This window comes from Urtica dioica, chromosome 7, assembly GCF_054948205.1.
Source record: "Urtica dioica subsp. dioica isolate 48M chromosome 7, U.dioica_male_clone48M_v1_H2, whole genome shotgun sequence".
In the NCBI taxonomy this organism is placed as follows: Eukaryota; Viridiplantae; Streptophyta; class Magnoliopsida; order Rosales; family Urticaceae; genus Urtica; species Urtica dioica.
The window spans coordinates 34479033-34623211 of NC_142762.1; the positions used below are offsets into that span (position 1 = coordinate 34479033).

The 144179-nt window shown below is 36.6% G+C and overlaps 9 protein-coding genes and 1 long non-coding RNA gene across 10 annotated transcripts in view; 5 read left to right on the plus strand and 5 right to left on the minus strand.

Annotated features, from left to right (window-relative positions):
* The window catches only part of LOC149391025 (polyamine-modulated factor 1-binding protein), a 1133-nt gene extending 7 nt beyond the window's left edge, over positions 1-1126 (plus strand). The window contains exons 1-3 of the mRNA XM_089619615.1: positions 1-154; positions 394-445; positions 633-1126. The exon at positions 1-154 is cut by the window's left edge and continues 7 nt beyond it. Coding sequence (XP_089475741.1) covers positions 103-154; positions 394-445; positions 633-783 — 255 coding nt within the window. The 5' untranslated portion in view covers positions 1-102 and the 3' untranslated portion in view covers positions 784-1126. The remainder of the gene's footprint in view (positions 155-393; positions 446-632) is intronic.
* Positions 811-5711, minus strand: KAT3 (potassium channel protein). Its single transcript, XM_089619614.1, has 13 exons — positions 5456-5711; positions 5140-5355; positions 4888-5049; positions 3940-3997; positions 3497-3814; positions 3135-3374; positions 2930-3028; positions 2784-2816; positions 2347-2532; positions 2052-2129; positions 1674-1743; positions 1287-1436; positions 811-1037 (listed from the first exon to the last, which is right to left on the minus strand). The coding sequence occupies exons 1-13, from the start codon at positions 5635-5637 to the stop codon at positions 934-936; spliced, it is 1896 nt and encodes a 631-aa protein (XP_089475740.1). The 5' UTR covers positions 5638-5711; the 3' UTR covers positions 811-933.
* Positions 5712-18187: 12476 nt separating this feature from the next.
* LOC149391027 (uncharacterized) lies at positions 18188-21638 on the minus strand. Its single transcript, XM_089619616.1, has 9 exons — positions 21592-21638; positions 21345-21424; positions 20884-20986; positions 20626-20730; positions 20369-20457; positions 19723-19805; positions 19516-19631; positions 18493-18578; positions 18188-18405 (listed from the first exon to the last, which is right to left on the minus strand). Exons 3-9 carry the CDS (start codon positions 20932-20934, stop codon positions 18384-18386), a joined length of 552 nt encoding a protein of 183 aa, XP_089475742.1. The 5' UTR covers positions 20935-20986; positions 21345-21424; positions 21592-21638; the 3' UTR covers positions 18188-18383.
* An 11345-nt stretch (positions 21639-32983) lies between these two features.
* On the minus strand, positions 32984-50181 carry LOC149391028 (zinc finger FYVE domain protein). The gene is made up of 36 exons (XM_089621209.1): positions 49096-50181; positions 48742-48886; positions 47874-48152; positions 47372-47539; positions 47064-47279; positions 46477-46571; positions 46145-46319; positions 45159-45583; positions 44858-44981; positions 44469-44573; positions 44309-44380; positions 43842-43979; positions 43331-43484; positions 42869-43236; positions 41864-42318; positions 41409-41756; positions 40934-41158; positions 40523-40613; positions 39969-40046; positions 39510-39800; positions 39214-39411; positions 38628-39101; positions 38066-38218; positions 37369-37698; positions 37205-37287; positions 36954-37058; positions 36388-36616; positions 35927-36292; positions 35411-35512; positions 35122-35262; positions 34860-34948; positions 34569-34651; positions 34353-34468; positions 34037-34122; positions 33619-33718; positions 32984-33432 (listed from the first exon to the last, which is right to left on the minus strand). The coding sequence occupies exons 1-36, from the start codon at positions 49962-49964 to the stop codon at positions 33367-33369; spliced, it is 7542 nt and encodes a 2513-aa protein (XP_089477335.1). The 5' UTR covers positions 49965-50181; the 3' UTR covers positions 32984-33366.
* Positions 50182-54048: 3867 nt separating this feature from the next.
* LOC149391029 (uncharacterized) lies at positions 54049-54915 on the minus strand. Its single transcript, XR_016300385.1, has 2 exons — positions 54687-54915; positions 54049-54430 (listed from the first exon to the last, which is right to left on the minus strand). It is a non-coding gene; the product is annotated as an uncharacterized LOC149391029 (long non-coding RNA).
* Positions 54916-59593: 4678 nt separating this feature from the next.
* NAGK (N-acetyl-l-glutamate kinase) lies at positions 59594-60821 on the plus strand. The gene has a single exon (XM_089620485.1). The coding sequence runs from the start codon at positions 59677-59679 to the stop codon at positions 60664-60666; it is 990 nt and encodes a 329-aa protein (XP_089476611.1). The 5' UTR covers positions 59594-59676; the 3' UTR covers positions 60667-60821.
* A 100-nt stretch (positions 60822-60921) lies between these two features.
* On the minus strand, positions 60922-64502 carry LOC149391031 (DDT domain-containing protein DDR4). Its single transcript, XM_089620484.1, has 11 exons — positions 64254-64502; positions 64027-64137; positions 63657-63743; positions 63485-63522; positions 63298-63379; positions 63092-63198; positions 62865-63006; positions 62691-62783; positions 62386-62509; positions 61803-61845; positions 60922-61419 (listed from the first exon to the last, which is right to left on the minus strand). The coding sequence occupies exons 1-11, from the start codon at positions 64410-64412 to the stop codon at positions 60942-60944; spliced, it is 1464 nt and encodes a 487-aa protein (XP_089476610.1). The 5' UTR covers positions 64413-64502; the 3' UTR covers positions 60922-60941.
* Positions 64503-75269: 10767 nt separating this feature from the next.
* LOC149391032 (Class II aminoacyl-tRNA and biotin synthetases superfamily protein) lies at positions 75270-78827 on the plus strand. Its single transcript, XM_089620199.1, has 10 exons — positions 75270-75956; positions 76029-76136; positions 76216-76329; positions 76636-76926; positions 77042-77152; positions 77230-77283; positions 77443-77522; positions 77661-77779; positions 77870-77984; positions 78423-78827. Exons 1-10 carry the CDS (start codon positions 75426-75428, stop codon positions 78547-78549), a joined length of 1650 nt encoding a protein of 549 aa, XP_089476325.1. The 5' UTR covers positions 75270-75425; the 3' UTR covers positions 78550-78827.
* Positions 78828-87141: 8314 nt separating this feature from the next.
* On the plus strand, positions 87142-90830 carry LOC149391033 (beta-1,3-galactosyltransferase 7-like). The gene is made up of 11 exons (XM_089619181.1): positions 87142-87773; positions 87895-88000; positions 88141-88199; positions 88342-88559; positions 88651-88714; positions 89085-89157; positions 89273-89393; positions 89500-89587; positions 89682-89807; positions 89950-90059; positions 90212-90830. The coding sequence occupies exons 1-11, from the start codon at positions 87682-87684 to the stop codon at positions 90358-90360; spliced, it is 1206 nt and encodes a 401-aa protein (XP_089475307.1). The 5' UTR covers positions 87142-87681; the 3' UTR covers positions 90361-90830.
* A 15067-nt stretch (positions 90831-105897) lies between these two features.
* Positions 105898-108719, plus strand: LOC149391034 (vacuolar protein sorting-associated protein 9A-like). The gene is made up of 6 exons (XM_089621090.1): positions 105898-106062; positions 106122-106269; positions 106351-106521; positions 107048-107227; positions 107376-108383; positions 108552-108719. The coding sequence occupies exons 1-5, from the start codon at positions 105971-105973 to the stop codon at positions 108150-108152; spliced, it is 1368 nt and encodes a 455-aa protein (XP_089477216.1). The 5' UTR covers positions 105898-105970; the 3' UTR covers positions 108153-108383; positions 108552-108719.
* The last annotated feature ends 35460 nt before the right edge of the window (positions 108720-144179 follow it).

Below are 144179 nucleotides of genomic sequence, written 5' to 3' on the forward strand. Positions count from 1 at the left end.
TTCTCCAGCGCGTTTTAATCTTCCTTCATTTTTCGTTTTCCCGCAATCTGTTCTCTCTTTCTCTACCCATCTCTCTCTCTCTGAAATCTCTGGCTGAAAACAATGGCGGGTTCACCGTCTCAGTCCGACGCCCAGCTCTCCTCTCTCGTCTACGGTTAGTCTTCCTCTTATAAATTATAAATAAACATATAATTTTATCGCGAACTTCCGTTTCTGCTCACTTCTGAGCAACCTCGAGCACGATTTCGCGCGAAATAGAGTTCCTAAATCCGGCGAATTCGCTCATTACGATAATCCAATTTCGAATTTCAACGTTAATTGAAGAGCTTCTTCTCAACCGAGCTCTTAGATCGTACATTGTACAAGTCGCTCATATATTCGTAATTGTTGCAGAGATGTCTCAGCAAGTCCAAGGAGCAATGGAAAACATGCTTAAGCTGATCAAGTGAGTATTTAGCCATAGACAAGCAATAATACAAATCACAATAGTTTTAGGAACAGTTTTGCTTGCTTTTTCGTAGCAGTTAATTATTTTTTTAGACAGATCTATCTAAAACAGGTTACAATTACTATATAAATAATTCTCACTCAAGAGAACTTCGAGTCACTAAAATTTTTAAACTGAATCACAGTGTGATTGATCAAAACTCTGCTGAGATAATGGAAGATATCGAGAAGTGTAGAGATTCTGCTACAGAGAGGAAGAAATCATTGGAGGAAGGGAAGGTGCGGTTTCAAAAAGCCGCTTACACTGTGTTGGACTTGCTCAACAAAGAAGATTAGGCTCTGTAAGACCTGTATCTTCAGTCTCCCATACTATTGTTGACAATAACACACTAGGTAAGTTCTATAAGATTGTTTGAGATCCGGTGATATGAAAATTTCGCAAGGCTTTGTACAGACTGTGAGTGTGCCAAAAGTATGCATTGATGTTTAGTAGATATAGAGGTGGTCATTGTCTCTTAAAGCATTCAATTCTTCCACCTCCGAACCATCAGCCATGACAATAGTGCTTCCTCTTTGACCGAACTTTTTCTCTACAATTCATAAACCAAGCAATGTTAGTAATGTTCCTCAAATGCAGAAGATGTGTGACATTGTTATTACGTGCCAAAAGATTATTTCATAGCAAGTTAGAAGTATTCTATGCTTAATGTTTCGTGTGGTTCACTTTTTGTTGCAACTTGAAAGATGACTCTTCATAGATATCTTTCCTGTTTAATGATCTTGGAAATAATGCAAATGTCAGCCTGAGGGTCTTTTAATTAGAGTTTCGCATTGTTTACCTGCCAATTTAAAGAGATCTTCGATCGATTTGGGAACATGTACAAGCTTTCCCGTGTTTTCATCTGATGCATTCTCATCTGGGCTATGACCGTGGATTATCACTCTGACAGGAACTTTGTTTGACAATGGATTAGAATTTTCTGTAACACCTGCACAATCAAAGAAAATTTTCATCTAGAAATCTCACGGAACCCATTTTGTAGTTTTGATAACTCTAGTCACAGTGCTCGAGCCTAAGCTATCGACGATGCTTGTTTGTGGAATGTGACAATATCACACTATTCATATAACTGTTTTGTTGAATATGAAAGGTCACTGATTATAGACCCTTCTTCACAGATATTCACGTCTATTCCATATTCCAATAAATAACTTTTAGCGTTTACCTTCATGGTTTGATGCTATGTCATAATTCTCGGCTTGTTCGTCGTGCTGATCCCCATTTGATCCTGCTTGCTGCATAAGAATACATGATGTTAATAATTATCTAAGCTCGTTCAAAATTAAATCTAAACTCGCGGTCAGGAATACAGTGTTTCTAACTCTAGAACAATGCTAACACATGCCCATGTATTCTAGTCAGAAAAGTAGCGATGGCCATAGAGTCTCGAGTCAAATCAATTTGTTTATGTTTTTCTATCAACTCTTTTTCTTGATATTTTGTCCAAAATCAGCCCAGACAGTCAGTTGTACTATACTCTTTTGTGTTCTTATTGACACATTAATTGGGATAAACAGATTATGTAGAAATACTGAACTTTTACCTCTCTAGTTAGGTCCCTTAACAAATCTTTGAGAAACGGTATTTCTTCCTGTAGCTCTGGGGTTAGCCCCTTCAAATGCTGGATTCATAAAATCAGAGTCAATAAGGCATGGGTCTGAACAACAGTGACATATATACACTGAATTGTTGAAGATAGGATAAGATTCACGTATATATACAAAATATACAAGTATAAAAAACAGGTCCTTAAGCTAGGTTAGGCTGTGCTTTCTTGACAGAAGTTCTTATCACATGGGCTTTTCTCCGAGAGATTTAACTAACGAAAAGCAACAAACCTCTTTGAAGTTGGAAAGTAGGATTTTTGCATCATCGCTGTTTGGCTGCAATATTTGCTTAAAATGATGATGACTCATACGAATGACCTGAGAAAGCCTCTTCGTTCTCAATGTAAAAGGTTGTGGAAGGTTCAGTAGTACTGCAATTTCTCCCACCATGTCCGATGATCCTAATTTCGACAAAAGCTGTTCGAGACAACAAATTTGCTTTCTATAAGAATTTGAATTAGGGGAATTCTCGATCAATAGTTTTCGGTTTAACTAATTAAAATCTGATGGTGAGTTAAGGAAGTTCCGGGAACTAACTAAGATCTGGTTATGATTTAGTTCTTTCAGCTTTTTCATATTATGTTAACTTTGAGAATATTTCCACACCATATTTAAAGACAGATAAAATAATAACACTTGTATTAGTGTGAAAAGGTGTTAGAAATTACCTGCTCTGTACCATTCTTGTATACCAGCACATCCTGCAGTTTCAAGTAACCGTTTAAATGTTATTTGTCTAATTCTCATGAGCCGTTATTAATGTTTAGCATCTCATAATTTGTGTATATTTATATCATGTTAAGGAATTTCATACCACTGCTCCGGAGACCAAAATATAGAAATCTGTCGGAATCTCATTTTGCAAGATAATGTCAACCTTTGGTGGAAAATATTCTGCTTTCATGTCAGAAACCTGCATTTTAAAATCCACGTTTCTCATCTTTGGTTCATCCAAGCATAAAAAAAAAAAAAAAAAAAAAAGAATTAATCCGTAAATTTCATGGAATCACATTGCATACCAACTGGACAATGAGGTCTTCTGAGACTCCCTTGAAGAGGTACGTCTTTTCGACCGTCCGATTGAAAAGATGTTGAGCGATGCTCGATCGAATGGCCTTAGGCAAGTCCCCGATGACTTCCTCTTGTTGCAGCTCAACCGTCTTGAACTTGAGCTGTAAATGTGACAGCATTTGCTCTCTCATTCCCTCTGGAAGTCTCTTCTGACTCGCATATCTCAATATCTCGTTTATCGAGTCTCTCTACCCCCCATTAAAGAAATAAAAAAACCAACAAAAACCATTCAATGTTTTATAGTCTCATTCTCATTCGTCACTAAGAACCAAAAATAAACAAACAAGGGTCGGGTCTAGACATTAGTTACCATGAAGAATGTACGGACGGAGCTGTGGACGATCAAGTTGGTCATGTTACCAATGAGATAGGCGGTGAGACCGATGTTGAAGAACATGTAGATCATGTTGAAGATCTTCTCTCCGGTGTTGACTGCGTGGAGATCTCCATATCCGACGGTCGTGAGAGTCACGATCGACCAGTAGATCGAGTAGGTGTAGCCAAGCCATATGCTCTTCTGCTCGAAATTCTCCACCTGGCTCCCAATCCACGTGTTCTCCGATGATTTGTGGTGCGTCGCAAGCCAGTAGTAGAAGCACCCGGCTGAGTGCACCGCAAATAATGTCACCTGTGGTCATTATACCAGTAGTAACTATAAATTAAGTATCTAACCCTCAAATTTTGAAGGTGATGTATAAAATAAGATACATGTATTCCAGACAGAAAAAAAAAAAGAAAAAAAAAGACATTTACACTGATTAGTTTGGCGGTTCTGGTGGCGAAGTAGCTGAACCTTGTGTCTTTTTCTAGCCTGTGAGATAAACCATTCCGTAACTATTTTAGCGGGAGAGTACTCGTGGGATTTCATGCAAGTAAAATGCTAAGATTATAAAATATAAGAGAAATAAATAGAAACCTATGTATTATGATACAAGGAGCAGGATTAATCAAGTAGCCCCTTTTTTACCACTGTTTTCTTTCTTTCAAGTTCGGCAAAGTGAGTATTATTTATTTATTTATTTATTTTATAACTGTGATGTTCCGGGATAGACCCGATTAAAATCTACGAGGGCTTGGCATTATCGATCAGGAGACTATTCTAGTGGCCCGAATTGATGCATCAGAGAGTGAGTATTATTTATTAGTCAATTGAATACCAGTTCCTTTCTTCTAGAGGAAAATTATTCATAAAAAGAAAAAAAGAAAAACCATCAATATTTGAAGAACTCAAATGAAAAAATAAAGTCGTGAGTTAGACAACAAGGTTCGGCAACAGTCCTATTCATCTCCTTCACATCACAACATTTGTGGCTTGTCCAAGTACAAGCCATTTTTCCCCCTAACTGAGAATGAAGTTTCTACTATTCTTTTTAGATTTTATTGTAATGTATTTGATAGCCCGCTGATTTTATGCTATTGACTCAGTTTGCAAGCCGCTATATTTGAGTTTTTTTTTTTTTTTTTTTCCTCATACGTCGAATCTAGTTTTTGTGTGTATCCATCAAATTTGCAAGCGTCTTTAACATTTTATGCCATTTAGTCTCGGCTAGTAGATAGGAAGAAGTCGTGCTTGGAATTTAATGCACCATTTTAGTTTGTTCCTTTTGCACATTTCTAAACATCACATCACGTCACGTCATTACACATTATTTTTATCAATAAATAAATAGCCAAACAAACTAATTATAAAAAAAATGTGACCTGGAAAAGAGTTGACTAACTCGACGGAGGCGCCACAATCGGAGCAAGTTGAGGAAGCCGAAGACGTCACGGTGGTTGGTTTTTCCGGTGAAGAGTTTGTATAGCAACGGAAACGGCAGGGTCGATGCTATATCCATCGGTAACCGTAGCTTTGACGCATACCTTAACAAAATATAAAAATAAAATAAAAATTGCACCAAATTAAATATATAGAGAAAAACATATATACAGAATAAGGGGTATTTATTTTACCTAGCGGCAATCTTCTTGTGATCGTTCTCCAAAAGATAGGTGGTTTTGTCCAAGTAGGCGACGAAGAAAGTGAGGACGATATCGACCGCGAAGAAAGCGTCAACGGTCAAATCGACGGGCATGAGAGAACCGGTCGCCACTTTCTTAAACGCCAATTCAAACGGCGAAGACCACGCCGAGTACACCACCAATACCACCAAAAACGTCTGCCACAGCCTAAAATATACGTAATATACATAATAAAAATCAGAAATGAATAAGGGCTTGTTGATTGAAGGGTGAATATAGAAAAAAAAAAAAAAAAAAAAAAAAAAACCGGTATCTGCGGTCGTAAGGTGCGATAACGAAACGGCCGAGGGGTTGATGGCCTTCGTCGACGACGGTACCGAAGGCGGGCAAAAGGCTGCTTGAGACGGACGTTATTATATTCCGTTCATCTCGGCTCGAGTGCCGTCTGAACAGAAGCGGAATCGGCGACCTTGTTTCCGATAACGCCATTATTGCTCTTTTTTTTTTCTATTCTCCTCTCTTAATCACGTATATATATATTTTTAAAATGGGAATTTACTTAATTATATAATGAAACACAAAAAAAGTATCGTCTGCGATGCTGTATACATTTTGATCTGTTTATATATTTTTGTTGACGAATCACGTATGTATATTAGTTTTATTAGCTTTATTTTCTCTCTCTCTCTCTCTCTCTCTCTCTCTCTCTCTCTCTCTCTCTCTCTCTCTCTCTCTCTCTCTCTCTCTCTCTCTCTCTCTGTGTATATATATTCGAAATTGATTATGTTAGATTTCTCTCTCTTTATATATATTTGACAACTGCTTGGTTAATCCTAAATTTAAACAAAAAAAATTTAGCGATAAGCCACTTAAACATAAACGTTTGCGTTTTAGTTAATGTTTTGTAAATTTTTCGTAAATAGCAAAAAAATTTTGTAAATATTTCGTAAATATTCATATGTACTAGAAATTCACTCTGAGTTTTTGATTATTTTGATAGCGTAAATAAATTTACGTGGCTATTTACAAAAAATTAACGAAACGTTGACTATTTCAAAATTCCTAACGTTTCATATAGCTAAATAGCCAATAGACCCTTTAAACAAATCATGGATTTAAATGCCGGCGATTTTCCCCGACAATCGCCAACAAAGCCGTTTTCGGACAGCCAACGGCGGGAGAAAGAGTTGATGTCGTTTTTCCACTTTTTTTCGTTTGAATTTCGGCGAGCTTCGGCGATAATCGGAGTTACAAAAGAAGAAGGAGGAGGGGAGAGAGAGAGAGAGAGAGAGAGAGAGAGAGAGAGAGAGAGAGAGAGAGAGAGAGAGAGAGATTTTCTATGCCTCCTAGTAAAAAAAGTGCCCCCTAGTGCCTATGCCTCTCAATAGTTTTCTATTAAATGTCCTAGTGCCCCTAGTGCTAGTGCCTATATTTAATAGATATTTTCTATTAAATACAAACGGTCATAAAAAAAATTATATTATACATGTACACAATTATATATAATATATGTTGATGGATCAATCCTATCTATTAATGTGTATCTTCAATTATTTTTTCATTTTTTTATGTGTATTATATACATAGTTATAAATATAAGGGTAATTAAGCTAAGTAGCCTCCTGAAAATAGCCAATTTATTTTTAGCCAACGTTCTGTAAATAAGCTGTAAATAGCCAGTGTCATTTATTAACAGTCAAATTTGGACGGGATTGCCCTTTCTTATTCCCGCCCATTATTTTCAGCGAAATAATTAAAATGGAAAGAAAAAATTCGACCATAACTACCTTGCAAAAATCAAGGGAGCATTTAAAACTCCATAAATGCATTAACAAACGAATTTAAACATCCAAACCACATATTTGGACGTTATTTTTACTGCTCTTCAGAAAAAAAAAAAAAAAAAAAAAAAAAAAAAAAAAAAGAGAGAGATTTGTTGCAGCGATTTCTGCAGACCTCGAAGACGAGTCCATCGTAGATGGAGGCTGGTGCTCGAGTCGCGCCTGAGAAGGAGATCCTCAACCGGGTCAAGATGCAGTGGCTGGCGACGCACGCGAGGGAAGCCGCGACCGACGACGGCGGAGATCGAGTCGCGTCGGACCGTCGGAGAGCGCGCGCGAAGGAGATCGCGACCGGCGATGGCTGGGGATCGCAGATCCGAGGGTCCAGGAGCGTTGTTGAGCAACCACGAGCCGATCCAAGATCCAAGCCGCGAGCGACCCGCGAAGGAGATCGCGACCGGCGACGGCTGTGAAGCGCATATCCGAGCGTCCACGAGCGTTGTTGAGCGACCACGAGCCGATCCAAGATCCAAGCCGCGAACGAGTCACCATCGCCGGTCCATTTTGATGGCGGTCACGTCACCATCACTGCCGGTGACCTCCGAGGTCCGCGTAGGAAGAGACAGACATGATTAAATAAGAAGAACAGTTTTTTTTTTTTTTTTTTGGTTGCTGTTCATAGAAAACATATTTACAGTATATTCATGTAAATAAGAAGTATATTTACAGTATATTCATTGTAAAAACAAAACATATTTACAGTATATTCATTGTAAATAAGAAGCTTATTTACAGTATATTTGATCTGAAATAAAAATTCTGGAAATATTTTGAGCACGAAAATTCTGGAAAATATGAATATTGAACTGCATCCACTTCTTCAATAATTTCGCCATTTTTTAATATTGAATAATTAAAACTTGCCGAAATTTTTTTCAAAATTCAAACAAAAAAACTTCCTAAAAACTTGCCGAAATTTTGAAATATTGAATAATTAAACCTTGCTGAAATTAAAACTTGCCATTTTGAATATTGAATAATTAAAACTTGCCAAATTATTTTCAAAATTCAAACAAAAAAACTGCCTACAAAAAAAACTTCCAAAATCGGTCAAACAAGGGCAAATAAGTAAAAAAAACCTTATTAAATGAGCTGCCACGTCATCATTTAGGCTATTTACGGATTATTAACAAAACGTTGGCCAATTTTAAATTGCTAGACGTTGAGTGGCTTACGCAGCCAATTATTTGTAAATATAATATGTAAAGAAATATATACATTGTGTCAAAAAAATAAATATATTAGACATACATATAATTAAACTCTTACAAATATAATATATATTATCATAAACTTTTAAAATAAATATCATACATATATTAATATATTAAGTACCATATATTTTACAAATTTAAAATTGAAGATATATATATATATATATATTTAATATATTATATGCCACATTTTTTCCGTTCGGTTTTCCGTCGGCTTGTCGGTTTTTCATCGAAAACGGCATTTGAAAACGGTATATCAGTTGCCATTTTTCACATTTTTTCCGTTCGATTTTCCGTAGGCATGTCGATTTTTCCGTAAATCAAGAGGCTCGAAACGACAACGAAAACGGCATTTACAATCTTGAAACAAACATAAAATTTTGCTCCTGGAATTTTGACATTTATATTATTAATAAATTCAAAGCCCTCAAATTTAACAACTACTTGAGCTCTTTTCATAGATGATAAACTCTTTTAGTTGGAAGATACTCATTTTTTGATAGAGTCTGTAATTAATAAAAAAAAAATGAACATTATTATTTAATAACGGATCTCTATTTCTCAAAAAATAATTCAAAGCCCTCAAATTTAACCAAAACACAAATTTTAACACTTACTTCTAGTTCTAGTGAATATATATATATATATATATATATATATATATATAGAGAGAGAGAGAGAGAGAGAGAGAGAGAGAGAGAGAGAGAGATGTTATCTTACAAAAATAACATCAACCCATTTCCTTTTTTTTTAAATTTCGTTTTTTCTCCTTTGTCCATAATGTTTCTCGCTACGCTACCCTACCCGTGACTTCCCTTGTCGAATTTTCATGGGGGTTGAAAACCCCCAACCACACACACAGCTTCAAAGTCTCTCTCTCTCTCTCTCTCTCTCTCTCTCTCTCTCTCTCTCTCTCTCTCTCTCTCTCTCTCTCTCTCTCTCTCTCTCTCTCTCTCAATTCTACACTTTTTGACCCTATAGGATCAAAGTGCATTTCACAAAAACTTTGTCCCAAAAACACTATTATAGCGAAATACAGTACTATCACGAAATTATACATTTTCAAGCCCGTCCTGCCAGTGAACCTAGGAAGAGAACAATACTAGCTCGAAGAGAATCTTATGGTGTGCCCCTTAAACACAGGTGATGCAGAGAAGAAGACCACAATCGCCTGATTTGCTGCTACCCTATATATTCCACCAACAATGAGACATGTGGCTGGTTGATTTGGTTAGTATATTGGACACAATGTTTTTTTTTTAATGTGTTATTTCTTTTTATTGATGGATACCTTACCTTTTCTTATGAGACGGTTGTTAAGAATTTAATATTTTGAATATTTTTTTAATTTGAGACATATATGTTGAAGTTTAAATTTTATCGGAGATTGATATGGATTTGACTTTTTATGTCAAGAAATACGAAATTTCTTACAAATCTATCACGACATCCAAAAAAACTTGCGGCTTATCTATCACAAAACACAAAATTTTATGATAGATCGCTAACGAAATCCTAGATCAAAATGCATAATTTTTCACCTTTGGTTTTCCCTTATTTTCTTATTTTTAGAAGGAAACATGGTGATGGTTTTGCTAATAAAGAAGTCATATTTGCGAAGAAGATGAGGAAGAATAACTAAATGACATCATATATTAGGAAAAATAAACTACTTTGCTCAGCTGATTTTTTTTTTATTTAAATTTTTATTATTATGAATACCTCAAAATATTAATTCGCCTAATACTCTCAATGAGTTCAGCCCTCCTGTTTCCTCCGTGACCATTTCGTGGTTTTTTCATAAAACTCTCGTAACTCTATTGATATATTTTTCACCTTCAAATAACTTCAATACTTGAAGTGTCATAGCGGTGTATTTGTCACGTGTAAATCAATTTCTTGTAGAGAACAAAATAGTGTTTTTTATTTTTTATTATAGAGGGAATTGTAGAGCAGGATAATTAACGACAAAGCAAAGACAAATCAAAACCCCAAAACATTCACATACAAAATTTCATATAAACCCCAAAGACAAATTGATGTAATACCGTAACATGTGAAACATCCGCATGTAATATAAATCCTAATAAATACAAATCTACCCCAACAATATGCTGAGGGTAAATTATACATATTAATGAACGGTGTATTAGATTCATAAATTAATAATATAAATTGAAGTCGTACATTTATCAACAGTGAATGTTATTCACAAGTTTCAGGTTGATATCAATAATTTTGAAATCATTAACAATTTGCTAATCATAAAACTCGTAAAAATGGTGATTATATATATAATTAAATTATTTTAACACGGTATTAACTGAAACTAAATTATAATGTTTGTTATAATTATTTTCAGTTGAGTATTTAACTAAATGATTCTAAGTTTCATTTCTCATAATCACAAACGAGCAAAGAAAGGACTGGACAAACTTAATAACCAATTTATTATAAGTTCATTAACAATTTGCTAATCATAAAACTCGTAAAAATGGTGAGTATATTATACATTTAAAAATAAAATTAATTATATATGGTGTTAACTGAAACTAAATCATAATGTTTGTTAAAAATTATTTTCAGTGTTGAATATTTAACTAAATGATTCTAAGTTTCATTTCCCATAGTTACAGACGAGCAAAGAAAGGACCGGACAAAATTAATAACCAATTTATAATAAGTTCACTTTAGTATATGTGTATGTGAGTTTTCTCGTGTCAGCCATTTATAAGGGGATAGAAATAGAATAGAACTAAGTTAAATATATGATTGTGTTGACCCACAAGCCGACTTCATGTATATTATTAATGATGTATGACAGTTTCCTTCCGTATTATATTGAAAATTTTCAACTCTAGGATTTTAGGAAGGGAAGCCTATTTATTCGCTTACATACACATACAACTTTGGGAAACTTGCTAGTTTTGTATACGTGTTTTCATACTTGGTTAGGTTTATAATCAGTTGGGAAAAGTTCATATTTTGTCAGTTAAAAAAAGGACTAATTTAAATTATTAAGAACATATGTGTGATTTTGGAAATTAGTAGTTTCCCTTTTCTCTTTTCTTTTTTCGAGAAAAAGTATCAACAACATGAAAGTAGAGGAGACAAAAAATTGAAATAAAAAATCCATTCTTGTTATAACTTATAATTTCAAATTCTTATAAAATTATGCCACCAGCCACAACAAAATATTTGACTTAAATAATATAAAAAAACATAGTTGACATTTGGTGAAAACTTGGTTTTATTAAAAAAAAAATATAAACTACCTAATTATTGGCATGGTTGTATTTTTCAAAATAAATGAGAGTCTTGACCAACTCTCCCTATGTATTCGTGTGAAATTCACTGCCTACTCCTGACAGAAGTACGACAATTTTTTTTCTTCAAAAGTTTCATTCTATTTTTGCTGAAAAATAGGCGCTTAATTATGACGATCCTCATCTCGTTACGTGTATTTGAGTGGCTAATAATCTCCTATCATTTTTGCAATTTCTGGTTTTGGCGTTGATGTCAAGTTGAATGAAATAATAATGTGTATATCCCATTTTCAGAGGGCGTGGATAGCATGCGTGACATACTTCATTACCAAAGTATATAGCTAGTCCATAAAAAATTTAAAAAAAGTTAAATATGTATTAAATTAGAGTCCAAATCTGCTCCCCCAAAGGGGCTATAAAATTTGATTGACTTTGTTGGGAATTGCTATGTGTCTCCATTTTTTTATAGGTAACTGAACAAGTTGGAAGTGGTATCGGTGTCCTTATCCTATTGTCCATTTCAATTTACCAACAATAAAAATGTATGAGCTACAAAATATTATATGAAATAATTAGTAATATTGCTAAATTCGTAATATAAATTTAAAATAAATTCAGAAGATACCAACTATATGTAGAAATAAAGTGACAAAATTGAGGAAGATATATAAACTATTTCCTTTTAGAAGTATTTTGGCTGCCATCGAAGTAAAAAATTAAAAAGAATAACACAGCAAGAAGGCTAACTTATTGCATGAACATCTAAATAGTCAGGTCATTAATACTCCCGAGGCTTGAGTGCTTTTGATACCACACTTGTTTTTATGGTTGATCGACACTGATAGTTCATGATACCATCAAAAGTATGGTATCATATCTACTTACCTATATAAAAGAGCGGTAAGTTATTTAGGTTGAAACGTTTTGTCATCACCCCCTAACTGCCACGTGGCAATATGGATTTTTTTTTTCTTTTCTCTTTTTAATATTATTTAATTCAGCCACGTTAAAGCCTGTCCGTTGCGGTATGAAATGAGTCCATAGTGATGCAAAATAAAAAATGAAATGAGTCCGTGGCACGTGATCATGCAAATTACTGTGTTTTGAGGCCAGAAATATGTTTGCATATTTGGTTATTTAAGTCAATAACGGACGTTTTCTAGAATAAAAAAATTGTCGGATATACAAATGAAAGAAATGCTTATATCTTTTAGAGAAAAGATTTACTTATTTATAGTATATCACCTCTCCAACTCTCACAATAACAATTTTTTGATATCCCTAAAAAAATATTAAGAGGTGAAGACAATTTTTTGGAGAGGAAGAAGTACTTCGTTAAATGAAGAAAAAGTTGGAAGGGCTTCTCGGAAGAAAATAGATAATCGGTATTTGGAGAAAAGGTATGACCAATCAACTTTGTCATTACATGAAAAATGCTTGATAGTAATCCAAAACATTTTGGGTAACTTTGTAATGATTTGTTACTTGACCAAAACTAGCTTTAAACAAACTCTTGAAATATCTTAATGTACTACAACAATCAAGTAGACAGTGTATTCAATTATTAAAAATATAGCGTAGTTTATGTTTAGCACTCTCATATGCGTTTTTATGAACTATTTTTTATTATTAAATAATTAGACTAAGATATAACCATAGATATGTGTCTAACTCTCCCCATGACTTTTAAAAAATCAAATCACGTATACATGTTAATCATAAAAACTAAATAAATAAAAGAGGCAATTAATCCAATAATCTAATAATCCACCCTCTTTCTAAATTAATTAATTAAATTAAATTAGATTAAATTAATTGAATTTACTCTTTTACGGACCTTTCTTAATAAAATAAAATATTGGCTAAAATATTAAATATATAGGAGATTGATTAATTGCAAATTCATTTTATCTTAGGTCAACATATTTTTTTTTTTTGAAACGGTAACTTCATTATATATATATATATATATATGAATGAGCGAAAGCCACTTTACACAAAAGAAGGGACGTTTATAGCTAGCTCCCCGGATCCAACGCCAATCGAGCACGCGAACCCGGGCTGAGCCAATCTTAGGTCAACATATAACTTTTACCCAAATAAGTAACCACTTTTTGAAAACCTTACAACAATATCAATCTGGGTCGAAATATTGATTTCTTTCTTCAGAGAGAAGAAAAAGAAAAGAATGCATAATGCATGAAGCAAGATTACATTGAAAAAGTGTAAATATATATATATATATATATATATATATATATATATATACATATACATACATACATAAATAAAACTAGAGGTTTAGGGTTTAGAATTTAGATCATAAATACTCCTGAGCTGTTTTAGATCAAGATAAAAACTTATAAAGCAAGATGTTGCAAAATAAACACATTTATTGGCTCGTATAAATGATCTGTTGCTAAACCAAAAATAACTTCTAGAAAAAAAAAATACTATATAATGAGATGTACAAAAATTGACCGAAAATTGGTTAAACCGGTAACCGAACGGATCCGGAATAGAAATTCGGTGCCACATCATCAAACCGAAAATTCGGTTCGGTTAACCGATCCGGTTTATAAAACTAGATCGGTCATCGGTTTTGAGTATCCCAAAATTCGGTTATCAGTTATTTAACCGATTTTTTCTTTATAAAATGGATAACCAGTTTTGAAACCGGATAACCAGTTTTAAAATCGGATAACCGATTTGAACCAGATAACCGAATTTGTTGATTTTGAAGAGATTTAAACTTTTAAGCAGGTAGAAAAAATGAAATTCAAATCTGGTCATCCAATTCTAAAATTGGTTAACCGATTTTTTCGGTTAACCGATTTCAGAACTGGTTAACCAGTTTTAAAACGGTTATAAAAATGGTTATCGGTTTTAGAGAACTGGTTAACTGAATTTTCGGTTAACAGACTTTCGGTTTTGGACCAATTCGGTTCGGTCATTGGTCCAAAATTTTCAAAACCGAAAATTCGTTTTCGGTTTTCAAATTGGTCCAAAACCGAATCGAACCGAACCGATTTCACCCCTAGGTATATATATATATATATATATATATATATATATATTTGTTTTCTTAATACTGATGCAATTAGTTAAACTTATACCGATGTTACAATTTTTCTTAAAAAGACGGTACAACATTTCTAACTGGCAAGAGATACTTGGTTCGTTCTTTAAAGATAAGGAAAAAAGACTGTTGGCATATTATTCACGGAAGAAAGAAAATATCCACACAGTTTATAAAAGAATTTCATTAAGGATAAATACATGAATATTTGCAAAGGAAACACGGGTTTGTTAACACAAGTGACAAGCATGGACACGTCTTTTGTAAAATCGCATACTTTTACCTTCATTTTTCAAGCACCTATGATCTATCTAACACCGCAAAAATAGCAGTGTATAATTTTCACTCAAGTCAAGACCCAATACTTTATAATTATATGCATACCCAAAAATACAAATTAGTCATGTTCCAAGGCTCGTCAACGGTCCAATTTTAATCATTGAAATTGAGGTTTAGACCGAGATTATTATTATTATTATTATTATTTAAAGTAAGAAATCAAAAGTGATACTATCTAACGTTTTTTGTTTATTTGGTCGAAGTAAAACTCAAAGTGATACAAGAAACAATTTTTTGAAAACTGTACAACAATGTCGTCTCTGCCTGATATTCTTATTTTTTTTATTTTCTTTAAATAGAAGAAAAGAAAAAGGGATTTGGACGTGAATGTCCCACACGTTTAGACTAGTAGTGGATATTTATACCCTATATTTTTAAGCTTATTTTTTAAATCAATACCCACTTTTAACCTTAAATTATAGGGTTCATCGGGAAAATAGTCAATATTTAAACGTTTGATATTGCTAAATAGTCAACGTTTGATAAAAGAGAAGCTAGATGTTACATAAAGACTAGTAAAAATCGAATGTTTAATATAACTCTCTCACACACATGTAAAGAATGATTATCAATATACCTAGATAATCGAGCAGTATAAAAGGAAAAGTGGAAGCAACACAAATTTTAGACTACACAATGAGTTTTTCATTTTACCTTTCTTGTACTTCTTATAACTAGATTAATTTATGAATGAAAATCCACCAGCATCTGCTATCTGCCGGTCTTGTAATATACAAATGTAAATCTTAAGTAAATAGTCATTGTCATATATTAAGTCACATCATCATTTATGTCTATTTATCTAAGATTTAACAAAAATTGGCTATTTAGCAATCACTACTACAAATACAGTTTTTCGGTGCGGATGACTTTTGGGTGCGACTTTTCGCACCTAAAAGTCGCACCAAAAATTACTTTCAGGTGCGACTTTTCGCACCAAAAAGTCACTGAAGTAACAAAAAAATTTCGCTGATTTTTTTTAAATTTGGGTGCGAAAAGTCGCACCCAAAAAAGTTCATCATACCTTTGGGTCCGACAAAGTCGCACCCAAAAGTCCAAATCATACCTTTGGGTGCGACAAAGTCGCACCCAAAAGTCCAAAACATTTCGTCTAAAAAATTAGCGGGATTTTGTTCCCTCTTATTTCATTTCTAAAATTTCACTTCTACAACTTTATCTTGCGAAAAGAAAGGAAAGGAAAGAAAGAAAAGAAAGAAGAGAGAAATGGAAAGAGAGAGACCGAGAGAATGTGAGAGAGAGCCGAGAGAAGGAGAGAGAGGAAGAGAGCGAGGGGGTGAGCGACGGGAGGGAGCGCGCGCGTCTCAACCGAGAAAACAAGGACGCCGTGAGCCGCCGAGGACGCCGGACCGAGAGGAGACGCCGGAAAACGAGGTTGAGAGCACCGGAGGGTTGATTTCATAGCCATAAAGGTGAGAATTTGTTTCCCCCAAATTTGAATCCGAGATTAGGGTTCTTAGTTTGTTTTGGGATTTTTGAATTTCTTGGATGATTTCGGGAATTGATTGAGTTTTGATGATTGATTGAGCTTGATTGTGATTTTGTTACTCGGATTCATGGATTAAAAACATTGTTTGGAGTTTTTCTTGAGATTTTGGCTGAATTTCAACAAGTTAGGGTTTATGTGGATTTCTAATTTGGGGGTTTTTCTCTTGAGTGAGATCTGATGATTTTGGCTTAATTTCAACAAGTTAGGGTTTATGTGGTTTCGGTTTTGGATTTGGCCGTTTGTGTATTGGATTATTTTTGGATTTGTGGATGATTTGGTCTTGGATTGGGATGATTTGGTTTTGGTTTCGGTTTATTGAAATTTTCAATCGATGCTATCTTACTGCATTATTTCTTGTTTGTTTTTTTTTTTTCTATTTATTAAACAAATAAAATTAAAGCTGTGTGCATTCTGCAGTTTGATGTCAAGACTCTTTAATGCTTCCCAAACCAAGCATGGACATGGTCAAAGTATTATTTTTTTTAAGAGAGTCTATATATATATATACAGTGACGGAGCCAGAAAAGCCCATCAGGGGGGGCTAATTTGAAAAAAAAAATTCAGGGGGGGCTTGATTGTAAAATTTTTTTAAAAATTGGGCCAAAAGTATAAATTTTCAAGGGAAAAAAATGTAATTTTTTTTAAAATGGGCAAAAAGTGCAAAAACAAAAATTTTGAGGGGGGGCTTAAGCCCCCCCTGGACCTTAGCTGGCTCCGTCACTGTATATATATATATATATATATATATATATATATATATATATATATATATATATATATAAACACGGCTTCTTACACATCACTCGTTGAATTTCATATCTACAGAAAATATCAGCGAGAAGTGTAGTGTGACTCATATTGTTGGGATATGATATTAAAAAAGTTTGAGGCTGAAGATCTCTTGTTCATACGTATGTTGAGGATGTGTTTCAAAGTTTGAGGCTGAATTGCTTTTTATTTTTATAAATAAATTAAGAATTGAAGTCACTTTTAAATCAGGTGACAACTAAAGCATGTTTTTCCAAAGATTTAAAGTCACTTTATAATAGAGTGACGTCTAAAGCACTATTTCTTGTCATGGCGGGAAAGTATTGGGTGCGACAAAGTCGCACCGAATGCTCTTTTACCCGCCTTTTCCACAGATTTTGGTGACATTTTAGGTGCGACTTTAGGTGCGGAAAGTCGCACCTAAATGTCGCACCCGAAAGTCAAGACTTTTGGGTGCGACTTTTCGCACCCAAGATTTTTAGGTGCGGACTTTCGGGTGCGGAAAAGTCGCACTCAAAGTCGCACCTAATGATATCTTTGGGTGCGAAAATTGACTTTTGGGTGCGAAAAAAGTCGCACTCAAAGGTCTTTTTTGTACTAGTTAATATCAAATGTTTAAATTGGCTATTTTTCTATTTTTTTTGTAAATTATATGTTAAGGTGGGGCGTCAGGATGAGGAATTAATGCTATTGTGTTTTTTCTTCAAGAATACAGTGGCACCTTGAAGAAGATAATATATTTATAAAATAAATAAAAAATAAGGGTTTATTTCATTAATACTCCCCGGAGTCCTTTTAGATCATACTAAAAACTATAGCAAGATAAATACTTCATAATTAAATAATAAACAAAAAGCTCATTTCTGAATGATTTGCTGCTTAACCAAAAATAACACGTACAAAATCAAACAACTTGTGCATTTGTGTTACATAAAAAAATAATAAAAAAAAGAAGCTTATTAGACTTTCTTCGTCTGTCTCAAAGTAAAAACTTTTACTGAAAACAGCAGTATTAAACTGGCCCGAAATACTTTTAAAAAAGATAAGGAAAAAAGAATGCATTGGCATGTAATTCCCCGGGAAAAAAATTCACATAAATTACAAAGGAAATTTATCAGGGAAAAATACTTGAAGCAAAACACGGGTTTGTTTATCCGCTTACATATAATGAAACCATGGAAAACCATAATTTTATACGACGAATACCTGATGAGCAACATATTAAGCGTCAACGTCACTTCCACTGCGAGAGGAGATTTGTAATGCTCTTTTAGATTTCCGTAAAACATATGTTGAGGATTCAATTCAATAGCATGGTATGAGAGCGTACCTGTGGCTACTAGTCAACATGTCGATGAGACGATCAGGGCGTTCTTCGTGCTTGTTAGCATATACGTTTATTGCAGCTCCCAAAACCTACACAACTCCAAAGACTATTAGGGCATTCTTTGTGTTTCTTAGCATATACTCTAAACAGTGTCGGAAATGTAATTTCTTTCGTTTTGATTGTCCATGATTATACGTACCCAAAAGCATATAATAAAGCTAAAAGCACCCTTCAAAATCAACTTCAAACCCACTAATATATACTCTTTTGTTTCATTCTTACGTTGAACTAAAATAGAAAGAAAAAAAAATGAATGTAGAATACAGCACAGAAAATCTATCCAATATTTTGCTAAGAAAAAAAAATCTAAAATAAAATAAATATCCACAAGTAACATAAATAGTTCTTTTGCTGCCACTATTAAAATTCACGTTCTTCAACAGATTGTCATTACATTGTTTATAAATTATTGACTAGGAGTGTTTTCATTAATTTTTTCGGATTTTTACAAAAATCTAAAAAAGATTGATATAAGAGTTTTAGTGACAAACATATCACTAATTAGTGACATATTTGTCACTAAACACTCTTATATTTGTTTTTTTAAAATTTTTGTAGGAATTTGGAAAAATATTTGATAACGCTCTTAGTGGTATGCAAATCCCTTGCCTTGTTTGAAAAAGAAGATTAATTTTTGGTTTGTAGTACTTGGGCCAAGAGCTTTAAGCCCAAATTTTATAAGCTCACAGAAGTTGAAGATAAGGTAGAAATTGTGAAGACTATTCTAAAGACTTGTTTATAGTTGTTATTAGATTAATTTTGTGGTGACAAAATCTTGACCGATTATTTAAAAATGCCGCTAGTATAAATAAGTGTGATGTGCTTGAGATTGAGTTTGTATCAAGTAAAAAATTAGAAACACTCAATAATTAAAGTAGCCTTCCATTTTCTTAAATCTCCCTATCCTATACGCTCCTAAATTTTTCTCACTTCATTCATCACCCGAAATTTTCTTGCAACAGATACCTGATCCAAATCGTCGTCATCAATGGTTCCTTTTATGTTTCCAAACAACTCCATTAATTGGCGACCCTTTTTTCCCTCGGCAAGTGAAGCAGCCACATTAGTATATGTAGCAATGGCTGAGAGGTAGAAAGAGACATTCCGGTATTAGAACGGAAACATGTGCGTCGGAAGAAAATTGTTCTAAACATTAAAAATGTTTTTAGCTACCAGGAAGGTTAAATTCATAAATAACTTGGAAAGCCAAGTCAAAGTTCTTTTCCACAAGCGTTTCCGCAATTTTGCACCTTCTCCTGCCAATCAACAAAGATAGTGTATTAGAAAGGCGAATGATATGATATGGTCCGGGATTTAGATCTTGTAATAGGAGCAATTGATGATTAGATTTTTGGTAATAAGAATAAAGAGTGCAAAGCACCACTGTAACTTAATTTCTTCTCGTTCTTGAGAGAGATTAAGTTATTTGGTTGGAGGTTGATTTTTTCATTAAGTTAGCGTCTCTTAAATAGACTTAAAGTCTCTTAAATAGACTTAAGTTTACAACCTAGCGAGCCCGAATCATAAACTTAGATACACAAATAAACCTAATTAATTAATTTAAATTGAAATAATTGAAGTGCATAATTTAAAAACTTAATAGCAGAATATAAACCCTATAATTCCATAATAAAACCCCCAAATTTTTCATATTAATAACCATAAATACTAATTAGCATGTAACATGATATTAGCTAAGCAACTACCCTCAAGAGTTGGGAATTATATATGTTAGACCTCTCAACTTTACTGCTTTTATTTTTCTTTAGGTTATGAGTATTAGTTACCAACATGATAAAATTTTTTGAAGAATAAAAACCTGAATGTTTCTGGGTCATTCGGGTTTCCGAATAGCGAGTACTTCCATGGTTGTGCATCAAAATCGTTATAGAATTGCAGTACTTCCACCTATGTACATAGTTAGTGTTATAATTTGTGGCAAATGGAAATAAAAAAATATATAAAAAAAAACCAGTTTAATGGAAATAAATCATGGATCTTACTAGATACATATAGCCAAAGATATACACACTATAATAGTTCATGGATCAAAATTTCAATAATACTCGCTATTACCTGAATTGAGATCCGACAATTTAACTTCCAAATTTCTTGTTCAGTTAGCCTCTCCTTTGTCGAATTACCTTTTTCTTGAGCTAAAAACCCTTCGTCAAAATGCGTCTACATAAAAGCAGCAACATACCGTAAATAATTATTGAAAGCAAGGACCAATTCTAAAATAGCCTAATAGTTAAAACCTAATAGAACATTTTCTCACAAAACAAAGCTTCAAAATGGTCTTAGGCTCAAGTCAGTAAAACGTGTCATACTTACCTTGGCTTGTTCCAAGTGTTTAATAGCTTCATCATGTGAAGAGGAATTCATGAACAACTCGATGCAACAAAGTCCTGAAGCAACATGGTCTTTCTTGATTACCTGAACTTGCAATTGATTAATTGTTAAGATATTAGATAAATGGGAAATAATAATAATAATAATAATAATAATAATAATAGTAATAATAATAATAATAGATATTAAGGGGTTATATAATGTTATTAGAAGTTGTAATTGAATTTAAATATGGGAGAATTATTAGAGAAAACATCGAATACAAGTAGAAGTGTATTGCATTAGAAGAGCCATAGGTGTCTGGAATTACCCGGAGCTCTTTTTATACTGAATTGCAATTTTTATAACCCAAAGTCTTGACAGTAAGCCTTGAGTATATCAGTTCTTAACTCTACAATGGAAATAAAAAGCAACCACTTATTAATTAACAAGGTGAAAATTGTACCTGAAATTTGTACAAAATATTATGCTTGTGAGTTTCACAATAGGTATAAATACGACTGAGCGCTGAAAATAGTGTCACCTGTCGTCAAAATATGCATAGTAATACGGTAATTTAATGAAGATTCAATTATTCAAAAGCATATGGCGATAATAGTAACTAGAAATTATCTAAAACTGAAGTTTTAAAGGAAATAGATAACAATACATGCATTTAAGATTGAAGAAAAAAAAAGGTTGGACATTTACACTGATTAGTTTTGTAGTCGTGATGACAAAGTAGTTGAGCCGTGGGTCTTTTCTTAGCCTGTGAATATATCATTCAATAAATATTTTAGCTGGAGATTACTTGTGGTAAAGTGAATTGCTAAATAAAAGAGAAACGAAGGACACAAATTTATAAGCTAAATAAACATAAACCAATGTATCATCCAAGTTTCAAAATCACGGTTAATTAGATAACAGTTCTATTTCAATAAGCTATATATATCATTATGTTCTTCTTCTTATACAATTCGTTATTGATTTATTCATTATCATTCGATATTGACAGCATTAATATTAATATTACCACATGTGATCAGAACTATAGGTATTTTATGGTGAAATTTTAACTATAGAACTCATGAAATTCATAAACAACTAAGCTACTTCAAATTTATTAAATAGTCAACGTTTAATTAATTATAATTAATTAAATACTGATTATGTTAAAAACAATACACTAGTACAAAAAATAGCATTGGTGATAGGTGCGTACGTTGATCACGCGTAAACTCCTATCTCCCGAGCTTAAATCCAACGAGTTCTCAAGGATTTTGATTATCTCTAGAGTGTTTTTGATGGATTTTCAGGTCTATATGGGTTTTACTAGTGTTTGGGGTCTCAACATGGAAAAATATGCTAATCGGAGTCAAAACGGAGAAAAAACGAAGAAAAGAAGTGTTAAAAACATTTTTTGACAACTCCGCGCGCCGCGAGGTCCATTTCGCGCGCCGCGCGGAGTGGGAAGTCTGAAGCCAAAACCACAGAGTCTTCCGCGCGAACCGCGCGGAAGCGAAATGAAGGACCGCGCGGCGCGCGGTCAGTCTGACAGGCTTCGTTTATTTCGATTTTTGTAGCGAATCTCAGCCATTGGATGAGATTGGAAGGCTTAGATTGCTCCGTAAACAAGTCCACTAAACCTTAAAAAGACCAATACTTTCAGAAGAAGAGGGGGCACGAGGTTTAGGGGGTGCTACCAAGAACAACTTTTCATTTCTCTTAGTTTTTATTAGTTTTTCCAGAAAATTTCCAGCAGTTGTTCATACTTTGTAGCTCGACAAGGAATTAAGTTGCTGAGTTCTACCATTGCTACGACTTTAAAATAGTGTTCTATCCTCTAATCTCTATCTCTTACTTTTTTTTATTCAAGTATGATGTCTTTTGTTTCATTGTTCTTGTGTTCATCTTTGTGTATGTTCATTGTCATAGTCATCATTATGAACTAATTTCATGTAGGGCTATGGTGTAGTGGGTTCATTATGATGTAGGATTCAAGATATTAGAATTGTTAGGTTGTTGTTTTTCTCATCACTTTTTGCTTAATCCACAACTATGCTTAATGCTTGTATGAATGTCATGAACTCATGCTTGTTTTATATTCAACTATAATGCTTGAGAAAGATTAGGTTGTTGTGTTTTTATGTGGGTTACTAGAATTCATTCCTAGACTAGATATAGCTAGGTTGTTCTAGACTCGTGATAATATTCTTGTTCTTTAATGCTAGCCGTGCTTGTTAGGAGTTGAGATCGAGAGATGATATTCCAGTATCGGTTTAGGTTGTTAGATGCTTGAGAGAGATCTATCAATTCGATTAAAGTGAGTATGAGTAGTGAAAAGTGTGAATTTCAATAGCTTATTTCTTTTCTTAATTCTGCGAATCCAAGTTGTTTTGTGAACCCATGAACCATAGTCCTTCCCTTTATCCAATATAATTTTTGTGCATCAAGTTATTTAATTTTGTGACGTGTTAGTTAAATTTTGTGACAACAATCTTATCAAACATATTTAGTTCTATATTAGCTTGTGAATCTTGAATCTTCAATTTAGCTAGTCCTCGTGGGATCGACTCGTTCTTACGATTTATTACTATTGCGACCACGTGCACTTGCGTGTGCGAGAAAATTCGCAACAATTGGATGCGACTTTTTTCGCACCTAAAAGTCAAAAGTCGCACCTAATGATACATTTAGGTGCGACTTTTCCGCACCAAAAAATTCGCACCTAAAAGTCTTGAGTGCGAAAAGTCGCACCCAAAAGTCTTGACTTTCGGGTGCGACATTTAGGTGCGACTTTCCGCACCTAAAGTCGCACCTAAAAAGTCACAAAAAAAAAAATGGCGACAATTAGGCCCTGAATCCAGCCTAATTCAATCCATCCAACACAATAATTCAATCCAAAATCCAAAGTCTTAAACAAATTATCACAGCCTCAAAACTACAATACAAATCCAGAATTTTTAACCATAAACCAAAAAATTCACACGGCCAAGAGTAACGAAATACACTAAATTCGTCCAAAAATTAATACCCAAACACTTAATGAGCCACAAAACATCACAGAATCATCAATCAAACTTCAAAAATAAAAAAACCCCAAAAACTCGGGTTCTCTAACCTTAGTTCATCCTAAAATTCGGCCAATCATCCTAAGGAATTTCTCGTTCCCACAGCTTCCTCGTTCTCTTCCCGATGGTTACACCTTGCTTCGGCGCCTCAGCGGTTCACGGCGGCGTCTTCTCTCCTCAGTTGGCGCGCGCGGTGGTGAAGAAGCTCGGCCGACAGCGCCTTGGAAAAGAGGAAGACAAAAAAGAGAGGGAGAGGAAACACAGTACCTTAGGACGCTCGATGGTGGTGGTACCCGTCGGTGGTGGTCGGAGAGAGAGGCTCGGTGGAGAGGACGCTCGGAGTGGACTGGTGGCGGTGGTAGGAAAGAACTCGGAGAGAGACAGAGAGAGAGGCTCGGAATTATGTTACGAATGAATGAAAATCGAAGTGAAAATTTGATTTATATCCTAACCTAGACAATGACACTTTTGGGTGTGACAAAGTCGCACCCAATGACCCGTGTCAGCACTTTTGGGTGCGACAACGTCGCACCCAATGATATTTGTAAAAAGAGGGGGAAAATTTGGCCGCGGAAAAATTTAGGACATTTGGGTGCGACTAAGTCGCACCTAATAGTTTTGATAAAGTATTGGGTGCGACTAAGTCGCACCTAAAAGTTTTGACGGACTTTTGGGTGCGAAAAGTCGCACCCAAAGTTAAAAAAATCAGCGAAAATTTTCCAATCCTTGTTTGAGTTTTGGGTGCGAAAAGTCGCACCTGAAAGCCTCATTTGGTGCGAATTTTGGGTGCGAAAAGTCGCACCCGAATGTCTTCCGCACCGGAAAACAGTATTTGTAGTAGTGATACAAAAACAAAATATCTATTGTGAAAACAACTTAAAAGACATCACAAAATAATATATACTTATTTTTAATACGTGAAAAGGTCGCATATAAGACCCATTTTTATCTCTAAAAAATGGAATAATATTGAAATTGCATATTTAAATTTTTGTAGTTGCGATGACAAAGTAGTTGAACCGTGGGTCTTTTCTTAGCCTGTGGAATATCCATTACATAATTATTTGAGATTTGTAAGTAACTAGGCCACTTTAAACATGTGATTTTGGATCTAGCTTATGTTTGACAATTTTAGGGATATAGCCAAATGGCTTATGTGGCAATAATTAAGGTCTGATTTGCCATTATTTATTAACAAATTCGTCACTTTCTCTCTCCTATTTTTTTTCAAATATTTTTTTTTGCATCAAAACTTCAAAAATTCGTATCTTTCTCATACGAACTCGAAATTGAGTGATTTCAGATCCTACAAATTCGTGGCGTCGAGATCTTCAAAAATAGACCCATTGTGTATGATGAAAAATTATGTTTAATGCATCATAGTTACGTTTCCATTTATTTTTTTGATAATTTCAAAAAATTTCAGTTATTTCCATATTTAAGGTAGTAATATGATTTTTCTACATCTATGGTATTAAACATGATTTTTCATCAAACACAATGGATCTATTTTTGAAGATCTCGGCGTCACGAATCCGTAGGATTTGGAATCACTCAATTTCGAGTTCATATGAAATAGATATGGTTTTTTGAAGTTTTTATGTAAAAAAAATGTAGGAAAAAAGTAGGAGAGAGAAAGTGACGAATTTGTTAATAAATAAGGGTAAATCAGACCTTAATTATTGCCACATAAGACTGTTGGTTATTTCCCTAAAAGTTGTGAAAGATAGACTAAAAATAAATTTCATAGTTTCATTTTGGCTATTTCGCTACAGTGCCCTAATTATTTTAGCTGGAGAGTAGTGAAAAGTGAATTGCTAAATATAAATCAAATATAAGAAAAACGTAGGACACATATTTATATAAACCTATGTATATCATCCAAGGTTCAATCGCTTCTCTTGTAAAGATCACACATCGTTATAAGCATTGATCAAAGAAATAAGAGTGATTAAAGTAAAAGTGAGGGAACTAAGATTTAAGGAGAATCTAATAAGTTGAAATTAAGATAGTCTTAAGAAAAATGCACTTAAAGATTGATCATTCAACTAACACTATGTATGAATTCTATCATTGATTAGTGAATTTTCTTTCCACCGGAAGTACCATCCATCAGATCCATCTAGCTAGATATAGGAATCGTTGGCCAACTAAGTTACTAATTTTGCTTCTTCTTTTTTTTACTGCTTTATTTTTGTACACTGGACCAGTATTATCTATTGTGTCACATAATTATCAGTGACATCTTAAGAGATATCACAAAAATAATAAATTCTTATTTTCATATGCAAAAAAAAAGCACATATAAAGTCTCTTTTTTATCTTAGAGAAAATGGAGTTTAATGAATATTGAAACAACATTTTTAAAGTTTTACTATTCATTCACTCTATAATGAATTGAAAAAATAGAGTTTTGATTTGAGCAAATCCAACACCATTTTATGTCATCTACTCAATTATGGAGTTTGCAGATTCCCTTAAGAAAAATTACACGGACTACCCAACTTCAAGCGTTAGAATTGCAAACTAGCCAAAGTTTCAAAATTGTTGTTCAAATAGCCAATTCTGATGATGTTGCACATAAATTAAATATTTGACCCCGATTTTGCCCTTTTTGCTTTAAATGCTTATTTGAATAAAAATAATTAATTTAAATATTAATTTTTTTATTCTCATTTATTATATTTTTGTAATTAATAACCCTAATTAAATGTGATTCGTATGCCCTCTCTTCTTCCTCCATTGCCACTGAGAACAAATTCAAAATGAACAAATCCCATTTTCTCTTCCGCTTTGTAAGCCATTTCCATGATATGATCTGCGACTTTGGCGACCTAAGATCACTTTGTGAAGTCCACTCGCATGCGTCAGATTATCAAGAACAGAGAAAATCCAACGGTTGAGGTTGATCTCTTCGCCGGTGATAGCATCTACCGATTGGGAACTAGCCATCATCGTTGCACCATCTTCTGGGACTTGGTGGCAAAAGATCGCGCTGTGAAGTTCATCCGCACGCATCAGATCATCAATCGTCGATCGAGGTTCCTTCCCAATTCGTGCGACGAGGAGAGACACCTCCATTGATTATGGCGCCTCCTTCCTCTGGCTTCGCGTGCAACGGTGGCTTGCTTGCCCCTGATCCGTCGACGCCGGTTCTTCCCGACGCTGCTCAAGGTAATGGCTCATGCTTCTCGGAGCCGCGCGATGAATGAGGATCCGACCTAGATCTTCTGGCGTGCCTTCACTCCGGTCCGCGTCAGAGAGAGACGAGGAACGCCCCATATTCTTCTCCGTCGATGAGGGTTCACCGCACTAAGATCGACACCATATCTCTTTTTCGGTGGATGAACCAGCGCTGGTTATGACCGGCTCTCATCGTCGTTCGTCGCATATTTGGAGACCGAGTTTTGGGGAGATTGAATCGGTATAATTTTGTATATTTGTGTAAATTTTTATGCATATTTTTGTGTTCATTTTTGTTTATTCGTATTAATTTCGATTGATTTCTTGTTAATTCAGTGTTAATTCTTGTTAATTCAGTATTAATTTAGTGTTAACTCTTGTTAATTAAGCGTTAATTCTTGTTCATTCATTGTTAAATTTCAGTGTTAATTCTTGTTAATTCGGGGGCGACGAAAGCGAGGGAGGCTCTGTGTTTCCGGTTGAAAAATCGGTTGCTCAAGACGAAAACGGCGAAATTGCGCATTCTATGGAGTCACAACTTCGGATAGAGTGGGCTGAGCTAGAGGCGGTGAAAGTGAGGGAGACTCTGTGTTTCTGGTCGGAGAATCGGCGGTTCGAGACGGATGACAAGTTGATTCGGCGGTGAAGATTTCATAATATTTTTAGAGAATTTTTTAATCTATTAATGAAAGAGTCATAAATATTGGCCATTTTGAAAATTTATGTTTCTAATTGGTTAGTTTACTCAAGCTCCATACTTATATTGTAGTAAAAATGTGTCTTGTCTTGATTTTAGCTATTTTCATAACTTTGAGATGGTTAAACTACACTTTTAACAAATGAATTTAAATAAGTTATAACTAGTTAAGTTTAACCTCCGCATTCCCATGTACTCCATCAAATCGCAACTGTCTTTAATATGGATAAAAAAAAATGTCTTTAATATCTTAGGTAATTTACTCTTGGTTGGTTGACGGGAAGAGTCCAGCTTGAAATTTATTGCACATTTTAGATTGTTCTTTTTATATACATATTTCTAATCGTCACCTAATCACAGCTAGCCATTTATTATACATTATTTTAATAATAATAAAAAAAAAAAAACAAATAATAAACGAATTGAAAAGAATGTAAACCTTGAAAATAGTTGACTAACACGGCGGAGGCGCCACAAGCGGAGCAAGTTGAGGAAACCAACGACATCGTGTTGGTCAGTTTTTCCGGTGAAGAGTTTGTATAGCAAAGGAAAAGGTAGAGTCGACGCTATGTCCATCGGTAACCGTAGCTTTGACGCATACCTACAAACGAACACAAAGTCGATAACTTTGTCCCAAATGCATACAAATTCACGATCTCTTTAGTCACGGGTTGAGATACCTAGCGGCAATCTTCCGGTGATCGCTCTCCAAAAGATAGGTGGTTTTGTCCAAGTAGGCGACGAAGAAAGTGAGAACGATATCGACGGCGAAGAAAGCGTCAACGGTCATGAGAGAGCCGGTTTTCAATTTCTTAAACGTTAATTCAAACGGCAAAGGCCACACCGAGTACACCACCAATACCACCAAAAACGTCTGCCACAACCTTATTTGAGAATGATCATGAGAGGTTATTTGAGAATAAGGGTTTGTTGATTAAAGGAAAAATATAAATTAAAAAGAAAACCTGTATCTGCGGTCATAAGGTGCAATAACAAAACGGCCGAGGGGTTGATGGCCTTTTTCGATGACGGTACCGAAGGCAAACGAAAGGCTGGTTGAGACGGATGTGATTAAGTTCCGACCATCGCCGCCTATTAACCGAACTGGAGTCGGAGATCTTATTTCCCATAACGCCATCATTGATCTAGCTAGCTTTTCTATTCTCCTCTCTCAATCACGTCTGTAAGAAACATTAAAAAAGTTTTTGTCTGTACTGGTCTGGTGTATATGTATTATGATATCTTTATATATATATATATATATATATATATATATATATATATATTTTGTTGATGACAAATCACGTAGGTATATTAATTTATTAGCTTCTGCAGAAGATGAATGATAGTCCATACTAGATCGATATGTAGCATGTAGGTATATTAATCTATTAGCTTTTTTTTTGTTGAAAAACCTGGGATCAACCAGGGAAATTCATTATAAAAAAAAATGATTTTCAACAATAATAGTCTCGCAACACTCAGGAGGGGCAAAGTCCTTCCGAAAAACCAAACTAAAAAAAAAATGGGCTTAATTTAAGATTTAATGTAAGATTGCCCAATTACACTGCCAACCTATTGTGCTAATGGGACCAATTATTGGAGCTAAAAAACTAAATTACATAAAAATAGAAACTCAAATCTAAAAAAAAAAAAGTTAAAATCGGTTATAAATGAAAGTGACCTCTTCTTTAACTCCGAGAATTAAATTCAGTGCAAGTTAAAAAAAATAAAAATAAAAAAAAATAAAAAAAAATAAAAAAAAATTCGAAACTAACAAAAAAAAAGACATATGGAAAGATTTAGCTTCATTATTAATAGAGATTTAAACTCAAAACAGTAAATATTGTCATTAATTATAATAATATGTGTTGACATGAGAGTTCAACTCAAAACAATCTCAATCTTACAAAAGAAAGTAAATTGAGAGTAATAATATCATTTGCTTGTCATTAATTTACCAAAAATCAACCAAAACTCAAATATTGACATATTTAGTACCAAATCAGTTACGAATTGCAACCAGTTCATGACCAATTTGTCACGAAATTAATCCAGTTCATGACCGATTCGGTACTAGATGTGTTAATATTTGAGTTTTGGTTGATTTTTAGTAAGTGGCAAACAATTGGTACTATTGATGCCAATTTCCCTTCAAAAGAAAGAAACGACTTTGATATGTTAATGAGCCTTCTTCCATTCCGAGATCAAACAAACTCCGAATAATTATGAAACAAATAAACAAGCTACATTAAGTAGCGAATATTGGCTTTGCCTTTTTTCCGAATTGTATCAAGAAGAAATATGAATAACTTAAATGAAATGAGAAATATTCGACGAAGAACTGATGAGTCGGGACTTGAGGATCAGAGAGCTCGGGGACGTAATCTGGATTGCTTGTGTAAGGAAAAAAGTCATTTTCGGTCTTTAAGCTCCTATTCAGGGACACATCATGTTGAACGTCTTCTTTGTCTCGTCGTGTGTAACGTACAATGCTTGACATGGAATTAGAGGCGCGGTTGAGAAGAACGTGGTTAACTGTTCTTCGAGATCCTTAATCCAAGGGAGTCGTTGAAGGGGTCTGAAAAACCAAGTCTATTGATTTTAATTGTTTCGTTATATGTTTCAGACACTTCTTATAACACCTTTACATTTTTAAACATTAAGACAAGGATAAAGAATGTAAAAAGAAACATGAAGAGTTGATAACCCAGTTCGGCCAAACTGCCTACTTCTGGAGGGACTTAAATCCATGTGGAAAGAGAAACTTCACTAGTCAGTAGAATAAGTACATAGCTGGAATCCATGGATGATAACCTTCCACTATTCCTTACTTCAAAACTACTCTAGTAAATTCTAACTTAGGCTTCCCTTAAGTTTGAACTCCCCTCAATTTCCACTCACACTCTCCCAGTGTTTCAACAACCTTTTATAACACAAAGATTTGTTTTTACTTTTTACAAGAACAACATACACCACAACAAACTTAGTGAAGAACACTCACACAAAGAATGTTTGACACCAAGTATACACGGACACACACAAGCTCTTTTTGGGCGGTAGATAAGAAAGAACACTCCCTTTTATAAAGACAAGGAAGGAGAATGTCTTTCGCTAGGGTTACCAATAACACCTAGAGTGTCCTTACTGGACGATCACATGAAAAGGAACGCGGAAGCAAAAAGCTATCAGAAAATAAACCACTCATTGTGCTGACATAGAAGACAAACATATGTCCCAATAGAGTGTGTCCAACTACACAGAGCACATGTGATTTGCCTAAACAAAAATAGCCAACCTTAAAGTAACAACAAGGTCTTTGTCTGATTGTTCAGACTGCGCTAAGCAAAAATTGGCTTTACTCACGGGAATCTTCATGGCATACTGAGCCAAAAAAGGCTTAGCTCGTTATGTCTCAGGCGACAGGCTGAGCCACAAATGGCTTAGCTTACTACTTGCTTGCTCATGACGGGCTGAATTAAAAAGGTTTAACATGTCGTAAGATTTCATTGGCCACGTTTATCGGCCCTGAGGTCGCCCTATGAGACTGATTAAGTGTTTGACTTGGGCTCAAAGAATTTTTCTTGATGAAGGGCGAGATCCAACACCAACAAGTATATCCTACTTTTGTAAGAAGTGGGCTGCATGCGTAATATTCTTCATTACCAACGTAATCCGGTAAATATCTATATATTGCAGTCCAAATTTGCTTCCTCCAAAAGGGCTAATAGAAATGGTTATGTATAAAGTTTGCCTAATTTTATTACATAAAAAATAGTCCATATTTACTATTTTTTTAGTTTGTTTATTAGATTTTTACTGCTTTCTATTATCTTTAAACAAAAAAAAAAAAAAAAAAAAAAAAAAGTCAACATCATCAATGCCCTGCATAGCACGATGCTCAATTTTTAACTAGGCTCAGGTTGTCCACAATAATACGGGCAACGATAGTCGAAATTACTTTGGTCATCCATACCCACTGAATAGCATGTCCAATGCTGCTCCTGAGTGCTTTTAGATCATAATAGAAATCAAGGTTCGAAATGCCATTTTCGACGCCGTTTCGAACCTCTTGATTTACAAAAAAAAAAAAAAAAAAAAAAAAAAAAAAACCGATCAAAAACTAATATATATATATATATATATATATATATATATATATATATATGTGTGTGTGTGCGCGCGCGCGCGCGCGCAGACGTGTGAAAAAAGCAACTAATATGCCGTTTTCAAATGTCATTTTTTATGAAATACCGACGTGTCGATGGAAAATCGAACGAAAATAATGTTATATAATATGTTAAATACTTAATTGTATCTTTCAATTTTTAAACTTTTATGTCAAATACATTTTATAATCTTCAATACCTAATTTTTTGCACCAATATGTAATATCAAATACCCACAACTCGTTAATTTCAATTCCAAGTAATATATTTATACCCAATACATATATATAGTTGTATAAATATATGTATATACATATATATATATATGTATAATTTATATGCGACACATTTTTTATAACTTAAATCATAATATTTTATAAATTCATTATATTCTTTTTTTATATTGATTTTAAAATTAAAATTCTAGATTTACCGATCTTATATTAAAATTGTATATATTATAACAAGTTCGAATTTCTGTTGTGCAAAATTTTCCTAAACTAACGATAAAATTTGGATGAAACGACAAAAAATCAAAAAACGACGACAAATGAATAATAAGCGTTTTGATGGCCAAAGACCTCCCGGCAGCGAATCTCCTTCCGAATTTTGATAAATTTTGTAACCTTGCTAGAAACTAAAGCACGACAATGCTTGATAAACAAAAACATTTTGGCTTATATTTAAAAATATATATATAAAAAAAAAAAATCGAAGTTTTCATACGAAGGTATCATATTTAATTGTATTTCTAAATTGATTCACTTTATATATCGTCCAAGTAAAACTTCACTGTAACAACATTGTCAATCTAGCCCTAAACACCGATTTATTTCTGCTAAAAAAAAAAAAAAAAAAACCCCCCCACTAATTTCTTTCCTCAAAGATGAGAAAAATAGAATGCATTGGCACTCCATGAAGCAAGATAGCATAAAAACAGTACAACAATAGCAAACTGGTGGTTCGTTCTAAAAATATAAAGGAAGATAAATACTACATTTTTGGCATATCATTTACGGGAATAAAAAAATTATCCACATAATTTACAAAGGTAATTTATTACGGCAGATACATGAATATTTGCAAAGCAAACACGGTTTTGTCTACACAAGTGACAAGTTGGACACGTCTTTTAAGAAATCACCGACCTTTACTCTTCCTTTTTTTTTCACTATCTAACGCCGCAAACAATTTTATATATCCTTTTTTTTGCTCGAAAATTTTATATAACTTTCCCTCCAGACCCAATATCTTATATGCATACCCAAAAATACAATTGCATACTTGTGTTCCAAGGCACATCACTTCATGAAGATGGATGGCTTTCAGACTTGGAATGGGAAAGAAGTTGAAAAACTATACGAACTCACATATATTGGGCGAGCCATTGTTTACACATATCAAGCACGGTGAGCGCGTTCGCGTGCAATGCCTGCAAGAGAGTAAAAGTTCCGAGAAGTCAAGAATCACACACAGTTTATATCCAGGCATTTTAAATTTACGAAATTTGAGATTGTTGTACTCTGTTTGGAACTAGAAAAGGAGACATAAAGTGAACAGAACCATTCACGGCCTCTGTAATGAGAGCATGAAAAACATAATTTTACAGAATGAATACCTGATGAGCAACGTATTGAACATCGGCAACGCTTCCGCTGCGAGAGGCGATTTGGAACGCGCTTTTTAGGCGCCCACAGACTACACAAGCCAGAACTTTCCTGCAAGAAAAAAACGTTCGAGAAAGAGACTGGGTTTGAAATATAGATCAACATCATCGCATGTGTGAGACTATTTAGGCTTGCTAGTGCTTCTGAAACTTGGAAAATTAACTCCTAAACGATGCAGATTGAGTGTTTGAAAGAGGTTCGGCCATCTTTTTCTATGAGCTTTGGAATTAAATACAATTGGGTTACATGATGGTGCATAAACGGGTCTTTTTTAGGTACACATCTATGTGAAAGCTGAGAATATAACGTTCATATATTTCCATAGAACATGTTGAGGATTCAGTTCAATAGCATGGTATGAGAGCGTACCTGTGGCTACTAGTCAACATGTCGATGAGACGATCAGGGCGTTCTTTGTGCTTGTTAGCATATACGTTTATTGCAGCTCCCAAAACCTACACAATCCCAAAGACAAAAAGTAAGTTTGAAGAATTAGGACAAGCTGTGAACACAATCAACCATGTGCAAATACTAATCAGCCTCGTTGACTGTTTTATACTGGCTTTTTTATCCTTGTATTTAGGAAAATTGAGATCTGAGGTAAAAGCAACATCCACAAATAACATAAACAGTTTTTTTCTGGTATTATTGAAATTCACGTTCTTTAAGTAGATAGTTATGATACCTGATCCCAGTCGTCGTCTTCAATGGTTCCTTTTATGTTCCTAAAGAACTCCGTCAATTGGCCACCCCTTTTTCGCTCGGCAAGCGAAGCAGCCACGCCAGCATATATATCAACAGCTGATGTAGATAATGACAGTCCGGCATTAGAATAGAAACATCAAAAGACAAATTAGTGCATCAGAATAAATTGTTCTTAAGGTTAAAATATTTTAGCTACCAGGAAGGATAAATTCATAAATCACTTGGAAAGCCAAGTCAAAGTTCTTTTCCACTAGCATTTCCGCAATTTTGCACCTTCTCCTGCAACAGAACAAAGATTGTATATGCAACTTGTCACATACTGAAGTAATTGGTAGGACCAAGGATATTCAAGCTACTACCCTCGAGAGTTGGAAACCAATTTATGTTAGAACTCTAAGCTTACTGCTTTTATTTTTCGTTAGATTATGAATCGAAGGGGACACTTATCACTGATACAGACAGGATATATTTTTAGAAGAATAAAAACCTGAATGTTTCTGGGTCATTCGGGTTTCCAAATAGTGAGTACTTCCACTGTGGTCCATCAGAATCGTTATAGGACCGCACTACTTCCACCTATATTAAGGCATGAGAACAATGTTCAAAGTCGGTATAATGTAAGTGTTATACTTTGTGCTAAAAGAATATGAAAAATCGGTTTAATGTAAATAAACATGGATCTTCCTGGATGTACCAAAGATATACCAAACTACTTCCTGGATCAGAATTTCAACAAAAAATTTCATTACCTGTATTGAGATCCGGGCAGAAAACTTTACAAGCCCTTCTTCAGTTAACTTCTCCTTTGCATTTTTTCCTCTTACATTCTTTGTAACCACCTTAGTAGAATCTCCTTTATAGCGAGCTGACAACCCATCGTCAAAATGTGTCTACACAAAAGATAGCAACCAGCTGTAAATAATTTTTTTTAAGCAAACACCTATTCTATAATAGCCTAGAAGTTTAACCTAATATAACATATTCTCACAAAACAAAGGCTTCATTACAGTCGAGATTCATGTCCGAAAAAGGGCATACCTTGGCATTTTCCAAATGTTTAATAGCTTCATCTTGTGAAGAGCAATTCATGAACAACTGGATGCAACAAAGTCCCGAAGCAACATGGTCTTTCTTGATTACCTGAGCCAGTTGTGTAATTGTTAGGATATTAGATATAAGGGAAATTTAATAACATTCTATAGTTGCGGGTTTATTATATAATTAGAAGTTGGAATTTTCTTTAGATATGGGAGAATAATTAGAGAATGACATCGGTATGGTATCAGGAGGGCCATGGGTCTCTCGAATTACCCGGAACTCCTGATATATTGAAATCCGCATTTCTGATTACCAAAGTCTTAACAGTAAGCTTGAGTAATTCAGTGCTTGTTTAAAACAAAACCAGAAAAGCTTTATCATACATGGAAACATACGAGACTACTTGCAGGATGAACAAGATTAGGGAAACTGGGCGTTGCTAACTCAACAATGTAAAGAAAAAAGCAACCTCGCATTTAGCATGTACCGTAAAACCACTAAAAGTGAAAAATGTACCTGAAATTTGTACAGAAAATTAAAATGCCTGTGAGTTTCACAATAGGTACAAATACGGCCGAGCGCCGCAGCTGTATACTGGTTCACTGCTTCGTTTTGTGGGTCCATAGATGACATCCGCTCCGATATCATTTCCTCCAAAACAGGCATTGCATCATAACCAACACACAAGTCACACAAATCATCAAGAGTCCCGTAATCGGTTGCCAAAAGATCCAGTCGTTGAGGAGAGGAAGACGTTGTGGCCACCCCAGATGCAGATGCCTGAGCGGTTGGTGGAATGGTGTCTTTGGGAAAGAACAACAGGCAAGCATCATCATATTGGCCGTGCTTGAACATAAAACCTAGCAAATGTTGACGTGCGTACTGCAAAGAATGCAGAGTCCCAATATCTGTATTAATAACCTAATTTTGACTCAACATCTAGATTATAAAAAAAAAAAATGACCTCTATCGCTTACTTCTTGCAAATAGTTTACACACTCCGTGTATCTAATGCTGTCCAGGTTGCTGCGAGGTCCATCTTCAAACTCTGAACTGTATGCAGAGTTTTTATTGGCAGATTCTTGAGACCACCTTGATCTCTCGGAACGAGGAAAAGTGGACGGCATGTACAGAACATTCAGATATGAATCAGCAGAAAGTGAATCATCCAAGATTGTCGGAGCACTTTTAGCTAAATGCTCATACCTGAGGAAGAATAGGTTGCATGTTTCAGATTTCAGGAAAGGACCAACCTACATTCTTGACACTCTTCACACTATTGTACTCTCCAGCATCAATTTAATATCCCTTACCCAGGGTATACTCAATATCCTAATTAACTAAGACTTCTTTTTTCACAGACGCACTAAAAGGCAAAAATGCATTGCATATGCTACAATACTAAAATGATAAAATCTATAAGGACTGTAGAACTAAATGTGGGTATTTATTGTTGTTATTATTGACTTGGTATTCACAAATTATATAAAATCATAGACCCATGCTTATAAGTGGAAATTCTGAAAGATGCGGATATTCTTACATAGAACGAACAGCTGAAACATCTACCGGTGGACCACCTTCTATTGTGTTAATGATGTCAAGAATGACAGGTCCACTGTCTCCCTTATACAATTGAAGAGCTTGCCTGTAACCATTCAATTTGAAACAATGAAACATCTATACATCATCTCCAGAAGAAAAATAGTTTAGAAGCGGAAGGTAGAAGCAGCATGAAAAACTTGTGAACATCTGTTTTATAAATGTCAAAGCAAATGAAATATATAAGCGTACTTGAACTTTACGCGGGCCTGAGTATAGTGCTCCATCTGTATCAGCGCATGACCCCATGCGTTCCATACAGGGAATACATCAATCTGGTAACACAATTTAAGGCTGAGCATTGAATAATTCAGTCGCGGGAATTACAACGTCAGAGCAAGTATAATAGTACTCACCTTGCACTTTTTGCAAGTGTACACAGCCATACTGTATTGTTCTTCCACTATCAACCTGTCACGGAGATGGATGGATGACTCTTTATCGGCAATGTTATCCAGAGAAACAGCAATTCCTGTTCCTAAAAGACTCTGAAGTAGCTCAGCCCGTCCTAGCCACAAGTCCGCATGTGACAAATTTTCTGATAGCTCATCTGTGGACTGACTACCCACACTAGAACTTCCAGCATCTGAAGACACATCATCAATATCCTTACTTCTTTCTGGATGGTTTAACAAGTCACTACCTCCAACATTCTTTCTCAGCAAGGATTTAGCATAAAGAAGACCCTGAAATATATCAGATGTAGCATTTCAAGCCGATTTACACGAATAAATACGAACCCCAAATTATCAATTAGTATACATTAGAAGCCTCTCATATGGATTGAGTAGATATTTTAGCTTCTCCATTAGTCGTTAACATTTCATTTATCCTGATCCTTTTCAATGGCACGAGGATTCATATTGTACTATGTGTTCTGTTTCTTTTCTTTTCTTTCATGAGGGTAATTTTCCTGTTCTTCTTTCTTGAACGGATGCAAAACCATGTCCTTACGATACATAAAATACATATACTCCTCGTTTTAGAAGATGTGACATGATTACACGAAATCATCAGAGATTTACATCTACCTGAAGGGCTGGTAACCCATACCTGTACAAATGTCTGGGTCGCATGACAAGCACGGCCAATCACTTCTATTGAGGCATTCTCAGGCAACTGTAACACAGTTTTCATCTGTTTGACACACAATTCTATTGCTCCCTTGGCAGACACGCTCTCATCAGAACACAGGGAAAGCAAGGCCTAGAAACAGATAACAAACTTTAGTAAGGAAGAGTATATTGAATATTCTACGCAAGAATCAACGGAATTAGAAATTCCAAATCCCAATCTAACAACATTGTTTTAACATGACTGAACTTCATAAGTGACCAATATAAACAGATAATGTTATTGAATTAAATAAATAAATAGAATATGGAACTTCGTGAGGACAAGCAGCCAGCAAAACTGTCTAGGAGACTCCATATTTAACCGAATTTTCTATTAGGATGGATGTTTTCTTTGTCTTTGTAAAGAGACTTTTTCATGACTATGTTTACCACTGAGCTAACCTCTCTTGTCCTATTTTTTTTAAAGGCTTCCTTGTAATGGTTTTAATTTCTCATAACCTCGTAACAGAAGGCATGAGGTCAATATACTAGCCTAGTACCTTAAAAAGAGTAATGTCAGGAGCACTTTCGTATCGATGTGAAGAGCGAACTGCATCATCTTTGCTTGCATCACCGGTCAGCATCCACTCTTCAGCAATAAACATCGAAGAAAACCGTTCATGCCCATCAACAGAAGGATCCTCTTGAATACCAGCCATTGCTTCCCAAGGAACTCTCTCGGATGGAACCAATCCAGAATTCTTTCTTTTCCGATCTACGTCTTTTTGTGCTGGCTTCTCTCCAGCATTTCGTGGGCCCCATGAGAATGCTCTGCGAGCCTCCTTTTGCAAGTTGCTTAGACTGCTTGACAAGGAAGATCTCACAGTTGTTCCTACTTTCGCTTTCTGTTTTTGTCTTCCCGAAACTGTTATTCGATGTTCTCTTTGGGGAGAGCTAATACTGACGGCAATTGCTTTAGCCGCGTATGACACAATTAGATCATTGTCTCTCAATGAGGGAAATTCTTTGAGAATCTGCAACATTACAATGCAAGTAAAAAACATATTTATACAAAATATAAGAGCACTAAAACCGACATAAGGAAAACACACAAAGTAAAGTGGAAGCATATGAAGAGCTTCTAACCAAGGAAGCCGATTGAAGTTGCTTCCTCATCAGCAAAACCTCCAATATCAACTTAGGGTATTCATGCAAAGAGGAACATTTTTGCTGCCATGGCAATGGCAAGGCAGCTAGAACACGAAGACCTAAGGCCCACGAATTTAGCCGGGAAACCTCAACATCAGAAAGATTTCCTGCTCTTCGCTTCAGGAAGAAGTGAACCTTCAAAATCAGAGCAGCGAGTTAATGTATGGTAAAGATCTGAAACAATCACAAACACATATTTTAAAAAACAAGTCATAGATAACAAAGTTAATTACAAGAAGCTGCTTCGACCGCAAATTAGGTAACAGCTGCATTGCCCCCATAGCAACCGGCAGAGCATCATCGGAGTCGCGCAATGACGAAAGAAAGCGTGAAGCTTCAGCAGGACCTCCACCACTGAGAGGATCTGCAGTGAGAAGTTTAACAAGTTGTCGACCCTGCAGTTCTCTGCGCAATTCAATCGATAATCCTGCACTTTCAGCCACGTCTAATGCAGCTGAAACGGCTCCCTTCTCAGCTAATCTAAGAGCCAAACCCTCAGGATCTTCTTTACACTCAGCTTCCACCTGATATCAAAATCAAACCACATTTTGAAAGGCGAGAAGAGCATATAATGTATATTCTAGAGAAGCAAAAGCATAGTTGGGCTATATCAGTCCTTTTTTTCCACCTCACTATGTAAGAGAGAGACAAACGAAATTCATAAAAACAAACATTAAAAGAATGGTGATAACCTCTTGCCAGGTGTGGTAGGTATTATCAGCACTTAGTATGTGGTTGTACCTCTGCAAAGCTCGTCTCATGTGCAACACCTAGCCATTAAAAAAAAAACAAGACATCGGCAAAATACTCAATGTTACTGATGACGCATCTGGTAAGTTGGTTTGAATTTCTTTACTTTAAAAAGTTAGCTGAAATATATTTTTTTAGAGAAAACTAAAATAAATAAATAAATAAAAAAAGAAGCTTCGGCAAGGTTGTAGCACGATACAAGCTACAGGGCGCTACGCCAATCTCAAATGAGATCAGTTATGCTACAAGAATTATTAACAGAACTAGCTGAAATAGCTTATCTCTTATTCTTTGTAAAATGGTACGAATTCACGAAGAAACAAATCATCATAGCATCAATACAACTTTGCACTATATTATCTCTATGTTTGAATGATTTTAGTGCAGGCCAAAACATATCAAGTTGTGTATAAGCTCATATGCTTCCTTCTTCCTCTAAAGAACCAAGTATAAATTGAAAACTAATAACTGAGCATCATAGAGATGAAAAAAAAACCTCGTCTCTAATAGGATCGCTCTGTGATAGGTGGCAGCTGCACATCGTAAGAACATCTAATGCAGCATTAAGTTCCCACCTATGTATGTACCTGGGTAGCACAAAAAAATATAGCTATCATTATACAGAAGCTCAAAAACCAAAAGAAGTTAATTACCCAAATTAAACTTGCACATATTAACACTAAGAAAAAACTAGAAACGTCATCAACTGTACATATTAAAAGATGGAGATGGAACCTAGATGACAAGAGGAAATATTTTACTGAAATGTCAGCAATATTGGAAATCTGGTATTAGAGAAAATTTTGATTTCAACCAAAAACAAATATGACAGTATATAAAAACGAACATCTCACATCATCGACACAATATGTTAACCACAATAATTCAAACAAAAACGGTTACTAACTTGAGGGCAAGTCTAGCAGCTAGCTGCTTGTCCTTCAATCGCAGGCAGTACTGCCAGCTATTGCTCCAGCTGTTAGGGACTCCATGGGTTTGAGATTGTCCAGAAATTGATTGGTTCTCTTCTCCATGTTCAATGAGTAACTGCAACAACCGATCCGAGGCTCCGTTGCGTAGAAAGCGGTCAGAAAGTACAAGAGCATCCGTTAGTTTTCCTTCATCGGTCAATCTGATAGGTAAGAATCATTAAGCAGATGTGAAAAGTCAGTTTCCATCATGACAACTATTAATATCAACTCTCATACTTGATTATTATACATGAACTTAAAAAATAATTAGTAGGACACTGAGTACGCTCTCCGTAATAGGTAACTTTATCAACGAAAAGTTTTTGGCGTCATTTTTTATCCAGGAAATGACAAATCCAAACAAAGTTACCATCCTTATGAAAAAGAAAGAGTTTAAATAAAGAGTCATACCGCTCAAGTGCCTTCTCATAGGGCTCTTCATTCTCCCAGTTGAAAGAAAGATAATCTATATTATCAGGTTCAACAGAATCCAGATTTGCGGAATCATGCCAAGCCATATCAGGAGCAGCATCAACTTGACTGTTAACTGCTGGTATACTCGTAGAAACATTGCTCCCACCAACATTCTCATCAATTTCAGACTCGGTATCACTATCGTACTCACGAGCTCTCTTGATCGCAGACCGTGCTTTAGCTTCAACTTTACCACCATCAGCAGTTTGATTGGCTCTTACCGCAAACTCTGAAACTCGATGGAGATTTGTTTGCATTTGTATCCATCGGTTCAGAGTTGGGAACCTGCGCCAGCCAAATAAATTAAAACTGTGCTCGGGCGGTGAAAACTTTTACACAAACTCAAAGACAGAAAAGAAAAGCAGAAAAAGTAGCAAGGGGTCTTAAATAACCTCTCTGACTGGTCGACAGCAAACTCAAAAAACAAACGCTTTGTATCGGGCGCCAATTGCGTTTCACTGTGCAAAGAGCTTGATATAGAAGACGTATTACCACTGTATAAAATGCTACTTCCAAAAACACATGCTAAAACGGCCCTGACTGGTGATATTTTAATCAAGTGCTTTACAACATCCAACTCTAGTGGGTATAGAGGGATTCCAGGCATTACTGGAGTGTGGTTGGGCTTCACACCTTTTGTAGAAGGGGAAAGTACTTTATTTTCTGAACCACTTTTCGGGCTTGGGGATATAATTGGAATGCAAGCCCAACCATCACCAGAACGTGGAGGGTAAACTGAAGGTACGCATGCTGATATGACCTCATGAACAAAATCAGCACACATAATATCCGCAACCTTGCTAGCAGCATCTGTACTGCCTCGGTCAAAGACAAGACGAGTTAAAAGCTGCAAAAATTACAGCAATACTAAATGTTATGTTTGATCAACTAAAAAAAGACTTGCAAGCATCAAATTCTATACCAAATATCAGAATTTACGGAAACTAGTAGGACTCAAAATAACCCTACTAGGCGCGGTACCACCAAATGTCAGATTTCAAACATAATGGATCTTCATGCATGCGTTCGATGAGACATTTTACTAATGCAAGAGGATAACTTTACTAATGTATGATCCATATTGTTGCAATATGTTCATTCAGCACCAAAACAATGCAATTAAGCTCATTAACAGAACAAAATTGTTAGAGCCCACAGAATATGATAAGCAAATTTAAAGCACATGCACTACGCTAAATGGAGATTTCACTCTGTTTTATTCTTGTGATATGCTTTAGTGAATTATTTATGTTTGTTGGATAGGTCAACTGTACGCAAGAGAAGAAAATGTTTCCAGAAACATCCGCATTATTCAAAAGCCTAAACTGGACGCCTAGCATAGCAGGCAATATCGCTGTTGCAAAACAGATAGTTTAATGGAGAAAATATAGTCTTACATCTTTAGGCCACTCATACACGAGGGAGAAAAAGTTGAAGTCATGGGTCGTATCGGTCCCATCAACTATGTCTCCAATAGCAGCGACATGTAGAATGAATTGAGAAAGATAGGTTGTGGGTTTGTTACTTATCGGACCAAAATATCTATTTCCGGTATCCTTAACATCAAAATCCACGTGCTGCTCATTAACCACTCCTGCAGCTGAAGAAGGAGCTTTCTGCTTCATAACTCTTAGCCCAATCCCAAAAACCCCATTCTTGTCAAAATCAGAAATTGCTTTCTGATCAGCCGACGAGCCTTCGCCTTTAAGGTAGTTTGGTTCTATTTCTTCATCAGCTATAGCTCTAGCGAGATTATGAAGTTTACCTTCAAATTCATGGTAAAATAATTAATAATGATGAACGTTTTTAGTATTCGAATAACCTAAATTACCTAGAAACAAATAGATAGAAAAACTAACCACTCAGAAACTGTCGTTTTTCCTTGTGAGCATCTTCGATCATCTGGTGTAGCATTGCAAGAGCACGTTCCCTTTGTCCTTGTCGATGGGATTCTTGTGGGGAAGAAATGCCAAGTTCCCCAGATAAAATGGCCTGAAGGGCAGCAGGATTATCCTAGAAACGTAGATCAGGGTGCATGATAAATAGTCAAATCAATACATTAATAAAACTGTCTTTTTTTTCTTTTCTCTAATATCTGTTTTTTTAGAATAATAATTATAGTAATAAATTATTAATACGCATACAATTTACCAACCATAAACAATAATTGACCCCAAGTGAAACTTCAGAAGATGAAACAGCATTTTACAATTATCAGTGGCATTGAATTTAATCCAAAAATAAACATAAGTGCAGCAACAAAGTTTAGTCTGCATTAATCCTTATTTATCTAATGTAATCGAATTAAAGTCAGCCCGGATTTTCATTACCTGAACAAAAATAATATTATAAAGTAGCTAGCCATATTACCTTATCCAACAACTCATTCAAACGCTTTAAGACCCTCCGTGAAACAGAAATAACACCTACTTCCAGGATCTGATCCCAGTAAGTAGGACCTCTCTTCGGAGAAACACCAGGATAGATCTCAGCTAACATAACTTGAGCCTGCTCTGGACATATGCTAGAAATCAGAAGATATTTCAAATGAAAATGGCACAAGGTATTTGGGTAAGGAAGATAGTGAACATACAGAACCGAAGCTGATGCAGCTAAAAAGTGAAATTCAGAAATGATATTAACCACTTAGTTAAACGTATATTGAGAAACAATAATTATTAATTCAAAAAAAAAAAATTTCTTCCTACATTTTTTCATCAATATGCAAACAGTTATATCTCTGAAACACTTATGGGATTCCATTGCAGTAATGCTATACCAACCATTAATGTGCTAAATAAATGAAACTCTAAGAAAGAGAAGATAAGTGTAATTGCCTGATCCAAAAGCTGCTGAGATATCTTTGGTGACCGCGCAGATGTAGCAGCAATATCAATGCAAAGAAGAATCTACACACAAAAAAACAGCAAAATATTATACTATAACGAACCATAAAGCAAAATTGGTTGTGATGGAAAAAAGAATCCATGAACTTACCGCAGCTAAAGGACCCAACTGAGTGCGTAAAGAGGAAAAATCAAGATCTTGCACTGTAGAAGTCTCATCAGCGGCTCGTGACATCACATCTTCAACCTCGGAAAGCTGAAGAAATTTCTATGTCATTCAGGAAGATGACTTCAAATTTAAAGTGATAAAGGTGTGTGGAAACAAGTTTCATTATAAGGAAAACATGAGAGCTAATCTAATATAAATTTTCCACTTTGATTTCAGACTAATGGTGTAAGATATTAGCAGTTTAACAATAGTACTATATGATACCAATTACGAGCTAGACCATCCTCAATATGCATTTGCAGTAATATGAGCAAGGTTTAGACAATCATATCGTAAATCATTGCTTATAGTTCGTTGGGTCTGAATCATACAGATGCTGTTTTTACAGAATTGTCCACCCACTCAGCTAATTCCAGTGTAGCTTTGTCCTCTGCAGATAATGAAAATCTATTGACAGCCTCTTCTCCAATGTCATACTTTGCTCTTTGCATGCAACTACATATACAACAAAGTTCATTAGAAGGCATGATATCGGTATATGAAACATCACGAAATATAACAGCTATAGTAATATCTCAAAAGGCAATATGGCTTATAACAGCTAATAACAGTTAGGTGCAAGAGCTAATTGATGATCATTCAAGATTTCAAATACAGTAAAATACAACTTACAGGTTAAGTAACGTAGATGGTGCAGCGCGTAGCACTGCCAATGCCTCTTTCCATCTCCACTGACGTTCAGTTAATGGAAGAAGCCCCTGCAAAATTGACAGCCTCCATTCCCACTCTTCAATGAAACGGTTAGCAATTGACACTCTCCACTCTAATGCCTGTCTCCCGCTCGTAGTTAAGCCATCATTCTGACCATGCTGTAGCTCAGTAACAGATGAAGGTACATTTCGGTTCAATATCTCTAGTAACATTCCTGTGAAGGTTATGACCAATTTGTTTCCCCCTTCTGATGATGTGAGATCCGTATCTTCCCATGGAAAATTATGGCTTGATTCAGGATAGCTCCGAGATGACCCACAATGTGCCAAATTAAGAGAGAGGTCGTCCATGTGTAAAAGTGAGATTATAACATTCACCATCATTATCTGAATCAATGAAATGGTTAAGTTATATGCAAAATCGAAACCCAAGAGCAGAAAAAAGAAAAAGAACAGAGTCAAAAAGTGTTCACGATATTGTAAAATAAACTAGTTTATTATTCGTAACTACTAACATAGATTGACCTCATGAATCCGTATGGAAGTCCTCAGACTGAATTTGATAGCATGCATGTACACACTTGGAATTTAGTAAAACAAATAGAATCAATAAAATTAGTTCAGTGTAGACAGCCTAAGTTAATACATAAACATGATACAAGGAGCTAAAAAAAATCCATTTACTCTAATTCCGTGTAAATATATATATATATATATATATATATATATATATATATATATATAGGACTATAGCATGATTAATATTTCTGTTACCACGCTTTTACAGTTTGCACCTGAGGCAAGCTTGCAGAGAAATATCCTACTTCTATGGCATATAACACATCATTTATGCAATGCATGCTTGCTTACTGTATCTAACTTCGTATGGACAGAGCCAAACTTTTAATATGCCAAAACAGAATCTAGGGTTCTTAATTACAAATCAACCTTGCGGGGAATATTAGTGATAGCGTCCAAGTGGCTCTGTAGATCCCTCAAAAAACAAAAGGCCTCCTGATGATGGCTTTCTGTTTCACAGGTCATGCTTCTTTCCATCGCTTTTAGCGCAAGAACTATCGACTCAAGCGCATAACGCATGTGCATAAGTTCAATATCCTGCTTGCTATAAAGAAAACAACAAAAGAGAGGAGCATACATTATTATGTAAAGTGAGTCCAACCAAAAATAAAAGCAATGTTCAACAGTAATATATAAACAGCGTTCTCAACGGTCCAGTCATCAAATCATGTCTTTGCTAACTATGCCATTAGCATACACACCTTTTCCAGGCTGCACGGCCAGAAGCAATCGGCTGCATGCTGATCAATTTTATAGCATCCTGAAATTCTATGCCCGGCACAACATCAAACAGTACCTATTAAAAAAAATAGGAAACGGTTCACACACGATGATGATTATCAACACACCAGTCACAAACATGGTTCCACTCATTAGTCACAACAAATCTTCATTTCTTTGTAAATTACACGACTTTCTGTGCATTATCATTTTTCACTTGTTTGACACTTTTTTTTAAGTAGACAACATGGGTTATTTTAAGTACGTAAAAGAAAGAACATATGATCTTTGTAATTCAGACTTCAGTCATTCTCTTCCCTACCATTGAACCATTCTCAAACTTCTCATCTTGTTTGACACTTTTTTTAAGTAGACAACATGGGTTATTTTAAGTCTGTAAAAATTGAACATATGATCTTTGTAATTCAGACTTCACTCATTCTCTTCCCTACCATTGAACCATTATCAAAATACTCAGAAACAAAGACATAAAAAGGTAGAAATTCTCGTTGGTTATGATACATATCCTTTCTCTGTCTAAAAGCTACCTCAAAACCTACAGCCTTACCCGGAGAGGACTTTGAACTGAAAGTCTTTCCAGCACAAAATTTTCAACAAATGGGTCTAGTTGAGCATCGTCACTTCCAAAAGACACGGGTTCTTTGCCGGATAACATTAATGAAAATTTTGAATCCCAAGATTGACCAGAATTGACACAGGCCACAAAAGAGGCAAGATCAAGTTGATAACACAAAGAATCACAGAGATGCTCCACACAAGATATCTGTCAAAGTCAATAAGAGATGTAGTTTAGTTTTCTTTTATACAGACGGCATAAATATCAGATGACTTCCCATTCAGTGAAAATGAAAGTACCTCATCGGATTCGTTACTGTAAAAGGAAGACTCTTCCAGTCTAAGTACTTGGGACTTGCTAGTCCAAAGAAGGTGCATTAATTTCCTCCTTGCTGCTGTCTTTCCAGATAATAAATCCCAACCCATAGCGGCTACCAGAGGCTGAAGACGGGGAAACACAGAAAGAATCTGCAACATAGGCGATCAAAATCTGTTAAAACAGTAAATATTAACTTAAACAGGGCAGCAATAAGTGTAATTATGGCTTATGCCTCTTCAATATAAGTGTTCTTGTTTCAGAAAGAATCTGCAACATAGGAGATCAAAATCTGTTAAAACAGTAAATATTAACTTAAACAGGGCAGCAATAAGTGTAATTATGGCTTATGCCTCTTCAATATAAGTGTTCTTGTTTCAAAAAAAAAAAAAAAAAAAGGCAGCAATAAGGTAATTGACTCACAAGATACAGAAAGTATCACTATCATACTCACATATTGAGTTAAAGATAAGACAGGACACATACATTGCTAGCTACTTGAAGTTGATCCCTCTTCACGGCTGACAAAGCAGTATCCATAACACATTCAAGAACGTGCTTCCCAGAAACACGAGCATAATGATACATATCTCTCATGCAAAATCTGGCTGCAGCGCTTAGAAGTGGGGTTTTATCACCGAAATTTGAATCACGCTTCAGTTCTGCAACATATTTTTGGAAGCATTCAAGCGGGAGCGGAATCTGGCAGTCATCGGTTGACCTGTATGACTTAATCTTTTCCAAAAGCAAGTCATCCTCGAGAACCTACAGGATTCTTGTAGCCTTCAGATAAGCCTTATACACTATCATACACCATTGATGAAAACAATTTGACGCGTTTGATTAGAATAGGACACCATATCATGCAATTTAAAGTTCTAGTTTTCTACACAAACTTACAAACATGTACTTGAAAGGAAAAAGCCAATTGATAACTGAAAAATACACACCCAAAAAAAACTAACTAGGTTATCAAGTTCAACCTAGTCATCACCTTTTTCCAATAAAACATTTAGGCAAGAAATATAAAAAGACGAACTATAATCTGATTTTTTTCATCTGCAATAATAAATGGCATAAACTGTTGTGCGTTTTTTTTATCTTGTGTTTTTGTAGAGAAAAAAAAGGTTTACTAATTGAAACAAAAAGAGAGAGTGGATTAGGAGGACCAAAAGAAGGAAAAATGAGAAAGAGAGAAAAAAAAAAAACAAAAACAAAAACAAAAGCTAAAGACCATCCCACAATACATTAAAATAGAAGCCCAGATTTATTCTCTCTCCCGGTAAGTGTTTCGCAATTCCTTCCACGAAGCAACAATCTCGGCCTTTTAGGTACAAATAAAAATAACCATTACCCGTAGTATTTGAATGAGATGTCTGCAGTTCGAGGCAAGAGCTGCTCCAAAAATCATCAGCAACTTTTCTCTCTTGTAATGCCAGGAATCTCCATATCCCTCACCTCCTAGAGACACCACCTTCAGAAGATCCTGTAATGCAATACTGTAAATTTAAAAGTTATTACCTAGAACAATTATTATTAAAAAAAGGCATATTTGAATATTCACGGCATATCTTATTCTTAAGTGTGGGTTCAAAGCTGATGCAACAAACCCCAGTTCAAACAAGATTATAAATTTCTTTCTTTTAAACAAAAAATACATCTACATTCGTGAAAACAGTACTTTTGTGTTCAATCAATTTGTGCATACCGGTACTCTGACTCGTCCACTCCATAATAAAGATGAAGAAACCGAATGTGCAAAATAGCTCCGTCCACATTGCTCTCCCTCACACACTCTCTGATAGCATCCAAATGAGCTAACTGAACACTCCTCTGTATTGAACAAAGAACCTTCGCGTCCCCTTCTTCTCCTTCCTCCGCAGGACTCTCAATCTTCTCCGCCGTCGTTATAGCTAAAGCCGAAGAATCATAACCCTCGCAGCTGCTCAATTGCCTCTCTATATTTAAGCACAGAGCATCAAAAACATCAGGGCAATCCCAAATCACCTTCCTTAGGCACGACAATTCAGTCTCCTCGATCACAACCGCCTGATTTAGACTACGATTCCGTTCATCTCCATCATCACTGCTCTCAACCTCGTCCGCCTTCAATCTTTCCACTGCCAACTCCAAAATCCTGTTCAAAACTCTGACTGAATCGCCAGCCTCACCGCTCTCTCCAGTTCTCTCGCCCAAACCGCCCGTATCTCCATCATCGAGGTCCAAGCTCTTCTTCGAGGCCTCGGAGACCCGGTCGATCAGGTGCTGGATCAGCAACAGAAACTCGGCTCGGAGCCGGAGTGCCTCGGAGTCGAACCGCCACGCAGACGAAGCGCCGTCGTACCGCGAGAGCTCGAGAGCCGTCAGGTACGTCAGGAGCGACGGCGATGGACACGACGGAGTCCAGAGAACGTCGTCGAATCGTCCGGAGCGCGCGACGATGGTCTGGAGCACGGCGAGGGCGAGGTCTGGGCTCCGGTCCCGGAGCGCGAGGATCGTCGCCCGGAGAGGCTCGAATTGGCCGAGGAAGAGGTGGTTCGCGGCGAGGCGCGAGAGAATTTCGGTTTCCTTGTCCATTCGGCGGCGCTCTATTGATTCGCTCGCGATCGCAGGGACATGGAAACCCGGTTGAAGATTCTGCTATTTGGTTGTCGAGAGAATAGAGAGCTGAAACGGCGTTTGTACTTCGTAAGGTTAAGGTACGAGTGAGGGAAAGAAGATTTTGATTGCGTGAGGAAATGAAGAGCGGGAGTGAATTCTGTATGTAAAATGTGACAGTTTCTGTTAGTCTATCGGGGAGAGTGGATCGGGGCAATTGACTGAATTGTGTGACATCTCGGAGAAGCTACAGAACCATAAACGACGCCAATAAATGCATCGTTTTATACGTACTTTTGGCAAAATTGTCGTATTTTTGTGTGAAAAACTGAACATGGACAGAGAAATTTCATTTTGTAGACTCAAAAGTTATGAAAATATCTCGATTAGACTTATTAGTTCAGAAATATCTAAAATTAGACTTTTGTACCAATTTCGAACAAAAATACCATTTCAATATAATATAACCATTTTTCACTTAACTTCATTTTTTACTTCTTTTCATCTCTCATTCTCTCTCATTTCCTCTCGTTTTCATCATTTTCGAGTATCCAATTCGTTCAATCCCGTCGAAATGGGTTAGTATGCTCCTTCATTCATCTTTTACAATTATGTTGATATAGTTTGTGTAGAAAAAAAAAATTGGTAGATTTAGATCAAAGAACCCGGAATTTAACGTTATTTCCGATGAAATCCGATAGTTTAGGATGAAATTTAAGTTCTATTTCCGATGAAATTCAAGCTAAAATTCCGACAAGATCCGACGGGATCTGGCAGGATCTGACAGGATCCGACAGTGTCCCATGAAAATGAAAAAATCCGGTATTTTTTTATTTAATGTATTTATGTGATATTTCTTGCAATTTTATTGATGGTTAAGGCACATGGGAGAGAAATTGACACTTATACGTGTTCAAAAATGCAAGAACATTTCCGCTTGAAGTTTCGTAAGAGACGACGTACACGGGGTTAGTCGACAAGGTGTACAATAGAGTCGATATAGACAGATCAAAGTATGACTTAAAGTTAGAAGTTTCATATGAAGCGGGTAATATGCCGATTGAGCCTGCTTTGTTGAAGGACGATATTGATGTTAAGTATTATACGAAGTGCAAAAGTCTTAGAAAATATACATTTTGTGTAACTTTGATATCGAAAGAAATCACAGCGTTAAGTGCAAACAAAGTAGATAAATAAAAAAAATGTTATCAATGAAGAGTTGCCTCGTGTTGAACTCAACAAGAGACGAAAGAATTTGATAATCACCGATCGAGATGATGAAGTATACGTGCATGACAGAGATGATTATCACAACAACGGAAAATTACTCTCACATAAAAACGTCAATTTGTCCTAAAACACGAATTATAACAAGATTAATCACATAATATATAACAAATAATTTAAAAAAATCAACTAATAAATTATAAAATATATATATATCATTCATTCTTTATAACGTAATTAATTTCCTTCACTTAAAAAACACAACTAAAATTTGAAAAACATTAAAAAAAAAATAGCATCGGAGGTGGTCGGATCTCGTTGGAGACAGTCGGATCTCGTCGGAGACGGTTGGATCCCATCGGACACGGGTGTTGAAGGCCGTAGGATCCAGTCGGATCTCGTCGGGTTCATTTTCAACCCAAAATTTCCAGAAATTTGACAACCCTAAAACTTAGTTTTACCTCTAAATCACAGATAAATCAACTTAAATAACTACTTATCTTGCATTATATCATCCTACACAACTAAAACCTTGAAAAAAAACATAAAAAAAAAAAAAAAAAAAACTAGCATTTTTTGACATTTATGGTGGTGGTTGAGTTCTTGAGTTATTGAGAGGTTGAAGATGATGGTGGTTGAAGATGATGATCGGAGATGGTCGGATTTCGGTTGTTGAGGTCGGATTTGTGGAGGTGGTGGTCGGGTCTCGTCGGATTTTGAGAGGAGATCGTCGGATGTTGAGAGAGGTGGAAGTTTTTTTTTTTTTTTTTTTTTTTTTTTTTTAGAGTGAGTGTGAGTGAGAATGAGAAAGAGAGGGGTTTTAATGGATTGGGGGTAATTTTGTCCAAAATTGGTATAAAAGTTCAATTTTGGATATTTCTCAACTATGAAGTCTAATTGAGATATTTTCATAACTTTTGGGTCTACAAAATGGAATTTCTCCATGGATATGCACTTTCTTTTTTTTTTTTTCTTTTTTTTTGACAAAACGCACTTTCTTTTAAGGCAACACGAGTTTGTTCGTCTTCGTTGCAGCGGGGTTAAACGCCGAAAAATATACTAACAATGCTTTAATATGTTTAAATTTGATATGTCAAAAAATCTATTGACACTTAGTTATAGTACAATTTTTTTAATTTTTACTATTTAATCAATTTTAGTGGCAAACATCGATTTTTATAAACTCATTCTGAAACAGCTTAATTATAATCTTAATATGATGATCTTAAGTCTTATCATAAATTAAATTCATGACATAATTAGTTTAAAAATACATTAGTTTACTATTTCGTTAATAAAATGCTTAACTCATATAATATGTGAGCTATGTATTTTATTTATAAGTTTAATTTTAGCTAATTACATCTAACATAAATAGTTTAATTTAAAAAATTAATATGATTTTGTTGCAGCTAATATTAATTACAGGAGTGTTGTTTTCCAAGCAACAACATTTCAATGTAACAAAATAATTAAGAAAATAATCTAATTTAAAACATTATAGACACGTAACAGAGTGAAAAAAAAATATTTAAAAATTTGCTTGCCTCTTATTATTAGATACGTTATAATTTTTTTTTTTTTGTAACTAACTAATTTAGTTATATACTAAACAATCTAATTCTTTTAAATAAATAGATTATATTACGCGTAATCATAAATTTAGAAGTGTTTATTGTAATCAATCGCTTTGTTTCCAACTTTTAGTAGAACATATTGGCTTCTTTTAATTAAAAAAAAAATGTATAAGTAAAATTATGCTTTTAGATTTATGCATCGTTTAATATATTTGCATTTTATATATTTTTGGTTTAAAAAATGTGTATATGTAAAATTTCAAAAAAAAAGTGTATATATTGTTATATTATACGTTGGTATACTAAGTGAGAGAGAGAGAGAGAGAGAGAGAGAGAGAGAGAGAGAGAGAGAGAGAGAGAGAGAGAGAGAGAGAGAGAGAGAGAGAGAGAGAGAGAGAAGAGAGAGAGAGAGAGAGAGAGAGAGAGAGAGATGATATTTAAGTAAACGTAATAATTTTACTCTTTTATTTTACTTGTTTTAAAAAAATGTTTATTTATTTATTTTAGTAAGATTAATACATAAGAAGAAAAATAATAAGAAAAAAAAATACAATTCAGAAACGTAATGATTTATTTATAGGGAACCCATTAATGTACAGACTAATACATAAGAAGAAAAGAAAAAAAAAACCATGAAATAGCCAATAAAATGGGTGGGATAGTGAGAAAGGCATCATTGAAGAAGGTTGTTTTTTTTTTTCAAAAAAAAGAAAAAGAAAAAGAAGGTTGTTTTCATCTTTGAGCTGAATTCTTCAAATTGTAATCATGTAAAATTTCAACTAAATTACATATAATTAATTTGCTAGCATATAGCCCCGACTAAAACCGCAGGGGATCATAATTTATACAAATAATTGGCTGCGTAGTCATCTAAAATACTAGCAATTTCGTTTTAGCCAACATTTCGTTAATTTCCCGTAAATAGCCATATTGCTTACGTGGCAGCTTATTAATTGAATTAGTTTAACATTTTTGCCCTTACGCTATTTTAATTAGGAAGTTTTTTTTTTTTAAATCGAATTAAATATTGAAACCGAATAGGGAAGTTTTCAAATTTGAAATTTGAATTTTGAGCAAATTTTGAAAGTTCTCAGCCAATTAATTTTTATGTATTTGGAAAATTTCAGCGTTGACTTTAGGTAATTAATTTCTATTTTCGTTGCAATTCATTATGAATAAAATCTGTAAATATATTCTTCAATCATTGATATTATTTTGTATTCCATATTCATAATTTCCAGAATTTTCGTGCCCAAATATTTTCAGAATTTTTTTCAGTTTATTTACACGATTATACTGTAAATATGCTTTGTATTTACAGTGAATATACTGTAAATATGCTTTGTATTTACAATGAATATACTGTAAATAAGCTCTGTATTTACACGAATATACTGTAAATATGATTTCTATTTACACGAACATACTGTAAAAAAAAAAAAAAAAAAAAAAATTGTTCTTCGCGGAGTCCATAATATCGATCGGGACCTTTGGACGCAGATTCTTCTCTTCTCAGAAAATTCAAACAGGGAGCACGAGAGAAAAAATATTAATATTAACCGCTTCTCAAACAAATCGAACTAAATCCGCCTTCCTCAGCACCGACACACGACACCCCAGACTTTGCCGAATAACCCGAGCCTGCGATTGAAATTCAGCCTTCAATTTTAACCAACAAAAATCAATTCAACAGCTTCAATTCATCCAAACCCGTCAGACCAAACAGGGAGCACGAGAGAAAAAAAATCAACGACAAAGCTTAACCAAGCAAGAACATACAATCAGCCATTAGTCCCACCCTACACATTTTCACCTTCTAAATACCATGACGAAGTCAATTTCATCAAAATTACAACACATCAACATAGATCTAGCCCTTTTTATTTCCATAACGTACCTCGAGCAAAACGGAGCATCTCCGACCACCGATCGGAGGAATTTCATGAGGGCTTTTGTTACCGATGTCATGAACTTCATTTTTATACCGGCGGTGAACACCACCTCCCTCCGGTGATCGGAAAACTCAACATTGGGGCGGAGGTCTTTTCCGGCGAACTCCCACGACAATGAACCGAAATTTTTAGCAAGCATGATGGATGTTTTCTTGAACCTCTCTTTGACACGAGTTCATAGCACTTGTAATCACCCAAATCGGAGCTCAAATGATAGAGATATGGTCAATTGAAGTTTTGAGGAAAAAAAATGAAATGAAATTTTTGAGAGAGAGAGAAAGAGAAAGAGAGTGACGGGAAGAGGAAGAAGAAGCCTTTTTTTTTTTTTTCTTAAAAACAATAAATGAGAGTGGTTGCATGTGAAGTGTGAGCGCATGATACGGTTATAATTACCTCCTCGATTTTCTCTATCATTAATGACCAAATTTTTTAACTGATTATCCTAATAACGCTGATACAAATTGGACGGGAATAACTAAGGGTAGTATCGTCCTATTTTTGCTGTAAATAAATCCACATGGCTATTTACCATTAATTAACAAAATATTGACTAAAAATAAATTGCTTATTTTCAAGAGGCTATTTAGCTTAATTACCCTAATTTATATTTTTGTCCTTCTCCCTATGGTCAGCCAATTACAAATTTCTAAAGAGCAATTCCTAAGTTGTAAATAAACAAGCAAAAAAAAAGTGTAAAGAAACAAAAATTAAAAAGATATTCGTCTGATGTGTTGTCACGTGACAGTGGGTTCACCCAAACGCACGTGACACCATTCGAATGCTTTAATGCCCCGTTTGGTAATAGGTCTACACTACTAAACCCGGCTGATTTCTTTCCTTCTGTGAAGCTGATATTAACGCTATGTTTATAGTCCGCTTTCTCTATGTGGGACTATTTGCCAACACAAACGATTAAAGCTGAACACAAAAAACGACATCAACTTCATCTCTTATTCAACCCGACCTCTCTGCTTCGACACTAGCCGTTCTTTGACACCGCCTCTTCTCCAACGATGCCTCGTCGACGCAATCTCTTCTCTTCTTCGATGCCGATTCAGACCCGCCATCAAGTTGACTACGTGAATTAGGTATATAAGTTAATTAATTAGCAACTCTATATAAATCAGATTTTGTAAACGTGAATGTTGAGGTTTTATTGGTTAATCAATTTACTTAATGAAAAATTTAGATTATGTATAATCTGTAAACATAATTTACTAAATAAATTAGGTTAGTTATTTATTTATTTTGAAATCAACGTGAAGTGGTAATTTTTGGCCTGAAAGAATTTTCTTTATGGTGAAGTTGTTGAAGTCGATATGCTTGGAAGTGCGGAGTTCGTGGGTAGTGGAATCGATGGAGCTGGCCCACAGACTGGCTGAGAGAGACAAGCTTGTCCGTGTCAATCTAATTAACTCTGCGCTTGCACGTTTCTCATGGACGAGCTCGAGGCTTTTGTACCACATTTTGAAGAATGAGGTCTTTGCTAACACCGAGGTTTCGAAAGAGAACTCCGAGTATATCAAAAGGTGGGGCGTGGGTTAATTAATTTATCTGAAAATATTTCATTTTACATGTTCTATAATACGCTTTACATGATCATAATGCATGTTGCTTTTGGTTGTGATTAAAGCTGTGTTGTTTTATGCCTATATTGTTAATTGATCAACCTGAAAAGGTTGATGTTATGCAAGTGATTAAATAAGTTCAAATCTACGAATGAGTTGATAGAAATTTACTGTCTTTATTAAATAATTAATCTAATAAAGTTAATGTTTTGTTAATGATGAAAGAAGTTCAAATTTGTGAAGACAAAAAAAAAATCATAAGCAGAAGAATCGTACAAAATTAATCATAAGCATTTGCTTCAAAAAAGTAAAGCACGATGATATTACATTAATAATTAAATAAAATTAAATATTCTATAAACTTTAATTTACCAAAAAAAAATATCCTAAATTTAACAATACAACATCTTAGTTGAAAAAAAACAAAAATCAAACCTATCAAAGAATACTAAAATCTACTAAACTAGACAAATGAAATCATAAAAACAATAATACACCTCTATGTTGTAAAACCCAAAAAATCTTCACATGAACTTAGAAAACTAGGCGAAACCATGAAAAAAAAAAGAATGTGTAAACGAATATTTTTAAATTAAGTCATGAAATATATCAATAAGATGAAAAATAAAAATACAAACGATAAATTGAATTTACTCTTCTAGTAAATTAATTGATTGAACAAACTTAAAATTTTCAGAATTAACTGCAAGAATCATAACTAAACTCTAGACCAAACGATTCGAACTGATCATATATAATAAGCTTGCAAATGAATTTTTTTAAATGAAATCACGAAATCTATCAATAAAATTATAATCAAATTTAAATGGTAAACTAAATTAAGAGATTTATAAACAAGTAGCCACTTAATGAGAGGTCTTCTAAAATAATAGCCAAGGTTTGTGTTTTATTAAAACATTAGCCAAAAAAAATTGTACCTAAAATGCCCTTCCCAATTAACCAGATCTGTGTAGAAGTCTGTTTTGCCAGCGACGTACACGAATCCAATGTTCAGAACTCCATCTTCTTCTCCGGCGTTCAGAGCTCCGTCGTTGTCTATGGCGTTCGGTCAACAAAGGGCTTCCCAGCCATTGAAGAAGATCTCGACCTCGATCGCTTCCTCTCCAACTTGTCGCCGCCGATTCCGACTTCCGAGTCGACTCAGACAAAACTTTCGTCTCATTCACACGGCGGCGATGAAAAGCTTGAAATCAAATAAAACTTGCCGGTATGTTGATGGCGGCGATGACCCCGATCGCGATTCGCCTTTGCCTCCGATTCGAGATTCAGATTCCACGTCTCTCGCAGCTGCGATTTCTCTTATCTCCATTCTCCTCCTCGTCATCGTCTTCTTCGTATGGCGATCCTAGAGTTTCGAATTTAGACTTCGAAGACAAAAATGAAGAAGGTAAAAGCGCGGTCTGTAGGCACAAGCTCAAATTCCAGCGCATAAGTACGGTCCCATGGCGTCGGTAGTGGTGGAACTCTGCGAGCTTCATCGGGACTGTTGCTTAACCTCTCAAGATCTTAGAAAATGGCACAGTTTACCCTATTCTCAACGTTCGAGAATCGTCTCAGTTCAAATGAGGCTTCCGGTAATAGCTCTATCCTCTATGTACTTTTTTATCTTCTATTAATAAGTTAGCTCTGTTTTGACATTAGATTCTGTCAGTTTATGGCATTGTCTTATGATTATTTGATTGCATGATTTTTAATTTTTTTTGGAAATTGGATTGAATGAAATATGGTTGTGTGTTTTATCTAAGAAAAGCTAGTACTAAGCGTTACTATTCTGAACAGGATATCGTTACATATGAGGGGTAAGATGGCAAAAATGTGTCTCGACTATCTGAAGAAGAATGATTATATTTATGATTATATTTGGTACTGAAATCGAACATAAGAAATGCAATGCGGAAAATGTTGTTTAACTTTCAGTTAATTAGATTTACTGTCAGATTTATTGTTGTTCTTGTTACGGTTAATAAAATTATTATTGTTACTTTTGTTTTCACCATAGTTAATAAGATCTACTATTGTTCTTGTTACAGTTAATAAGATTTATTATTGTTTTTAACACTGTTAATAAGATCTACAGTTGTTCTTATTACGATTAATAATATTTACTGTTGTTCGTGTCACCGTTATAAGATTATTGTTCTTCTTGTTACGGTTAATAAGATTTACGGTTGATTTTATCATAGTTAATAAGATCTACTGTTGTTCTTGTTACAGTTAATAAAATTTACTGTTCTTTTTATCACGGTTAATAAGATTTACTGTTGCTCTCATTACGGTTAATAAGATTTATTGTTGTTCGTGTCACCGTTAATAAGATTTACTGTTGTTTTATTTTTGTTACCGTTAATGAGATTTACTATTTTTTTGTTATTGTTAATTTTATTTACTATGACAGTTAATTTATTAACTTTAAAGGGTATTATTGGAATATTAGAATGTTATTATAACAAATTGACTACTTTTTTAAAAATGTTAATAGTTGAGCTATAATTTAAAGTAGAATGGCTATTTAGGCCAGTTGTTTAGACCGTCCCTAAATTAACTCTTCTCCTGATACATTAATTTACTTAAACTTGACAAATTTGCAGAGTTAACTAAAAAATCATAGCAAATATCTCAGACAAAAAGATTCAAATTGATTATAAAATGAACCTGCAAACGAAAATTTTAAATTAAACAATGTTGATAAGAAGAATTGCTGATTATGGGTAAAAAAATCATAAACTTGAAAAATCGAAAAGAAATCAATGAGGATTTTAAAACCGAAACCAATGATGGTTTAATGATTAGAGATAATAACTCGAAAATCACCATAAAAAAACGAATCTGCTACAAAAGAAAAAAATATCGTAGATAAAAATTCATATAATCATTCTTCTCATTCATATGGAAGAGAAGAAAAAAAAGTGTTATAAGAATGAAAGTATAAACGTGCCTTCAAAAAATTGAACTATTTATCAAATAAAATAAAATTTAGACTATATTTAAAAGCAATTATATGGTTGGTTAGTTGAAAAATTATTCTCACAAAATATCGATTGAGTAAATCATATATCGTGCCATCATAACAATTTTTTTTTTTAATCTTTTTTAGGAAAGTCATTATATTATAATAACTAAAACTAAAAATCTGTTTACCCTAACTTTCACCTTTTATTTGCCAAACATTATAGAATATTTCGCTTCAAACACAGACGCGTTTCATAAGCACTAGTCTTCTACTATACATAAACACAACACACGTGCCTCGGTTAGTTAGTAAAGAAGCAAAGTAGTTCCGCAGTTGAGTTGACTCTCCCACCACTTCACTCTCACTGCAAAAAACCCTTCTCTGGGTAAAAAAAAAATGCTTCTCTCGAAACCCCTGTCATATTCAAAACCCGTCACCCCATTCTCCTCCGGCGCGGCGATCCACAAGGTCGCCCTCCGCCGCCGAAGCCTCCTCCCAATCTCCGCCTGCGCCGCCTCACCCTCCTCCCAGAGCCCGGGCCAGCTCCGGGTCGACATCCTCTCAGAGTCCCTCCCCTTCATCCAGAAGTTCCGCGGCAAGACCGTAGTGGTCAAATACGGCGGCGCCGCCATGAAGTCCGCGTCCCTCCAAGCCTCGGTGGTGAACGACCTGGTCCTCCTCTCCTGCGTGGGGCTCCGCCTGGTCCTGGTCCACGGCGGCGGGCCGGAGATCAACCTCTGGCTCCGCCGCGTCGGCATCGAGCCCGTCTTCCACGACGGCCTCCGCGTCACCGACGCCCGCACAATGGAGATCGTCTCCATGGTCTTGGGGGGGAAAGTGAACAAAGGGCTGGTCTCGCTCATCGACCGCGCCGGGGCCCGCGCGGTGGGGCTCTCCGGCGTGGACGGCCGCCTCATCACCGCCCGTCCCAGCGCCAACGCGGCCAAGCTCGGGTTCGTGGGCGAGGTCGCCAGGGTGGACACCACCGTGCTGTCCTCCATCATCGCCGGCGGCCACATCCCCGTCATCGCCTCCGTGGCGGACGACGAGTTCGGGCAGCACTACAACATCAACGCCGACACGGTGGCGGGCGAGGTGGCGGCGGCGCTGGGGGCGGAGAAGCTGATTCTGCTCACTGACGTGGCGGGGATCTTGGCCGACCGGGACGACCCGGGGAGCCTCGTCAAGGAGATCGATATCAAAGGGGTGAAGAGGATGGTGGAGGACGGGGCGATCGGGGGCGGGATGATCCCCAAAGTGGCGTGCTGCGTTCGATCGCTGGCTCAGGGGGTTCGTACGGCTAGTATTGTCGATGGCCGGGTCCCACATTCGCTTCTGCTCGAGATCATGACCGATGAGGGCGCCGGGACCATGATCACCGGCTAGAGAGTCTAAAGGTTTAAGTTTTTTTTTTTTTGGTGGAAGTACTCGGCTTTTTTATGATTCATTTTTTTTTTCCCTATTTTGTTATTGGTTTTGATATGCGAAAAGATGTACCATGGAATTATATATATTAGCAGAAAGACTGGTTCTTGCTGTGACTCCTTTACAAAACGCTGGCTATTTTGATGACGGAAGAAAATAAGTTTTTTACTACAAAAAAACTAATGCAACAAAAAAGGGGGTTGAGTCTTGTTTCTAGGCTAGTGAGTATTGTTCGTCTAGTCGTTGTCTTCTTCTGAATCGGGGACGATGAGAGGGTCCGCAAGAGCAGAGTTGAGGGTGGGTCTTTGTCTCAACCTGTTTTTCGTGCCCGAGTTTCCGTTGTCTGCAAAAGACTGGGTGGTTTCTCCTCCTACTCCGGTTAGTCTGTTGCTCCAGCGAATCCCGAAATGTCTTGGGGCGCCACGGCTCGCTTGCTTGATCTTCTTCTCGTGTGGTTTGGAATCGCCAGAGTCGCTGAAATCACTGTCGCTGACGACCCCTTTGCCGCTGAAAGTGTAGTCTCCGTCGTCTTCTTCGTCCTTCAATTTACCTGCTCTGTCAACACTCTTGTCCTCCGAGCAGACACTTTTTCCGGAACTGTCTTCGGAGCCTCTCTTTCTCTCTGGGGCGCCATTGGTGGACGTGGGAACCGTTCCTCGGCTCTTGCTGTCTTCGCTTTCTTCTCTTCGCTGGTCTCTCGGCTTGATCTCAGTTCTGAACCACGTAATTAATCGAGGTTAATATGATAGAATAAGGCTTATTGAAAGCTGAGTTGTTGAATCATTAGGCTTAAGGAGTTAGACTCGAAATTTTAACAAGGCCAGTAAAATCCTTAGAGCAATGAAATGTAGATTTCAGATTTTAATCAAGGGCGTCCTGGGTAGATCATGTTGAATTCAGTCTGGAGAATCACCGGATGGTCTGATTTTTGTCCGACTAAACAAAATAATGACTGGGTAGATCATGTTTAGCTGCTTAAATAAACAAACGTGTAATGTCTGAATCCAAATCCCAATAAGAATCACTTTTTGGAGAGTATCAAATGATTTAGTTTTAATATATGCAAGTTGAGACAGACATAAACAGCACTATATTACCTCGTTAGCCTAATTGCCTCCTTCATGACTCTGTCATAATCCTCTGCACATATGTAACCGAGAGTAAGAAACTCATAGAAGAGGTTGATTCTAAAAAAAAACAGGACCAATAATAAGCCGTTGCAGATTACTGTTATTTGTTTGTGTTTCTAGTAAATCCATAAGGCAGGTTAGTAAAAAAAAGAAGAAAGTTGGATGCAAGGTTATGTGTCTACATATAAGCACATCAAGAATTGTATCGTGCAACCACCAAATCGTGAGGATCAATACGTACAAAACACACTTTTTTTTTCTTGATGAGAAAAGATAAATGTTTGCTTAGTTGCAAAAGAGCATAAATTGAGCTTTCTTTGAGAACGAAAATCATCGAATATCAACTTCTTTCAATTCTAACAAGCCAAGGTGATCAAATGCACGGTGAAAAGACATAGCGGGCTATCTGGCTCGATGTTTGGGGCAAATTAGCACAATAATCAGCATTGTGAATGTTAATATGTACAGTATAATCGGAGGAAGAGTGCGTGAAATCAAAAGATAATAGTTTAATAGATGCTTATTAAATGGAAACAAATGTGCAGATTACCATATGCGTAGTTTACAGGCCTACGATTGCGACAAGAGCGAGTAGTTCTGTCTGCATAAACAGGTCTCGGTTGATTCAGAAGCATCGCTTGACTTTGTTTCTTTCTCTCTGCGTTTTCTTTTCTCTGTGGAATGGAGTTAATTATGTTTACCATAAGAACCGATGACTAGACAAACAAAAGGACTTCTTATTCTTTCCCTAAACTGATATCTTGATCTCCATTTTTTCATTTTCTTTTGGTGATTCCATCTCAACTCCGATAATTTACGGGTTCTTACAATGTCAAAAGGAGTTGTGAAGTTTACCTTCCGAATTTTTTCAAGAGCTGGGATTGTTTCAGTCTCAACAAACCTTCTAACAGCAGTTTCTGCCACGGCATTGCTCGATGAATAATCATCCTGCCATATCCAATAAGATAAAAGATATGACTCGTCTCATAGTCTAGTAAAAGACATACATTTTTTTTTTTATGTTCTTACCACAATTTTTTGAAATTCCTCCAGATTGGTGGCCAGCGTTTCCCAATTGAAACTCAGGGGCTCAGATGCGGATTCCTTGGTCGTATCATTGGCAGTTATACCTTTGTACAATCTACGACCCATACGTGTATTTCCTTCATACCTAGCATAGATATAGCGAAAATGATTAAAATTGAGCCTCGGTTACATAGGAGCTTTGAAAAATAATTACTGAAACAATTATTCACCAGAAAGAAGTCCCACTCTGATCTCCTGCTATCTTATCTTTTCGGAAAGATGAAATTTCAGTTCCTTGCTTCAGAGCATCATTGACATAATCCACTGCATCATCTTGCTGAGAACCAAAAAGAATTTCTTTCTCTAAGTTGTCGAAACAAAAATTAAGCATAAAACAAACGAGAGAGAGAGAGAGAGAGAGAGAAGAAAATTATACATCAGCTCTAATCTCACAAAGAGCTTTTAACAGCAGTAACCGTTTTGTGGGACTGAGCTCTTTGTACCCAGATATCTCAACTCTGCACAAGCAAAATTTATTTCAGGCTTAAAATCAAGGCAAACACTACATTCAGGCTATTTGAACAAAACAAAACAAAACAAAGGCCAGCAAAAAAGACATGTACCCTTTAGCAGCTTTGAGTGGAATCTCTCCTTCAGCAACCTGACAACATAGCAAATAATGTTTAAAAGTTGGGTACAAAATAAAGGGGTTTTTTTTTTCTTCTTCACATCTCTTCTTTTGCATATGAATAAAGTCACAGACTTGATAACTATTTGTTCCTAACAACGACTCACCCACGGCCACCACGGATCGAGTTTCTTGCAAAGCACCGTGATCCATGCATCGGAACCATTTAAAGATCTATGTACTGGCGGTATCCCCTATGAACAATTCAACTTATATGATTAGTGACTAATAGTGAAAATTTTAAAAAAATATATATTATATATCACAGATTGAGGCTTGTCCTTGTTCTGATCGACACAATCAATGGGAATAAAAAAATCATAAGAGAAATACTAGACAACGATCACTGATCAAGCAGCCTAATACCCTAAAATAATGTTGGTTTAGAGACTCAGCTCCAGTATCAAATAAACCTTAGTTAGTAGCGAAGAACAATCTGAGAGCAAGAAATCAATAAATAGATCACAGAAATAAAACCTTTAGAAGAACAATGTGAAGCTTAGCAAGCGAGCTGTTAGGGCTTATCAAACCCTCTTCAATATCATCCGCCGATATCTTCAAATCTTTCCCTATTACCTCTTCAAAAACCTGAATAATAAACGTAAAAAAAGCTCAAATCTCTGGAATATATTTGGTATAAATAGAAATGTAATAAAATCGAGGGTCCTAATAAGCAAAGAAACGAGCGATCGTCGCTGGCTTACGGTGAGGAAGTCGATGACGGTGGCGAGTTCCCATCGCCGCCGCAACCCCATTATTTCCGCGCGCTGTCCTCCGCATTCGTCTTTCTTCTCCGGCGACTGCAGAATCTCCCTTTCTCCTCCGCCATCGGAATCTCTCTCCCGACGATTCTCGACGGCCATTATCGAAGAGGGTCTCTAACTCTCCCTAAGCTCCGAAAGAGGGGAAATGAAAGAGAGTTGTGAAGAAGAAGGGACGAATAGGAGAGATGGTTTTTGAGGGGAAGTGATTTTTCCCGCCAAAATAAAAAATATGTGCTTTTTTGACCTGAGATTGAGGTTAAAGGTTAAATCGCTAGGGTTAAATCCATTCGTCTATTTTACATCTCTACTCTCTCTCTCTCTCCCTCGTCGATATTCAACTTTGAAGTGCCACCACGTGGGCTATTGGACGGACCAGATCTGTCGAAATCGAAATTCATGTGGTAAACGAAACACGATATCTGCTCCGTACAATGAAAAAAAATTAGTTCAATTTCTAAAGGGTGATTTGATTATTTAGTTATTTAAAACTTTGGGCTTAGTAAAATAGATAAATTTTGCAAAGTTTAGACAAATTAGCTCAAAATTTGAAAAATCACAAAAATACTCGTATTTTAAATAAAAAAAGACCGAGTCAAACTTTGAACGATATTTGTTATGTGAGATTTTTCTCATACTAAAAAACGTCAAGGCCCAACTCAAGCGAGGATGCATGGCAACCCCGGCCCAAAGAGTAGAGTCCGGGATTAAGACAAGTCGAGCTCACCCCTGAGGGGACCTCTCATCCTGGCATCCAGGCTAGCTCGACCACCAGGCGAGCTCGACCTCCAGGTAGGCTCGACCTCCAGCCAGGCCCGACCTCCAAGCGGGCTCAACCTCCAGGCGATCTCGACCTCCAGGCGAGCTCGACCCCCCAGGCGAGCTCGACCTCCAAGCAAGGCTCGACCCCCTCAGGCGAGCTCGACCCCCAGGCGAGCTCGACCCCCAGGCAGGATCGACCTCCAAGCCAGGCTCGATCTCCAGGCGAGCTCGACCCCCAGGCGAGCTCGACCCCCAGGCGAGCCCGACCCCCAGGCAGACTCGACCTCCAAGCCAGGCTCGACTTCCAGGCGAGCTCGACCCCCAGGCGAGCTCGACCCCCAGGCGAGCTCGACCTCCAGGTAGGCTCGACCTCCAGCCAGGCTCGACCTTCAAGCCGGGCTCAACCTCCAGGCGATCTCGACCTCCAAGCCAGGCTCGACCCCCAGGCGAGCTCGACCTCCAGCAGGCTCGACCTCCAGGCTAGGCTCAACTTCCAGGCTAACTCGACCTCCAGGCGAGCTCGACCTCCAGGCGATCTCGACCCCAGGCGAGCTCGACCTTCAGGCCAGGTTCGACCTCCAGGAAGAAGTCCAACCCAAAAATTGTGAAGGCAATCCCAGCCCTGCCAAGGACCAATCCCTCTGGTAAAGCTCACAAAACCGGAAGACACCTCTGGTAAAGCTCACAAAACCAGAGGACACCTCTGGTAAAGCTCACCAAACCGGAAGACACCTCTGGTAAAGCTCACAAAACCGGAAGACACCTCTGGTAAAGCTCACAAAACCGGAGGACACCTCTGGTAAAGCTCACCAAACCGGAAGACACATCTGGTAAAGCTCACAAAACCGGAGGACACCTCTGGTAAAGCTCACCAAACCGGAAGACACCTCTCGTAAAGCTCACAAAACCGGAAGACACCTCTGGTAAAGCTCACAAAACCGGAGAATCCCTCCGCCAAGTTTCCATAACTTTTCACATTCAAAATCCTATAAATACCTTCAGATTCCTCATTTGGAGGGAGGTTGGCTCACACATAATAAAACCTCTGCCTCTCTCTCATCCGAGACTTTATCTCTATAGAACTCAAAGCACGACACCTAGACTAATGTTGAGCGTCGGAGTGTCCGCCGGAGGAAACCCCTCCGCGGTCCTTTAGCTCACTCTCTTCTCTATTTTCTCAGGTGACGAGTCGTCGGAAATCCTTTTCCGGCACGGCGGAGGTACAGGTGTTGGGACAACTTCCCCGTTCGACCACCGCGCGGTCATAGGGTCCGGCCCTAGACCGAACCGCGGACCGGTTTTCGTGTTGATCCATTTTCAGGCATTAACAATATTCATCCTCTCTAATCCAAATACTCATGCCAAAGACTCCTAGTTCCCCATCCTCGTCGCCATCCGCGAGTTCGACGGCGAAGGATCGTCATCATCTACGGCAATTCCGCCACGCTGGAAATCCGTTCACCGAGAAGTCTAGAGCCTTCATCGGACCGTCCCTGAAAGCGATCGTGTCTCGTGTGAGCTTCAGAAGGAATGGACCTAGATTGGAGTTGTCCAGCGACGATTCCGCCAGGATCTGGCTTGAGTTAGAGTTCGGGCTAGGGTTCCATGGACTGTCCGGTTGGGATTTCTTCGGTTAGCAGTCTGGCGAGGGTTTGGATCGAGAATTCGATGGAGACGGAAGCTATTTCGCCACAGGCGATGGAGTTCGAGGCACAATTGGGTCGACTCTTGGGTATCCAAGCCTCCGTGATCGAGATCCGGAATGGTGGCGCACTTGGACGCCATAGTTATGAAACTTGGCCACCGCCATCTTCTTCTTCTTCTTCTTCTTCTTCTTCTTCTTCTTCTTCTTCTTCTTCTTCTTCTTCTTCTTCTTCCATTTTCGGTTTTGAGTGTTTTTATTATCGAACAGTGGATTAAAATATTTGAAAGCATAATTAAATATTTTGACACACATCTTCTTCTTCTTCTTCTGTTTTCGGTTTTGAGTGTTTTTGTTATCGAACAGTAGATTAACATTTTTTAAAGCAGGATTAAATATATTGACACGTCGTTGCCTTCTAGTTGCGAATGAGCAAAATTAAAATATTTAACACCTAGATTATTATTTTGAAATTTTGGAAAAATTGGTTACTTGAATATTAAGGGTATATTAGTATGTTTACACTATAAGTGGGTATAATGCACTAACTTATGAAACATTGATTATTTTGCTAAATACTTAGTTTAAATTGGCTACTTTATACAAAAAAATCCATTTATAAATTGCTAGAAAAATTCATGCTAAATTGTTTTGTTGTCTAACTTACAAAAGTAATTTTTTATCGCATTTTTAGACAAAAATATTATTTCAAACTTAATAAACCATTTAAATTCTAATTTTCTATTTTGTCATTACATTTCACTATCTTACTCTCTCATTCTCACAATTATCTCTATCAAACCTTAACTACTAGCATGTTTTTTTAACGAAAATATAATTTTCTTCAAATAAATTCAATTTTTTTTTTCATTTTGAACGTTATTATTATTGAATGTATTAAATTTTGTCGGAACTCATTCAATGATATTCAAGGGTAACATTAACTCTTTTTGGAGTCATTACCACTTAAATTTAATTTTTCAAAGTTTGAATACGATAGAATCCGATGAATTTTATATTTTAAAATAAAATAAAAAAGGTAATTTTGTCCGATAACGTGTCAATAGTCTATTTTACAAGTTGGCAACTATCTAACTTAAACATAAAAAGACGAGTTTTTCTTTGAAAAAGTGGGACGAGATTGGATCATCGATCGCTACCGGAAAATATTGCGAACAGAGGAATGTCCATAGTTCTCGCATTGCACTAAAAGAAAAGAAGCAACCTTTTATGCTTTATGAGAGTGAAATGTGAGTGTCCAATTGTGAAAGGCGCTTGGGCGGTGGAGGATAATATGGTTATGATGTGGAGTTTGTGAAATCGCGGAAGTTTTGTGATACACAACAATTTGTTGGAATTAAACATGTGTATGGCTGATTTGTGGCAACATTTTGAGTGGGCTCCACTCATCGGAATTTAATAATTCCAAGTGATACGGATTCCTCGTAACGAGGGCTATAAAATTGAATATTTGTTTGCCAAAATCGGACCTAAGGTGAATGAGAAAGTGACGAGGTCGACTGGACGAAGTGACGAAGTCATTCCAGCTCGACTGGGCGAGGTCGACTGGACGAAGTGACGAAGTCATTCCAGCTCGACTGGGCGAGGTCGACTGGACGAAGTGACGAAGTCATTCCAGCTCGACTGGACGAGCTCGACTGGACGAGCTCGACCGGACGAAGTGACGAAGTGTACGTTTGAGAATTAAAGCCAACGGTTTGTATGCTTCAATTCAATGGTTTTTGAGCTTTAAGTGTGCATTATGGCTGTGTAATAATGTCATTAAGGCTGAAAACGTTGGACTGTTCGCATGATTTTGAATTCAAAACGGTGTGTTAAATGGCTGGGTGTTATAGCCTGCGTTAATGCCTTTATGGCTCGACGTTTTTGAAGTTCAAACCATAGCCTTGGCCTATATAAAGAGGCTTCAGCCCTCATTCAGAAAGAAGGAGAAAATCCATCTTATTCCCCACTGTTCCCAAGTATCTCTCCTTCCCAGAAATTTTCTTTTGTTTTGTCGTAGTGATAGTTTTCGCACAGGTTCCAGTTCGCCGCGAGTCAAGTCTTTTGGTGCTAAGCTTGCCTCTGAAGTCATTGTATCCTGGGAGGCTATCGCTCGTTTAGTCCAGCATCCGTGAGAGAGCGATAAAAAGCTTCAAGGAAACCGTCCAACGGGCCTCGACTAGTTTTCCGTTTTGGTTTTTCCGGTTTATATGTAATTGGTTATATGTGTTTTTTCTTTCCATACAATTTGTCTTATTTTACATCAATATTAATACAATATTACTAACAATCTTGAAGCTTTTTTATCTTCTAAGACAGGTTGCAAGGAAGGAAAAATATTTTGTTTTTCCATTATTTTGTTCCCGGATTTGTTTTGAAGATTACTAATTTCTGGATTTCTTTTGTAGAAATATGACTAACGTGAACGACTTGATGAACGTGAGTGTTGGAGGGAACGTCAATGACAATCCCTCTTTGGTGAACTCCCCGACGAACGTGATCAACGTTGGCCAAATCCTCGTGGCTTTGGGACAAGGCTCGATGGTGGCTACGGCCGGGAACGGACCCGCGGGTCTCGTTCAACCGATGGCGAGTTTGGGCCTAGATGCTCCAAACATGGGTGTGGCTCGAGGGCCTCCCACGGTGATGCCGGCCGAGAGACCGGGGAAGTTTGACGGGCTCAACTTCAAACGATGGCAACAAAAGATGGTCTTTTTCTTGACGACCATAGGACTTGCTCGGTTTTTTACCGAAGATCCTCCGGCCACTCCTCGTGAGGGTGAAGCCGACCCACAAGTGCTTCGGGCCTATGTGGGGTGGAACGAATCCGACTACATTTGTCGTAACCACGTGTTAAATTGTCTCGTCGACTCTTTATACAACGTGTATAGCTCTAAATTCTCTTCTAAAGAGCTTTGGGATTCGTTGGATCGCAAGTACAAAACCGAGGATGCGGGCTCTAAGAAGTACATTGTGGGTCATTTCCTCGAGTACAAAATGGTGGACACGAAGACCGTGGTGAGTCAAGTGCAAGAGCTTTAACTCATTTTCCACGAGATTCAAGCCGAAGGAATGACCATTAGCGAGTCTTTCCAAGTTGCCTCCGTGATAGAGAAATTGCCACCGGGGTGGAAGGAGTTTAAGAACTACCTCAAGCACAAGCGAAAAGAGATGAGTCTTGAAGACTTGGTTGTTCGCCTCCGAATCGAGGAAGACAACCGTGGCTCCGATAAAAGACTGAGAACCGTCTCTGAGCGAGCCAATGTCGTCGAACATGGCGAGAACTCGAAGGGGAAGAAGCACGCCCACAAGCTTGGAGTCAAGGGAGGGACGTTCAAGAAGAAGTACCAACAAAAGATTGTTGGTAAATGCTTCAATTGCGACAAAGTTGGTCATCGAGCTGCCGATTGTAGAAAGCCAAAGAAGAAGAAGGAGACTAATGTCGTGGAAGATGATAATGACCTCCTCGTCGTTGTGGTCTCCGAGGTCAACATGATTGACTCGAACCCGAAGGAGTGGTGGCTGGACACTGGAGCAACCCGCCACATCTGCGCTGACAATAACTCCTTCTCCACCCTTGAGTTGCTAGGAGATGGAGAAAAGATGTTCATGGGCAACTCTGCCACCTCTGAAGTCAAGGGCGAAGGTGAAGTCTTTTTGAAGATGACCTCTGGGAAGGAGATGAAGCTCACCAAAGTTCTCTACGTCCCTGATATGCGGAAGAGTCTTATTTCTGGGACTGTGCTGGATAACCATGGATTTAGGATGGTTTTAGAGTCTCAAAAACTTGAATTGTCTAAAAATGGTATGTATGTGGACAAGGGCTATGTCAAGAATGGCATGGTTAAAATAAATGTAATGGCCATCAAGGCAAAAGAAATGAATAAAACTTCTTCTTCCGCTTATATGATTGAGTCGTCTAATCTATGGCATGGTAGACTAGGTCATGTAAATTATGACACACTGAGAAAATTGATTAATTTAGAATGTATTCCAAAGTTTAATATTGACTCAAATCATAAATGTGAAATTTGTGTTGAAGCAAAACTAACGAGAACATCATTTCATAGTGTTGAAAGAAGTAATGAATCTCTCGACTTAATCCATACTGATTTATGTGATTTAAAGTTCATGCCCACGAGAGGTGGTAATAAATATTTTGTGACTTTTATTGATGATTGTACAAAATATTGTACGTATATTTGCTTAAAAGCAAAGATGAAGCAATTGATAAATTTGTCATATACAAATTGGAAGTTGAGAATCAACTTAATAAGAAGATTAAGAAAGTGCGAAGTGATCGAGGAGGTGAATATGTTGAACCATTTAGTGCCTTTTGTGCACAACATGGAATTATTCACGAAGTCACTCCACCTTATTCTCCTCAATCAAACGGCGTGGCCGAACGTAAGAATCGCACTCTCAAGGAGATGATGAATGCGATGTTGGTGAGTTCTGGGTTACCCCAAGAAATGTGGGGGGAAGCGATCTTGTCTGCAAATTATCTTCTGAACAAGATACCCCGAAAGAAGGAGGACAAGTCTCCGTCTGAGCTATTTATAGGAAAGAGACCTTCCTATAAATACTTGCGAATGTGGGGGTGCTTGGCGAAAGTAATGGCTCCCGCTCCAAAGAAAATGAAGATAGGACCAAAAATTGTAGATTGTATCTTCATTGGGTACTCACATCATAGTAATGCATATAGATTCCTTGTGTATGACTCGAAAAACCCCGATATACACAACGATTCGATTATGGAATCTAAAAATGCTTCGTTCTTTTAACATGTATTTCCTTATAAGTCCAAGGAAGCTGAACCGAGTTCATCAAACCAATTTCTTGAGGATATTGAGGAAATAACTCAAGATAATGATGAAGAGTCCGAAGAAGAGATAGAGTCCGAGGGACTTAGACGAAGCAAGAGAGCGAGGGTAGAAAAATCTTTTGGTTCTGATTTTTTCACCTATATGTTGGAGGCTCCACCTCTAAATTATAAAGAGGCAGTGAACTCTGTTGAGGGTCACTTATGGAAAGAATCCATAAGAAGTGAAATAGACTCTATCATGCAAAACCACACTTGGGAGTTGTTCCTCCTGGAAGTAAAACACTTGGATCTAAGTGGATCTTTACGAGGAAGATGAAAGTCGATGGCTCAATTGATAAATATAAGGCACGACTGGTAATCAAATGGTATAAACAACAAGAGGGTGTTGATTACTTTGATACTTATTCTCCTGTGACGAGAATAACTTCTATTAGATTGATAATTGCAGTTGCTGCATTACGCAATCTTGAAATTCATCAAATAGATGCAAAAACAGCCTTTCTTAATGGAGATCTCGAAGAAGAGATCTATATGAATCAACCTGAGGGTTGTATTGCACCTGGACAAGAAAAGAAAGTCTGTAAACTAGTCAAGTCGCTTTATGGCCTTAAACAAGCCCCAAAGCAATGGCATGAAAAATTTGACAACGTTATGATGTCAAATGGATTTAAGATCAACGAGTGCGACAAATGTGTGTACATTAAAACCACTGAACATGGATATGTGATTATGTGTTTATATGTAGATGACATGCTCATAGTGGGGAGTAATGATCGTATGGTCCAATCCACAAAAGATATATTGAACTCAAGGTTCGATATGAAAGATCTGAGAATTGCTGATGTAATTATGGGGATCAAGATTACCCTAACACCCAATGGGATTGTACTGGATCAAACACATTATGTTGATAAAATTCTAGACAAGTTTGGAAAAGACGATTCTGGAGTCTCGAGAACTCCCATAGACATTAGTCAACACTTGTCTAAGAATAAAGGTGAAAGCATCTCTCAAATTGAATATGCTAGAGTGATAGGCAGTCTCATGTACTTGATGAGTTGCACAAGACCGGATTTAGCCTACACCGTGAGTAGACTAGCTCGATATACGAGTAATCCAAGTGCTGAACACTGGAAAGCAATCGTAAGAGTATTAAGGTATCTACGATTCACTCGTGATTATGGTCTACACTACACAAGATATCCTTAAGTAATTGAAGGGTACACAGATGCAAGTTGGATATCTGATATTCAAGATTCAAAAGCCATGGTTATGTATTCACTCTGGGAGGTGCGGCCATATCTTGGAAATCCTCCAAACAAACTGTGATAACAAGATCCACGATGGAATCTGAGTTTGTTGCATTGGATAAATGTGGAGAAGAAGCTGAATGGCTAAGGAACTTTGTGGAGGATATTTCTAATTGGACAAAACCTATGCCTGCAATATGTGTATATTGTGTTAACCAATCTGCTATTGGTAGGGCACATAATGTGATGTATAATGGTAAGTCTAGACATATCCGACGACGACATAATACCATTAGACAACTTCTCTCATCTGGAGTCATTAGTATTGACTATGTTAGGTCCAAAGAAAATATTGTGGATCCGCTAACCAAAGGGTTAAATAGGGACCAAGTAGAGAAGACATCCAAAGCAATGGGGCTAAAGCCCATGGCAAATAAAGCCAAGGCAAAGGAAACCCAACCATGATGACTAGAGATCCCAAGATCTTGGTTCAAAGGGACAACCTAATTGTCAAAGACTATGTGAGGTCACTGTGGGGGAAAACCCCAAGTCCTATTCCTATATTAAAACAGTGACTCCCGTACGAGGTTAAGCTTAGAGTTTTTAATGATTCTGTGAAATCGGATTGTTAAGATTCCGAATGAGTAATGCGGGATTACTCCTGATAAAAGAATCACCTATGTGAGAGAGAAGTGGGGCCGCTTCGAAAGAGAATTAATTGGGCTTAATTCTTTAGAAACTCTTGCAGAACCAGGCGGATGTTCAGGGCCAAAATGAACATAACCATGAGAACTGAACCTGTGTCAGGGAGATATCAGTGGGGGATATGTTTATCGTTTATACAAAACGACTAGCAGTTCAAGGACAACGTGTCTACTGAGTAGTCAGTAAAGATGACATATCTTTCCGAGGGAAGGTTCAAAGGCTCTGCCTACCTATCCTATACTGGTATTGACCGTAGAATCTATCACCACATCGAGTCGTGTCTTTATAATTGTCGTCTCAATTTCATTCATGTGGGGGATTGTTGGAATTAAACATGTGTATGGCTGATTTGTGGCAACATTTTGAGTGGGCTCCACTCATCGGAATTTAATAATTCCAAGTGATACGGATTCCTCGTAACGAGGGCTATAAAATTGAATATTTGTTTGCCAAAATCGGACCTAAGGTGAATGAGAAAGTGACGAGGTCGACTGGACGAAGTGACGAAGTCATTCCAGCTCGACTGGGCGAGGTCGACTGGACGAAGTGACGAAGTCATTCCAGGTCGACTGGACGAAGTGACGAAGTCATTCCAGCTCGACTGGACGAGCTCGACTGGACGAGCTCGACCGGACGAAGTGACGAAGTGTACGTTTGAGAATTAAAGCCAACGGTTTGTATGCTTCAATTCAATGGTTTTTGAGCTTTAAGTGCGCATTATGGCTGTGTAATAATGCCATTAAGGCTGAAAACGTTGGACTGTTCGCATGGTTTTGAATTCAAAACGGTGTGTTAAATGGCTGGGTGTTATAGCCTGCGTTAATGCCTTTATGGCTGGACGTTTTTGAAGTTCAAACCATAACCTTGGCCTATATAAAGAGGCTTTAGCCCTCATTCAGAAAGAAGGAGAAAATCCATCTTATTCCCAACTGTTCCCAAGTATCTCTCCTTCCCAGAAATTTTCTTTTGTTTTGTCGTGGTGATAGTTTTCGCACAAGTTCCAGTTCGCCGCGAGTCAAGTCTTTTGGTGCTAAGCTTGCCTCTGAAGTCGTTGTATCCTGAGAGGCTATCGCTCGTTTAGTCCAGCATCCGTGGGAGAGCGATAAAAAGCTTCAAGGAAACCGTCCAACGGGCCTCGACTAATTTTCCGTTTTGGTTTTTCCGGTTTATATGTAATTGGTTATATGTGTTTTTTCTTTCCCTACAATTTGTCTTATTTTACATCAATATTAATACAATATTGCTAACACAATTTGATAAGAACCCCAACCGATCTAATCAATTGGTTAGTCGACTACTTTGACGAGTTTCGGATGGTGAGTAGGGTTGTTGCTCTACCGGCCTACCTTTTGTTGCTTGACAAGCACGGTGGAGCTGGAGCCCCCGGACCATTACGTGACATATGTTAGTGTGTATGTAGCCATTGACAATGTTGACAATGATACGAAGATATGTGTAGTATGAAGTGTTTTTAAAAAAAAATAAAAAAATTACAAGCATATGATTATTTTGGAAGGAGGCTTGAATTGGTGGAGTTACAAATCTTTTGGTGCAATCCGACCGACTACTCCCAGCTGATGAAGGTAGCTATGTAATATTCCATATTCTTACCCTGCTAAGTTTTGCCATTTTGACATTGTGTTACATCTGTATAACTATGACTCTCATGCACTGTGACCTTTTGGTAGTGATAAAAAATGAGATTCTCGTCAATGACGACGCTTCTTCGCCGAGGAAGATCGTTTACCCGTTTTTACCGGGTACAACCCGACCCGAATATCACGGGTAGCGCGCGAGTATTCGGGTACACAAAAGGACTGCAATCCTCATGTGCCATCATTTCACTCGCTCTGACTCGACACAAAACCCTAACCAGAATCAACATACACGCTCTCTCCCTCACGCAGAGCCGCCGCCACCACGCAGAAATGTCGACCACCGCCGAGAATCAGCCTCCGCCGCCGGAGACGGAGGAGGAGATCAACGACGATTCAAAATCCGTAAGCAAAAAAGCCGCGAAGAAGGAAGCCGCCAAGCTCGAGAAGCTCCGGCGCCGTCAGGAAGCCACCGCGGCCAGCGCCGCCGTGGAGGCGCTCTCGGTCGAGGAGTCCGATCCGCTCGCCGCGTTTTACGGCGATGTCGCGCTCGAGGACCTGATGTCGAAGACCGAGCGAGCCGCGTCGGAGTGGACAGAGGTCCGCGCGCTCGCGGCGGAGCTGCGGGACCAGAGCGTGATCGTGCGGGGACGCGCGCAGACGATCCGGCCCGTCGGGAAGAACATGGCGTTCGTGGTGGTTCGCGAGAGGGGATTCACTGTCCAGTGCGTTGCCACGGTGGCCTCTGACTTGGTCAGTCGTCAAATGGTGAAGTTCATTTCTGGACTGAGCCGCGAGTCGATCGTCAATGTCGAGGGGATCGTTTCAGTCCCGAAAGAGGCAATCAAAGGAACAACGCAACAGGTTTGAATTTCGAAGCAGCTAAATTCTAGAAATTTCCATCGATCGGACTCTTGAAACTTTATGTGGTTTCAGGTTGAGGTTCAAGTGAGGAAGCTGTACTGCGTGAACAAAGCTGAGGTACTGCCTATCAACATTGAAGACGCCTCACGGAGCGAAATCGAGTTTGAGAAAGCTTCGCAGGTAATGTGTGGTGTCTATGTCACTCGTTGTTATTAAATGTTTGGTGATTGAGATTTTTTTTTTAATTCGGTGGATTTAGGCCGGGGAGCAGCTTGTTCGTGTCAATCAGGATACTCGTTTGAACAATAGAGTTATTGACATCCGAACTGCTGCGAATCAAGGGATATTTCGGATTCAGAGCCACGTTGAGACTGTAAGTTCATGCCTCCTTATTTCATCACTATTCTAAAGATGTTAGGCTAGTAGCTGGGATTATTGTGAATTTTGATGATAATTAATCAGGTGATCAGGGTCCAATTCATTACACTTTGAATCAAGGAATCAAGGTTGTGGTCCAACTTTAGTGTTGGATAATTGATTAAGGCCTCAAGGGCTATCCCTTTCCGTGTGTTTTTATTTTGCCTCTTTGGGGAATGGCATTTTATTTCATGTTGGGGAATATTATTTATTTTATTTCGTGCTCGTCTATTGCCTCATTTCTCTTGCAAATTTGGAACAGATATTTAGGCAGTTCTTGATCCATGAAGGCTTTGTGGGAATCCACACGCCGAAAATAATTGGTGGCTCGAGTGAAGGCGGTGCTTCTGTTTTTAGACTTGACTACAAAGGCAAACCTGCTTGCCTTGCACAGTCACCCCAGCTTCACAAGCAAATGGCTATTTGCGGTGATTTTGGCCGTGTTTTTGAGATTGGACCTGTGTTTAGAGCAGAGGATTCCTTTACTCACAGACATTTGTGTGAATTTATTGGTCTTGATGTTGAGATGGAGATCAAGAGCAGTTACTCTGAGGTATGGATGGCTGATTTTTCGTATTATTTACTTTTAAAGATTTTTGTGACCTTATTCTATAGCTCCCGAATTACTTACTGATAGGTTGTGGTTTTTTTGTAATATGTTTGATCAGGTTATGGACATTGTCGACCGCTTGTTTGTTGCTATGTTTGACGGCTTGAATAAGGATTGTGAAGCATATCTTGAAGCTGTTAGGAGACAATATCCTTTCCAGCCTTTGAAGGTAAAGATTCATACTTATTTTGATTATGCAGTCTTAAAATTACTAAGTAACATCTGACCGATTTTGGGAAAATGCAGTACTTGAGAAAGACTCTTCGACTTACATTTGAGGAAGGAGTTCAGATGCTGAAAGTACGTAGTGTGTTTATCTTTTGAACTTACTAATATATTTCATCTATGAGATAAAAAAAAAAAATAACACTAGTAATAAATTATATTAAAAACAAGCCTTACATCTCTAACCTTTAAGTAACTTATTCATAATGTTCGTGATGTTTCTTGTACCCATAGGATGCTGGTGTTGAAGTTGATCCTCTTGGGGATTTGAACACTGAGACAGAAAGAAGACTTGGGCAACTTGTTCTAGAGAAGTAATTTTCAATTAGTGTTTTCCTTTTTTGGCCTGCATTGTTTAATCTAGTTTTTATGTACTTCAAACATTTAACGTACTTTTCATATACTATATTTTAGTTTCAATTATGCTCAAAGTTATTGGTCCTCGGTTGTAGGTACGGTACCGAGTTTTATATCCTTCATCGCTACCCTTTGGCAGTGAGGCCCTTTTATACAATGCCTTGCTATGATAATCCAGAGAAGTACAGCAATTCATTCGATGTTTTCATTCGAGGTAATAGCATGATGTTAGTTAGGATATCAGGTTAACTCATTTTGAGTGAAGGAGCAAGTAAACAAATCCTGATATTTATCTTTCGTTTAGGTGAGGAGATAATTTCTGGGGCTCAGCGTGTCCATATACCAGACCTCTTGACCAAGCAGGCTCAGGCACGAGGAATTGATGTCAACACAATCTCGACATACATAGATGCTTTCAGGTAATTCAGTTTTCTCAATGATTAACTTGATAAATTCTCTTTTGTCTTTTAAGACTACTGGAGATTCTGATTTTAACCTTGTCTAGATTTTATAAACTGTTCTCTGCAAACATAGCAGAATTAAACATGTACTTCGGCAACATTTCTGTAGATTTTATTCTTGACAGTTGTGACAGGATAGATTCAAGGCAAATTTAGATTTTGAATCAGATAATTTCAATACTGTGTAGCTTGCTTAGTACTGCTTCCACAGACGCGTTAAATTTATTGCCGGCCAATCATTTCGGTGCAAAATGGAAATTAAACCCTTTATTCTTTTATTATCCTGAGTGTCTATGCTCTTTAAGTAACACCGTCTAGCAATATTTCGTTTTGTTCTCTTTGGTGTTCATAGTTATGAATATTATTATTAAATCTAATGGTTTGTCTAATGATCAGATATGGAGCGCCTCCGCACGGTGGATTTGGAGTTGGGCTGGAGAGAGTGGTGATGCTTTTTTGCGGGTTGAATAACATCCGAAAGACGTCGTTGTTCCCGCGCGACCCGCTTAGACTTGCCCCTTAAGAAAACATTATGTTGCTGAAGATGTGAAAACCAAATAACTCGGAAACCCGACCGTGTCCCAATCTTACTGATCTGTCTAAAATAGTTTTTGGGTCATCAACTGATGTCATATTTAACTTTTGTTGTTGTTGCCTTTCGCTATGATTTTCAGTCTCGTTAAGAAAGGAAATGCGTTTGGAAAGTTGTTGAAAATGGTAGGCAATTTTCGCTGGTGGCGCTGTATACTTTCACCTTGTTTTCTAATAGTAATAAACGTTTTCTAGACATTCTAACACCAATTTACGAAAGCAGAACTTTTCATATTTTTAGCTTGACAAAAATCCCCAAATCTGATAAACAATTAGACAGCGTATTTATAGCTATGGCCTATGATATCGTTAATAGTTGGTAAATAGTCGGCAGTTGCCTTATTTGCCATCAATTTCAAAACATTTTTTCACTTTTCACGAAAAGATTAATTTGGCTTAAAATACCACAATTTATGTTAATAATGTTGACATCTATTTTTGCCATTCACTATTAGATGTCAACATTATTGACATATCGGTGGCATTTTGAGTCAAATTAGTCTTTTGGTGGAAAGTGGGAAAATGTTATGAAATTGGTGACAAATAAGTCAATTTCTCATGTTTTTTAACCGATAGTAATTTACTTATTTGTCCCTATTACTCATATAGTTTTAGTTTCATATTTAAATACACGACTAAATTCAACTAAATATTTTTGATTGATTCCATTAATATAAACTAGTTGATTTCTTTTCAAATTAATAAAAATTAGTCATTCTCATATTATTTTCGTTGATTGTTCATTTAAAGTTTTTGTTTCAAATGCTTCCGATTTCCTTTAAACGTTTTTTCAGTTTCATAAGTGTTTCTTTTTTTTTTTTTTTTTTTTTTTGCTATTACCGATTTTAATATGAAGAAAAATCACTATTTTTATACTATGAAGAAAGAGGAAACGTTTCTTCGGGAGAATGCTAGAATTAAAGGGCAGTGTAGCAAAATAGCCAAAATGAAACTATGAAATTTGTTTTTAGCCTACGTTTCACAACTTTTAGGGAAATAGCCAACATGTTTATGTGGCAATAATTAAGGTCTGATTTGTCCTTATTTATTAAAAAATTCGTCATTTTCTCTCTCCTACTTTTTTCCTACAAATTTTTTACATAAAAACTTCAAAAAACCATATATATCTCATATGAACTCCAAATTGAGTGATTCTAAATCTTACGGATTCGTGACGCCGAGATCTTCAAAATAAGATCTATTGTGTTTGATGAAAAATCATGTTTAATAACATAAATATAGAAAAATCACGTTACTACTTAAATATGGAAATAACTGAATTTTTTTGAAATTATCGACATAAATATAATTTTTCATCAAACACAATGAGTCTATTTTTGAAGATCTCGATGCCACGAATTTGTAGGATCTGAAATCACTCAATTTCGAGTTCGTATGAAAAAGATACGAATTTTTGAAGTTTTGAGACAAAAATAATTATCTGAAAAAAATAGGAGATGGAAAATGACGAATTTGTTAATAAATAATGGCTAATCAGACATTAATTATTGCCACATAAGCCATTTGGCTATATTCCTAAAAATTGTCAAACATAGGCTAGATAAAAAATCACATGTTTAAAGTGACCTAGTTACTTACAATACAAATATCAGAATTAAACGGCTTCAGGAAGGGGATAATAATACGGCCTCCTTCTACGCCACAATCAAAGAGCCTCTAACTTTCAGCTTAAACTTCAATCAGGCGAACTTACTTCAGATAAGTTCATTATTAATGAGTCTCCTATTGATTATTTCTCGGAGCTTTTTCAAATCCAATGGCGATAAAAATCCTGATTCTTTTGTTAGCATAATTGAGCCAACAATTAGTTATGAGCAGATAACAAACTCTTTGGATATACCTGAAATTTTTGTAGCGATCAAAAAGTTAAATGCTGATAATGCACCAGGACCGGATGGTTTCACTAGCCATTTCTTTCTCAATTGCTGGGATATTATCCAGGCAAATTTTGTGCGTGCGATTCAAGACTTCTTCAAAGGAGCACACATTCCGATGGGAGGAAGGAGAAGCAAGCACACGGCCACAAAGGAGAGTGTGTGGGCGATTTTAGCTGTATGGTTAGGTTCAATTTTGCTTCACATCAACCCTCTATTTATAGCAGTTTAAAATGTATCTTTATAGAATATTCTAAAATATTCAAAAAGACATTATTTCCTTTTATTGTGTTCACACTAGTGGATTAAATCTCAGCCATTGGATCTCAACAAGTGAATCTTATTTTTTCTCTCATCCATCAGATCAGCATCTAGGATTTTATTTTATACAATAGTATAAAATATTTTGCTGTTGACAAAATCTAGGAAAATATATTCTCCTAGATTTTCTCCTAAATATCATCTTAATATTTAGCCCAAAAATTAGGAGAGAATATAGGAAAATATATCTCCTATTTATTCTCATATATTTTAGGAACTGAAAAACAGAAAAAAAAAAAAAATACTATATACCATACTAGTGCAAAAAAAAAAAAAAACGTCCAATACCGTAGGGGGTAGGCGATTTTTTGCTTTTTCAAGGCCCAATAGATTTAAGCTCATTAAACACTTATTTACTTGTTCAACAATAAATAATAAATTTATTTACTTGATTTAGCAATAAATAAACGGCTTTACTATAAATATTTATTATATTCCCAAAATACCCTTTTTGAAATTTAATGTTGTCAATCACTGTTACATTAAGTGAGATTATAATAATAATACATACTATTATATTAACGTTCTTATCCGCCTTTATCGAAGCCGAATCGGGGACGATGGACTTAGTAGTAGAAGCTTAACAAATCCGATCAAAAAGACGAAATAGTCTTTTCTCTTTTTCGATCGATTTGTCTAATCTTAGTCAATACTCCACCGTGTAAGCTAAGACTGCACTCTCATTTAATACTAGAATTATATTTACTCATCGTGACGAGTGTCCACTGATATAGTCAGTACGTGATCAAGATCCACAAGGTTTAACCCGTATCGAGAAAAGGTCAATTATTCTGTTATACCTTTCTCATACATATGAGCCCTAAGCATTGTTGTTTCCCAAGCGAAAAATTCAACCGAACGTAAGCCAACGTCGGAAGTGTGCACAATCAATCGGTTCTGAAATCAACCCTTAGGTGAGAGAACATTAACCTTCTTTCAAGAAAGCTGGATTTTGTATCTGTAAAACACTTCCCTTCTACGATCATGTCCCGAGTTCCCAAAACATCCATTTATTCAACCTTCATTGGCCTTTAACGTGATGAATCAAAGAACCCGGTAAAACGACCTAGAAGTCCATGATCACTTCAGGATTAAGATCAAGCGTCACTGTGACCATCATTTGTGACCTTGGCTAGTGTGTCGTAACGGTCCTTAAACGACACATCTACATGCAAAGTCTGTCCGGGTCGTACACTTACCACAAGTGCAGAATGCTCCCACTAAATGATCAACCTTCACTTGTGTTCCACATATATGACTTTAGATAAGGCTTTTTAGGCACATATCAGTCATCGACCAAGTTTTAGTTCACCGCCCGATCTCGGATGCCCAACATGTGATTCAGTTTGATACGGAGACTATGGATGATAGTTGTTATTGATTCTGAATGTTATCAGACCTCAACCCACTAATCATATGATGCTAATAAAATAACTTCTTATCTTATTTAGGAATCATCATCCTCTAGTGGGCAATATTCCTAACATGTGCAGCCGCGCAGTCACAACGTTGTGAAAGAAGGAGAACGAGAGATTGAGGGCGTGCGTGGTCCAGATGGGGCGCTCTGCTATGACTAATCACAATGATGTCAAGACCGCTCTCGCCGTTCATCTCATGAATTTTGATGCTCAAGGCAACCCTACCGTCCTCAAATCCCACATGTTTCACATGGATCCTTCTATTTTTGATGATAATCACATCCTCTTTGTTTTTCCATTGTAAGTCCATTTCTATATTGTTTTCTCTGCTTTTCTATGTATATGAGGGCAGTGAAGAGGATTTTACTAATTTTCCTTTTCATTTTTGGCAGGTCAAGGTCAAGCTAGCTGAAGATTGAATAGATGCCATTATACTCAATGGTAGAGCTAGGAATTGCAGGGGGCGAATTTGAAAGAAAGTTCCAGATGAGGCAAAATTTAAAATATTATATCATTCTAGACTGAATATAAAAATTAATAAAAAAATTTAGAGAGAAAATTATAAGTTTTTGAAAGTTAAGGGGGCATTATTTGTCCCCATAGTCCTCATGTGGCTCCGTTACTTATTGTACTTTGGAGAAATTTCAAGAATAGCTCGTTTAATGTTTGTTTAAAAAAAAAATTCCTAAATGAGTTTTTGTGTTTTTTTTAGCAACAAAAATTAGAAAATATTCAACTCAACTAGAAGAGTGTTTAAACAGTAGTTTGACTATTTTTTTTGGATTCTACTAGGTAGCTAAATCAAACTTCCAACCACTTTCAACATATTAATTTAAATATATATATATATATATATATATATATATATATATATATTTAACCATATCAAAGATGGAATAGATATCATTATAATCAAGTAAATGGACTTGACTTTGAGAAGTGTACTTGAGGTTATTTTATCCGTAAATTACTCGATCTACCTTACTTACAAAAAAAAAAAAATCAAGAATACTTAGCCCCTGTTTGGTTAACTTTTCTATTTTTGTTTTCTGTTTTCTGATTCTAAATTCTAGAAAACAGTTTTAGAAAAACTGTTTGGTTATAAATTCAGAAAACAGATTTAGAATCATGTTTCTGTTTTCTTTGAAATTTGTTTAGAAAACAGAAAACAATGAAAAGTTGTTTTCTGTTTTATCTCTATACAATTGAATGGAAAACATAACCAAACAACATTTAAAATATTCTGAAACGTAATTCTAAATCTGTTTTTTAAATTTAAAATTAGAATCAGAAAACAGAATTTAAAAACAGAAAACGAGTTTAGAAAACTTAACCAAACGGCCCCTTACCTTTTGATTATTATTGAAACTTATATTAAACGGGTCACTTGAAATATTTGAATTGCTATATTTAGCTAACATTTTAAATTTGTTTAAAAAGTAAACAATTATTTACACATTGCATTTTTTAATCAATAAGCATTTGCAATAATATCCACTTGTCAATCAACACAGTTTATATATACAAACATGTTAGTAAATCTAGTGATGATGGTAATATTCAACACAAATTCATAGATTAAATGTAGAATTCTTAAAAAAAATAAAGGTAAAATAAAAATAATAAAAAAAACATAACAAAAAATAGGACCGGCTTTGATCAGGTCTTAGTTGCGCGCTTAAGTTTTAAAATCGAATCAGACCGATTTATAACGATATATAAAATTAAACCGAGCAGAATGGATAATAATCATTTGAACCAGACTGACGGTTTAAAAAACCAACCCTATTTCTTTTTGCACTCCCCCTAAAAAAAAGCATTTGTCAACTTTTTTTACTTCACTGTCCTTTTACTTTCATTCTAGTTTGAGTCGTCCCTTCCTAGAACCTTCCTTCCTTGCTTTTGCCAATACGTCCACACTGATTTTCATATCATACATAACTAAGTAAGATGAAATTCAACTTATATATGGACGAAGTTTGCAAGAAAAATCCTAACGCAGAAGAACGACCAACCAGCATTGAAAAGACATATAACGACGTTAGACCATACACGGAAAGACTATGGCCCTGGGCTTGACGAACTAGATGACCAAATAATAAATAAAAAGAAATGATTTAAATTAAAAGTTGAAATTAAATTGATTGGCGCTTGATTTTCTATGTACATTAACTTCCTATGGGAGAGAGAGTCTATTACACAAGCCAATGAATGTCGTTAACTAATCTCTTCATTGAATAATGTTGAATTTGGAAGGCTTGGGGATTTAAATTTTCAGTTATAAATATGTTTCCCAAATAATATATATGTATATATATTTATTGTTTCCTTCTATATTCTCTGGCTTAGGCCCTTAGGGTGATATTGTGACCCACTTTTATGTTGTGGTACATACACCTGAGATCCAACTAATTGTAGAATAAATATATTTAAGTCCGCTGGCTCATATTTACAGAAGAATAGTAAATGTATATGGGATTAGTTAGTTTGTTATTAGAGATAAATTGAGTTATTAAAAACCCCACATATTATTGTTTAATATCGGGAGGCATGCCTTCTAATAATAGTTAATTGAAATCTTATAAATTAAGACACAAGTTGTGTTAAATATTTTAGCACAGCTTAATGAGCTTATATTAAAAATTAGAGTGGAAAATTTTGAAGCCTCATACTTATAAAAAAAAATAAAAATTGACAACATTTAAATATTATGGTAGATCCCATAATTTTGAGGATCCACGCCAAATGATGATGAGTGGACGAGTCACGGGTTATTGGTTGTAAACAGAAGAAGACTATGCTACGAGGCCAAGGATGAGCTAAGGTTTGACCAACTGAATTGACGAGCTTGATAAATGAGGGTTTTATGGTATACATACTCCGGCACCATGGGTCTATCTCGCAATTCGAATGTCGCATTGATTTTACCGAGTTTCTCAATCTATGATGTTATGATGCTTACATTTTCGGGCACCATGGTGTATTGGAAACAGCTCATTTTAAACACCGGTCCTTCTCTCCATTTGAATATCGCATTGATTTTACGGAGTCTCTCAATCTATGTTGCTTGTTCTTGGGTGTCTTGTTTTATTTCTTCTTTGGTTCACTAGTACCACGTGGTTGCATTCTTGTTTTAGAGCACTCAAATAAGGTTGGCCATGCAGAACCCGCGACGATTCATGGGTTTGGTCTCGTTTTTTTTGGCAATCCTCAGACTTTTGGAGCCGTTGCTAACTTTCGAGGAGCTTTATTTTTTACATCTAGTCTTTCAAAATAAAATGACTACCACCATTAAATTTGTATTTTTTTTCTTATTTGTAAATAATTAATTAATTTTTTATTAGCTACATGTATAATCTTTCTCTTGTTGTTTGTTTGTATTTTCTATTTCTCAAGTTTTAATTTGATTTAATGTATAACATCTACTTCAATTTGAAAAGAAAAAAAAACTGAAAAAAGGTTAAAAATGTACAGCTTAAAAAAAAAAATCTAAATCTAAAACAGGATATAAATGGGAATTTGAGTTCTATCCCAATAAATAATATAATTCCAAAAACTGCGCATTTTTCAAAAATATAAATTTCTCCTCATTTTCCGGACGGTAACAGAGAAATAAATGAGATATGAGGCGATGGTAAAACAGCTTTGTAGTCACAAAAGAAAACGCATTCTCTCTCTTCCGAAGATAGTTCTCTTTCCAAGGAAAAAACCAGAGAACCTCAGATCTGGTTTTTGCCACCGCTCCTCCTGGGCTCCGGACGCCCGGCGTGGCTTCGACCCGGGGGGAGCGACGCTTGTTACTGCTTCTCGCCTGTTGCCCCGTTTTTTAGCGCTTTTCTTTCGGTTCGTTTTGCCCCTCTTCTCCGTTGTCCCGAGCTCGGCGCCGTCTTCTCTGGCGTATCCTTCCTCGTCCTGATCGGAGCTCTCCAACGTCGAAGCCGCTTCTCAAGAGAGGCACTTGGTGGTGGTGCTAGCTCTGTCGGCAGTGGAATTTTGTGCTTGGAGGGAATGGCTTTTTATGGCGTACGTGGGTTGAGGGATGTTTTTTATGTCTTTTTTTATTTACTTTGTTTGTGTTTTTTAGGAGTATGGATTAAACTAGTATTTTCTCTTTTAGATCTAGTTTATTGCCATAGTTTTTTGGTTTGTTTTGGACTCGGTTTAGCCGTAGTCTCATCTCCCGTAGTGGATTTCCTGTTAGGTTTTTATATATGCAGGTTGAAGAGCCACCATATTCGTGGTTATCGGACCGAGTTTGGTTGGATTTTTCCATCACCAATCTTTGGGTTTTTTAACGAGCCTCTTGTGTGCTCTATTGGTGCTTGTAATTCTTCCCGTTGTCGGAAGTTTGCACATATCGTACTTTTACCGGTATTTAGTGTTAGATTCACCTCGACTTAGGTCTTGGTAATCTATGTACTAAGGTGTTTTTCTCCTGTATTGATGAGTTTTTTTACCAAATTTTAATGGAAAATCCGTACTATTAAAAAAAAAAAAAAAAAAAAAACAGCTTTGTAGTCAAAGTGTATATCGCACCAAAACCAAAACAAAAAACTAATTTTTATTTTTATTTTTATAGTTCTCATTATTTTTTTTCACACCGAGTCAAGTATATTCAACTTTGTGATTCCATTTGCTGGGGTCTATCTATGTACAGAAGTTGTAAGGCTTTGTAGTGGATGTTTCTTGATCTAAAGTCTCAATTATTAACCTCACTCATCGATTATGAATTTTTCTTTGAAAAGGTCGATTCGTACTACCATTGCATTGTTTCTCAATTATTGGAATCAGTCAATCTTTTAACACCTCGCGGACGTTTCGACTCGCATGTAGACCTCTCAAGAGTTACTTCATTCAAAAGTCCATTTAGGTTATATGTTGCACTTTGTGATAATTGTGCGAAATTGAGTTATAAGAAAGAAAGAAAAAAAAAGTTTTTAGTACTTCCCACTTTTCAATAGTTTAATTATGGATGCTACTACTAACCTTTAAATAAATATTTTTTTATTGGTGGGAGAAGAGAACAAGGAAATCCATTTGTGGAAATTGCATGTGGTTAAAGCGTCGTAACCAGTTCGTGGATTCACAAACTGACCTACTACAAGTCTACAAATCAGCCCACATTAAGCGGCAAGAGTCACCGCAAGGCAGCTAAAGAAAAGTCTTCCTCACAATTACTTCTACTCAAATTAATTCTTTAAGCCCCAACTTTATTGCATACATTTTATTTTTATATTCATTCATAAATATAAAGCGGACATTTATTCTTCATCATTTCCCAAAAGTCCAAAAACTCCCCCAACGCATCGAAGCTGTAGTAAATTTTATATTAATACATAAGAACCGAATATAATAAGGAAGAAACTCTGAATCGAATCTCAAATTCTCATTACATTTTAATTTCCGGTCATTTTCTCGGTGGTGGGAGAGATGAAGAGCCGGAGCTCCGGCAGAATCTCCACCACATGGATTCCCATCGTCTGCGTTACCTCCTTCTTCCTCGGAGTTCTCATCACAATCAGGTATTTTTTTTTTTTTGCTTTCGTGAAATATTTTATCCTCTCTGTGTCCGTGTGTGTTTTTTTTTTGTCCTTAGGAAATTTTTAGATCGGTTAAATTAATTTTTTTGAGCTTGGTGAATAGTTCTTCGCGGATGTGGACACCACCGGAGACGAACAACCAGCTCATCTCGAATCGCCGACACGAGCAAGAGCTTCAGATCGTCTCCGAGGATTGTGAGACTAAGAAGGTAAAAATATGCGTGTGTACATATTCATTGCCGACGATTACATAGCATCTTCAATTTTGCTTACTATATCGGTTTCGGAGTTTATATGTTAACTTGCTTTGAATTTGATATTTATTGGCTTTCCTTTTTGGATTAATCAGAAACCCGTACGAGAAAAGGATGTGATGGGCGAAATTTACAAAACCCATGAATCTATCCAGTGAGTTGAAAAACAACTTAAATTCTTTTATTGGCCGTTATTCTTAGTTGATTTTTTAATTTTTTATCTTACAGTAAAAAAAAATTATGAAGTACTTGTTTATTAAACAATCTGGTTGCTCTTGAATGCGGATCCGTGGCAGATCTCTGGACAAGCAAATGGCGATGATTCAGATGGAACTGGCGGCGTCTCGAAGCTCCCGAGAGATGGGATTGCCTAACGGATCTTCAGACCCGAAACCCGTGGTTTTGGCCGAGGAAGGCTCGCCGAGGAAGAAGATGTTCATCGTTATCGGGATCAACACCGCTTTCAGTAGTAGGAAGCGGCGAGACTCGGTTAGGGAGACTTGGATGCCTCAAGGTATTTTTCGATCTCATTTGTTTATTGTTTTTGCTCTTGTTGATGTGTTTGATTAATTGGGTTGAGAGAATCTTGAATGTTTAATGGTTAGGTGAGAAACTTTTGCAATTGGAGCGCGAGAAGGGAATCGTCATTCGCTTCACAATTGGACACAGGTAATGTAACAACTATGGAAGGATTTAAACATAATTTTTAAAGGATCAGATGAGCTGTGGATTTGTTAATAATCCCTTCGTTTTCTTTTTCTTTTTCTTTTTTTTTTCTTAGCCTAGATACAACAAAAAAAAAATATAGATTTAGGATAGTTTTGTTTTGTGTAAGTTAGAACAGAGTGACATGACCCGCGATTGATTATACTCGAGCACAAATCTGAGAACTAATTTTTTTTAAAAACATTTTCTATGTCACTCACAAAAACGAAAACAAATAAGTGATATCAAATATAATGAATGTGATGACAATATGTATTATATAATGCAATGAAACTGGCCTGAGGTTTGCTATATTTGTTGATGTTTATAACAGTGCAACATCCAATAGCATTTTGGATAGAGCCATCGATTCAGAAGATTCCCAACACAAAGATTTCCTTAGATTGGTGAGAAAGCATGGAACTTTTCCTTCATTTTTTTTAAGACAAAAGCACCTAATAAAGAAATATGGTCTTAATTTTACTTCTTCTTCTTTTTTTTTTTTATTATTTTTTTTTTTAGAAACATGTCGAAGGATATCACGAACTTTCTGCAAAAACCAAGATCTTTTTTTCTACTGCGGTTGCAAAATGGGACGCTGATTTTTATGTCAAGGTTGATGATGACGTTCACGTGAATTTGGGTACAGACTGATTGATTCTTCCATGGATTTGATTTCATAAATTTATCATAAAAGAAAATTTTACATACATTATTAATGTTGAGCTATCCGCTATGTATCTATGCAGGTATGTTAGCTACGACTCTTGCTCGTCATCGTACAAAGCCCAGAGTCTACATTGGCTGTATGAAGTCCGGACCAGTTCTTTCTCAAAAGTAACTCTTCCTCGAGAATTTGAATTACTTTTATGTTGTGCACTCATGGAATCATTTGTTATTAAATAAAGATTTAAATTTTTTCCTTTACCAGGACTGTCAAGTACCATGAACCAGAATACTGGAAATTTGGAGAGGAGGGTAACAAATACTTTCGACACGCAACTGGCCAGATCTATGCAATCTCAAAGGATCTAGCTACATATATTTCCATTAACCAGTAAGATATGCTTACTTATAAGTTGAATATAATTTCATGTTGAAAAAAAACCCCCAAATATATGTATATTCATGTTGCCTAAGCCTTTTCAACTTTAAAATGAATGCTAAAAGTTTTGAGCGGTGACTGTTTGTTACTGAAGACCCATATTGCACAAGTACGCAAATGAAGACGTGTCACTCGGTGCGTGGTTCATCGGTCTCGAAGCCGAACACATTGACGACCGCAATATGTGCTGTGGTACTCCACCAGGTAATCTTCTTGTTGATTTTTTTTTTTTTTTTTTGGTATACCCTTCACCAAAAATCAAACAAGAAAAAGAAAATAAAAATTATGGATGGGAACAAACAATAGGATTTAATATCCAAGACTTGAGATTATTAAGTTTTTTTATTCACGGACAGATTGCGAATGGAAGGCACAGGCCGGTAATGTGTGCGTTGCATCGTTCGATTGGAGCTGTAGCGGGATCTGCAAATCGGTCGAGAAAATCAAATTCGTACATGAAAAGTGCGGCGAAGGAGACGGAGCGGTTTGGAGTTCATTGCTATAATAGTCCAATCCCGTTTACTTATATTCTTTCTTTGGCCGGGAAGATCTCTAACTTGGAGAAGCTTGGCAGCGGTTTCGAGAATTTGGATAGAACAGAAAGGTTCCGGCCTCGGTGGAGATGGTGATACGCATATATAGGACACATTTGGTTTGGGTTTGGGTTTGGGTTTGGTTCGGTTCGATTCAGTTCTTCGAGCTTTCTGTGCTGAAGATGTATGTGGCTGGGTCTAAATCAAGAAGGTTTTTAAGCAATTCTTTAATTGCAGTTTAAAAAAAAAAATTATATTATGTTTCGAGTTTCCGTAGGGTTTTTTATTTTTAATCATAAATGTTGTTGCCTGTTTAGTTTTTGTTTTTATTTTTAGAAATTTTTGAGGTGTTGCTCTTGCTTGTCATATATACACACACACTAGGGTCTGCTAGACCCTCATATAGAGTTATAAATTATTATCTTAATTTTTTGGCTGTCAATCGTTGTGTTGTAGACTAAGTTTGCTATTTTTATTTATTAAAAAAAATATGAAATAAAGAGGGGGCATTCTTTTCGTTTAATGCTGTAATGTGTTCCTAGTAGATTCTCATTTTGGAAATTTAGTTATTTTAGTTTGGAAGGTTCATGATATATAATCCAGGAAATATAAATACGATAGTCCAGAAAGTTAATAATTGGAATAAATTAAATAGATGTCTGTTCTCATATGAGTCTAACAATATACTGTGATCTAATATTTTAAATAAATTTGAAACGTATACGAACGATTATGTTGATTGGTTAAGACGTGCGCCTCATCCGTAGCATAATTTAAATTAACCATAGTATATTTACTACATTAAAATAAATGTCTATGTTCTCCTATCAAGACTCAAGCATATAATAACTACAATATTATTTATGGGCGATTAAGAAAAATAATAATATACAAAATAATAATTTTACAAAACTCATGCGCGCTATGCACTTGTTTGAGTTTGAGCTATTTTCTTAATTTTTAAAAATTTAAGTTAAAATTTTAAAGTAGACTAAAAAAAAAACCGTGGTGTTAATGTATAAAACTTCAAAAATTTTAAAGTGAGCAATAACTAGGAAAGTCAACACTAAGAAACTGGCATAATAATTGTTCCATCATCTAAAACAGTTCACAAAACAAAAAACTGCCAAATAAAAAATGTTCGTAAAAAAAAAAAACAAAACAAAACTAAGGCTCTCTAGATATATAAGTATACAAACTCAAATTCTCCCATACAACTAACTTTTTGTAAATTTTAATAAATAGACAAAATATTTTATTAACAAAGTAAAAAAAACATTAATAGCTATAAATAATCAATAATTATAAATAAATCACCAGACTCCAATGGGATGTAAATAAAATCTAAAAACGTCAAAACAATATCACATTATTATTATGATAATTTATTTCAAATTTACAAAAGTTTCCTATTTATTTCAAATTTACAAAAGCTTCCTATTTGACAAATCTTCAAATTTTGGTGGGTTAATTACTTATAAATTTGAAAAAAACTAACTATTAAAAAAGAAAAAAAAAACTGTTATATTATTTTACAAAAACTAACTATTTGAAAAAAAAAAAAAAATCAGCTTCCTCACCAACGTTGGATTGTTATATTTTTCAGTTTTCTTCACAAACTTGTGATTCTTCTACACTTTCAGCACAAACTTCTCATTAATCTAAGCTGGGTTTTATGAAAATTAATTACCGAATTTTTGCCTCATGCTACGAGGTATAAAGATCCGGTCAAAATCATATATTTCGACGAGTAGACTTTACTCAAATTATTTATAAAAAAAAAACTATAATTGGCTATTAAATACTCTTTATTTCAAGTTTTTAGAATACTTTACCTAATCGTTAGTTATTAACAAGTAATCTTTTATGTCACTATAAAATCGCCAACATGTTGTACTTCTATTTTAATTCAATTATGAACATATGATATAGGGCGTACTTCTACTTAATAATTTAATAAGACTTAATAACTCCTTTTAAATTTAAGATCATAATTTTTAAAATAATATGTTTAGATTAATCTATTAGTAATCTAGAAAATAGTATGCAAATTAAATACAAATAATTATTTATTGTCAAAGATAGTCTATGACATAATTGCAGAAGTTCATAACGTAGACTTAAACTCCCATGGTCATAAATAATACTAAAATATACATAAAATATTTTATTACAAAATTTTTGCCTCTAGTTATGTCAGCACGGAGTCTCATCATCATCGTTCAGCGATGAACTACTCTAGAAACATGTTGGAGAAAAACGGAGCTCAGATAAATAAATCTTATGCACGTGAATGATAATATAATAATGAAATAATATATATAATTCCTCATTTACATATCTTTGTGTAATATTATTTCAGCCCTTGATGTATGTATAAGCATTCGGTAATTGGACCATGATTAAAAAATCAATTTTATATATATTAGCAGATCCTCGGAAATACTATATTAAAATGTTGTTGTTTATAAAAATTTGCAACTAATGTTTTTATATTATGTCTTTATATTTATTTAATAATAATATTTGGATCATTACGATAATACATAATAATAATTATACTAATCTTTCCGTGGGACGATTAGTAAAACAGCCCTGTTTCTGAGCCCTCAAAACAACTCGGTGAGCCTCCGAAGCCTCGAAACAGCCCCGTCCCTGAGCCCTCAAAACAACCCCGTCCCGTTGACACACACACTTTACGTCATAAAAACTCTTTTAACAGAATAAAACTGTTTTATTCAATTAAAAAAAACTAACTTATTATAACGTGTTATCATGATATGTCAAGCACACAACATAAATTCATATACTATCTATTTACATGGCAAATGGCATAATTAATCAAGAAAATCAAATATAAACAATAAAAAAATACAGATATAAAATAGATAAATTAAATTTATTAACTAATGCAAGTAAATAAGGTTCACTTAGAACTTTAACTACAAATCAAATTAATTCGAGTGAGAAATATATTCTAAATGCTCAGCACCTGTGTGCCCAGGTCCTATATATCATGAGAATTTTATTTTCATTTATCATTTATCTATATGTAAACATTTCCTACAAATAATTTAAAAATGAATAAATAAATTAAAAGAACACCTGAATTGTTCTACGTATAACTAATTTTGTACCAAAATTCTAGACATGCTGTAGAATTTTTTTTTAAAAATCGAATACTTGACGATAGCATTGTGTCCCTTTAACTGTCCCTATTATCGTAAAAATAAGCCTATTATATGTTATAGAGCTATGTTTTATTCACATATATGTAGATGTGAATAGGGAAGTGGTACATACAAACCATATAATAAATATCTTCTATTTATATTTGGGGTGTTCATAAAAAAAAACCCCAAACCAAATAATCCAATCATCCAAAACAAACCGCACTCATTTTTAAACCGCCCCATTAAAATCCGATGAAGTTTGAGTTGTAACCAACTAAAACCGCAATAGTTTCTGGTTGGTTTAGTTTTTGTTTTGTTTTTGTTTTTGTTTTTTTAATAGTCGTGAGATTGGATTGAATCAAACCAACACGATGATATTAATCTTTTAATTATTTTAAGATTGCAAATATTTTATATGTACTATTAATATTATAATTAAATAAAAAAAATACTCAATATTATTGTTAATGCGATTTCTCGGATAACATTTATGGGACATGTGTCGGGGTGCGAGCTTGCGACGTGTCTTGATCCTGTGTTGTCGGGGTCGTATTTCTTGAATTTTTTAGAGGGTGGTGAAAACTCTTTATTCTCTTGAGAGCTTCTGAGATTGGTAGATGTCTTCTGGTTGCCTTCTTTGTTGTTCTCGTCTTTCCTTTATTCTCTATGTTGGGTAGTCAGGTTTCACTCATTGTATTTCTTTTTCTCGAAGAACGAATTGGGTCTTTGATCTTCGTTTATGGGTTTTGAGAATTTCGGGGTTGAGAGAAAAATGAGAGTTAAGAGGATTCTGAGTTCAGAGGATTCTTAGTTCAGTGTTGAGAGTGAATTGAATTTTGATTTGTGTGAGTAAGCTATTTATAGGGAAAACATGCCGCTTGTCGCAAATTTGCTTGTCGCTTGTCGCAAATCCGCTTGTTGCTTGTCTCAAATTCGCTTGTCGCTTGTCGCAAATTTGTTTGTCGCTTGTTACAAATTCGCTTGTCGCTTGTTGAAAATTCGCTTGCCGCTTGTCCCAAATTCGCTTGTCGCTTGTTACAAATTCGCTTGTCGTTAATTTGCTTGTCGCTTGCTGTTAATTCGCTTGTCACTTGTTACTTGCCGTTAATTCGCTTGTCGCTTGCCGTTAATTCGCTTGTCGCGTGTCGCTTGCTATCAATTCGCTTGTCGTTTGGTCCCCGATTTTAGTCGACAATATTTTTTGGCCTGTTTGACTGAATTATCATTTTGCATTGCGACGTCATTTTTTGCAATTTTAAAACGTTATTTTTCCCACAAAAAAGACACCGTCACAACACCCCCCAGTTTTACGCTCGATGTGTCGAGCATTAAACTTTTGTCTCTCCTCCCCTTTTTTGTAGTTATTTATTATTATTTATATACAATATATATATATATATATATATATATATATATATATATATATATATATATACATTTGTTTACTAACCCAGAGTGAGTGAGTATCTTAGTTACAGCCTAGGAAAACATATGTACATGTACATATGCTATGCCGCTTTTTGCAATCATATGGACTTATATTTATGTTATATTATATTATATATAGATTGGTTTACATTAGGGATGGCAATTTGGTCCGGACACGAAACACGAAACGGTTACGACACGATTTAAAGCGGATTTGAATCTTAATAAATGAGTCGGTTCTTAATTGGATCGAACACGCTAACACGATTAAATAATGGTTTAAAACGACACGATTACGGTAACACGATAAAAAACCGATTAACACGATTATTAAATGGTCGACACGAAACACGATTACGACCCGCACGAATATGATCCAACTAACACGATTACGAGTAATAACATGATTACGATCCATTTAAACACGATTAATATTATATATGTAAAATTATAAATTTATAACTATAAACATAAAATTATAATTATAAACATAAAATTGATATTAGAAAATATGATATAATAAAATAAAGTATATTCGTACAAATATCAATTCACGTATGATAATATATAGTCTATAGTATACCAATTGAATTAACCCGAGTAATAAGAATCAAAATTCATATCGAGCAATCAAAATTACTATAATATCATAATAACGTATTAAATTCAATTTTATTTTATTTCAGTTTTAATTCAATTCATATCGAACAATCACGATTCACAATCACAATGACTATAGTTTCATAATAATGTATCATATTCAATTTTATTGAATTTCAATTCAATTAAAGTCATATTGAAAAATAACAATTTAAAATTGACTATCACAATAACTATTATCTCATAACAACGTATCATATTCAATTTTATTTTATCTCAATTCAATTTATATCGAACAATTTCAATTCACAATCACAATAACTATAATCTCATAATAATTTATCTTATTCAATTTTATTGGATTTCAATTCAATTCATATTGAAAAATCACAATTTAAAATTGACAGTCACAATAACTATAGTCTCATAATAACGTATCATATTTAATTTTGTTTTATTTCAATTCAATTCAATTCATACCGAACCATTACAATTCACAATCACAATAACTATCATCTCATAATAACATATCATATTCAATTTTATTTGATTTTAATTCAATTCAATTCACAATCATAATAACTATCATCTCATAATAACGTATCATATTCAATGTTATTTTATTTTATTTTAATTCAATTCAATACACAATCACAATAACTATCATCTCATAATAACGTATCATATTCAATTTATTTGATTTCAATTCACAATCACAATAAATATAGTCTCATAATAACGTATCATATTCAATTTTATTTGATTTCAATTTAATTCAATTCATATCGAGAAATCACAATTTAAATTTAACTATCACAATAACTATAGTCTCAAAATAACATATCGTATTCAATTTTATTTGATTTCAATTATAGTAAAATGACTTATTACCTCCATTTGCTTTCAAATTCAATATCTAATTTTTATCCAAATAAAACATTCCCTCCATAATATTCCCTCCATATTCTCCATAACATTAGACTAATATTTAGATTTGATATCCCTCCATAAAATTCCCTCCATATTCTCCATTAAACTATAAATAATTAGACTAATATTTAGATTTGATATCCCTCCATAACATTCCCTCCATATTCTCCTTAAAATTTCAACTACCTATTTTGTTTACTTTTAACCTTCATTATTTTCCCTTTTTTTTTTTTGATATTTTGCCAAATTTTTTGTGTGAAAAAATAGGAAAAGAATAAAGGAAAAACAAAAGTATTAGTTAGCCACGTGACTCAGTATCGATGTATCGGAAGTTGGTGTAAAAAGAAAAAGGACAATTTTAATCTTATGACTAATATGTTTTTTTTATTATTATATCGCATTTAATTGAGTCCGAATGTCTAAACACGGTTAAAACACGATTAAATACCCATTTAACACGACTATTAAACGGTTTAATTTAAACGGTTATGGATCTGTAAAAAAAATAAACGGTCGGATTTGGATCTAGATTTCAAACACGATTAATAAATGGTCGGATTTGGTTCTAGCAATTATTTATGCAAACACGATTAACACGACACGATTACGACACGAACACGAAATTGCCATCCCTAGTTTACATATCATCATTACTGCTATATGCACATATATTTATCTATTATTTTTCTTATTTCTATTAAAGATGAAATTTCGGTTAAATACATAATTTTGATTTATTTTTTAACCGAAAATATTCGGTTAAAATTAATCGGACGGTTAAAATTAACCGAATTTTCGGTTAATTTTAACCGGTTAAGTTATAAGTTAACCGAAAAAAAAAACTTTAAAATATTAAACTCTTACTCTGCCATAAACTGCCACAATTTGACCATGTGATGTGAGTGTGTACAAGAGTAAAATATTTACAGCATGCCGAATTTGACCAAAATCCACAAGACCACAACTTTTACTCTGCACTATTCAGACTCAATTCCCTTTTCAATTTTTTTTTAATGTAAAAATCTTTGTTCTTTACCAAATCCAACGGTAATATTACCGTTCAAAATATAAAACGGTCAATTTTTTTTTTTTTACAACTCCACACAAACACACGTCTATAAATAAACACATACACATATCCATTTTACACAAACTCACAAAGCCAAATATCATCAATTATTTTCTTCCTCTTTTACACAATACTAAATATGTCTTACCATTCCGATTCCGAAACTCAACCACCCGATGGCTATGATGTTGATAATTTTGACGTCAATGCTCCTATTTTCCAAGACCCTTTACAATTTATGAACACCGTTGATGATATCAATACCACTATACGAAATTTTCCTCACCTTGCCAATACCCAAGAGCAAGAAGCATTGGCACAAGGCATATTTCAACGTAGTCGTTCTCGAAGGGCAATGGCACAATTGTTTCCACCAATCTCCACTCCGGTATCACAACCAACCTTGGCGCCGGAATCACAACATTCTCTTCTACAACAACCGCCTCAACAACAACCTCAAGAACAACCCACACCACCCTCTTCAACGGGATCTCATCAAATCGACACCACCGCTCCAACAAGCTCTCGCCGTAAAAAGAGTAAAATTAGCGGAAGTCAACGGTCCGATGTTTGGGAAGTCTTTGAGAAGGTCGTCACGACGTACCCCGATGGTTCTTCGTATGTCCGTGAAGTGAAGTGCAAAATTTGTACGCATACCCTTGCTTACTCCGGTGGAGGCACGTCATCACTACGCTACCATATCAATTCACATGAGAAACGAGGAGAGTCAATCGATCAAGTAAGTACAATTTCATATGATGAAGCAAAGGGTAGACGAGCTATAGCTAAATTTATTGCATCTACCGATCAACCACTAGGGATAGGCTCTAACCCCCACTTTGTACAAATGGTTAGAGACGGTTTCAATGCTAATTACAAACCCGTGTCTCGTCCTACGGCTACTTTAGATTTAATGAATTTATATGAACATGATAGGAAAATATATATGGCAACATTAGCTAGTATGCCCGAAAACAACATTGCATGCACTAGTGATATATGGAACTCATCTAACAAAAATGATTATTTGAGTGTTGTCATTCATTATGTCGATAGAGATTGGTATTTGCATAAAAAAATTATAGGATTTGAGCATATGAACATGCGCCATACCGGAAAAAATATTAGCGATCGCATCAACGAGGTATTGGAAGAGTGGGGTCTCGTGAACCGTATTGTTGCTATTACGATGGACAATGCATCGGCCAACACCACGGCAATAACGAAGTTGAAGAATCATCTTGGGAACCATGCCGGAGGAGTAATTCTCCACCAAAGATGTGCGACTCATATTATTGTAAGTTGTAACATTGTTTGTAACATTGTTATGTGCCACTATTAAATTTAGCCACTATAACACTTTTTTTTTTGTTTTGTTTTCTAATCTCAGTTTTGTTTTGTGGATTTTGGTCAAATTCGGCATGCTGTAAATATTTATCTTTTACTTGTACACACTCACATGGTCAAATTGTGGCAGTTTATGGCAGAGTAAGACAGTAAGTGTTTAATATTTTAAAGTTTTTTTTTTCGGTTAACTACTTTATTAAAGTCTGAGCATTTAATGCACAAAGTCTGAGCATTTATTGCTATCCGTTTGGGTAATATTACCGTTTTGGGCACTTAATGCACAACGGTTAATTCGGTTAATTGCAATTAATTGAGTTGATTTTTTTTTAGGTTAAAGGTTAACCTATGACCGAGAATTTTGGTTCACAGTTAACTTCGGTTAACCAAATTTCCAGCTTTACTTTCTATACCGGTATGTGTATATATATATATATATATTTTTTTTTTTCTTTTGATTTAGACATCCATCCATGCCTTCTTTTTCTTTAAAAACTAAGACACTTTGATTTGATAGCTGCCATCGCAGGTGCACAGCAGCGTGAAATCATGAATCCCTTTGAACTTCCTTGCTTTCTTCTTGAGGTGGGTTTCTACTTGGTGATTTATATACATCGTTTGCTTCTCGCTTTGTCACTCTTCTTGTTTTTTATTTCGCCTCCAGCTTCTTTTCCCCTTCTTTAATTTTCTTTGGCTTTTCTTCAGTAATACTCTGATGACTCTTAATAATGTAATCAATGGTGGGCCTGATTCACCGCGTGATCCCGACGACCTAGCGGTCCCACCTGACTTTTATGGAGCTTTTAATACTTCCGATTTTGGTGGGTCTTGGGCTTTTGATGGCTTTCCAGGTGATTTTGGTGGAGACATGGATTCCACAGACCCGCCTAAAGGTTTCAGTGATGACAGCCTCGATGCCATTCTTGATGTGATCCTCGGAGGGAGACAAGCCTCGTGTGCGTCGAGTCATTCTTTTGATGGGAGAGAGATTGTCGATCGATCTGTGGCCTACGGCGAGTCGTCTTTGTCCCCCTTGGTCGTGACAGGCTGCGTGGTAGGTTCTGCGAATGGGGTCACGGTGGGCGTTGTTCGGCATTTGGTGAGCGAGACTTGCCTTACTTCGACGTCGTTTCTCTGCGCGAATGGGTCCTCGTCAATGCCGGCGGACTTTGGAGCACCAACGGGCGGGTTTTTGCCGGCGTCAGTGGGCGGCGAGATAGGTTCCGACCGAGTTTCGGTCATCGGCGGGTCTTTGTTGATCTTGGCAGAGGGCAATGAAGATGTTCCGCCGAACCTGTTCTCGTCGCTCGCAGCAGAGGGCGGAGAGATTCCAGCGGGCGAGCTTCGTTGTTGTTCGCCGGCGAGTGGGAAGAAGATGTCGTTGTTTCTTGAAGCGTTTGGTCATTCGGTCGGAGGTGAGACTCAGGCACATCAGATTCCAGAAGGCAATGATGATGGTTCCGACGTTCACTCCTCGGCGGGCGGCAAGGTGAGCTCCCCATCTTCGAGCCAATCCGTTCACAGTCGAACCCCCAAGGCGATCGCGGTTCGGGCCAAGATGGTCGGGAGGCGGGGATTTCGCCGGCCTTGATGCGGTGAGCTTGACGACGGAAGATAGAGTTAGGTTCCTACGCGAGAAGTACGGGATTCCGTCGGAAATTTCAATCATTGTTCCCACTGCTGATGATCTTTCCAGCCAACCACCCGATGACTATACAACCGTCTTCGAGGTGACATGTGCCATTGCGCACTACTTGTCGAACCCTGTATGGTCCTTCCCAATTCGGCCCGAGCACTCCTGCTCCATGAACTTGAGTGTTTTGGAATACCATCCGTAAGATGAGACTTCCTTCAGCAAAGCGCCGAGCCTTGCCTTTCGAGTTGTAGTGTTTCTCAACGATTCTCTTATGGGCGGCCATGTGGGTGAATGCTCCGACCCTTCTTTCTTCAATCACGTCCAACTCCACTCGGAGTGCCTCGTTGTTGATTTCCTCGTCGAAGGTTTCCATTCGGAAAGATGGAATTCCGATCTCGACGGGATTAACTGCTTCAACTCCATAGCTGAGGGAGAACGGGGTCTCACCCGTCGCGGTTCGGGTCGTCGTTCGATACGCCCATAGGACGAGGGGGGGGGGGGGCTCGTCCGCCCATGTGCCTTTCTTCTCTTCTAGTTTCTTTTTTAATGTCTCCTTGATTGTTTTGTTTACCGCTTCAACTAGGTCGTTCGCCTGCGGGTGACATGGTGACGAGAAGGTCTTGCTGATTTTCAACTGATCGCATATCTCCCTGACTTTTTTATTGTCGAACTGGCAGCCGTTGTCGGTGATTATGGAGGAGGGAATGCCGTGGAGACATATGATCGACCGCCACATGAAATTAGTAGTGTTGGCTTCGGTGATCTTGGCTAGGGGTTCCGCTTCCACCCACTTTGTGAAGTAATCAATTGCCACGATCACGTAGACTCGTTGACCTGACGCCATTGGAAGTTTTCCGATTATGTCCACCCCCAGTTAGCAAATGGGCGAGCAACAAGGATGGGGCACAACGGCGCTGGTGGTTGTCTTAGGATATGCGAAAGCCTCTGACACTTGTCACACTTTATGGCTAGTTCGAATGCGTCTTTCTTGAAAGTGGGCCAGAATTAGCCTTGCTTTAGTGTCTTGAGTGTCAAAGAGTGTCATGCAGAATGGTTCCCCCAAATTCCTTCATGGCCCTCATGACATAATTAGCCTCGGCCTCGTCCAAGCATTGGAGGAGCGGCTGTCGCTTGCCGTTAATTCGCTTCTCGCTTGCTATCAATTCGCTTGTCGCTTGTCGCTTGGTCCCCGATTTTAGTCGACAATATTTTTTGGCCCGTTTGAATGAATTATCCTTTTGTACTGCGACGTCGTTTTTTGCAATTTTAAAACGTTATTTTTTCCCGCAAAAAAGACACCGTCACAACAATTATACTTTATCTTTTGTGAATACATGAAAATTTGGTAATTAAAAACATGCGTAATTTTTATTTTAATATGTAAATTTTCTAAAGATAAGTAAAATTTTGATTTTATTTTATATAACGTATTAGATATAATATACATATATGATTTTCATTCGAGTTATAAAGTCATTTGCCAAGAATTATCCGAAAAAACCAACTCAAACCAACCCGATTATTTTTGGGTTGGTTTGGTTTGGTTTTACCTTTCAATCAGGTTGGTTTGAGTTTTAAAACTAAAAAATTAGTTGTAACGGTCCAAGTTGATAGCACATGAAAAAACCGATTAACACAACCCGATTACACCCCTAATTTATATGCATGTAACATCAAAACTGATTAGCAAGTGGAGGGTAATAATATATGGGAAATTTCGTAAATAACTAGTTTAAAAATGGTAACTTGATGCATCAAATTATTATTTATAAAATGATATAATTAATTTTATTTAATATAAAAAATTTGATAATTTTTATTAATGGGGATAAATTTATTTATTTATCATATATATATATATTTTTACTTTCTAACGTGTTGTGTATTATAAAATGATATCATTAGTGTTTAATTAATTTTCAGAAAAAATATATTGATAACTATGTTTTGATGTACTAAGTCATGGTGATTTATATTTAATCCGCTAAATAAGGAAACCCTAAGCATACAAATTAAGACTCATATAAATTAACCAACTAAGGAAAACTTAAGAATACAAACTAAAATTCCTAAATTAACTACTGAAATTGATGAATTATGATGTGCATTTGATTCAAATAATCATAGAGCTTCTATTTTTTCTACTATCTTGTCCATGCGGGACTTTTAAGTGAGTCAACAATTATCTCCATCCAACTATTGACAAAAGATTTTGTATATATTACGTAAGTGTTTTAGACCAAATAATTTTAGGCATAATTTCTTCTCGTGAACAAACACACACACAAAAAAACTCGTTATCCCCTAAATAATATTTTTCTAAACTTCAGGTACATATATACTCAAATTTTGACTCATAAAATTGTCCAGATATAATAGGTGGTTGTGTCCCAGGTATTGGAGGACAAGTGAGCAACAACCAATGCAAAATAAGTATGTCTTTACTCTCTTCAGCGATGCCTCAACCAATAATCGAGGCTTCGCCACTTCTCTTGTATACTAAACATAGGTCACTCTTAGCGTGAAGTCTAAATATGTTTTGATGGACTAAATCATCATGTAATACATTTAGACAAGCAATATCTTTGACACTGATTTAGTTCCATCCGCCAAATTCCCTTACCTTGATTTAGGTCATAATTAAACACAAACAATACCTTTTCTTTCTTCATTTTTGCCGGAATCAATTTTCTTTAACCGTAAATTAACCAAATATGAAAAACCTAAGAATACGAACTAAAACAACTTTTGTGTAAGTTGAAGTTCTCTTCCATAATCTCTTACGAGTTCATGCACACTTCTGAACCCAATGATAGCTTATGGGTCCAATTAGGCTTGAAATAAAGTTTATATTAGTATTTAGACTTTCAAAATATGTATAAAGTGGTCATATATTCTTTTATCAAATGGAATTTCTTTGATTTAAAAAAATCAATATCAAATTTTTGTATACAATTACCCTTAATTATTTAGTCTTGGTTACAAAATGTGCCATTAATGATTTAGTCTGGGTTACAAAATTTAGTCTGGGTTACGAGTGAAAGTTTAAAAGGTTTTCGTTTTAATTTGTCTTTTTAAATTTTGATGTAGCATTTCATAATGTATGATTGAAAATATTTATATATAAAATATACAACTGAAAATATTAAATAAAAAATATACAATTTTAATTTAACAACAATTCACCAATAACAATATTGATAAAAATTGAGACTTTTTGTTTAAGAATAACAATAAGAAAGTAAAAATTAAGACTTGAAGTAAAGCTGGAAATTTGGTTAACCGAAGTTAACTGTGAACCAAAATTCTCGGTCATAGGTTAATCTTTAACCTAAAAAAAAATCAACTCAATTAATTGCAATTAACCGAATTAACCGTTGTGCATTAAGTGCCCAAAACGGTAATATTACCCAAACGGATAGCAATAAATGCTCAGACTTTAATAAAGTAGTTAACCGAAAAAAAAACTTTAAAATATTAAACACTTACTGTCTTACTCTGCCATAAACTGCCACAATTTGACCATGTGAGTGTATACAAGTAAAAGATAAATATTTACAGCATGCCGAATTTGACCAAAATCCACAAAACAAAACTGAGACTAGAAAACAAAACAAAAAAAAAGTGTTATAGTGGCACATAACAATGTTACAAACAATGTTACAACTTACAATAATATGAGTCGCACATCTTTGGTGGAGAATTACTCCTCCGGCATGGTTCCCAAGATGATTCTTCAACTCCGTTATTGCCGTGGTGTTGGCCGATGCATTGTCCATCGTAATAGCAACAATACGGTTCACGAGACCCCACTCTTCCAATACCTCGTTGATGCGATCGCTAATATTTTTTCCGGTATGGCGCATGTTCATATGCTCAAATCCTATAATTTTTTTATGCAAATACCAATCTCTATCGACATAATGAATGACAACACTCAAATAATCATTTTTGTTAGATGAGTTCCATATATCACTAGTGCATGCAATGTTGTTTTCGGGCATACTAGCTAATGTTGCCATATATATTTTCCTATCATGTTCATATAAATTCATTAAATCTAAAGTAGCCGTAGGACGAGACACGGGTTTGTAATTAGCATTGAAACCGTCTCTAACCATTTGTACAAAGTGGGGGTTAGAGCCTATCCCTAGTGGTTGATCGGTAGATGCAATAAATTTAGCTATAGCTCGTCTACCCTTTGCTTCATCATATGAAATTGTACTTACTTGATCGATTGACTCTCCTCGTTTCTCATGTGAATTGATATGGTAGCGTAGTGATGACGTGCCTCCACCGGAGTAAGCAAGGGTATGCATACAAATTTTGCACTTCACTTCACGGACATACGAAGAACCATCGGGGTACGTCGTGACGACCTTCTCAAAGACTTCCCAAACATCGGACCGTTGACTTCCGCTAATTTTACTCTTTTTACGGCGAGAGCTTGTTGGAGCGGTGGTGTCGATTTGATGAGATCCCGTTGAAGAGGGTGGTGTGGGTTGTTCTTGAGGTTGTTGTTGAGGCGGTTGTTGTAGAAGAGAATGTTGTGATTCCGGCGCCAAGGTTGGTTGTGATACCGGAGTGGAGATTGGTGGAAACAATTGTGCCATTGCCCTTCGAGAACGACTACGTTGAAATATGCCTTGTGCCAATGCTTCTTGCTCTTGGGTATTGGCAAGGTGAGGAAAATTTCGTATAGTGGTATTGATATCATCAACGGTGTTCATAAATTGTAAAGGGTCTTGGAAAATAGGAGCATTGACGTCAAAATTATCAACATCATAGCCATCGGGTGGTTGAGTTTCGGAATCGGAATGGTAAGACATATTTAGTATTGTGTAAAAGAGGAAGAAAATAATTGATGATATTTTGGCTTTGTGAGTTTGTGTAAAATGGATATGTGTATGTGTTTATTTATAGACGTGTGTTTGTGTGGAGTTGTAAAAAAAAAAAAATTGACCGTTTTATATTTTGAACGGTAATATTACCGTTTGATTTGGTAAAGAAGAAAGATTTTTACATTAAAAAAAAATTGAAAAGGGAATTGAGTCTGAACAGTACAGAGTAAAAGTTGTGGTCTTGTGGATTTTGGTCAAATTCGGCATGCTGTAAATATTTTACTCTTGTACACACTCACATCACATGGTCAAATTGTGGCAGTTTATGGCAGAATAAGAGTTTAATATTTTAATTTTTTTTTTTTTTTCGGTTAACTTATAACTTAACCGGTTAAAATTAATCGAAAATTCGGTTAATTTTAACCGAATATTTTCGGTTAAAAAATAAATCAAAATTATTTATTTAACCGAAATTTCATCTTTTAACTTGAAGTAAAGAAAATAAGAAAGTAATAAAATAACAATAAGCAAGTGAGCAGGAAGGAAGGAAGAGATCGGAAAATGGAGAACGCGGACGTGTTTTTGGGGCTTCAGGAGTTCCTGGAGCGTATGCGCCACCCCTCCGCCGCCGATTTCGTCAAATCCATCAAAACGTAACTCTCTCTCTCTGAGCTGTTTGTTTTTTTTCGTAATTTGATGACCTTCGTCGCAGCTTCATCGTCTCGTTCTCGAACAACCCGCCGGATCCGGATCGGGACAGCGCCGCCGTACAGGACTTCCTCTCCCGCATGGAGTCCGATTTCAGAGCCCACCCGCTCTGGTCCGGCTGCTCCGACGACGAGCTCGACGGCGCCGGCGAGGTCAGTCCCTGAATTTGACTATTTGTGTTGATTGAGAAAAGTCAACTGGAAAAATGGAGATTGATGAGCTGTAATTCACAGGGACTGGAGAAGTATGTGATGACCAAACTGTTCACTCGCGTGTTTGCTTCGCTTCCTGATGACGTGGACCTCGACGAGCGTCTCTCCCACAAGATGGCTCTCCTTCAGCACTTCGTTCGCCCCGAGAATTTGGACATCAAGCCCAATTTCCAGAACGAGACGTCATGGTTGGTCAGTTTTGTCATCGAACTCGCTCAATATCACCAAGTAGCTTTTAGCGTTTCGTTATGATATGTGTTTGAAAGAGTTAAGGAAGTGAATAATGGTCGAAGAATATAGTTAAGAAATCTGAATTTAAGAGAGGTTTACTTAATGTTGAAGTAACCAATTTGATTGGCATTTGTGTTTTATGGCTTGCATTCCAATTTGGGTGAAGAGTTCGATTCATTGCCTATGAATACATTATATCATTTGATCTGACTGACAGAGATTGTCTTTATAACGAATACTCCGACTTATGTATTTATTTTTTTAGTTGAGAGTGACTGTCTTAATAGCACGCTCATTGGTTCTGACAGAGGAGAGATATTATGATGTTATTACTTTTGCTTATGCGGATCTTAGCTTTCAAATATTATAATGATACCAATCAAAGTCTTACTGTAATGCCGAATCCTTATACTCCATCGTTTTTTTTTCTTCTTCTTTTCAATCCAAGTCCTAATTACGCTGCCATTTTGCTCTAAATGTTGCACAGTTGGCGCAGAAAGAGTTGCAGAAGATAAATATGTACAAGGCGCCAAGAGACAAGCTTGTTTGTATCCTTAATTGCTGCAGAGTCATTAGCAACTTGCTCCTTAACGCTTCCGTGGCTTCAAACGAGAATACCCCAGGAGCCGATGAATTCCTTCCCGTCCTCATATATGTCACCATCAAGGTTAACTCACTTCTGATTCAATTATATTTCGAAGATGGAAACTTTACGTGCAGTCGTGATTCTTTTGACGCAATCATAAGGTGTAGAATAAATCAAGGAAAACAATGATTCTAAGGCGTGTCTTTTTGTGTGTAATAATAACATGCAGGCGAATCCACCGCAATTGCGCTCGAATTTGTTGTATATACAAAGATATAGAAGCCAGTCCCGATTAGTGTCTGAAGCAGCCTACTATTTCACAAACATGCAGTCCGTCGAGTCATTCATCTCAAACATCGACGCGAAATCCCTCTCGATGGAAGAAGCCGAGTACGAACAGAACATGGAAACAGCCCAGACCCTCCTCTCGGGCCTATCGGTCGAATCGAACAGTACTCAGCAGCTCAGTAATCAAGCCGATCGAAACCCGGGTCAAATTCCCAGACCCGGGTCGAGAGAATCCTCAAGGCAACTGAGAGACTCTCCGCAGCGGCCCAGATCTTCCGAACCGAAATCTCGAGCCGATACGACACCTCTCACAAAAGTGTTGTCCCTCTCGGACTTGGAGAACAAAGGGGCCGAACTGCTTTCGAAGGACGATCGGGTGGCCCAAGTGTTTCACGAGTACCCGTATCTTTATGCGGACTCGGGAGATCTGACGATCGACGATGTGGACGCTCTTCTCAACAACTATAAGAGGCTCGTCTTCAAGTACGCGAGTCTCTCGAGAGGGTTGGGAATCGGATCTACGGGTCTGGCTGAAGAGAAAACGGCCAGGCAGGAAGAGACGAAAACTATTGACCCCACGAATGAGTCGTCGATCGACAGTGACAGCTCAGGCATCGACTCGAACAACGCGCTGCTCTTCGAGGTTGAGAGTTTGGAAGCGAGATTGTCGAAGGAGGACGAGGCTGTTGGGGAACGAGAGGAACCTCCTCAATCGTAGCGTCGTCTTTCCGATGAAATGGGTTGAATCGTGCATAATGTGCCATCGATCTTCCTGGAGATCAGGCGAGACTTCGTCGACAGAATCAAGAAATTCAGGACCTGATTAAATCTGCCAAATGGAAAACAGAGTGCCTGAACTGAGGATTTTATATGTTCCTTTCCTTTTTGTCCTTGTATGATTTATCAAGAGCTTTCTCATTTCACTTGTTTGCCATTGATTTATGTCGTGGTTATGATACAACCCTTTGGGTAGAACTCATCCCCAAAAGCTAGCTATTAGGGAGAGGGTGTCCAAGAGGTTATAAACCCACATGCAAAGCCCATACTTTAGCAATGTGGGACTCTCACATGTCAATCCCATATTTAACAATGTGAGAGTCAACTAGGATCGTAACAGGTTACACTTATTAGCTGTAGAATTCAGACAAATGTTTATCTTCACATGGATGTAATGAAGATAGGCATGCTCATTTATAAGCTGTATTATTATTATTATTCGTAATGTACACTGTTGGCAAAGGTTTGCAGCTCACTAATAAAAAAAAGTGGAATTTGCTATTAAAGTCACAACAACAGCACATTATTTCATTTGTATCACAAATGAGTCTAAATTGCATTCATGTCTTTTTTTTGTATATTTGTCACATATACAATGTCTTAATTATCTTTCTATTTTATATCCAACAAGAATTCATATCCACACCCAAACCCTAATCTCTCATCAAATTCCCTCCCAAACCCTAATCTCTCTGGCTTAAGCTCCGACTACAGCGCCGATCGCCGCCACCGCCGCCGTAACCCTCGCCGGAGCTCTCGTCGGAATCACAGATTCAACCTTATAGTCTACTTTTGTTTTGTAAATATTTAACTGTAGTTTTACTTTCTTCTTCTAGTCTACTTTTGTTTTGTAAATATTTAACTTTGGTTCTACTTTCTTCTTCTAGTCTACTTTTGTTTTGTAAATTTTTAAATATGGTTCTACTTTAAAGGTATTTTGGTATAATAATAAATAATAGTGACTTACTTGCAACACTGGTGGTGACATAGATGCAATTTTGTTCACCCATTTGTTGAAGAAGAAACCCAATTCAGCTCATCCTTGGCCCAAGCCCATACGATGAGATAGAACTTGACAGCGCTGTGTATTACCAAAAACGACACCATGTTATTGACACAACCTAGGGGTGTTTAAAGACGTGACATAAGGTTTGTTCTTGCCTTATCCGATGAACAAGGATAAGCCTCTCACAGGTGACAGGAGTACAAATCAGAAGACTTGAAGACCTAATCCGACTTAATCTCATATATTTTGTATTCGCTAGGGTTCTGTGTAATCTTGTGGTTTTGGGAGTATTTGCTTGTGACCCTTTCGATCTTTGCAGCTCCTTGTGTGCGTTGTTGTGAGTGAACAATTGTAATAAACTACTTTGAGCAATTATTGTCGTGAGGTTGAGGGGTGAGATTCAGATTTTTTAAGGTGTAACCAATTCCGACGAGTAATGCACAAGCCTTTTTGACGCGATAATACTTGGAAGATTTAGGTCAAAACTTTATTAAACGTAGGTATGAAAACAAACGAAGCCAGTGTGCAATTTTTCGAACATATGTTTGTGTGTAGCCAAGTTTTGCATTCACGTCACTGAAAGCGTATGTGAAGCCTTGTTTTTTTTAACAAAATTTTACTAGTCAATGTTGACAAATTTTTTTAATAAATTAAATACAGTTTTTTTTTGTCTATCTCTTCTCTAAGTAAAAAAAAAAAAAAAATCACTATCCAAATCACTATTTTTTATTAACAAATAATTGGCTGCATAACCATCTTAAACACTAGCAATTTGGTTTTAGCCAACCTTTTGTTAATTTCCTGTAAATAGCATATTGCTTACGTGGCAGCTTATTAATTGAATTAGTTTTACATTTTTGCCCTTACACTATTTTAATTAGGCACTTTTTTTTAAAATTTAATATTGAAACCGAATAAGGAAGTTTTCAAATTTGAAATTTGAATTTTCCAGCAGATTTTGAAAGTTCTCAGCTCATTTATTGTTATGTATTTGGAAGTTTTCAGCGTTGACTTTAGGTAATTGGTTTCTATTTTCGTGGCAATTCATTATGGATAAAATCTGTAAATATATTCTTCATTTATTGATATTATTTTGTCTTCCATATATTCATAATTTCCAGAATTTTCGTGCCCAAAATATTTCTCGAATTTTTTTCAGTTTATTTACACGAATATACTGTAAATATGCTTTGTATTTACAGTGAATATACTGTAAATATGCTTCGTATTTACAATAAATATACTGTAAATATGCTTCGTATTTACACGAATATACTGTAAATATGTTTTCTATTTACACGAACATACTATTAATGTGAGCAACAAAAAAAAAAAACTGTTCTTCGCGGAGTCCATGATTCCGATCGGGACCTTTGGACGCAGATCGCGGAGAGGAGGACGAAGTGAGAGGCGCCGGAGTTTTTCCCGGCGACAAGACTGTTCTTCGTGGTAGATCGCGGAGAGGAGGACGAAGTGAGAGGCTAAATTGTAGGCTGAAAAATATATTCGCATGTGTATATATGAGTTTCATTCATTTTTAATATAAAAAAAACTACGCTACGCTATAACAAAACAAGAATAAATAATAAAGAGATGTTCCTTTCTTAAAAAATAAATAATAATAAAGAGATGTATAAACTTGATAAACGAAATAAGCTACGCAACCACTAAAAAGTATCATAACCAAACAATGATGATGTTACCCCTTTTCTTTTTAAGTATACAACTCTGTTATATAAAATATGAATACTACTAATACTAAAAGTAATTACCTGAAACAAAGACGTCGTCCTCGATTTTTGATGTACGTGACGTGTGCAATGTAGCTCCAGTACTCTCCTTTTTTCGGCTTACACTTTTTGGCTAGCAAAGGGCAGTTATATACTTCCAAGTGTTGAAGAGATCGTGGGAAATGTTTGGTCGGAATTGTCGTCAAATTTGGGCACCTGTAGATCCCCAATGTCAAGAGAGATGATGGAAGTCCTTTTTCTTCTGTTATCTGCAACTCATCACATCCGTCGATAATCAGAGATTTTAGAGAGCAAGGAAGGGCTTTGTCCAGAATTATACGGAAGTTGTTGCAGTTTTTGCATTTTTTTCCCCTTTGGATTGTGTAATTCGTTCGGTTACTTGTGGTGGTTTTAATTTGATTTAAATGAATATCCCTCGAAATCCGCGCAAGTAGTTAATGCCGAAATGTGATTTTTTTTAATTAAATGAATATATTTCTTGGGCGGGAAACTGCTGGACATATGCGTCATTTCGTCTGCTGTAAATAAATGACACTGGCTATTTACAACATATTAACGAAAGGTGGACTAAAAAAAAATTGCTTATTTTCGGGAGGCCATGAAGAAACATCGGTAATAAAAACTTTTGCTAATTCAATATTTAGTGCATACGAATCTGGGAAAGAAAGAAGTAAACTTTTATTATTTTTTGAACTTCTGTACCTATTTTTTTTTATTATTGGATCCTCAAATAGGACTTTAGCCCACTTAACCATTGGATTCAGCAGGATGTGCAACAACTGGTTCTTCATCAACGTTGAGACGAAGAAGAAGGATCATGAAGAAACTGAATAATTTGAATAAACGAGGCATTATTGTTGCACGAGTTGGCTCATTGTCAATTTCTGCTTGTATTCTCTTATCTTGTGACCGTGTGGCCTTTCATTCACTTCAATAATTATAATCGTAATAATGCTGAACAACCATATTACACACAGATAGCGCCTCTACATTACGACCCTTCCAACACCAACAAAATGACAAATTATATAAAAATAAAAACCATATCACAATCTGCAAGGATTTTGACAACAAAATCAGGCTGTTCAAATCTGCTTCTTTGTCACTCTAATTCAGTGTGGCCATTAATTAACATAGCAATAGTATCAGTGCTAGAAAAGTTCCCCTAATAAGCAGTAAAATAAATAAATAGTATGTTAGAAAGAAAAAAAAAATTAATCTGTTGTGAAATTAAATGAGATTTAATAATATCCCCATTCTAATATGTGTCAATGTCGAGGCACAAAGTAAGAGACAACCAGCTTTTTGAATTACTAGTTCTTATGACGTGCCTGTGGCACAGCATTGCTGTATTTAGTATGTCTTTTATCTTAAAAATATAAATATAAATGTTAAAATTAAAAATAATAATGTTTATTCAAGTAATTATTTGAATAATAGTATAACATAACAAGCTTTATAGTGTGTATATATATATATATATATATATATATATATATATATATATATATATTTAATTTGTTCTTATCAAAAGTTGTCTATTATATCAGTTTTTATATCATTATATAGAAGGCCAGTAAAAAATAAAAGCATACAATTACATAATCGATAAATTTATGGACCTTTTTTTTACTAAAGCTATTTCTAATTTTCCATACAAAAAGCGTATTTCTAATTTGATGTTAATATTTAAAACATAATATTTGAACGTGTCACAAATATAATACTATTTAGCCTATATATTTTTTACACGCCTTTTCAATTTGTTTCTTATAACACTCATCTTATAATAAATATAATGAATAAATATTATGAAATGAGAGTCAGAATAATGATCATAGTATTATTTGACATGCTAAAGGAAGAGAGTAAGTGAGATATGAGGAAAAAGAAAAAGAAAAAAAGAAAAGAAAAGAAAGAGGGAGATAATCCGTTAAAGAACTAAAAAATGAGCAGCAACAATATTAGTTAATTACCATATTATATGTTAGTATATGAGAATCTCAGAGCTCAGTTAGTTAGATATTGAGAGAGAATGTAGACGAAGAAGTGAAAAAGAATGAATTGAGTCAAATTACTTAATGATTGTTGTAATCGTTACAAAAGAGTATTTATACTCATTACACATAAGCACTAATACAGTAAGAGAGAGAGAGAGAGAGAGAGAGAGAGAGAGAGAGAGAGAGAGAGAGAGAGAGAGAGAGAGAGAGAGAGAGAGAGAGATGACACATGAGCGTGACATGTGAGCAATAGTCTTAACATCCTCCTCAAGCTAAGCATCATGAGCAGCTTGAACCACGGCGGTTAGCTTGTCACAGAAGTCACGAAAATGCAGAATTGAGAGGGCCTTTGTGAACACATCTGCCAGCTGAGCCTAAAAAGGAACAAACCTGATGTGAATGGACTTATCAAGTAATTAATCACGAACAAAGTGCACATCCATTTCGATGTGTTTGGTCCTAGCGTGAAACACATGATTGAAGGCCAGTGTTGTGGCTCCAAGATTATCACACCAAAGCACAGTAGAGAAGAGCAAACACCAAGCTCTTTGAGCACACCTTGTATCCATGTTATCTCAGCAGCAACATCAGCTACGGCACGGTACTCAGCTTAACAGCTTGAACGGGAAACAATCTTTTGCTTTCGAGAGCACCAATTGACCAAGTCGAGCCCAGAAACACACAATAACCAGACGTAGAACGACGATCATCAAGCGAACTTGCCCATTCATCATCAGAGTAACAAGTGCCACTGAAACTAGCATCAGAAGGTTGTTGAGAAAATAGAAGACCTCAATCCAGTGAGCCATTGAGATAACTTAGAATATGCTTGCATGCACACCAATGCTCATTGGATAGAGCCTTGAGAAACTGAATCAGCTTATTCACTGGGAAAGCTATATAAGGTCTTGTCAAAGTCAAGTATTGCAATGCTCCAATTGTACTGCGATACATCTAAGGATTCTCAAACAAATCATCACTGGTGTTACTGGCATCTTGAAACTTATTACTCTGACACATGGAAGTTGGAGCTGGATTGGTAGTAGTCAAGTTTGTCTTCAAGAGAAGATTAGATGTGTACTTTCTCTGAGTGAGGTGGTAATCTGAACCAATCTTGAGAGCTTCAAACCCAAGAAAGAAATTCACTGGCCACAAGTCTTTCAGAGCAAAGTGACCACTCAGCTTAGACACAACTAAATGTTGAACTGTGTGATCACCACCTGTGATTAGAATGTCATCAACATAAACCAAGACTAAAATCAGGTGAGAGCCATGACCTCTGAAGAACAAGCTATAATCTGCAGATGAACTTTGAAAACTAAGCCCCAACATGCCATTTTCAGCTGATCAAATCAAGCCTTTGGTGCTTGCTTAAGCCTATAAATGACCTTCTTGAGCAAGCATACATGATTAGGTTTAGTAGAGTCCTCAAAACCAGTTGGTTGTGCCATATAAACTGACTGTTTCATTCAGAATGCCATTCAGAAAGACATTGTTTACATCCGCTTGTTGAATTGGCCAGCCATAAGTGGTAGCTATTGTGAAGAGGATTCTGATTGTGCAGTGCTTTGTCACTGGACTGAACGTGTCAAAGTAATCCACACCTGCATTTTGCTAAAATCCTCTTGCAACCAACCTGGCTTTAAGCTTATCAAGTGAACCATCAGACTTCAATTTAGTTCTAAACACCTATTTATTACTGATGATGTTCATGTCACAAGTAGGTGGCACAAGGATCCAAGTTCTATTTCTCATTAAAGCTTCATATTCACAGTGCATAGTTGACTGCCACTCAGGATTGGAAAAGACTTCTCGAACAAATGATAGTTCAGTGGGAATGGCATCTAATAATTGTGCAACTGTGCAAGTCTTTTGGCTTGAAAATTCCATGTTTGGAATGAGTGGTCATTGAATGAGTATTAGTGACTTGAACTTGATCAGGAAAGGGATCAGGGAAGGATTCATAAATTGATATGGATTGGCAAGTTTGTGGTTCTATAGCCTTTTGAACTAACTGATCTGATGTAGGTGAAGAGAAGTTAAGCTCAGATGAGGTTCATGGATTGAAATTGGTGTAGTGGATAGGCTATGTTGTGAAGATGAAGAGGTTTTGGAATGAGACACATGTTGTGATGGCACAAGCTCTCCAGTAGAGAGATTAGAGTTAGGAAAAACATAAGTTGATGGACAGGATGCAATGTTTGGATACTAATTATTTTGAACTTGAAACAACTTGTATGGGAAGTCAGGCTCATCAAAGACAACATCACGAGCATGTACACACGATCAGATGGGTGTAGGCACTTAAATCCTTTGTGGTGACATGTTGGACCAAGATAAACACACTTGGAAGACCTAAGAAATGGAAAACATGCACATCCAAAAATCCCGACCTTATCTAGACTTGGTTGTGTAGAGTAAAGAACAAAAGAGGGAGACTTGTTTTGAAGAAAAAGAGTTGGAAGAATATTTATGATAGACACAACTGTGAAACACGCCTACCACCAATGTTTGGTACGTAGATCATCTTGAGCAAACATTGTGAGAGCAGTTTCAACAATATGCTTGCGCTTAGCAATACCATTTTGTTGGTGTATATGTGGACACAAATGCATGTGATTAATTCCTAGCCTATCAAGATGAGGAACAATGGGCATATACTCACCACCCCACTCTTTCTGTAAGGTCTTGATTTTTGTAGAAAAATGTCTATCAATAAAGGTATTAAACTTCAAGAATATAGACAGAGTTTTAGACTTTAGTTTAAGTGGAAAGATCCAAGTGAAACGACTATAGTCATCCACAAAATAACATAATATCTATATCCACTTGATGAGACCGTCCCCACAGGTCAGAGTGTACAAGTTCAAACGATGTGTGTGTCTTAGACATGGAAGAAGGAAAAGGTTTTTGGTGCATTTTTTCCAATATACACGATGCATAAAGAGATGACTGCTTTATTTCATGAATTGAAAAAGGTATTACATGGCTAAGAACACTAAAACATGGATGGCCTAATCTCTTATGCCAAAGAGAGATTACAGCAGTCTTCTTATCATTACATTTAGCATCAGTTGAAACTACAGACTTATTTGAACTACACACATTACAGAAAACATTGTTATAAGCATATGGTTTTGACTGAGTGTTTGACACAGCTGGATGACTTTGACTTTGCTTGACATGACTTGAAACCCGACTTGAATTGTCATAATGTGAGAGAGAGAGAGAGAGAGAGAGAGAGAGAGAGAGAGAGAGAGAGAGAGTAGAGGCCATCTTTGTGGATTCCACGCATGAGAATTATGCCAGTGCATTTATCCTTAATAAGACAATAGTCAGAATAGAACTCAATGAACACTCTATAATCATGTGTAAACTGAGAGATGCTCAACAAGTTTTTGGTTATTTGAGGGACGTGTAGGATATTGGACATTTTTAAGTGGTTATGAGTGGCAGGTATACGCACTAATGAATCACCAATATGAGAAATTGAAAGAAGATTGCCGTTACCAACTGGAAGTTTGCCTTTTTCCTTTGTAGTTGCTCTGCACAGACTGATTCTCTAGATGGGTTGTAACATGATTTGTTGCTCCGTTATCCAAGTACTAATGCGTTGCAGGAGCTCGTGGATAGTACTGTGGAACTGGAGCCACATGTTGCGTAGAATTTACTTGAGGAAAAGAGACACCACCACTTGTGTATGCAGTCTAATCATTGGAATTCTGAGCACAATACATCTCTTCAAATTGAGCTTGCTCATCTACTCCTTGAGTTTATACTTGATGACAATGTATTTAAGCTTGCTGCTGATTAGGATCAATGTATGCAAAGTGCACATCGAACCTATGGAAGCCCTTTCTTGCAATATGTCCTAACCTATTACACAGTTGACACATAGATCTTCCTCTTCCTTGACCACCACGTCCTCTACCTCGATTGTTCGAATTTTATCCGTAACCACCACGGTTCTGACCATTTCTACCTCTTCTGTAATTGCTTCTAGACTATTGGCCGGAGTAAGCAGTGTTTGCAAACATCAAACCAGTTAGAGAATTTGGATCTGAGTTGAGCGCTTCTAGTCTCATCTCCCACGATTGAAACATGAATTGAACCTCATGAAGATCTAGATCTCCTTGCCTCGAAGTCAGATTTATGACTACAGACTCATATCCAGAGCCAACTACTCAAAGAATGTACAATATCAACTCATCGTCACTGATAGTTTGACCAGGTGTGTTGTAGTTATGCGCTAAGCTCTTCATTTTCGTAATATACTCCATGATTGATAGATTACATTTTTTGGTAGTCTGAAGAAGAAAATGAAGTCGTAGAGAACGAGCCTTCGACGATGTGGAGTTCAGCCAAGCAACGATAAACCTAACATCAGAGGAGCTGATGCAATGAGTCACATGACCTAACATTGATTAAGAAATCGACGAGAATAATTGGCTTAATAAGAATTAGTCATATCTCATCCAATTCTTAAATTTTGTATTAGGTCTTCGCATCGGAGGTAGATTTGGCTCGAAATTGGGCGAATCGATGAACGCCGGCGGAATTTGAGTAGATCTAGTGAGAATTCCTTCAAATCCATGAGCTCTGGCTATAGGAAGCACTTGAGATCGCCAAAGCACAAAGTTGTGCCGATCCAAAAAAACTGAGAGTGTATTCAGGTGAGGAGTGAAATTTTGCGTTGACTGGAACATGGAAGCATGACTGGCTCCAAGAATTGACGACGATGAGTTTGCCATTTCTTCAATCTCTTCGGAGAGAAAAAAAATTTCAAAGCCTTTATGATACCATGAGAATCTCATAGCTCAGCCAGAGCTTGAGAGAGAATGAAGACGAAGAAGTGAAAAGGAATGAATTTAGTCAAATCACGTAATGATTGTAATCGTTACAAAATAGTATTTATACTCGTCACACATAAGCAGTAATACGGTAAAAGAGAGAACGAGCGAAGAGATGACATGTGAGCGTGACACGTGGGCAATAGTCCTAACAGTATATGAGTAAAAGAGAACGTGGGATGACAGAGAGAGAAAGAGTGATCAGATGAGGTATCTGCAGAAAGGGAAAAAAATAAAATGGAGAAAAAATGGTAAAACACTGCTACGTGGCACACAAGCATGAATGACGAAAATCACTTTGGGTCTCCACTCTTTTATAATACTAGTTCAATAAACGCGCTTGCGCGCGTGGGAAACAGAGAAAACAAAAAGAGAGAGAGAAGACAAAAGAGAGAGAGAGAGATGGAAAAGATGAAAGGAAATGGAAAAAAAAAAACATCAGAGGAAGAGAGAGAAGCGGAAGAGAAAAAGAGAGGAAAAAGAAAATAAAATAGCCACGTGTCGTCGTTTGGTTAAGCCACGTGTCGGTTTCTTAATCAAAGTTGTAAAACCATTGCTACTTATTATCTATGGTATGGATAAGTAATAGATAATTGATAACAATCAGTGTGTATTTTATGAGGAAGGCCAAAGATTAATGATGTAATAATGGAAATACGAAGTAAGAAGACAAAAGGGTCGCAACTTAGAGGTCAGGGACAAATACAAGTGTATCGATACCTAGATACATATATTGGTTAATTAGAAAAAGAGAATCTCCAGTGATATGGTAGTTAATGAGTATCATGTAAAGAAATTCCCTAAATTGAGCTGTATATTTAATTGCCACCGCATTTGGTCCTAAAATTAGATATTTGTTGGGTCCTCGTGACCAGGGCCGGTCCAATGATTGTTGAGGTCTTAAGCGAAACATTAAAATGAGGCCTTACAAAAATAAATAAATATAAAATTCAAAAGTAATAGTATGACTTTTTTAACAGCAATTTTTAACATTGTCTTCTTAAATTAAAAGGAAAAAAAAAGAGAAAATGTCTTTGGGTTCGTGATTTTCGGTACCCGTCTTTCCAGAACGGCAATACCGAGAAAGTCGCCTCTGATCTCCCACCCATGGATGTTGAGTCCGTTACGGCTCTATCTACCATCGATCGATCGGTTTGTTGAATTGTTGAGCTATTTTGTTGAATCAGTGCTAATTCGCGAATCAGTTAATTAATTAACTAACTGAATTGAGTTAGAATAATTAATTAACTGATTGGTTGAATTAAGAATTAGCTTAGGTTCTGATTTTTTTTTTGTGAGTAAAGTTAATTTACTAACTGACTGAATTAGGAATTAGGTTAATTAATTGAATGCTTTGAATAGAAATTTGAATGCTTTGAATATGAATTAACTTAAGTTCTGATTTTTGTAAATTTTTTGTGAATTTCCAATCCAAACATTTAGTTAATTAATTAGCGTAACTCAATTCAGTCTATTAATTAATTAACTGATTCGCGAAGGGTATAATTTTCTGCTAAGAAAAAATGGGCTATTTTCTTAATTAAATGAAACTTATGTTATTCCCCTAACAAGAAGTGTAAAAGGGGCTAATGACAACAAATTTCACATAGTTTATTTTATAAAAAATTCGAGGCCTTTTTTTCAAAAGTATGATGCCTTTTTTTAAAACCTTTTTCACAAAAAATTTGGGGGCTTAAGCCTTTGCTTAAGTGGCCTACCATTAGGGCCGGCCCTGTCCGTGACTATAGGCCACATCAAACTAACTTTTTTAATGAAGAAAGTATATCTCAATCAATTTTTAATGAGACAGTTAAACAAGTAGCATAATAGCTCATCATCTTTTAAAAAAATAATCTAAATTTTATTTTATTAGAAAAAAAGCTCATCTGATTTAAGTTAATTATTCAATTAATTTAATTAACTAAATAGTTAGTTTAATTAACTTAAGCATGTGGACTACTTTTCTAATAAAATAAAACTTGGGCTAAACCTTAAAAAGAGGTAGAGAATTGATTAGTTGTAACAAATACTTATTTTATAATATTACTCTCTCTCTCTCTCTAGTTGATTTATGTGCGAATAATATTAAAATATTGTTAGATACTGCTGGTGCTATGTTCTACAATACCAATGAAAATTTTAGAAAAAATAAAAATACTTATTTAAATTTTTGCTGAATTTTTAAGAAATTTCGTTGTTAAATAAAAATTTCCAAAATTCAGTAAGAAAATGTTAGACTTGGCTGGCTTTTTATTGAAATTGACGAAAAACAAGGAAACGCTATAACAAAACGAAATATATATATATCTACTTTAATATAAGAAATATAATTTATTTATTATTTTTTTTTGTTTGTAGCCAATTAAGTTAAATCGGGTCTTAGTGTTCGTGTAGATAGCTAGATACGTGAGTAAAAATTATTTGAAATGATTTGTCTCGTTAATAGATACGGATCGTCAAAATGTTATGTTGCTTGAATGACATGCGTGACACTTTGATGTTCCCTCGAGACTATTGCAGCGTAAAGAGATTTAATGCTGATTTGGTTAAAAACCTGATCTTATAGAATCATTTGTCTTACGTTAAACCTGAAAAAATTAACAGCAATAATATATATTGCTTGTCACTTATCATAAATCATTCAAAACTTAAATATTGAGACATCTAGTACCAAAAGAGAATGAAAAAAGGTAGGTGAAGAAACATCTAGAAAAGTTTTTGTAAATATTTTATTTGCTTAAATGATATTTGAGGATATAATTGTCTTTACTCATTGATCTTGGTATTACATGTGTTAATATTTGGATTTTTGGTAATTTTTGATAAATGAGAAGCAATTGATATTATTATTGTCAATTTTCCCTAAACTTGAGCTTGTAAACCATTTATCAAAATTTAACTTTTCATCACCTTTTATTATGGTTTGATGAAATGTAAAAAAAAAAATTCTTTTTGGTCCTTGTACAACTTTCAATCCTTATGCTGATGTACCAATTTATTAATAATGAAAAAAAAAAGTTAATTAGCCAATTAAAATGTTTGAAATTGCTATATAACCAACGTTTCGTAAATCTAAGATAAATAGTCATAAATATGACGTAACATTTTTTGTTCGCCTTTTCATTGAAATAAAATGGTGATGCATTTAAGTCAATTTACACTGTAAATACATGAACATGACTATTTACGTAAGATTTACGAAACGTTGATTTTATAGCAATGTAAAACTGTAAATATAACTATATTCTTAATATGGCTTTATTGATTATGATTCTAATATCATAATAATTTAAAATTCTACCAACACACCCTTGAAAGTACGCAAATCAACAAAAGCAATCAATATCTCAGATATGGAACTAAAATAAAATCAGTTATTTGATTTGTGTATGATGTACAATTCGTGTTTTATACTCCCTTTGCAATTCAATTTGAAATCCAAACCCAAATTTAGTTCCAATTCAAATCGGATCAAGTAAAACCAAAACAAGATAAAAACAATGTTGTGAAGATAAGTGCAATGCCACATCAGCAGAGTTATGCGAGCTGAGTTGAGCGAGCTAGCGAGCTGGGCGATCTGCGAGTTAAGCAAGCTAAGGAGCTGGGCGATCTGCGACTTAAGCGAGCTAAGGAGCTGGGCGAGCTGCGACTTAAGCGAGCTGGCAGAGAGACGGTTATAACTAACCTGAGGTAGCTTGGGCGACACGTCAGCGCTGGATCGTTCTATATAATCTTCTGTAATCGCTTGCGTTAGTCAAGTCATTAATTCTGTATTGTATTCATGAGTTTCTGAGAGAAGAGAGAGAGAGAAAAAAACAGAGAATCGCAAACAAGGGTTTGACGATCTAGAGTGTTTGTCTCGACGGTGATCGAGTGATCTTCTTGTAAACTCCGATTGGATATAGTGGAAGCAAATAGGGAAATCTCATCCCTGACTGGATTAGGATCCGAGTTGGATCTGAACCAGGATAAAATCTGGTTGTGTTCGTTCTCGCTTATTTGTCTGAATTCGTGATTGCTTGCATCTTAAGGTATCTCGCGTGTTTAAACTTTTCGTTCTGGTTTGGTTTTAGGGATCGTTTTTCAACAAATTGGTATCAGAGCCTCACCGCGAAGCCACGTTGAGGAAGTCGTAGACGATCGAAATCAAATCAAGCACAATTGTCATCGATCACGATACGCGATCAAATCTTTCGCAGACCTAACATCGGAAATCTCAAGATCGGCGAACAATGTCTACATTCAAGTCAGACATCGAGAAATTTGATGGCAAGAACGATTTCTTGCTATGGAAAGAAAAGATGACAGCACATTTGGGAATCCTAGGGCTCGATGATGCGCTCAAAGGACTTGCCAAAATGCCACAGACAATGTCAGACGAAAAGAAAGAGGAAGTCATGAAGAGGGCAAGAAACACCATCATCCTGAGTCTTGGCGATCAGGTTTTGAGGAAGGTGATCAAGGAGAAAACAGCCGCTGCAATGTGGTTGAAACTCGAGCAGCTCTACATGACAATGACTCTTCCCTCAAGAATCTATCTGAAGCAAAAGTTCTACAGCTTCAAGATGGACGAAGGTAAAACTGTTGATGATAACATCAATGATTTCACCAAATTGATTTCAGATCTGGAGAGCCTAGAGGTAGAGATAGATGAAGAAGACCAGGCCATCTTCCTCATGAACTCGCTGCCTAAGCCCTACGAGCAACTGAAAGACACTCTCAAGTATGGGAAGGAGACCCTATCTCTTGATGAGGTGATCAGTGCAGCCTATTCAAAAGAACTTGATTTAAAGTCAAATGATAAGGTAACCAAGGCTGCATCAGAAGGTCTCAATGTAAGAGGACGACCAGAAAAGAAATCAAGTGGCAAGAACAAGGGAAGGTCAAAGTCCAAAGACTCTTCATCAACAACAATTACTTGCTGGAACTGCAACAAGGAAGGCCATTACAGGAGAAATTGCCCAGAGAAGAAACAGAACCAAGGGGATGGGAAGACAAAGAAGAATAACAACAACTCCAAGAATGGAGATGTTGCAAATATCCTTGATGGTCTTGATACATGTGATGTCTTCTCAGTTTCTAACACTGACCCACAGGAACAATGGATTCTTGATACTTGATGTACTTATCACATGACCCCAAGAAAGGATTTCTTCTGTGATTATCAAGATTACACAGGTGGCAAAGTTCTTATGGGAAACAATGACAGCTGCGATGTCATTGGCCTTGGATCTATTATCCTCAAGATGTCTGATGGAACTCAACATACTCTGAATGATGTGAGACACATACCAGACCTCAAGAGAAACCTAATCTCTTTAGGAACTCTTGATGCTCTGGGTTATAACTTCAAAAGCCAAGGTGGAGTTCTCAGAATCTACAAAGGTGTGCTCCAAGTGATGAAGGGAAAACTAGAACATGGGCTCTATGTGCTAGAGGGTGAAACCTTCACTGGAGAAGCTAGCACCATCAACATGAAGCCAGAACGAGCTGAGGTGTGGCACAGGAGACTTGGACATATGAGTGTCCAAGGAATGACTGAACTCAATAAGCAGGGAGTGCTAAAGGTAACTGGTTTGTCTGATTTTCAACTATGTGAAAACTGTGTTCTTGGCAAGTCTCACAGGTTGAAGTTCCCAAAGGCAATCCACAATACAAAAGGCACCCTAGACTACATTCATTCAGACCTGTGGGGCTCACCAAATGTTCCACACTCTCTCTCAAAATGCCAGTATTTCATCACCTTTATTGATGATTTCTCAAGAAAGGTATGGATCTACTTTCTGAAGACCAAAGATCAGGCATTCAGCAAATTCTTGGAGTGGAAGGCACTTGTAGAGACACAGACTGAGAGAAAGATAAAGAGGCTAAGAACTGACAATGGCCTAGAGTTCTGCAATGAAGAATTTGATTCTTACTGCACACAGCAAGGAATTGCAAGAAAGCACACCTGTTCAGGGACTCCTCAACAGAATGGCCTAGCTGAGAGGATGAACAGAACCATAATGAACAAGGTGAGATGTATGCTTTCTGATTCTGGTTTACCTAAATCCTTCTGGGCCGAGACAGCTTTTACTGCTTGTTACTTGATCAACAGGTCACCATCTGCTGCCCTGGATTTTGAGGTACCTGAGAAGAAATGGTCTGGACACAACACAACATATGAACACTGGAGGCCTTTTGGCTGTGTTGCATATGTTCACACCAGTCAAGGAAAGCTCAATCCCAGAGCAAGAAAATGAGTGTTCTTAGGCTACCCTGAAGGAGTCAAAGGCTACAAAGTGTGGCTGCTAGAGGAAAAGAAATGTGTCACCTCAAGAGACGTGAGGTTCAATGAAGGAGTCTTCTACAAGGCACAGAACCAAGATCAACCTGACACAGACACAGCAACAACCACATGTGTTGATAATGGAGCCAACACTGAAGATCAAGTCAGTACAGAAACTCCAAGCACTGATCAAGGTGGAGCTGTTGAAGAAGATCTTGGAGCTGTTCCAGGAAATGAAGAAGAAGACCAAGCCTTTGACACATTCTCAGATGGCATTGATCCTCATGCAGAACAACTCAGGGACTATGTCCTTGCAAGAGATAGAGAAAGAAGGGTCAGCTAACCAAATGCAAGGTATGCACAAGCTGACCTCATTGCGTTTGCACTTGTGTCAGCTAGTCTCATTTCAGGAGAATAACCAAGCAACCTTGATGAGGCCAAGAATTGCAAGGAATGGCCTCTGTGGAAGAAAGCAATGCAGGAGGAGATGGACTCCCTACACAAGAACCAAACTTGGGACATTGTCAAAAGACCTGAAAAGAAGAGAATAGTTGGATCCAAATGGATCTTCAAACTCAAGCCTGGCATTCCAGGAGTGGAGAGTGCCAGATTCAAGGCCAGGCTTGTAGCCAAGGGTTTTTCCCAAGTTGAAGGGGTTGATTACCATGAAGTCTTTTCCCCTGTTGTCAAACATACCTCAATAAGGATTCTTTTATCTTTAACAGCTATGTTTGATCTTGAATTAGAACAGCTTGATGTCAAAACATCTTTTCTGCATGGAAAGCTTGATGAACAGATTTATATGCAACAACCTGAAGAGTTCATAGCCCCGGGAGATGAAGAGAAGGTTTGCTTATTGAAGAAGTCCTTGTATGGACTTAAACAATCCCCCAGGCAATGGTATCTCAGGTTTGATCTTTTCATGTTTAACCAAGGCTTCAAAAGAAGCAAATTTGACAGCTGTGTCTATATCACAAAATTAAAAAATGGTAATTATATGTACTTGCTGATTTATGTGGATGACATGCTAATTGCTTGCAAAGACAAGTTTCAGATTCAAAAGTTGAAGGATCAACTGAGCTCAGAATTTGACATGAAGGACCTTGGACCTGCCAGCAAGATTTTGGGAATGAATATAGAAAGAGATAGAGACAAGGGCATTCTCAGACTATCTCAAAAGTCTTACCTGGAGAAGGTTGCAAGATCTTTTGGTCTAGACAAGGCAAAAGTTGTCTCCACACCCATTGGAGCTCAGTTCAAACTCATGTCTCTCACAGAACAAGAGCTCAACAATCAGGCAAAGTACATGGAGAAGATCCCATACTCAAACCGTGTTGGAAGTCTGATGTATGGGATGATCAGCACCAGACCTGACATCGCTTATGGAGTCAGCCTAGTAAGCAGGTTCATGAGTAAACCAGGTAAAACTCATTGGGAATCTGCTAAATGGCTGGTCAGATATATCAAAGGAGCGTCAGATCTGAGCCTGGTATACACCTCAAACCAATCAAGTCACTGCAAGGTTCAGGGTTATTGTGACTCTGATTATGCTGGAGATTTGGACAAGAGAAGGTCTCTATCAGGATATGTGTTCACTGTTGGAGAAAACACAGTGAGCTGGAAGGCAAGTCTTCAACATATGGTTGCCTTATCCACCACTGAAGCTGAGTATATCTCTTTAACTGAAGCTGTAAAAGAAGGTCTCTGGCTTAAAGGTTTCATGTCTGAGCTTGGATATGATCAAGACTGTGCTGAGATCTACTGTGACTCACAAAGTGCAATTCACTTATCGAAGAACACTATGTATCACGAGCGGACTAAGCACATTGGCGTGAGGCTCCACTTCATCAGAGATATTATAGCAGAGGGTGTGATCAAAGTGAAGAAAATTTGTACAGATGTTAACCTGGCTGACATCTTGACAAAGGTGGTTCCTATTGACAAGTTCAAAAATGCCCTGGACTTGCTCAAGCTTAGGAAATGTTAAGTAGCCGGGGAAAATGGGGATGAGAGGACTTTGTTTGCTTCCACGGAGTTGGAGATGTGCATCGCAAGGTGGAGATTTGTGAAGATAAGTGCAATGCCACATCAACAGAGTTATGCGAGCTGAGTTGAGCGAGCTGGGCGATCTGCGAGTTAAGCGAGCTAAGGAGCTGGGCGAGCTGCGACTTAAGCGAGCTGGCAGAGAGACGGTTATAACTAACCTGAGGTAGCTTGGGCGACACGTCAGCGCCGGATCGTTCTATATAATCTTCTGTAATCGCTTGTGTTAGTCAAGTGTCATTAATTCTGTATTGTATTCATGAGTTTCTGAGAGAAGAGAGAGAAAAAAAAACAGAGAATCGCAAACAAGCTGTTTGACGATCTAGAGTGTTTGTCTCGACGGTGATCGAGTGATCTTCTTGTAAACTCCGATTGGATATAGTGGAAGCAAATAGGGAAATCTCATCCCTGACTGGATTAGGATCCGAGTTGGATCTGAACCAGGATAAAATCTGGTTGTGTTCGTTCTCGCTTATTTGTCTGAATTCGTGATTGCTTGCATCTTAAGGTATCTCGCGTGTTTAAAATTGTCGTTCTGGTTTGGTTTTAGGGATCGTTTTTCAACAAAATGTCTTCAACTTAAACCTCGATATTTTCTAGATCGATGAGAATTTTTTTATACTTCGTCGAGACTCGCAATGATTGATTTTACTTTCTTGGATCTTGATTCCAAACAACGTCCTTTTTCTTATGGATGTGATTTCACGGAGATTTGGTCATATTCAAGTATTCAAATTTTGGCCAAACATATGTTGCGGTTTATTCATTCGACACCTCTCTCATCACCTTGTCGCTTAGGTGAAGGATAAGAATGCTATACGCCATATCGAGAACTCCTCTCTTCTATGCTACACACAGATTATGGTAAGCCTTTCCAAGCGCGCGCTTTTACGATGAAGACCCTTCATGCATAGACGCATTTCCCATCAAATCTCCCGATTACCACTTTGGTAAATCTCATCTCTGCATCTTGGATTTGTAAGGAATGTCTAATACCATTTTAAAAAAAAATTCCCTATTTCGTTATGCAATCTGATAACATACACCAGATAGATTATTGCGCAAGAAACCAATCTACACAAGCAAATTATCAAGAAAATGCAAGACTGGAAAAGACACATCAAATTTATTATGGTTCCAACATCTTGAGTCCTCTTTCAGTATCAATGAGACAAAACTCAACAATCTAAATTTACAAGTCTTTTTCAAGAATCGATCTTCATGGTTTTCTTCTCTCAACCATATTCTCTCTCTTATTCTTTCTCTCGGACTCTCAATTATAAGTATTGTGAACAAACTGAATTAAAAAAACATTACGAGGCCTTATTATAATGGTTTAGACAGATATCACCTAGCTAACTGTGAAATTCCAACACATTTGTAGCTTTTGTTGCTTTTTTCTGTTTCCTAATTATGAACCGTCTGATTTGAACCCCTTGAAGATGAGATCAACTCATAGCATGGTATAAGATATATATTGCCAAAAAAAAAAAAAAAAACTTCTTCTTCTAAAGAAACATACGAAATTGTGAAAATTCACTTATTAGCAAAATATTAAATTCAGTTTTAAACTAATCCAAGTTAAAATGACAAAGACAACATTTTATCGACATAAAAAAAAAGAAAAAAAAAAGAATAAAACTTTGGTGTGGTGATTTGTTAGTTAGAAAGTAAATATCTAACGCGTTAATTCCCACCAGAATATAGCTACTTTCTAAGTAAACACAAAAGGGCAAATAAGCACCACTAGAAATATGATGGAATGAATGTTAGCAATATTATTAATAATTCTGATGGGAATATAAAGACAATTTGCAAATAATAAAATTGAATAAATCATTCCAGAAAACTATAACAAAAGACAATAATAGAGGATAATATATATTGTGGAAAATCAAACAAGATACGAAAGTAAAATAAAAATCGGATAAACCTTAAACGGTATAGCAAAACATAAAGGGAAGCGTCGAGACTTGTTTGACGATTTTCTTTAAGTTTTTTTTTTATCACCCTCCCATCGGCGTCGGATTATTTGAGCGAAAGATATCTCAAGATACAATGATGAACAAGACGAGCTTTGTATCACAAGTCTCGACTTCGGTAAACAAGAACCACGATCATAATAAATCACCAGACTACGGAAGAAATCAATTTCAAAAAAAGAGAGAAAAGTTTAAAAACTTGATTGTTTCAGTGTGTTTTGAATGGATAAAAATGTCCAACAATAATTATGACCACAGAGGATAAGTTTTAGAAAAACATTCGGAAAACGTTGCATGGTTAATGCACATTATCTATGTTTTGCGATGCTCAAAAGTGCTCGATTACACATTCAAATTGTATCACTTTAATACAAATAATAAATTTTAAAATCAATTAGGCCCAGCTCAACCCGCCCGATTGGATGAACGGAGGCGCCGGCGGACGCATGTAGTGGACATGGACTTGCCTAGACCCCAAATCCTCTACAAAATTGAGTCACCTTTGAAGAGCCCAAAAATTTACGCCAAAATATCATATATAAATATTATAAAGTCAATATTTTTTTTCATGTGAGACTTTTATTAATGCTCTATCAATCATATTTTGTGCATGAATTTTTCATTCAATTTAGCAAATAATTATTCAATTCCGTGAATGGACCTCACTATAATTTAGTCACAAATTAGCCACTCACACGTTACTATAAATACTCAAATTTTCCAACAATGGAAACCTATAATATCATATTCCAACCAAAATTCGTTCAATGATTGAATAACCTATAATTTTTAATCATGTCATCCATTAAGCATCACTAGAAATATAAAATGTAAATAAGAAATAGAACAAACAGAATCATTTGATTTATAAAAAATATTGTTGAGTTGGGTTATTCGGAATGGTAATATTAGCATGCAATTCATCATTATATAAATAAGAATTATTGCATTTTTTTTTATTTCATAATGTTTGGCGCACTATGCTAAAGAATGATATCAATTTATTTCATGACTACATTTTTAACCCTTGAAAAAAGTATATATATATATATATATATATATATATATATATATATATATATATAATGCCCCATCATTTTATTATAATAAAAAGATAAATCAGCAATGTCACGTTATATGTTTGTGGACTATTTATCTAATATTTACGAAATATTGACTATATAACAATCTCAAATTTTGTTAATTAGTTAGTTACTTAATTTTATATACAAAAAATTAGAAAAATAACCAACTTAAATGTTTGATATTGTTAAATAGCCAAAGTTTGGTAAATATTAGGTAAATAGCCATAAATGATGACACGGCTTAATATGGCAGTGGTTATTTATTTAATATTTACGTTTGTAAATATATAAAATTGACTATTTACCTAATATTTACCAAACCTTGGCTATTTAACAATTCCCCACGTTTAAATTGGTTATTTTGCTAAATTACCCTCGTATATATATGAAGTAGTTTGGCTTTAGGTTTTTTGGAGTTTTCAATCGAAACATTATTCAGTTATCCCATGACTTCCAATAAAAATTCGATTCCAATCGGCTGGACTTCATATTTCTTTTTCTAAAAATACAACTCTAACATTAAATTATTTTTAAACTAGAAAAAGAAAAACACGAATTAATTATTGTGGGAACGTTCTCATCAATATCAAATTAACCATATCGTCATGTCTAATCACGATATCACTCCTTGCTTCAATGTATATAAGTATAACATACATTCCATTTCATGCCTAGAAGCTAATTCAAAACAAATTATGGGCTCTCTCAAAGACCCATATCATGTGAAATAATATACATTCAATATAGTGATTATATAGTGGCCCACTCTTTTTCGTTCCGCGCCATAATTATAGTTGTTGGCCCCACAATAAAAACACACCATAATGGATTAAGGTCATATTAGGCCAAGCAAAAGATAGTGGTGTTTGTTTTTTGGTCTTGTAGAAAGAGAGATTTATTTTCTCCTACAAAAAGAGAGAGAGATTTACAAATCAATTTCATGGACTTTACGAGTACCTAACCATACAAAAACTTACCTTTTTCACGTGCATCTCCACATGCTCTCATGCATGGCTTGTCGGATTAAACCACGTCTCTCTCTCTCTCTCTCTCTCTCTCTCTCTCTCTCTCTCTCTCTCTCTCTCTCTCTCTCTCCTTCTACACGTGCCGTTTTCTCGCTCAGCCTCTCTCAGATATTGATCCGACGGTTCTAGGTTCAAGATCCTACGACTATAATCTATTATTGAGAGATTTTTTGTATCTTATCCTATGAATTTTTATGTATTTAATTATTATTTTTTATTATTGATGGGTTTGTTAGTAGTACATGCATACGGACTATATCTCCAAGATTAATACTAACTAGTCATTCATGCTAACAGCATAATTATTATGAGTTAGTTAGACTCGTCGGAGAGCGCTTTTGAGTGTGGGTCATGGAGATTTAATCAGAAAGTCAAGACCTAGTTAAAAACAAAAAAATAAAAAAATAAGCCTACTATGATCGGATAGATGGTTGGTATATACTTGATGATGGAAATTTATATATTTCGACTTGACATTAAACTTTCTTTACCAAAAGATCAAAATTATCATAATTGATTTACCAACTTTGCTGTATATTTACGTGATATGTCAAAATTATGGTTAGCGAGTTGGCAGATGAAAATAATATATACTAATTTTTTCCCCCTCTTCACCTTAATAAATATTCCGCCATATGTCATGGATGTGTCGATTATTATAAATTAAAAAACTTCCACCAGACGTTCATTAGAGATATATTAGTTAATAAATATAACTAAGATTCTAAATGTATCACAAAATGGGGAATAGCTAAAATTTGACACTGCCAATAAAATATAAGAAATCAATCCATTAAAACCAAAGTTTAAAATGCCATTTTCGATACCATTTCGAGTCTCATGATTTACGAAAAATCGACATGTCGACGAAAAATCGAACGGAATAAATGTGAAAAAAGACAACTCAAATGCCGTTTTTTAATGCTATTTTCGATGGAAAACCGAAATGTCGATGGAAAATCGAACGAAAATAATGTTGCAGAATATGTTACATATATATAACTATATATATATACACCTTATAATTTTTAACCTTATAAAATATATGGTATATATATATATATATATATATATATATATATATATATATATATATGTACCCCTTATAATTTTTAACCTTATAAAATATATGGTATATATATATATACTTTACAATTTTTATCCTTATAAAATATATGGTAGTTATGATATATTGAAATATGTAGCATATATATATATATATATATATATATATATATATTAAGTTTTATATATTTATGGGAAAATAACACATTTATACCCTGTGTTTTAGTGAAATGTCGAGTTTAACCCTCAGTTTTCAAAAATGTCGAGTTTATACCCTCTGTTTAACTAAAATGATGAAATTATACCATCTGTTTGACTAAAATGACGAAATTATACCCTGAAATAGACAACAGTGTCACGAATATTCTTTTTATTGACTTTTCATTGACGTTGACTATAATATTTATATATAAACACCAATTATCTTTATTCATTCGAGCCATATATGTAATTTATTTAAAAACTAAAAAATAAACAACAATCTCTTAATCGTGAAGAACACAGAAAGAGGTAAAGGGGTAAACATCGATAGTTGATAGTCATCAAAATCGCATATTCGAACAGAGAATCCAGGATTTAGAGTTACAATTCGAACACGGAATAAAGTCATTTCTTAGGAGGTATGAATTTTATTATTTAATTTCAATTTAAGGCTATTTTTATTTCAAAATTGAGAATTTGGAAGTTAGAGCACTGATTTAGATTGGATTTAGTTTTTCTTATATAAGAGTTAATATCAATGAAAGGGAGATTTGTGACGCTGTTATTCATTTCAGTGTATAATTTCGTCATTTTAGTTAAACAGAGGGTATAATTTCGTCATTTTAGTTAAACATAGGGTATGAACTCGACATTTTTGAAAACCGAGGGTTAAACTCGACATTTCACTAAAACACAGGGTATAAATGTGTTATTTTCCCTATATTTATTTCATAATATATATAAGTTTATGATGATTTTTTATCCCTTAAAATATTTGATATATTTACAACATTTCACATTATATACTATATACAATTTTTTTTATAGAAAATTGAATGTAATTATTGTATCAATGTGCTATATAATATTGTATCAAGATCCGTAAACATGATATATTAATAAATTACATCTATTAAATTACGTATCCATTATATTAATTATAATATATATAACCATTATATCATTATTGAGTAAAATTAATATCATCTTAAAAAAATAATGAAACAATTTGTTTGGATTGTTGTTCCAACCGAAGTTCCATCGCTTAAATATTTTCACTAGCGCATGAGTAAGGCCCAATGTCAAAACATGGCTCATTAATATCAAAACAACACCCTAACTAATCAAATATCTCCGCCTCAAAAGTTTTGAACGCACACTTCCAGGCAGCCATTAATCTCTCTCACTCTTCTCTTCCCCTCATTTTTCTCACTCTCTCAGATCTGAGATTTTATTCTTAAGATAAAAAAACGAACGTCGAGTCGGATATCGTCGATTGTCGAAGAAATAGTGTGGATTTTTTTCTCTGCCGTATCAAAACAAAAGGGAAGTCGCCGATTGTCGGTGGCGTTTAGATCGTGTCCCTCGTTGAACTTCGAGCGCCGAAAATCGTCACAGCCTTTTCTTTTCTCCCGACTTTCGACGAAACCCCTTGAGGTGTGATGAATTTTGCTCATTAAAATGAACGAAAAGAAGCAGCCGTTTATTTGAAAAAACGGCGTGTCGTTTCGACGATTTTCGAACGACGTACTATGAAAAAACGTTGGCCGTTTTTTGTCAGACAGCGGCACCACCGCCGAATCCCGATGATTTTCGCCGGCATTTAAAACACTAATTAAAACCAATTGAAACTATTTCAATTGAGTAAAGCCATAGTTTAATTATTTTTTTTAATAATCATTCATTCATTTCTTGGAACAAGAATGATCATTCTTGTTAAAGATTAGACAGAAGATCCATCGAAACTAGAAAAGAAATTCCTATAGAGGACATTTTTTAATTTATTACACACGGATTATTGAAAATTTAATATATATATATATATATATATATATATATATATATATATATATATATACACTGAAGCAACTAGCTCCAAACTCCAAGGTTATAAATTTTTATGAGTGACAATTCGATTCTAATTATAAACGATTTTTTACCTAGCGACTAGTCACTTCTAAATAATTTAGCATGATTTAGAAAATATATCATCTCTCTTATTAATTTCTAATCTCTTAGAAGCACCAAGTCGCTACTAAGATATGTAAAATATATCACACAACCTACAAAGCTAAAATCATCGAGTTGCAACATGTAGTGAGGAATCCCGTCGAAGTGTTTCAGGCGACAAATTGAGAACTAAACATTCAGTTGCCTCCTAGAGTGGCCGAGAGTTTGTCACGGGTTGGGTGGGATTTGCAAGTCATTCTAAGTCCCCGAACCAAGCTTCATAGCACACATCTACATAACCACAGTCACAACCTCCTTTCAAGCAGGCCCGACTGGAGGGGAAGGCAAATGGAGCAATTGTCCAAGCCCCCCACTCCAAAAAAGCCCCTTTTTAACATACATTTTTTTGGCATCATTATCAAGACAAGATCAGTTTTAAAATCTTTTCAAAATGCTCATTTTGTACCACTCCGCCTATTTGTCGATCCCTATGTGTTGTGACTCTCTTCTTCGACAGTTGTAACTCCATTGACCACTCCGGAGACTCATATTCACCGTCACTCTCACGTCATCCGTTGCCACAATTACTTGTTTGCACATCGTTGGACGTCATCTTCCCCCGGTTGGAGCTGAATCTAAACTTGATCTCATCTTACTCTCCCTCGGAATCCCAACCACGATCGACGCCGATCGAGCATGCGTCCTTAGTCTTCTCTCTACACAGCGACTTCACCTTTGATATTGACTCTGCATCGACGGCGTTGAATGCTAATTGTTAATGCGGAAGAATGGATCAACAATTGAACTGATCCGCGGTTCAGTCTAAGGCCGGACCTTATGATCGCGCGGTGGTCGAACAAGGAAGATGTCTCCAAACTTGGCGTCTCTGCCGTGCTGGAAAGAGGTTTCCGTTGGCTCGTCACCTGAAATAGAGAGAAACGTGAGTTAGAGGGACACGGACGGCTTTCCTCCGACGCGCACTCTGACGCTCAACATTAGTCCAAGTGTGATGTGAGGTTGGGGGCCGGTTCTCCCTTAGAAATTCTAGAGAGAGAAGCTCTGAGATGAGAGAGGCAGAGTTTTGTTCAGTTGAGAGAAACTTACCTCCAAATGATGAGATTAAAGGTATTTATAGTGAAGCCTTAAGAGTTTGAGTAGTTTCGTCATTTAGCCGTTAAGACTTCCCTCCTTGATGGCGTGGTTGTGTGACTCCATTGGGCAGGCCATGTCCCGGGCGGGTTTTGTGAGGAAATGTATCTCGCGGCGCTCTGTGGTCGTCATGGCCACATTTTTTGAAGAAATGTGTCCCCCGGCCCTCCACGGTCGTTGCAGTCACATTTTGTGAGGAAATGTGTCCACCAGCCCTCTACGGTCGTCTCGGCCACATTTTGTGAAGAAATGTGTCCCGCGTCCCTCCGTAGTTATCGCGGACATGTTTTTTTAATAAAGAAATGTGTCTCGAAACCCTCTGTGGTTGTCGCTGACATGTTTTTTTTAAGAAACATGCCTCGCTTCTCCCCTAGTCTTCGTGAACATGTTTTGTGAGTAAATATGTTCCATATCCCTTTGTGGTCTCTGTTGAACAGAAAATTTATCTCAAAACAGTCTCGACAATTCGTGATGAAAAACGGTCGATTTGAATTTATAAATGGGCCTCAAATTGATATTACGATCGATTTTCCTTCATAATATTATTGAAATAAATAAAGGCTAATTATAGAATAAAATAATGGCTCGGGGCCTTTTTATTAAATATTAAATAAGGCCGTTTCAATAATTTAAAAAAGAACTATGAAGAATATAGGAGAAATAAATAGAGAGCTTAAAGAAAATGGTAGGTGAAATTCTCTCCTTCAAATCGTCAAATGGAAATCTATATTTATAGACATAATGAGAAATTGGTGAGCTCCGCTGATTTGGGGGCACGTCGTTATTGAATAGGTCTTCTCGTCTTAGGTCGTGACACATATGTGTCACAATCCGAAATTGACGAAGCGGTTGAGAGTTGAGAGTTGTGGTTTACTGGTCCTCGATCTCCAAGATTCTAGGAGCACTTTGAAACAGTTCGCTAATGAGCTGAGCTAACGAGCTGAGACGAAGAGCTAAGCTAACGAGCTGAGACGAAGAGCTAAGCTAACGAGCTGAGACGGCGAGCTAAGCTAACGTGCTGAGACAGAGAGCTAAGCTAACAAGCTGAGACAGAGAACTAATCTGACTTACGACACATCTACAAGCAAGATCTGTCCGAGTCGTACACTTACCACAAGTGTAGAATGCTCCCACTAAGTGATCAACCTTCACTTGTGTTCCACATATATAATTTTAGATTCAGCTACCCAGGCATGAACCGACCTGTGCGAATAAAAAGTAATACGGAAAAACAACTAAAGTTAGTGTTGATGATGGTGAGTTAGTGAGAGCATCTTTGATCCTAGCCACTAATACTTCATTAATTAAGTGGGAGCTTCCTTAATTGGAACCTAGCTACTCTAGTTCCAGAATGGCAAGAATTGTAGGTCTACGATAGAAAAATGACAAGGTAGCAAGCGTAACAATAACCTGAAATGAAAATTTATTAAATAAGTCATGTGCAAGCTTTAAACTACAAGAAATAACTGGCCTGATATGTCCAATTGGATCGACATGAGCTAAATATTTTCTATATATTTCTGTTATAGCTCTAATGCATGGTTGAAAAGGGAAAAAAATGGTTGATATCATGACGATGTTGTGCTATTTTGGTATGAATTGCTAAATGAGAAGTATGAGCTGAGTCGGAGAGCTAAGCTGACAAGCTGAGCCAAAGAACTAAGCCGAAAATGACGTAGCCCATTATGTGTCGTGGGCTGGTACTCAAGATCAATCTATGGGCTTGGACTAAACTGATCAATTTGGGCCCAAATAAATTTGTATTAATGGAGGACGAAGTCCAACATCAATAGTCGCCGCAGACATGTTTTTTGAAGAAACACGTCTCGGGTCCCTTCGTGGTCGTCCCAAACATGTTTTGGGAAGAATTATGTCCCACATCCCTTCGTGGTCGTCGAGTACATGTCTTTTGAAGAAACATGTCTCGCATCCCTTCATGGCTGTCGCGGACATGTTTTGTGAATTTATATGTCCTGACTCCATTTGTGGTCACCGCAGACATGTTTTGAGAAGAAATACGTCAAATGTCCTTCGTGGTCGTTGCGAACATGTTTTGTAAAGAAACATGTCCCACGTCCCTCCATTATCGTCGCATACATGTTTTGTGAATAAATATGTCAAGCGTTCTTCTGTGGTCGTCGCGGACATATTTTGGGAAGAAATATGTCCCGCGTTCTAGGGGTGAAATCGGTTCGGTTCGGTTTAGTTTTGGACCAATGACCTAACCGAATTGGTCTAAAACCGAAAATTTGGTTAACCGGTTCTGTAAAACTGATAATCAGTTTTATAATCATTTTAAAACTGGTTAACCAGTTCTGAAACCGGTTAACCGATTTCATAATTGGTTTAAATCTCTTCAAAATCAACAAATTCGGTTATCCGGTTCAAATCGGTTATCCGGTTTTGAAACTGGTTATCCGGTTTCAAAACTGGTTATCCGTTTTATAAAAAAGAAATCAGTTAAATAACCGATAACCGAATTTTTGAATACTCAAAATCGATAACCGAACCGGTTCTTAAATTCTGTTTTGGTTAACCAAACCGAATTTTCGGTTTGATGACGTGGCACCGAATTTCAGTTCCGGATTGATTCGGTTATCGGTTTAACCAATTTTTGGTCAATTTTTGTATACCCCTACCGCGTCCCTTTGTGATCGTCGCGGATATGTTTTGTGAAAAAACATATCCCGCGTCCCTTCGTGGTCGTCGCGGACATGATTTGTGAAGAAACATGTCATGCATCCCTCCATGGGCTTTGCAGACATATTTACACTATTCATTTACAGCTATTTATAATTGTTTTTTGCAACTATTTACCAAAAATTAGCTAAATAGCAAATCATACATGTAAATGTGACTATATATCTACTGAATCCATCAAATAATGTGTGCTCTATTCATTTACCAAAGTGGTGTATAGATTGTCTACTAAAGGTTTAATAAAAAAAATCGTTTAACTAATTCAATTTATTGTGGAACTAAAGAAAAAAAACATTAAATATATATTTAATGTAGAATTCAAGAAAACTTTTATCGGATGTGGAAAAAACTTTTATCGGATGTGGAACTAAAGAAAAAAAAAATAAATATATATTTAATGTAGAATTCAAGAAAACTTTTATCGGATACATGAGGAATTTAGTAGGGTCCATTAGATATATAGCCTTATTTACAGTTTTGGTTTGTCATTTAGCCAATTTTTAGTAAATTTTTTGTAAATAGCCACGATCAAATGTTTGCACTAGGCCTCTGCGTCGGGTTGGGTTATTCGGGTTTTACACGTTTCATGAACCCAACACGAAATCGTCGATCTTTTATTTTCAAAACTCAAACCGAACCGCTTATGATATCGAAACCAAACCAACTCGAACCGATAAAAATTGGGTTGAATTGATTTGCTTTAGTTGATGTGGTTTGTGTCAGTTTGTTCGGATTATTTCATCACAATCAAGGTGTATAACATAATTTCATGTCTAACACATCTAAGAGCATCTTTAATGGTGCAAAAAGAGGGACTTGCTAGCAATTTTGAAAAGTTTAAGCTATTAGCTTAACCATTGTTGCACATTTTAGCTATTTGCTTGGTAGAGCAAATTAGCTCTATTAAGCAAATTGGCTCTAAACTAAGCTAATGGGTCCCACTTATTTTTCAACCAATGAGAATGCAATAAAATGTAAAAAAAAAATATGGTTAATGTTTAAGCAATAAGATAGAGATTGGTTTACCACTAAAGAGCAATGTTGCTTAAAAAAATTATACCTTAAAAAATTAATTTGACAAATTAAGCAAATGTACCATTAAAGTTGCTCTAATACATTTAATAGAGAATCACAATGCCAGTACAATATCCTTCCAGAAATGCAACAGAAGTGCATTACAATATCATTACAATTTTTCTAATAGCCTTCTTTTTCAGACAATAGAAATGCATTACTAATAAATTATATGCACATATTGGTAGCTTGAATAGACAACATAATTTTTATAGTGAACAAATATATATCTTTCAAATCAGATTTTTTATGACATTTATGTCCATCATTCCAAGATATGAACTAGAAGACATTATAGAAGTACTTCAAAGATATATAAACAAAATTTCAATTCATAGACATGAACTATAAAAGTCCTAATTCAGCTTATTCACTTTCATGCTCAACAAAATTTCATTTCATAGACATGAACTATAAAAGTCCTAATTCAGCTCATTCACTTTCATGCTCAACAAAATTTCTCATTCACTTTCACTTGCAAAGACGTCTGATATTGGATTTGAAAGCAAAGCTTAGGGTTGAAGTCAGGAGAACAAACTTACAACTTGTGATATAATTCATCTTCAGATTCAGACTGTTAATTGATTCATACAATTTGGTTCAAAGATGTATTTTTATACGAGATTATTTCAAAATGATGCTACGATATTTTGTAAAGAATTTGTAACCGACTTACATCATTAATTAATTTATTGTCCAGCGAATTTTATTTGGAGAGTTTAATCAAACTGGACATTAAATCAAACACATGGCGGGCAACACAGTTACGACAAAAATTCAGAACTAGCTAAAGTTTACCTCATACCATTCGTTCAGCGGAACAGAGTTACGACATGAAATCCAAATCAACAAATTGAGTAACGATAACTAGACAATCAAAGACAAAAATTTAAAAAAGAAACTGGAGTATAACCTTCTTTTCCTTCTTCTTTTCTCGACGCTAACGCTTGAGCTAGCGCAATCGGGCGTTCCGGTCTAATTTAATTTCAGATCGTAATAGTGACAAATGACGCTCTGATTTTGATAAGAAAGATAAGAGTTGTATAGGTTACGAATAATTTTGGGAGTGAACATCGGTTTGGGTCGGTAAGAACCGAATCCGACCGACGAACGGCCACGGTTCGGTTTGGGTAAAACCGAAATCATTTGGGTCTTTACGGGTCGGATTGGTCGGGTCAGCAGGGTGGTTTGATGGCCGGATTCCTCAGGCCGTCGATTACGGGTTACAGGCCGTGCATAAATTAACTGAAATACCCTATCAAAATGTTGGCTATTTACCTAAAACTTTCAAAACGCTGACTAAAATTTACAAAACGTTAACTAATTAAAAATTCCTCTGGTTTTAGTGGCTAGTTTGCTAATTATTTGAATTTAGTATACTTAAAATGAAATTCAGAAAATTGTTTAACCAATTCATGACCGATTTGTGAACCACAAATTTGATAAATAAAAAATTCTACTTAATGTGGAATTCATATAAACATTTAATAGATTCATTAAAAAAAATGTTGCTTACTTATAGCTTGAAAGCATATAAATGTTTACTAGATTCAATAACCATAAAAACTCAAGAGTGTGGAATGCATTTTAGAGGGACAACAATATTCAAATACTCATGTACTCAATTTTTCTTAATCAACATATTAAATATTAACAGTTTTTAGATAATTAGATGATAAATATTAAGAGAATCGGAGAAGAAATAATACGAAGAAAATCGAGAATTGAAGAAGAAGAACCACGAAGAGAATTTGAGAATTGTTAATCCCCGAAGAAGCGAATCCGAGTATTTGACAATTAGGAATCGACAATAAGTGTCAGAGTGTCAAAGTGATTGATTGATAGAGGAGAAAGAAAGTATTTTGAGAAAATGGAAAAATTTGCGAAGAAACAAACGAAAAGACAAAAAAGACACAATTAACAGTTTTAAGATAACTAAACTTAGGATCAGGGTTAGGTAATTTAATCAATCTTCTGAGACGACAAGAGGGGGTCCGGCGAGTGGCTGACGGTGGGACAGTTCTACGGTCCTTAGGGTAATCCCTGTGTCCTGATGGCGCATCAGCGGGGCGAACAGGAGAAAGCAAGTGATGGAGCGGGTACTCAGACGTTATCTTTTCGGGTCGCCGATTTCGAGTTAGGCGATCAGGAAGAGAATAGGCGCACAGGAGGGGAGAGCCACGTTCTACTGGGCCGGTTGCTGGGAAACAAACCTCTCAGTAGAGGCACGATAACGGCGGTGCTTGGAGGGGCCTGGAAGAAGATGGGTCAGTGGTCGATTTCGGAGGTGGTCCCGGGTACGTTCAAGCTCTCATTTCGGCGCCTCGAGGATATGAATGGGGTACTGGAAAAGCGCCCCTGGACTATTCGTGGGGCCCAATTTCTGCTTGAGGAGTGGCCGGAGTCGAAGACGATAGGGGAAATCCAATTCAGCCAGTGTCCGTTCTGGGTCAGACTGGTCGGCTTGCCCCCTGTTCTGATTAACGAACAATCTGTAAGGCGGTTCGCGTCCCATTTCGGCGAGGTCCTTAGCTGCAGGATTGGAAGGAACGCCAAGTTTGGTGCGATGGTGCGGTTTTGAGTGCAAATCTCTCTGGAGAAGGCGCTATGTCCAGGTTTCTTCATCGACAGGGAGGAGAAACCCTCGCTTTGGATTCAAGCCAAGTTTGAGAATCTGGGCACCTTGTGTTACGGGTGTGGGATTTTGGGGCACAGTAGTGGCGAATGCCTCATGAAGGAAGATGTGCTCATCACAAAGGAAGGGTTTCCTACAGTTCCCATGTTTGGTGAATGGATTAATGCTATTTCCCCGATTGCAGATTGTTTCAGCGGTGGAGGGCGGAGGAAACTCCTTGGAACCCATCGAGGCCCGGAGGCGGCGGAGTGCGGAGACAAGGAGGCTAGGGTTTCTGGGGGAGATCTCGAGGTGAGAAAGCTGGCACAGTCTTCGGGTAATTGTGGCTCTGAGGCGCCTGCATCAGAGGCTGTCGAGAGAGTTTCCGTTTGCGGAGAAGAGTTGAAAACCAGCATGCTGACAAGTGAACCCACGCTGAAACTTCTATCCCCTTTAGGAGAAGGACGGGGAAAAAAGAAGGTTAGTGGGGGGGCCCACCTGGAGGCTGCAAGTGGGACTGGGCTCATGATGCCTTCCAAGCCCAAGTTGCCTAAAGGGAAAGCAAGAAGGAAAGTGGGCTTGATAAAGGGGGGTGTTAAAAGCCCAAATGAGATGGAGTTAGTGGATATACCACTCGGCCTCTCTCCACCTCTACCTCTTAGGCATACTACTCTTTCTTCTCCATCCAAAGTTTTGGCGAACCAGACCGAAAATTCTCTCCACGATGTTCAGGTGGTTTCGAGGCTGTCTGAGTTTTCGGGGCCGATCCGAACTGAAGAGAATGAGGGGGAGCTGGAGGTTGAGGTTAGAAATAAAAGAAGGCGTACCGAGCTTGCACGGGAAGTGGAGGTACCGATCTCGACCTCGGAGGAACCCATTCTTATGTCGCCAAAAGTGCTCTCCAATCTGGTAGGGGAGAGCTGGGGTGATGAGGTTGAGAAACGGGGCTGGTGGGCAGATGGCACGGTCAGACGAGGGGAAATGGGAGTCACTCCGAACACAGAATCCACAGATGAGATATCGGCGGCCGGCCTCGGGCGGGCTGTCCGGACGCCATGAAAACCTTATGCTGGAACGTCCGGGGGCTGGGAAGCTCCGGGGCGACTGGGCGCTTACGGAATCTCATCCGTGAGCGTAATCCGGACATCCTTTTTCTTTCGGAAACGAAATTGAAAGGACGACGGGTAGATAGGTTGAAATGGCGTTTGGGTTTTACTAATGGTTTCGGTGTTCCTGCGATAGGGTTGAGCGGTGGTCTTTTTCTCTTGTGGAAAGACGGGATCGATGTTCGGATTAGAAGTTTCAGTAAAGGGCATATAGATTCCGATGTGAGGGACGAGAATGGGGTGGCGTGGCGGCTAACGGGGTTCTACGGCGAGCCTAAAGAGTCTAGTCGTCACGTTTCTTGGGAGCTATTACGACGGCTGAGTGTGGGGACAGCTGGGCCGTGGCTCTGTGCCGGGGATTTCAATGAAGTCCTTTATGATCATGAACATGTTAGTAGAACGAGGAGGCGGGCACAAGATATGCTCAAATTCGGGGAGACTCTAGAGGTATGTGGGCTGGCTGATTTGGGCTTTGAAGGGGAACCCTTTACTTGGGATAATAGGCAAGCTGGTGACTCTAATGTTCAGTGTCGCTTGGACCGAGCATGTGCGAACAGAGAGTGGATTTCCCTATTTCCCTCTGGGGCGGTGGAAGTGCTTGATTTTCATGGCTCAGATCATCGAGCGCTGCTTATCAGTACGGGGCCGGAGGGCTTGACGAGAGACGATGCGAGAACTACTCGTCGGTGATGGGCCTTCGAACCGGGTTGGCTCACCCATTCGGAGTGCCGTGATGTTATCAGGAAGGCTTGGGAGGCTGGCGCATGGCGAGATGCTCGGCTTCAGGCCCGGCTGGAGTTGTGCCGACGGGAGTTAAGGAGGTGGGCAGCTCTTTCGTTTAGTCACCGAGCGAAGCGGATACGAGAGTTGTCGGTGCAAGTCGAGGCGATCAACGGTGAGGCTAGATCGCAAGCTAATCTTGCGGCGGCTACCAAGTTGAATAAGGAGCTGGAGTCGTTGATTTTGGTGGAAGAGTACTACTGGAAACAGCGTGCTCGGGCTGAGTGGCTGAAAGGGGGTGACAAAAACACAAAGTACTTTCACGCTCGAGCTTCCAGAAGGAAGAGCCGGAATTCTATCCGGGGGCTGTTCAACGAAGGTGGGGTTTGGGTTTCGGACGAGACTGAGGTTCGCGGAGTAGTGGACAGATACTTCAAAGGGATCTTTCGGTCGAACGGAGCAAGTGAGGTTGATTTCAACAGAATTACGGCCGAGGACCTCACAAGCCTTGGTGTTGAGACCCAAGCCTTGACCGAAGAGGTGTTCCGTGAAGAGGATGTCAAAGAGGCACTTTTTGCTATGGGTCCGACCAAAGCCCCGGGACGGGATGGTTTTCACGCCCTTTTCTTCCAGAAAAATTGGGACACGGTTGGACCGGATCTCACTCGTGAGTGTCTCGATGTTCTGAACTTGGGAGCTGATGTTTCGAGATGGAACGAGACTCATTTAGTCTTGATTCCAAAGGTGAAGAATCCCCGATATGTGGCGGAGTTTAGGCCCATCAGCCTCTGCAATGTGGCTCTAAAAATTGTTACGAAGGCGATTGCGAATCGAATCAAAGGAGTTCTTCCCTCTATTATCTCCGAGACTCAAAGTGCATTCGTACCGGGCCGCCTCATCTCCGATAACGCAGCTATTGCGTATGAACTCCTCCACTCTCTCAAGATGCGTACGAAAGGAAAACGAGGTTTCATGGCAATAAAGCTCGACATGAGCAAAGCTTACGATAGGGTGGAGTGAGGATTTGTGACGGCGATGATGAAGCGTATGGGTTTCGGGCCGAAACTCATTGCTACGGTGTACCGATGCATCTCCTCTCCGGTTTTCTCAGTGGTCGTCAATGGCCGAGTGGGGGACTTGATTACTCCGACTCGCGGCCTCCGTCAAGGTTGTCCTCTATCCCCTTATTTGTTCTTGTTATGCGCGGAAGGTTTCTCGGCCCTTATTCGAGGTCAAGAACGGTTGGGGATTCTCAAGGGGTTTAAGTGCTGCCCGGCGGCCCCTTCGGTGTCACATCTTTTGTTCGCGGATGACAGCTTGTTGGTGTGTGAGGCAGATGTGTCTAATGCGCGCGCGATTCGTCACATTTTGGCCGTGTA

Coding starts and splice junctions, on each gene's coding strand:
- KAT3 (XM_089619614.1), bottom strand. CDS start 5,637: ATGGCGTTATCGGAAACAAGGTCGCCGATTCCGCTTCTGTTCAGACGG. Junction 3,998..4,887: donor GTTAGTCAACTCTTTTCCAG/GTCACATTTTTT, acceptor TTTATCTCACAG/GCTAGAAAAAGACACAAGGT. Junction 3,815..3,939: donor GAACCGCCAAACTAATCAGT/GTAAATGTCTTT, acceptor TAATGACCACAG/GTGACATTATTTGCGGTGCA.
- LOC149391027 (XM_089619616.1), bottom strand. CDS start 20,934: ATGAATTCCTCTTCACATGATGAAGCTATTAAACACTTGGAACAAGCC. Junction 20,731..20,883: donor AACACTTGGAACAAGCCAAG/GTAAGTATGACA, acceptor GCTTTTATGTAG/ACGCATTTTGACGAAGGGTT. Junction 19,632..19,722: donor TTATGAATTTAACCTTCCTG/GTAGCTAAAAAC, acceptor TCTACCTCTCAG/CCATTGCTACATATACTAAT.
- LOC149391028 (XM_089621209.1), bottom strand. CDS start 49,964: ATGGACAAGGAAACCGAAATTCTCTCGCGCCTCGCCGCGAACCACCTC. Junction 46,320..46,476: donor GGCCGTGCAGCCTGGAAAAG/GTGTGTATGCTA, acceptor TTTTCTTTATAG/CAAGCAGGATATTGAACTTA. Junction 37,059..37,204: donor CAGGCCCGCGTAAAGTTCAA/GTACGCTTATAT, acceptor GAATGGTTACAG/GCAAGCTCTTCAATTGTATA.
- NAGK (XM_089620485.1), top strand. CDS start 59,677: ATGCTTCTCTCGAAACCCCTGTCATATTCAAAACCCGTCACCCCATTC.
- LOC149391031 (XM_089620484.1), bottom strand. CDS start 64,412: ATGGCCGTCGAGAATCGTCGGGAGAGAGATTCCGATGGCGGAGGAGAA. Junction 63,199..63,297: donor TTTGTGAGATTAGAGCTGAT/GTATAATTTTCT, acceptor TTTGGTTCTCAG/CAAGATGATGCAGTGGATTA. Junction 62,784..62,864: donor AGGAATTTCAAAAAATTGTG/GTAAGAACATAA, acceptor TGGATATGGCAG/GATGATTATTCATCGAGCAA.
- LOC149391032 (XM_089620199.1), top strand. CDS start 75,426: ATGTCGACCACCGCCGAGAATCAGCCTCCGCCGCCGGAGACGGAGGAG. Junction 76,137..76,215: donor AGTTTGAGAAAGCTTCGCAG/GTAATGTGTGGT, acceptor CGGTGGATTTAG/GCCGGGGAGCAGCTTGTTCG. Junction 76,927..77,041: donor TCAAGAGCAGTTACTCTGAG/GTATGGATGGCT, acceptor ATGTTTGATCAG/GTTATGGACATTGTCGACCG.
- LOC149391033 (XM_089619181.1), top strand. CDS start 87,682: ATGAAGAGCCGGAGCTCCGGCAGAATCTCCACCACATGGATTCCCATC. Junction 88,200..88,341: donor AAAACCCATGAATCTATCCA/GTGAGTTGAAAA, acceptor GATCCGTGGCAG/ATCTCTGGACAAGCAAATGG. Junction 90,060..90,211: donor GTGCTGTGGTACTCCACCAG/GTAATCTTCTTG, acceptor ATTCACGGACAG/ATTGCGAATGGAAGGCACAG.
- LOC149391034 (XM_089621090.1), top strand. CDS start 105,971: ATGGAGAACGCGGACGTGTTTTTGGGGCTTCAGGAGTTCCTGGAGCGT. Junction 106,270..106,350: donor AGCTCGACGGCGCCGGCGAG/GTCAGTCCCTGA, acceptor TGTAATTCACAG/GGACTGGAGAAGTATGTGAT. Junction 106,522..107,047: donor AGAACGAGACGTCATGGTTG/GTCAGTTTTGTC, acceptor AATGTTGCACAG/TTGGCGCAGAAAGAGTTGCA.